Source organism: Myotis nattereri (assembly GCF_964212035.1).
Source record: "Myotis nattereri genome assembly, chromosome: 2".
In the NCBI taxonomy this organism is placed as follows: domain Eukaryota; kingdom Metazoa; phylum Chordata; class Mammalia; order Chiroptera; family Vespertilionidae; genus Myotis; species Myotis nattereri.
This window is the reverse complement of record NC_138076.1, coordinates 82,130,142-82,252,037: the sequence shown is the minus strand read 5'-3', so window position 1 is coordinate 82,252,037 and position 121,896 is coordinate 82,130,142. Positions and strand designations below refer to the sequence as shown.

Sequence of the window (121,896 nt, the reverse complement as noted above, 5' to 3'; positions counted from 1 at the left end):
CAAACCCATGACCTCCTAGTTCATAGGTTGATGCTCAATCACTGAGCTAAGCTGGCTGGGCAAGGAAAGGATTACTTTCACCAGGTACTCAGGAACAATCTCTGAGGAGGTGGTAATGTGAACAGACCCCTAAAGGAAGAGAAGGGAATTAATAAGGTAAAAAGCCTGGATAGTATATTCCTTCTAAAGGGAATCACATGCAAATGCTTAATTCAGGAACAAGATTGACATGGTCAAGGCATAAAAGGTACAGTACGAACTTCAGGTTCAAGAGGAAAAGTGGTATGCAGGTTAGTTGAAGCTGTGGGCCAAGTTGTTCAGGGTTCTCCATCTGAGGCAATGTGTTTTGGTTTGGTTTTATCCTATTTTCAGTGGGAAGCCATTGAAGTATTTTAAACACGGAAAGTGAAATGATCTCAATATTTTTTAATCCACCTGAGGATATGTTTTATTTATTATTGATTTTGAGAGAGAGGAAAACATGGATGTGAGAAACATCGATCTGCTGCCTCCCACACGCTCCCCGACCGGGATCAAACGTGAAAGCCAGGTATATGCTGTGTTTGGGAATTGAACCTGCAACTTTTTAGAGTACAGGATAATGCTTCAACCAACTGAGCAAGCGCCCAGTCGGGGCAATGACAAGCAGCCTTTTAATAAACAAAAATATCTTTCCTCATGAAGCTTACATGGTAAGGATTGCCTAGTGGCCAAATCCAAAGAGTTTTTTCAGTTTACAGTTTCCTTAACCTCCCTGTAGCATTTCCCACAGTGGGCCACCTTGTCCTTCTTGACTTTTTCTAACTTAGGTAACCAACACCTGCATAATCCTGGTTTCCTCCTGTCTTTCTTCCTAGTCATTCTCTTGACCTTCAATCAAACTCCTCTTCTCCTAAAATTTAGGAGACCTAAATGTTGCTTGTCTAGACAATTCTGCTTTCTTTTTCAACAACAGCAATAAAAAATGTTCAGTGCTCGCTTCAGCAGCACATATACTAAAATTGGAACAATACAGAGAAGATTAGCATGGCCCCTGCGCAAAGGATGACATGCAAATTCATGAAGCGTTCCATATTTTAAAAATAAATAAATAAATAAATAAATAAAATAATAATAAAACATGTTCATCGAACACCACTACTCATCAGCAAAGCAGAATTAATAAACTCTCCAGCCCAGCCAGTGTGGCTCAGTGGTTGGGGAGGGGGGGGGAATGGGGGGAGAAAGCAGCCAATCAATGATTCTCTCTCATCATTGATGGTTCTATCTCTCCCTCCCCCTTCCTCTCTGAAATCAATAAAAATATTTCTTTAAAAAAATAAAAATAAATTCTCTGGCTTCCATAGCTTCCATTATTAACAGCAAGCAGATTTCAAATCTGTATCAAGCCCTCTTTGGATCTCCTAGCCTTTATTCCTACTTGTTTGTTAAATATCTCCGTCAGGATGTCTTAAAAGTATTTTCTACTTGGGCAGTAAAAAGCAAGCCTATCTTCCCATTAAACCAGTCCAAGTCCTGACTTCTCTATTTTTGTTAGTGACCCTACTCTTGTAGTTAAATTTTTCTGATCAACTTTGAGCCCTCTTTATTATCCCCCACATCCAAGTTGCCTAGTCCTTTAGATTCTAGATCTGTCACATTTCTCCCTTTCTTCCAATGCTTTCCATTCCCACTCTATGTTAAGACTAAATATTGCAAAAACCTCAAACCTCATAACTCAACCCTCTATTTTCAGGCTCTCTCTTCATTACACTTTGTTTTTTGTGTGTTTTTTAAAATACATTTTTATTGATTTTTAGAGAGAGAAGAAGGGAGAGGGAGAGAGAGACAGAGAAACATCAATGTGAGAAACATTAATCAATCGATCACTGCCTCCTGCACTCCATGGTGGATGCAGCCCAAAACATGCTCAAACCAGGAACTGAGCCATCAATCCTTCTCGGCCCAGAACAACACCCAATCGAGCCACACTGGTCAGGGTTCTCCATTAAACTTTGTACATTGCTTCCAGATATCTTTTCTATTCAAAACTCTACTTGGGTTTCTCAATGTATCAAAACTTTCAATGGCCCCTTTGTCTAAAACTCAGTGTATTCTCAGATTTTTCTTTCACTTTATCCTACAATCAATTACCTTATGCAGCAGTGACTATACCAGGTCCAGTTCTTTCTAAACTCCATACTTTTGCTCAACCTGAGAGTTTGTTGTTGTTTTTTTAATTCCTCGCTTAAGGACTTGCTTTTTTTTCTTTTTAAAATTGATTTTAGAGAGAGAAGAAGGGAGAGGGAAAAAGAGAGAAACATTCATGTGAGAGTGAAACATCAATTGGTTGTCTCCCGCAACCCAAGTATGTGCCCTGATCGGAATCGAACCCGCAACCTTTTTGGTGTACAGGATGATGCCTAACTAAGGCAGGCAGTACAGAGACATTTTTATACTAGGGTTCTCTCAAAGCCATAATCAGATTCACACCTCTCCAGTCATCTCACTTCTGTTGTATTCTTGTGTTTGTCTCTGCTTTCTCTCTAAACTCACCCTCCTACTGCTGTTCTCTATGCCACATCTTTCCACTCAGCTTTATCCTCAACCCCTCCACTTAGCACTCTCTGCCTCCTTGCCTTAATTGATACCCACTCCTTATCCAGGACATTGTCTCTCATTTTGTATCTTCCTCTCCTTACATACTATAGGAGTTGGTCGGGGAAGAATCAGAATTTTTTTCTCATCCCACTGCTCTATCATTCTCTTCTTTTCCTTTTGGTCTCTATCCTTCATTTGTTCATTTGCCAAGTGACAGTAGTTATCCTTTCAACTTCACTCCTAGTATCCATCTACTATGATTCCAATATCTGTGTGGATGGCTCAAAACCCTAGCCTTATATAAATAAACTGTGCTACATCCAAACAATGGAAAATTATTCAACACTAAAAAGAAATGAGCTATCAAGCCACAAAAAGACATGGAAGAATCTTAAATGCATATTACTAAGTGAAAGTAGCCAATCTGAAAAGGCTAAATACTATATGATCCAACTAAATGACATTCAAGAAAAGAGAAACTATGGATACAGTAAAAGAGATGAGTGATTGCCAGAGGGAGGGATGAATAGGCAGAGCACAGAGGGTTTTTTGGGCAGTGAAACTATTCTGAATGATGCTATAATGCTAGATACACTTGTCACTATACATTTGTCCAAAGTTATACTTTGTGGGTATACAAAACCAAGAGTGAACCCTGATGTAAACTACGGACTTTAGGTGATAATGATGTGTCAATGTGGCTTCATCAAATGTAACTAATATAATGCTCTGGTGGGAGATAGTGATAATGGGAGAGACTGTGTTTATGTTTTAAGATAAAAACATTTAAAACTATAAAGTAAAAACCAAAAAAAGATAAGCTTGAAATAGAATTTGGAAATCTTGGAAACTGTTCAGAAAACAAGCTTTGAATTTGATCACCTCTCTACTTTCGCAAAATTGTAATTTTTCCTGTAAAACTCAAAGCAAGAGCAATAATAAATAGTTGATGAGGGAAATTTTCTCTTTATAACAATTTAGGTTCCAGCTAATAAATGAAAACAGAATGATAAAAAAATCACTATTTGCAACTTCTAATGATGTAATGGACCTAGGCACTCTTAAATATCTAGTATAACTTTTAAAAGACACAACTAAATATCTTGTATCTTCCTTTGAAGGTAGCTAACCCACCTAGAAAGTAGTTTTGAAAAAAACCACAAAATATATAAATCTGAATCTGATCAAGCTTCTAGATTCCTTCATAGGAAATACGGGAGGGGGGGCAGGAGGGGAGGGACATGATAAACACAAGTCTAGAACAAATTTAGACTGTGTGAAACCCTTCAAGGCAAAGGATCTGGTTTCTTCAACAAATATATTGCAAAGAAAAAAAAAAGAGGGGTGGCTTATAGATTAAAAATATAGCAACAAATTGCTATATTTAATATAACAAGCAAACTGCTCCCCCCAAATGTGACACAATTAGGGAAAAATTTGAGCACTGGCTAGATATTTGATAATATTAAGATGCTATTTTTAATTTTTAAGGGTGAGTATATTTTAAAAGTCTTTATCTTCTAGAGCTACATACTAAAATATTTACAGATGAAAAAATGATGTTTTATATTCCACCAAAATAATACAGTGAGGATAGAGAGTAGGAGGAGGGCATGTGATATACCGAGTTGATAACTGTTGAGAATTTGTGATAGCTATATGGGTTCATTATATTATTCTATTTGTGAACATTTAAAAAATTTTTCATAATAAAAACTGAAAAAATAAAGATATATATCTACATACACACACATACAGTGTAGATTACATTATATTCCTCAATGTAGACCACTCTGGGTCTAAGTTGGAAAACACATTAATGCTTATAATGAGTATTTGAAAATTACTTATAAAGGATATTTGAAGGAGAAAAAGATGGAACAATTAAATTTATTGAAATGAAGGTTTGAAAATGTACAATTTAAAACCAAAGTGGCCTGGCCATTGTAGGTCAGGGATTGAACGCCAACCTAGGAACCAGGAGATCACTATTTGATTCCGATCAGGGCACATGCCCGGCTTGCCAGTAGGGGGCATGCAGGAGGCAGCTGATCAATGATTCTTTCTCATCATTGGTGTTTCTCTCCCTCTTCCTTCCTCTCTGAAATCAATAAAATGTATTAAAAAAATAAAACCAAAGCAAATTATTTAAGAAAAATATTTAGGATGATAGTGGAAGAGAAATTTAAGATGACAGATGAAATTACCAAGAAGTTGTAAGAGTCAACACTAAATGATCTTGTTAAAGAGCTGCCTTCACCCAAGGCTAATACTAGTTTAGAGGGGGAAAAGGGAGTTTCCAGGATTAGTCTTTCCTTGCCTTTTTTTTTTTAAAGACATATAGTTACAAACGATTTTCTTTTCTTTTCTTTTTTATAAATCGTTATTGATTTCAGAGAGGAAGGGCGAGGGAAAGAGAGATAGAAACATCAGTGATGAGAGAATCATTGATTGGCTGCCTCCTGCACATCCCCTACCGGGGATCAAGCCCACAACGTAGGCATGTGCCTTTGACCAGAATCGAACCTGGGACCTTTCAGTCCCCAGGCTGATGCTCAAGCCACTGAGCAAAACCAGCTAGGGTTTTTTTTATGTTTGTTTGTTTTTTAAGAGTAAAAGGAAGATAGTAGGTTGACCTTTCAAGGCCTCTTAAATGCCTTTGACAGAAAATTATTTGAGTGATCTAGTTTCAATATGCCAGCAGGTGGCGCATTCCATTTTTTTTTCAAGCTAAGAAAAACTTGAGAACCAGTATAAATACAAAGAAATAAAGAAATACTGCCTTTCATTCTTTGTATTTTGCTTGTTTCAGGGAAAATAATAAGAATATAAGGAAAATAATCTTTGTTTTGGTAATTCTTTTCTACTTTACTGAGAGCTTGAATTTTGTATTAAATTGCTAAATAATTGCTGATTTCATTTTTTTCTATAGTAAAATATACCTAATTGAAATACCAAGCTTTCTAATCTTCACATTGTAGGATATCTTAAGATGCCACAGGTCATTAAGGCAGATTGATTGCCTTGATTGAATCCCTGCTATCTCACTTACTAGTTTGTTTTTGTTTCTTGTTTTTTACCTTGGACAAGTTACTTAAGCTCTCTGTGTCTTAGTTTTCTCTTATGCACAATGGATATTCTAAGGTTATTGTAACGATGAAATGAATTAATAGGTTTAAACCATGTAGATAGAAGTAGATACCTTGAAATAATGAAAGTTGGATATGTGTTTACATGTGTGGCTAATTCTTCTTATATGCACCTTCATAACCTGAGAAAATATCCTGTGAAGTTGGTAATATGGGATTCTTTTTGCTTTTCAAGAAGAAATATTGTAAATGTGATTGCTAATGACTGTATCCCACTGGAATATTTAAAGTAAGGCAACATGCTTGCCATTTCCTTGGAATTGTTTACTATTTGGATTTTTAAATTCTTTATTTAATTGCAGGTTTAGAAGCTATTAACCTAAGTTGAGCCCTTAAATTATATAAGTGCATGAAACATCTATAAAATCACTAATTTGTAGATATCTATAGTCTCTCTTTTGGATTTCGTTATGATTTTTAAAAATACACATTTATACTCTCATTTAGTCATTAGGTCTTTTCCTAGGCAACAAAAGTCGAAAGCACAGCTATTAAACAAACAGAAGCCCCTAAATTTTTGAATTATGAAAATGGGGTCCTCATATAAAAGAAATTAAGGAATCACTACTTTAGTGGCTCTAAACATAAGAAAATTCTTGTAACTTTACATTAAATATATTGTCAATCTTCATCTCTTAATCAAAATTGTAGAGAGCATTCTCTCCTGGATTTCCCTTAACCTGAAAACCAAAGCTCCATCTTTGGGCGGCGGGGGCGCGCCTGTCCGGAGATAAACTACAACTCCCAGAATCACTGGGCGGTTGCTCCTGGGAGTTGTAGTACATTCTACCTTCCCGTCGTATCACAACCCTCGTCCTGGGTTTCCGCTCGGGATAAGTACGCCGTGTGGTCGCCTCAGGGGAATTTTTCTCGCCTTGTAATTTTTTTTAATCTTTCTTGCTTTCATGTTTCTCTTCTGTTTCCTCTTTCATCTCATTGTTTTAACGAAAGCCCAAATCACTATGGAAAAGTGTCCACATGAAGGTGAAGACGGGAATCAATGATTAACCCGGAAGCAGTGACCCAGGAAATGAAAGTGATTCCGTGCCTTTCCGGCTGAAATGTACCGGATTAGAGAAGGTTCCGACCTCAGTAAGAAACACTGATGTCTTTTTTTATTTTAAGTACTCGCAATCCCTTTCTCTTTCATGATCTTAAAAAGGTATTTTTTTTTCTTTCTCCAGTTTATTTTCCATGTTCCCTTCTTATGGGATCACTCCATATACCGGGTTTCACAGTACGGCTGACACGTGCTGCCCGCGCCGGGATTTTTGTCGCGCCTGACGCGCGGACCCTGAGAGTTGTTGGAGGGGACCAGGGATTCTGTTAGCGGTGGTCGCGGCGGAGAAAGCTTGCTGTTCTCAGGTATAACCCCAGCCTAGAGAGTAACCGTCTTGGTTTGTTGCCTCCTTAACACCGAGGTTCATGACCTTGAGAATTATTCTACTCTTCCTAAGATGGAAATTTTAGCCACAAGTGTTACAACAAATATTTACCACCCTTTTATTCTGTCCGTTTTCAAATGGACACATCTCTGACGTGTTTGGGACGAGATGTAAAGACGCACATAACTTTGGGACGTAACTTTCGTGGTTACTGGGCACAGATGTATTCGTCCACAGTTCCTTTTTGAATGTGATTCCGTCTGTTAAAGTTCATTAGTAGAACCCTGCAAATTTTTAATATTTTGTTTTCTGGGTGATAATGATGTATAAATTAGTAGACTTATAATGAACAATAGAGCTAATAGATGAATGCACCTCCTAGCAGTAGGAACACCAGAGACAATAAAGGTTGATTTTGGTACATTTTGACCTTTATTTCAACTTTGAACCACAGGATTTTTAGGGGCAAAGTGTTCTTCTTGGAACCCTTTCATACTCAGTAAAACGATTGTGTACGTTTGTTAGCTCTTAATTATCTCTGCTAGAGGGGAGGAGAACAGATAATTATTGTACACAGCCAATTTCACCTAGCTTGTAATTTTTTTCCTTTTTAACTTGTAATTTTCTGAAGTAACTTTTCTTGATTGTAAAAGTAATACATACTATAAGTATAGGAGACTTGGAAAACACTAAAAAGTAGAAAAAATATAAAGCAAGCAAAAGGTATCAGTAATCCCACAACTAGAAACCATCTTAACATTTTGATATATTTATATTTTAGTTTTCTTTTTTCAAAATATTCTGTACCTTTTTTACATGTATACCATGTATTGTAGGTAAAATTAGAAAATGTAATTGAGATTATACTGTTTTGTATAGTTGATCCTTGAACAATATAGGGGTTATGGGCAACAACCCCCCAGTCAAAAATCTATATATATAAAAGGCTAATGTGCAAAGTGTCCCCTTGGAATTCGACTGGGAGAATGGGAGTTCGATTGCTCGCTATGACGTATACTGATCACCAGGGGGCGGCGTGGAACATGGCAGGAGACCAGCTGCAGCAGCCGGGCACTGAGGGAGCGAGAGAAGGAGGAGGTGGGGAGGCGGAGAACCTGATCAGCCCCGATCGCCAGCCAGGCCTAGGTACCCTACCTGTGCATGAATTTCGTGCACTGGGCCTCTAGTTCATGTATAACTTTTGACTTCCCCAAAACTTAATTACAGTCATCCCTGAGTACACATGTTGTAGGACCCCCACAGATACCAAAATCCCAGTTGCTAAATCCTTTATATAAAGTGGTATAGACCAATGCATACAATTGGCTCTCTGGCCCCACGGATTCCCAACAATGGTTGGTTGAATCTGCAAATGGAAAACCGGATACAGAGGGCCGATTATATATTTATTGAAAAAAATCAGGATGTTGTGGACCCATTGTAATTCATACCCATTTTGTTCAAGGGTCAACTGTAATTATTACCATTGTCCCTTTTTACCAGAGCTACTTTCTTAGTCTGTTAATATTTGAAGCTTTCTTCCTTTAGGATTTCAGCTGAAGGGATCATCCTTTTAAAAAATGTTTTTATTGATTTTTAGAGAAAGAGAAGGGGAGAGGGAGAGAGGGAGAGAGGGAGAGAGGGAGAGAGGGAGAGAGAGAGAGAGAGAGAGAGAGAGAGAGAGAGAAAGAAAGAAGAAAGAAACATTAATTGGTTGCCTCCCATATGCACCCCAACCTGGGACCACACCTGCAAACTGGACATGTGCCCTAATCAGGCATCAAAACGGTGGTCTTTTGGTACACAGGACAACATTTAATCAACTGAGCCACACTGATCTGGGCAGAGAAGCATCTTTGAAGAGTGATTGTAGACTTGAAAGTGAAAGCACTGAGTTCTCAATAGGAAACTTGCATTCTAGAATCAGCTCTGTCTCTGGCTGAGTAAATAATCATGATTAAATTACTTCACTTCTTGGACATCTGGATATAAGAAAATAGTTGTTATTTACATCAAACTTCAGAAATCCAAAAATATGTGAACCATCTAAAGTTTGAATGATTATTTTATACCTTTCATCAAGTGCTTGTTCACGCACTTAATTCTGTATTCTGAATACTTTCTATAAAAATAGCTGACTGATTTAACACATTCTATTGATATATTTATTGGTTACACTCTTACTTTTGCCTTAATTATATATATGTTGAGTGGATAGAAAAAAGTGCTTTGTGCTTTCTTCGTTTATTTTAATACATTCTTTTCAGAGGTTTGAGGAATTTTTTTATTTTTATGAGTTATGGAATTTGAGAACCACATATGGAGCTGGCTCAGGGAGTGAACTGAACAAGATTTCTTCAGGTTCCTTCCAGCTATATTATATCTGCAGAGTTGATTTTTTTTTTCCAGATGGTGTTTATTTGTTTTATTTCAGATGCTGAGATGAACCGTCACCTCTGTGTTTGGCTCTTTAGACATCCATCTCTTCATGGTCATCACCAGTGCCACATCCACCCCCTTTTTCATCAATTTACACAGATACATCTTGATACAAGGCTGGGGGTTTTTAGACAAAACAGGAATCACCTTCTCTATAGTCTGTTAAATAAGAATTGCTCTAAGAGATTCTGTCATCAAAACACCAAGATGCTCTGGAAGCATAAAGCATTACAGAAATATATGGAGGACCTGAATAAGGAGTACCAAACACTTAATCAGTGTTTGCAGCATATCTCTGTAAATCAAGGGGACCAAAGGTCCTTGAATCAAAGACATGCTGAGTTGGCACCACTTACAGCCATTTACCAGGAAATTCAGGAGGCCGAAAAAGCAATTGAAGAATTAGAATCAATGTGTAAAAGTAAGTAAAAGATATGTGCGTGTATAAGTACAGGATTGATTTTCTAAGTTAAAGGAACTTAAGTCTTTTAAAAAAAATATATTTTTAATTAATTTCAGAGAGGAAGGGAGAGGGAGAGAGAAGTAGAAACATCAATGATGAATCACTGATTGGCTGCATCCTACATACTCCACACTGGGGATTGAGCCCACAACCTGGGCATGTGCCCTATCCGGGAATCGAACTGTGACCTCCTGGTTCATAGGTCGACAGTCAACCACTGAGCCACACTGGCTTTATTTTTGAAAGTATTATAGCTGTCCCCCCTTTTTTTTTTCTCCATTGACCCCTTCCACCTCACTCCTGCTCCCAAAACACAGTCTTTGAAAAGCCTACAGGTAATCAGCTCTACACTTGGAAAGGATAGGCCTTTGTACTCTGGATGTTTGAAGCATTTCAGCTACTAAAGATCAACTGCTAAGAGACTAAGCTCCTTGTGGTGCTTGCCAGGAAGTTTTTAGGGTCTGGGAGACTTATTTAGAAGCTTTAATTTATTGAACAGACCTTTACTGAGCACTGCCCTACAGTGCTACATACCAAGGATACAAAAGTATAGTTCCTACCCCCACCAACGGGTTTATTTGGTCTAGGTATTATTTCATCACCCTTTAGCCATTTCATCCCAATCACCCCCTTCTCTACTAGCCATAGGCAATCTCTAATCTACTTTCTGTTTCTTTAGATTTACTTATTTCAGGCATTTTTTATAAAAAGAATCCTATAGTATGTGTCCTTTGTGACTGGCTTTTTTCACTTAGCATAGTATTCTAAAGGTTTATGTATGTTGTAGCCTGTATCCATACTTCATTTTTTAATTGCTGAATTATGTTTCATGGTATGATTATACCACATTTCATTTATCCATTCATCAGTTGATGGATATTGAGTTATTGAGTGGTTTTCACTTTTTTATTATTATGAACAATGCTGCTAGGAACATTGAGTACAAGTTTTTGTGTGGACGTAGATTGCTGAGTGTCTCATAACTATGTTTAACCTTTTAAGGAACTGACAGACTGTTTTCCAGGTGGCTGCACCATTTTCATTCCATCCCCAGTGTCTGAGGGTTCTAATTTCTCCACATCCTTGCCAATCCTTGTTATCTGCCTCTTTGATTCTAGTGATCCTAGTGAGTGTGAAGTGATATCTCCTTGTGATTTTGCTTTAACTTCTTCTTTTAAAATTAAAAAATATCTTTTTAAAATATGTTGTTTATTTTACAGAGAGAGAGGAGGAAAAGGGAGAGAGAAAAAACATATTGTGAGAGAGAAACCTCTTGCATGTACCCTCCTGGGGACCAAGCCCAAAACCCTGGCATGTGCACTGACGCAATCAAACCCGGGACCTTTTAAGGTGCATAGGATGATGCTCAACCAACAGCCACACTGGCTAGAGCTCATTTGACTTTCCCTGATTGATGATGTTGAGCGTTTTTTGTTTTTTTTTTGTGCCTATTTGTCATGTCATCTTTGGATAAATGACTGTACAGATCCATTGTCTATTGAGTTATTTGTCTTTTTGTTACTGATTTGTAAGCTTTTATGTTATAGACACAAGTTCTTTTTATTTTTTATTTTAATTATTGATTTGAGAGAGAGTGAGAAAGGGAGAGAGTGAGACATTGGTTTGTTGTTCCATATATTTATGCATTCATTGATTGATTCTTTTGTGTCCTGACCAGGGATTGAACTCCTAACCTTGGGTATCAGGGTGATACTCTAACCAACTTGAGCTGTCTGGCCAGGGCCAGACAGAAGTTCTTTATCAGATAATTGATTTGCAGAAATTTTTCTCCCATTCTGTGGGTTGTTCTTTGAAGCACCACACTTTTAAATTTTGATGATGTCCATTTATCTTTTTATTCTCTTGTTGCTTGTAATTTTGGTGTCATATTATCTAAGAAACTATGGTATAATCTAAGGTCACAAAGTAGTATATCTTTGTTTTCTTCCAAGAGTTTTATATTTTTAGCTCTTATATTTAGGTCTTTGATCTACCTGAGTTAATTTTGTATATGATGTGAGAACTATTTATTTTTAATTTTAGTATTTTTTAAGTATTTATTAATATTGCTATTGTCTTAGTATTTTTTCTCTTAGGAAAATTTTTCACAATATGGAGAAATTGAAAGAAAAGTAATGTTTCTAAACTCTCTTCTAGGCTTATAGTTCTGCTATTCTATAATAATAGTAATACTGGCTACATTTACTCTACAAAAATGGAAGCTTTAGCCATGCTAGATTACTCAGAGTGTGCTGGGTAATAGTTGCCACCTTTCGACAAGAAATGGCTACCCCAGTTTAGTCCAAAACATCGTATTTGGGTTTATATTTAATTAGCCAGTCCCTGTTTGATTAATCACTGTTTTCTATAATTACTTATAGGCATTCAAATCATAAGCTGTTGGGGCAAGATCATGCTTCTTTTCGAAACACGGGAATTTTTGGACATACTTTACAAATACTTGTCTATTGATAGTCTCTTAACTATTCTAACTGTTCTTTTGTATAATTTCTTGCCTTCACAACTGAAATAAAACTTAGTAGGCAGAGATTAGGTAGCTATTTAAGAGTTTTCCTGTAAGTATTTAAAACTTTTACCATCATTACTGTTGTTGGTTTGTAGGTCTAAATAAACAAGATGAAAAGCAGTTACAAGAACTTGCATTGGAAGAGAGGCAAACCATTGCTCAAAAAATTAACATGTTATACAGTGAGGTATGTTTTAGAAGGTAAACTAATGTCAATAGTGTTAATATACGCTAGATTATGCACTGGTGCTCAAAGTACTTTCCAAACACCAGTTATTAAATCTTCTCGTACAATAAGGGTTTGGATTGGGTTTAGTTATGTAATTTGCTAAAGAATGAGATTGAAGGAATTGTGATAGATATCAAAGAATAAAAACTCCCCTACCCCCCAGCAGCAATATTCTAAAGTTGAATCTGTTAACTTGCCAGGCAAGGGAACACATGTTGATAAAGAAATTTAGTTCACCAAGAGGAAGCATCAGGGGTTTTTAAGTCTTAGAAAGGAGGAATGGTTCATGGTGATTGTGTTAATTAAGGATTGAAAATTTGCATTCTGGATAAAATGGAATGAATCCAAAGATCTAGAGACAGTTGATTAACACAAGTCTTTAGCTCCTTACAGCTCAATGGATGATTTGTCTAAAATCACAGAACTGTATACCATGTTCCCTTCTGTCATATTTGCCATCTCCTGCCTTCAGTCTTCCCTATTCTGGGAATCCAGTAGAGGAGCTTTGTGAGGTGCTGAAGGGAATTAGTTGGAGGTATTTAACCAGCTAATCAAAGTAAGATGTCTGACTCTAATATTCTCTCCCATAGACTAGATCATTTTTAGCAGAGATGGAGTATTTTAAAAATTGACAGTAGGGAGTATCATGACCCATAGGTACTTTTAGTTTGGTTTGAAAGACCTTTTAGTAATAATAAAAAATAAAATTACTTCCTTTTTCTTCCTAAGAGGAAAGTTGGTTACTTTCTTTATTAGGATGCTCCTTTTTTTAAAAAAATCACAGCTAAGAAACTATTTGAACCTTGTCCTGGGAGTCTTCAACATCCTCTTTAAACAAAGCAACTCTACTGAGAAGGCAGGGCACAGTCTAGTGCAGTGATGGCGAACCTTTTGAGCTCGGCATGTCAGCATTTTGAAAAACCCTAACTTAACTCTGGTGCCGTGTCACATATAGAAATTTTTTGATATTTGCAACCATAGTAAAATAAAGACTTATACTTTTGATATTTATTTTATATATTTAAATGCCATTTAACAAAGAAAAATCAACCAAAAAAATGAGTTCGCGTGTCACCTCTGACAAGCGTGTCATAGGTTCGCCATCACTGGCCTGGTGCTTGCTGTCATTTATGGCAGGAGAGAATGTGCAGTCATGTGAGAAATGAAGACTTCCAAAGCTTTACTTTATTCATTAGATGAAAGAAGTTATTGTTTAGAACTAGTAGGCAGAATCTGAAGAAAATTGAATGGAACACTAGACTTTGATCTAAACTTCTGCATTTTAGAAAATTAAGATAGTCTGGTAGCATCGTAGAGAACGTCCTGACAAGTAACTTCATTGTTAAAATAGTTGATCACTTGCTTTACGTTTAATTAGGTCTACTTATTAAAGCATTTTAGGAGTAGACTTCATTGGGATGCTATATGACTTTAATTACTGATTTTTTTAATATATATTTTGGGTCTTTTATCTAAGTTCAAGTAGAGACAGTGTATATATTATATGTGTATATAGAACATATATATACTAGTGCTTATAATTTTTCCCTTTTTTTAGCTTTTCCAGAGTTTAGTGCCAAAGGAAAAATATGACGAAAATGATGTTATTTTAGAGGTGACATCTGGAAGAACTACTGGAGGTCTGTAAAATAATTTTATTGTAAAGAACATAAGAAATATCTAAATTTTACTTTGATTTGACACACTATAACTTTAAAAGTTTCACTTTTGAAGTAGTTACTCATTTCTTAAGGGACCTATAATTAAGAAGGGTTCTCTTAAATTTGTGCCAACTTAACATTTTTTGTGTTTTCTTTTAGGTGATATCTGCCAACAATTTACCCGGGAAATATTTGACATGTACCAGAATTATTCAGGCTATAAACACTGGAAATTTGAACTTCTGAATTATACACCTGCTGATTATGGTAGGTGTAGTTGAGGATTCTGTCCACTGATGATACTGAAAAATATTTTTCCCCTGAGCTTCATTAGACCCATGTTGTCCTGTTTTTTTAAACATTTGATCTGTATGTGCTAAATACTGTGACATAGACTCATCAATCCCAGTGGCTTACCATAGTAGAGTTTTTAACTGGGAGAAGGGAGTGGGAGGGAGGGAGATATCCTCTCAGAAAGGAATATCTAAGTAAGAGAACATTTCCTAATGGAGGATAGGCATGAACCTTGCCTGGAAAAGCATTGCTTTGTTGTTCAAAGCAAAGGTATGTTAAGGCTTTTACTCTAAAGAACTTTATGACTTATGTGATGTATAATTGGAAGGTTTTCCAGTTAGACTAAGTGGCTAATGATATGTTAGATTTTTATGGGAATGCAGGAGAAGTTAGTCACTAGTCTTTAATTTCAAAAAGTTTCCATCTACTTGGACTGATAAAAACTTAAGCAACACAAACAATAACAAACAATGCAAGCCTTTGATCGTGCAAGTATGTTAAGTATGTTAAATCAGAACATCTGATAGTAAGTTTTTCCCATTCTTTTAATCCACCTGGAAGTAGTTATCTGCTTGGTTACACAGTGGTACACTGTAATAGATAGAGGGGGTCATGAATAATAAACCACAAACTATCAAAGTAGAGAAAGAGGATTAATGTAAGTTAAACAATCTAGGGAAATGAAAATTGTGCTTGGTACAGATTTTAAATACAGCCAGTGAGAGCAGAGGGAAGGAACAACCTGAGCAGCAGCATGGTGGTGGGAAAGATACTGGTGTGTGTGTAGGACAGTGAGGAAGCCAACTTCCCCAGGGCACATTTGTGACGAGAAGTAATAGGAAATAGGCTTGAGTGGATAGAGTTTGAACATCCTTGAAAGCTGAACAGACCTTGACAGGGAATTTTATTAATAAAAATGTGACTTGATAAATAAACTTTTAAAATACATTTTTATTGATTTTAGAGAGGGAGAGGGAGAGACAAAAACATCAATGATGAGAGAGAATCATAGGTCAGCTGCCTCCTGCATGCGCCCCACACTGGGGATTGAGCCCGCAACCAAGACATGTGCCCTTAATGGGAATCGAACTGTGACCACCTAGTTCAGTGATGGCGAACCTATGACACGCGTGTCAGAGGTGACACGCGAACTCATTTTTTTGGTTGATTGTTCTTTGTTAAATGGCATTTAAATATATAAAATAAATATCAAAAATATAAATCTTTGTTTTACTATGGTTGCAAATATCAAAAAATTTCTATATGTGACACGGCACCAGAGTTAAGTTAGGGTTTTTCAAAATGCTGACACGCCGAACTCAAAAGGTTCGCCATCACTGACCTAGTTCATAGATAGATGCTCAACCACTGAGCCATGCCAGCCAGGCAATAAATATACATTTTAAGAAGATTATTTTGACACAATCTAAAGAATGGATTGAACAGGTTAGATTTAAGGCAAAGAGGTTATTAGAGTAATCCAGATATGACTGTGGAGTAGGGAGATGTGAGATACCTTCAAAGAAAGAATGGGCAAAATTTGGTGACTGGCTGACCACAAGAGGTGCTATTCCTTGCCTAATATGTCCTATGTGCAGTGTAGGTTGTTTGATCCTTACAATCCTGTGAGATTGGTATTATCAGTCCCATTTTACAGATGAGGATGTAGACTCAGAGTAAGTAACTAATCCAAGATCACACAATAAGTAATGGTATTCCGAAGATTAACTTTAAGCTTGTCTGATCCAAAGCCACGCTACATACCATTAGTCTATTCTGGCACAAAGGCGATGAGCCACGGGATTCTAACATTTGTAGCTAGCAGGATTGCAATATTCATTCATGCCATTGAATGGAGTTACAAAGCAGATCCAGCCCATTTGGTAAGAATAATGATAAGTGGTTTTTCAATTATTAAGTTTGTAGTTATACTGAGCGTTCATTTAAAAATATCCAGTAAATTGTAAAGTTTTATAACCAGAGCTTTGGTGAGAGAACAGAATTGAAGAAAGATGTTTGATAGCTGTCAGCACAGAGGTAATGTCTGATACTGAGAAATAGGTGAGGGAGAGTCTATAGAGAGGGACCATCCAGGGCACTAAACCTTGGAGAATGTCCACAGTTAGAAATATACACTAGTTCACAAAAGAAAAAGAGGAGTCAGATAAGCAGAAAAAAGATGAGGATGTATAATATGGAAGCAAGAGAGGAGAGAGTTTCTAGGAGAATCTAATCAGAAACAGCAGCATTATAAAAAAGAATAATGGAAAATGTCATCAGTGACCTCTGAGATATATATTTTGAATCCAATTTTCAGGAATTAGAGGGAGATAACTGAACAATAGGAAGAGATCGGTATCTCTTTCAGGTAGGTAGAGCAGCCTAAACAATGGTTGGGAAGCCTCTCTTTTAGATACACTGACTCACTGGCAAAATAAAGATATTTTTTAAAGTAAGACAATGTTTTTCAAAAAGCAGACATTTTAAATATTTTACTCATATACCTTTAAAATTAAAGTCTAGGAATAAACCTACATTGAAATTATAATTTTTAAAAATTGATTTATTTATTGTAATTAGGAGAAGAAAACGATGTGGTTAGAAAAAGACTAAAATAGCCCTAGCCGATTTGGCTCAGAGAATAGAGCATCGGCCCTCGGACTGAAGGGTCCTGGGTTCGATTCCCAGTCAAGGGCATGTACTTGGTACCTCAGTTGCAGGCTCAATCCCTGGCCCCAGTCAGGGGCACGTGCAAATGGCAACCAATCGATGTTTCTTTCTCTGTCTCTCCCCCACACATACACACCACTTCTACTCTCTAAAAATCAATGGAAAAAAGGAGAAAAAAACCAATGGAAAAATATCCTCGGGTGAGGATTAAGAAAAAAGAAGAAAAAGACTAAAATAGAGAAAGGGGAAAGCACCTATCTTTAAAATATGCATATTAAATTCAATGTGTCCCCCCCAAAAATGTATATACACTTTAACAGCTAATCGCTCAATTTTTTTTTTAAATATGTTTTATTGATTTTTTACAGAAAAGAAGGGAGAGGGATAGAGAGCCAGAAACATTGATGAGAGAGATCAATCAGCTGCCTCCTGCATGCCCCCCCAGTGGGGATGTGCCCGCAACCAAGGGACATGCCCTTGACCGGAATCAAACCTGGGACCCCTGAGTCCGCAGGCCGACGCTCTATCCACTGAGCCAAACCGGTTCGGCTGATAGCTCAATTTTAAAAATATATATATTTTTATTGATTTCAAAGAGAGAGATGGAGATAGAAACATCAATGATGAGAATCATTGATAGGTTGCCTCCTGCACGCTCCACAGTGGTGATCAAACCCACAACCCAGGCATGTGCCCTGACCAGAAATGGAACCGTGACCTCCTTCACGCCTAACCACTGAGCCACACCAACTGGGTTGATAGCTCAATTTTGAAAATGAAATGTATTTCAATAAATGCTGCCTTTATATTCAAAGTTTGTATATATTTGGGGGAGGGACCACATATGTATATATATATAAATTTAATGTTTAATTAACATAGAGGGGAATTCCACAGATATACACAGCACTAGAAGCTGTGTGAAAAGAAACACTTCCATGCAAAATTTTATATATCAAATGACTTAAAGTCTTGCAGGTTTTGTTTTGAGAGCGAGTGAGAGAGAAACATTCATTGATTTGTTATTTCTCTTATTTATGCATTCATTGGTTGATTCTTATATGTGCCCTGACCGGGAATTGAACCAGCGACCTTTAGGTGCATGGGACAATGCTCAACCAACTGAGCTACACTGGCCAGGGCTCGAGTCTTTTTTAATGGTCAGTAAGTATGCCTGCCCATTGCTCTAAAAGGAGACACTGTATCTTCCAAGAATGTGAACAGTTTGTCCTTTGCTCTAGACCAGTGATGGCGAACCTTTTGAGCTCGGCGTGTCAGCATTTTGAAAAACCCTAACTTAACTCTGGTGCCGTGTCACATATAGAAATTTTTTGATATTTGCAACCATAGTAAAACAAAGATTTATATTTTTGATATTAATTTTATATATTTAAATGCCATTTAACAAAGAAAAATCAACCAAAAAAATGAGTTCGCGTGTCACCTCTGACATGTATGTCATAGGTTCGCCATCACTGCTCTAGAGGTAGACATTATCTCCAAAGCTGTTCACTATACAAACACCCTCAAAAAGATTTTCTGGAACAAAAGGGCAGGCAGGTCGAACAGAAGAAACTGATAGAGAATTGTCTCCCAACATTAGTATGAACTCATGAGTTATTTCCTATCTCTGACCACTGAAAAGGCCTAGAAACAATGACCAGCCCAGTAAACATCCCTAGCACTCAATTGTGGTCTTAAAATATTCTTTCTCTTTGAAAGGAGAAATAGCTGGTTCCAGTGTGGGGCAGATGTTCAAAATAATCCTGGAATATCTTGTTATATCGTTACTAGAGGCCTGGTGCATGAAATTCATGCACCGGGATGGGGGGAGGGTGGGGAGGATCCCATACCCCAGCCCTCTCGCAATTTGGGACCCTTCGGAGGATGTCCATCCCTGCGGATCGGACCTAAACTGGCAGTCGGACATCCCTCTTGCAGTCCGGGACTGCTGGCTCCTAACTGCTCGCCTGCCTGCCTGCCTCTAACCACTCTGCCTGCCTGTCTGATCACCCCTAACTGCTCACCTATCTGCCTGGTCACCCCTAACTGCCTCTGCCTGCCTGCCTGATCACCCCTAACTTTTCGGCCTGCCTGCTTGATGCCCCTAACCACTCTGCCTGCCTACCTGATGCCCCTAACCACCTCTGCCTCAGCCTCCGCTGTTGCGGCTTCGTCCAAAAGGACGTCTGGAAGGTCGTTCGGCTGTCTGGTCTAATTAGCATATTATGCTTTTATTATTATAGATGCAGCCAATCAATGATTGTCTCTCATCATTGATGTTTCAATCTCTCCCTCTTCCTCTCTGAAATCAATAAAAAAATATAAAAAAGAGCCATGTCAAAAGAACTCAGAAGTTAACTTGAAGAGGCTCCCACTGGCCAAAGATGGGGCAAGTGGAATTTTAATCAATAATTGTCATTGATTTAAACATGCTGACTGCGTTCAAATCCTTGAGTTCACAGTGATATATAAAAAAATAATTACCTAATTCATTATATTGTTAAAAGAAAGATATTGGGCCTTGCCCATATTGCTTAGTGGTTAGAATGGCAGCCTCCACACCAAAGGGTCTCAGGTTCAAGGGCACATACCTGGGTTTCAGGTTGGATCCCCGGCAACTAATTGATGTGTCTCTCACATCGATGTTTCTTTCCCTCCCTTCTACTCTTTATAAAGCAATGGAACAGAAAGGTATATTAGTAAAACATAAAGGAATAGAATCAAGCATTAACCCTGCCTTTCCTATATAACTGTATCAGTGGGTAATCAAGTACTAGGCAAGGGGAATATCTCTTTATAAATTCACTTTAATTAAAAGTGAAAAAGAGCCCAGCTGCCGTGGCTCAGTAGTTGAGCATCAGCCTATGAACCAGGAAGTTCGATTCCTGGTCAGGGCATATGCCCGGCTTGCTGGCTCAATCCCCAATGGGTGCATGCAGGAGATGGCCGATCAGTGGTTCTCTCTCATCATTGATGTTTCTCTCTCCATCTTCTTTCCTCTGAAATCAATACAAATATATATATATATATATATATATATATATATATATATATATATAATCTTTTTTAAAGTGAAAAAGAAATGATAGACTATAACCATTTTACAATTAAGCATCAAAGGCTGGCAGGACCAGAAAAAGAGAGAACCAGACAATACGTGCTTCCTGTTGTCTCTGTTGTCTTACTAAGGAGCTCAAGCTCCTGTCTGATCTAGTCTCTGGATCTAGCTGCACAGTTGCAGACAATACAGAGGGCAACAGCACAGGTTGAATTTCCCCAAGAGTAAGCAATCAGCCCTAACTGGTTTGGCTCAGTGGATAGAGTGTTGGTCGGCCTGGGGACTGAAAGGTCCCAGGTTCGATTCCAGTCAAGGGCATGTGCCTCGGTTGCAGGCACATCCCCAGTAAGAAGTGTGCAAGAGGCAGCTGATAGATGTTTCTAACTCTCTATCCCTCTTCCTTCCTCTCTGTTAAAAAATCAATAAAATAAAATAAATATTTTTTGAAGAGTATGCAATCAGCAAAAGCAGACTGTAAGAAATTCTACAGGTCATAGCCCAGATTCCTCAACAGATAATTTGTAGAAAACAAAAGAGATGGATGATGAAATTAAGAGATTTAAAAGACATAATCAAACTTTTTAAAATGGATAAGACTAACTGTGGTGCCTAAGGCAGCACATTCAGGTAATACAATTATTATTAAAAAAGGAATAAAACTCAGAATAATGGTTACTCATGAGAAAGGAAGGAGATTGTAACTGGGAAGGGGCATGTGAAAGGGCATTTAGGTTGACTGACAAAGTTCTTTTTCTTGACCTTGTAGTCACTAAGTCATACATTTGATTCATGTGGTTTTCTATATCTGTATATTATTGCATAAAAATATTTTTAAAAAGCACATTTGGTAAGAAACTAGCATTAAGATTCTTTTGTGATAATCTTCCCACTCAACAGATAAGTAAGAGCTACATTTCAATAGATCCTTGAAACCTTGGGAGGACCTATAGCAGTGATGGCGAACCTATGAGATGCGTGTCAGAGGTGACACGCGAACTCATTTCTTTGGTTGATTTTTTTTTTTTGTTAAATGGCATTTAAATATATAAAATAAATATCAAAAATATAAATCTTTGTTTTACTATGGTTGCAAATATAAAAAAATTTCTATATGTGCCACGGCACCAGAGAGTTAAGTTAGGGTTTTTCAAAATGCTGACACGCCGAGCTCAAAAGGTTCGCCATCACTGACCTATAGTATTCATCATTATCAAATTATTATGTAATTGAGCATTCTTTTTTATATGGCACCATATTATCCTCAGGTGGCATAGGGTAGTTCAAGAAGAAAATGTCCTAGTATTTTTTTTCTAATAGTATTTTTATAAAAGTAAAACGTGCTTATTATAGAAAATTTAGAAAAGAAAAGTATAAAAAGGAAAATAAAAATCTTCCTCAGAGATAACTGTACATAATATTTTGGTGTGTTTCTTTTTATATATTAATACATTTACATTTGGAAAATAATTTTGTACCTACTTTATGTTCTCATCTAAGGAGCTATATTCACATTCAGGCCTTAGATTAAGGACATTTAAGATCTTGATCCTTTTCAAATTAGAAATCATTAATCATTTCTGGATATTTTTTCCCAGGTGGACTACATCATGCAGCTGCCCGAATTTCTGGTGACAATGTCTATAAGCATTTGAAGTATGAAGGTGGGATTCACCGAGTTCAGCGAATCCCTGAGGTGGGCCTGTCGTCAAGGATGCAGCGTATTCACACAGGAACAATGTCAGTTATTGTCCTTCCTCAACCACATGAGGTAACCTCACCAGGAGGCATTGAAAACTTACTCTTTGTAAATGGTTGTTACACTGAAAAGTCTTAGCTTCTAGGAAATTCAGTGATTTTTCAGGGTGACCTACTGAACTTTATAGTCACTTTTGAGAAATCCTTAACTCCTCCCTAGGTAAAGTTGCCCCTTTTATTTCTGACCAGGATGTTTTGTTCTAAATAGAAGTCACTTCTCTACATAAAACAGAATCCACAAAGCTTTTAAAATGTGGCTCAGAGGTGGATTGTTGACCTATAAACCCGGAGGTCATGGTTCAATTCCTGGTCAGGGCACATGCCTGCGTTTTAGGCTTGATCCCAGTAGGAGCTGTGCAGGAGGCAGCCAATCAATTCTCTGTCATCGTGGATGTTTCTCTCTCTCTTCCTTTTTCTTCCTCTCTGAAATAAAAAAAAATATATTAAAAAAAAAGAAAGAAAGCAGAGTGTCACCTTGTTCGTTCTCAGGTGGGAATGTGCACATGAAGAGCAATGTGAAGTTTTGCTGCTCTGTGCATATCTTCTAATGACTGTGAAAGTGCTGTAATAATTGATTTGAGGAAACAAATAAATTTTAGGAAGTAGGTGAATTTGCAAATACAGAATTAGAATAGTAAGTATTAACTTTATATGTAGATACATTATACATACATACATATATTTTACAAAATTTTCTATCTAATGTAGCTTTGTGGGATGACGACTGATGAAACTTGAAAGATTGCATAACTTAATTATCTCATAGCATCTTAAGTCATTATTAAAAAACAGTATCCATTGAAATAGGGAGTTTATTTCACCTCTTAGTCTAATAGCTATGATTTATGACCCAAAGCAATACAGTTTATTTGAAAAATTTTGGAAAAAATTTAGTATTAAAGTATTTGTTGAGTGTAGAATTTACTTATGTTACACTTTTTGTTCTAGGTAGATGTGAAAGTGGACCCTAAGGATTTGAGAATAGATACATTTCGAGCCAAAGGAGCTGGAGGCCAGCATGTTAATACAACTGATAGTGCTGTCAGACTTGTCCATGTCCCCACAGGTAAGCAAGTCTTTCTGCTCTTGTACTTTTAATTTTTCTCATGTCTTATAAAACTATTTAGCTTTTAGAAAGAAAGAGTCATGTGTGAGTGTTTGGTTCCTTACAAAAACTCTTTAAAGGTGACATTGGGGTTATAGGTCTGAGGTTCCAAATCTACTTATATAAAAACCATGGGTGGTGTTCATCACGACCATCAGAATCTCGACCAAGCAGAAGTAAGTCAGTCCTTCAGGGCTTGTCTTGGCAACGGCTGTGCCCTCCCTCGAGCTGTTTCCAGGAGCTGTTTCCAGAGAGGGCGGGGTTTGAGGCAGGAACCTGCCCTCGGAGCGTGAACCCACTGAATCCTGGGTCGCTTTGCAAAGTGCTGCGCCCTCCCGAGCTGTTTCCCGGAGCTGTTTGGGTGTAACAGCAAGCCAGAAGTTCGACCAAGTGGAAGGAAGTCAGTCCTGCAGGGGTTTCTTGGCAATTGCTGTGCCCTCCCCTGAGCTGTTTCCTGGAGCTGTTTCTGGTGAGGGCGGGGTTTGAGGCAGGAACCTGCCCTCAGAATGTGGACCCACTTAATCCTGGGTCGTTTTGCCAAGGGCTGCGCCCTCCCCAGTGTTTCCCGTGTGGCCTGAGGGAAGATCCCACCCTCAAAGCACCAGGAGCGCCCAGCAGCAGTCAGTCCTGAGTTGCTGAGGTGGAGGCCACGGCGTGGTAGAACTCTGGGTCTCGCCCAACAGGGGGCATGGCCGATCTTCAAACCAGACCCTGACAGTAGAAAGGAGGGAGCCCCATTCCTCACAGAATCCGCTGTTGGATAGCTAGCTGTCAGTGGCCTGCCAGCCAGGAACCCCATTCACCTGCACCCCGGACCCTGACAGGAGGGAAGAGGGAGCCCCTTTCCTCACGGAATCGACAGGTGGCCAGTTTGCTGTCAGGGGCCTGCCAACTAGCAATCTTATTCACCTGCACCCTGGCTCCTGACAGCAGGGAGGAGAGAATATGTTTAAAGACCAACTATTGGAACAAAGTACCTCTGAAGCCAAAAGAAGCCATTGTTGGCGACAGAATAGAGAGTTAGGAACATCGATGAGAGAGAAACATCAATCAGCTGCCTCTTGCACACTCCCTACTGGGGATATGCCCACAACCAAGGTACATGCCCTTGACGGGAATTGAACCCGGGACCCTTGAGTCCGCAGGCCGATGCTCTATCCACTGAGCCAAACCAGTTAGGGCAATTAATTCCCTTTTAATGTTCACGAATTTCATGCACTGGGCTACTAGTGTGTTCATATTTCTCTTCTGTTTGGAAAAGATACCTCTCTCAAGGGAGGCAGAGAGTGAGTGGACCTATTCAGGGAAACTGTCCAAGTATGCTACACAGGGGTAAACAGCCAGATGCACCCCAGCCTAAAAACAAACTTGCAAGTAATATTGGACATGCCATGCGATTTTGTCACTATGTAGACTGACTGCTAGCTCCATTAGGCTCTGCTGCATGAACGTGGTTACTTTGAATACTGGTAATTTTGTTATGCTATGAGGTAATTTTGAAGTCCTTAATGTGATTTTAAAGATTTCTATCATTTTTCGGGTCTTTAAACTTTTTAAATACTTAAATTTCTTTTCTTTTTAAACTCAATTTTACGTTGCATGTATATGGTTTTAAAAGTCCAATAATAGCCTGGCAGGTGTGGCTAAGTGGTTGAGTGTCAACTATGAATCAGGAGGTCATGGTTCCATTCCTGGCCAGGGCACATGCCCATTTCAGGCTGGATCCCCAGTAGGGGCCCTGCAGGAGGCAGCCAATCAATGATTCTCTCTCATCATTGATATTTCTATCTCTCTCTCCCTCTCCCTTCTTCTCTGAAATCAGTATTTTTTTAAATGTTGGTTTTAAAAACAAAAAATAGTCCAATGATAAAGTCCTATAACAAAAAAATAGCAGCTCCCTGGATCTTTTCTTCCTCCCTCCTTCCTTCCTTGACCCTAATTTACTCAAGAGGCAATCACTTTAAACTCTTTTAGCTATTTTTTTCTGGTAATTATCTCAGTGCTTCTAATTAATAGGCAGATCTGATTAAGTATAAGAATATATATTCACTACTTAATGTAGTAGATGAGTATTTTGGCAAAATTAATCTTCCACTTTTTTTATGTAAGAAGCAGGTAAATAGTGTTCACTACTGAGACAAGTAATATACTATGATTTTATTTTCTAAAGTTAATAATTACTTCTTTGTTTTTATTTGCATAGTTTTCTTTGACTCTAAGTCTTCCTACATCTTTCAAAAGCTGTAAGATGAAATTAACCCAGTTTTCTACAAGGCTAATGCTTTTATTAAAAAAATATGTTTTTATTGACTTTAGAGAAAGGAAGGGAAAGGGAGAAAAAGGTATAAATATCTGTCAGCTGCCTCGTGCATACCCCTAGTGGGGTTCGAGCTAACAACCTGCACTTATGCCCTGACTGGGAATCAAACTGTGACCTCCTGGTTCATAGATTGACTCCAACCACTGAGCAATATCAGCTGGGCTGCAATTCAATTTCAAAGATGTTAAAGAAAATTTAATGGGCTTTTTAGAATAAAAATATGGAATTTTGTTCTCATTTATAATTGAAAATCTTTTAAATAATACATGTAGTTATTAAGCAGATAGATAGATATTTTTTAACCCTAACATAAGGATATGTTTTCATTGATTTTAGAGAGAGTAAGATAGGGAGAGAGATAGAAACATCAGTGTGAGAAAGAAACATCAATAGGTTGCCTCTCATATGCACTCCGACTAGGGATCAAGCCTGCAACCTCCATATGTGCCCTGACCAGGAATCAAACCCACAACCATTTGGTATATCGGACGACACTCCAACCAAGCCACCTGGCCATGGCTCAGCAAATATATATTAAGTACTATTTGGTACTCCTACTACCTACAACTTTGGAATTTCTTATAGAGCACTGAAACAACACTGAGAAAACTTTTTTCCAAAAACCCTTGTATAGTTGTTTTGTTTTTTTTAAATAAACCCAGCACTCTGTTTTAATAGCTCTTCTATTATCCAACATATCTTTTCACCCCCTAAATCCTCTATTCTTGAGGGCATATTTATGAATAAATACTCCTGTATAGAAGTTATTAAAATATATAATCACAAGATTTCCTTAGGAATTAATGAGTTGTAAGCTATATAAGTTCTAGACTGACCCACTAGATAGGAATAATGCAAGTGTCTAAGCAAAAATCAGTACAGGTCAGCTGATGAGATTCATTTGAAAGAAAGCTTATGACTGACTAGCCATCATGACATGGAAATTTTCATATTCTTTTGGGTGGTAGAAAAAAAAAAAGGTTAGCTAGTTTAAGACAGTTCCAGGGAAATGCCTGGGAGATGGAAGCCAGTTGGCACCACAGCTCAAACATGTGGCTGCAATGAAGCAGTCAAGAAATAAGTTTAAACTAAAAGAGGTGAAACCTAGGTGTCCTTCTTAAAGTATTAGCAAGTGTAGATTGTAGCTTGTTTAGACAGGGTAGAAATATAGCGTCACGGATCCTTATGAGTCAGGGATCCAGAATCAAGGTCCTTCTGCCCAGAATCAACGTCGCTCATGCCAATAGAAGGACACAGAGTTTGGTAAAGCAGAGCAGAAATGTTATTCTCTGATCAAAGAATGGAGGAAGGTAAGCTCATCTTCAAAAAGCACCTTCCTGGGGACTCTTCCCTCTCCCCATGTGGAAGTCTGTGCTGTGAGATTCTTTCCTCTTCCCCACTTGTTCTTCGATAAATTTCCACCTTTGCTATAAAAAACAAACAAACAAAAAACACCTTCTTGCCCTGGTGAAATGATTGGTTAATTTTAAAGGATCAAGGTAAGACGTAAGAAACATGTAAAAAAACCTAGAGGGTCAGATTTCTTCAAGGAGTTACACATTCCATAGGACGGGAGGACATGCGCTGTTATCATCTTCCTTCTGCTCACAGTCTAAAATGTATCTGGCAGAATATCTCCCACTCCTCAACCCTGTGGTGATTTTAGTACGTTACTTAGTCATAGTTCATCTGAAGTTCACTTTTCTTTCATCATGGTGGCATTTTCCAGCTTAAACCTGTGGTACTTGAGTCTCTTATCTGGTTTCTACCTTCGGGCTTTGCACACTATGGAATTTGCACCCTTTCTTAATGAATTCAGCCTGTTTTTGTCAGGGACAATGTTAGAAAATAAGAGAAGACAAGAAGATAAAGTCAGTAGCAGTTTTGGGATTAACTAATAATGTGGTGGCACAACCCTGTGACAGTAGTTTTGAGAGTAGAATTTTATACACATTTTAAAAATCTCCTGCAAATAGTTACCACCCTATCAGTACAGCTGGCCTTCTGTTATATATGTACCTGGGATCAGGATTGGACACATTTTCAGAGTGATAGTTACAAAATTAAGAACAGCAGCCCAGCCCTAGCTGGTTTGGCTCAGTGGATAGAGCGTCGCCCTGCGGACTGAAAGGTCCCAGATTCGATTCCGGTCAAGGGCATGTACCTTGGTTGCGGGCACATCCCCAGTAGGGAGTGTGCAAGAGGCAGCTGATTGATGTTTCTCTCCCCTTGATGTTTCTAACTCTCTATCCCTCTCCCTTCCTCTCTGTAAAAAATCAATAAAATATATTTAAAAAACAAAAACAAAAAACAGCAGCCCAAAGCTTCAAGGATCACCATTCCAGGGCTAGATTTGGCTAGTTACTGGACTCCACAGTGGGTCAAACCCACCCAAATTCGGAAGTTGGCTAACCAAAATGTGTATTTAGATGTGCTGATCAGTTGTCTTTAGAACCAAGACAGCTGAGAAACATTCACTATAAACTCTTCCTTTGAAAGAGTTTGAGCCCTGGTCAGTTTGGCTCAGTAGATAAAGTGTCAGCCTGTGGACCAAAGGGTCCCGGGTTTGATTCCTGTCAAGGGCACGTACCTTGGTTGCAGGCTTCTCCCCGGTCCGGGCCCTGGTCGGGGCGTGTGCAGGAGGCAACCAATCAATGTTTCTCACATCGATGTTTCTGTCTTTCCCTCTCTCTTCCACTCCTTAGAAAACCAATGGAAAAATATCCTTGGGTGAAAATTAACCCCCCCCCCCCCAAAAAAAAAAGAAAGAAAGAAAGAGTTTGAGTAGTTTCTTTTCATTGGTTTCTATATGTAAAGTCCTTTTTTAAAAACATGAGCTCTTGTGTATATTTGTGATCTAAAGGGGAAAAGCTGACTTCTCAAGTAGGACAGAGAATGGAGCAGCACTGTATTGGGGGTGACAGTATTTTGCACTTTATTGAACTACAAAAGTCTCTGGATGAACTGGGATGGAGAGGCAGAGCTCTGGGAATGAAAGTATGTGTAATCATCTGCAGATGCAACTGCTTTCAGTCTTCTCATCGGAAATATTTCATTTAAGTATCAGGATCTAGCCATCTATCACTACTACCATCATAACAAGTATAATTTCTGAAGTATGCTAAATCTAAAAAATAAGAAATAATAAAAAGTACTTAATCCTTTGTGACCTTTCCCTAATTAACCCAGGGGGAACTGTAAAAATATTCCTCAAGTCTGTCTCTTCTTCACCACTGCCCCCAGTTGTATTGAACTATAGCTGACCCCTCACTTCTATCTCAATTTGGCTTATGGAGGCAAGAGTTTTTACCTTTAATCTCTGTTATTTTTCAGGGCTTGTAGTAGAATGCCAACAAGAACGATCACAGATAAAAAATAAAGAAATAGCTTTGCGTGTGTTGAGAGCTAGACTTTACAAACAGATGATTGAGAAAGAGAAGTGTCAACAACAAAGTGCTAGAAAACTACAGGTAAGATTTATTTGGTATAATCTATCCTATCTAATAAAAGAGAAACATGGTAATTAGCCGTACATCCGCTACCCTTCCCATTGGCTAATCAGGGCGATATGCAAATTAACTGCCAGCCAAGATGGCGGCCGGCAGCCAGGCAGCTTGAAGCGAACATGAGGCTTGCTTGCTCCAGTGACGGAGGAAGCCGACGTTCCCTGCCTGGCGCTGCCGGCCTCTGAGCTTGCAGTTTGAAACATTGTTACAAATATAGAATCTAAACAAACTCCAGAAACCTGCTTTCAGCCAGCTGGGATCTCAGAGCTGGAGTTGAAACAGTGCTTCGATTATAGAACCCAAACAAACCAGATACCTGCTTTCAGCAGCTGAGGCCTCAGACCTGGAGCCAAGCCTCAGAGCTAAAGCTGACCCAGAATTAAAAAAAAAAAGAAAAAAAGGAGCGGTTGGGAGCTTCAGTCATCCGCCAGCCTGAAAACAGCCCTCAGCCTCTCACCCAGACTGACCAGGCACCCCAGTGGGGACCCCCACCCTGAAGGGGGTGTGACCAGCTGCAAACAGCCATCAGCCCCTCACCCAGGCTGGCCAGGCACCCAAGCGGGACCCCCCACCCTGATCCAGGACACCCTTCAGGGAAAACCAGCCGGCCCCCACTCGTGCACCAGGCATCTATCCTATATAGTAAAAGGGTAATATGCCTCCCAGCACCGGGATCAGCGGAGCCGTGAGGCCTCCCGGCACCGGGATCAGCGTGACAGGGGGCAGCGCCCAAACCCCCTGATCGCCCTGGGGCTCTGTGTGTGACAGGGGGCGGGTCACAACCTCCCTATCCGCCCTGCTCTTTCGTGACAGGGGAAGGCGCCCAACCCCCTGATCAGCCCTGTTCTGTGCCTGATGGGGGGAGCTCCCCAACCTCCTGATCGCCCTGCGGCTCTGTGTGTGACAGGGTGTGTCGCCCCAACCCCCTGATCGGCCCTGCTCTGTGTGTGACAGGGTGCGGCGCCCCAACCCCCTGATCCACCCTGCTCTGTGTGTGACAGGGGTCGGTGCCCCAACTCCCCTATCGGCCCTACTCTGTGAGTGACAGGGGGGAGCTCCCCAACCCCCTGATCGACCCTGCTCTGTGCGTGACAGGGTACGGAGCCCCAACCCCCCTGATGGGCCCTGCTCTGTGAGTGACAGGGGGCAGCGCCCCAACGTCCTGACTGGCCTGCTCTGTGCGTGACAGGGATGGCACCGCAACCTCCCCATCAACCCTGCCTTGAGTGTGCCAGGGTGTGGTGCCCCAACCCCCCAATCAGCCCTGCTCTGAGCCCGAGCAGGGGCTGCACCTAGGGATTGGGCCTGCCCTCTGCCACCCGGGAGCAGGCCTAAGCCAGCAGGTCGTTATCTCCCAAGGGGTCCCAGACTGCGAGAGGGCACAGGCCGGGCTGAGGGACCCCCCGTACCCCTGAGTGCACAAATTTTTGTGCACCAGGCCTCTAGTCTATAATAATAAAAGTGTAATATGCTAATTAGACTGGATGTCCTTCCTGACATTCTTCCAGAAGACCTTCCAGACAAAGCTGGGGCTGCGAGGGAAGCCCAGGTCCCGGCTGCCAGAGGGAAACTGGTGCTGGCAGCCAGGGGGTAAGGCTACTTTTGCACGAATTTCTTGCACTGGGCCTCTAGTGTGTGTGTGTGTGTGTGTGTGTGTGTGTGTGTGTGTGTGTATAGGACCGGTTGACTGAACGACCAGTAGCTATGACACATACCACCAGGGGACAGACACTCAGTGCAGGAGCTGCCGCCTGGTGGTCAGTGCACTCCCACAGCCAACCTCCCGTGGCTGGCCAACCTCCCATGTTCCCTCTCTCCAGCTGGCTGGCCCTAATTGGCCCTGATCACCGGCCAGGCCTAGGGACTCCACCCGTGCACGAATTCATACACCGGGCTTCTAGTAATTTAATACCTCTTCACAAAAAGTATGTAGAAAATGTGGTATTTATTTTTGATCAAATGGAAATACCTTAGAGCATAGAGAAACATGCTTATTTGTAAATAAACAATAATTTAAATGCATTTGAACTGACAGATTATGACCAAAATTGGACATGCCAGCTTGGAAATGAGTAGATGATATATGAATAAACTTAAAATTATTTCCCAGTTGTTTCTCTCTAATGTCTATATCATAACTGTTTTGAAAGAAAATCAGTATAAAAGACAAAGTAATTCTCTGGAAATTTAAGAGATTTTTAGATTTTTTAAAATCTAAAAACCTAGGCTTTCATTATAACTCTGTGAGATAAAAAATACATTTATTTTTTTATACATTTGCAAAAAACTGGTAACAGTGATTGCTAGATGGAGTTTGGGGATGGAGTAAAATATTTATTTTTCATTATATACCCTTTTGGAATTTTGTACTGTGTACATGCACAGTATTATTTATTCAAATATATAAATAGATAAGTTCTTAGCAAAATTAATAAATGTCATTGTTTTAGGTAAACAAAGTGTTGTATGGTTTTAAATTCCAAGAAAAGTAGTTTGTTTTTGAGAGAGGGTGGAAGAGAAAGTGGAATCTAGAAATAACTGTACTTAGATCGGTATGCAACAGTAAATTTGGAAGATTTTGTAGCTTTATAGGATAATTAATTGTATAAAACTAAACATTATTCTTTTTCCTAGTCTTTTCACACTTTTGCCCTTCTAGTATTCTTTACCTACATTCTAATTTCAAGTAGTTAAAGCAACAGGATAAGTAATATAGTAATCTTCTATTAGTGATAACCTCAGATAGGAATGCTCATTTACAAAGCATTACTTCTTAGCAAAGAAGTGATACCATAAATATTGTGAAATCTGCCACATTTGATTTAATAAGACACATTGGGATTTACTTGCTATTTGACATTTTGGCACTAGAGGTTTCACATAATAATTTTTAAAATAAGTATTTAAGATTGGCCCACAGTGCCTATTTCCTCATGCGTGTAATCCCTACTTACCCATTTTATCTTTGTCCTACCCTATATAAGCAGCTGGCTTGTGGGGGGCTGCAGAGCAGATTTTTGTGGATGACCTGCTGCTCTCCCATACCGCCGGCAGTATTGGAATAAATGCTCATATATGATTAAAAAAAAAAAAAAAAAAAAAAAAAAGGTTGGCCTTATGCAAACTGTGTGTCTTCTTCAGTCATCTGATTTGAGAAGCCAGAAAAGACCTCCATGCTTCCCAATTAACTTGTCCACCTGTTTGAAATTTCTTAGTATTTCTAATGCTTAGAGTTTTTCTTTGGCTAGTATATACAGTAGCTTTTATATGGAAGGCATTGTGCCAGGTTCTCAACCCTGGCTCCACTTACCACCTAAAAAGCTTGCAGCCCTCTAAAATAAGTAAGAAAACATTTTTTTAAAAAACTTTGCAGATTCCTAGGCCTCACTCTCTGAGTTCCTGTTGTAATTGATCTGGGGGGTCCTCGGCATTAAGTTATTAGTTTCCAAACTTGGCTGGTTACAGAATGATGGCCTCGGGAATGTTTTTTAAAGTGCACAATCCCTGGTCCGGCCGGCATGGCTCAGTGGTTGAGCATCAACCTATGAACCAGGAGGTCACAGTTCAGTTCCCAGACAGGGCACATGTCCAGGTTGCGTGCTGGATAACCGGTGTGGGGTGTGCGGGAGACAGCTGATCAGTAATCCTCTCTCATCACTGATGTTTTTATCACTCTCTTCCTTTCTCCTCTTCTCTGAAATCAATATAAAATATTAAAAAATAATAATAAAATAAAATGCACAATCCCTGATTGGGCTTTGGAAGCTATCATTTAAAAAAACTCTCCTGATGATCAGCCATATTTATATTATGCTAGAGTCCCGGCGCATGAAATTCATGCTCGGGTACGGTCCCTAGGCCTAGCTTGTGATCAGGGCCATCTTCCCCGGCTGCCTGCAGCCAGCCCTGCCCCCACTGCCACCCACCCCTGGTTCCCCGTTTGCCATTGGGTGATCAGTACCTGATGGCCAGGGCAAGGGACCGAGAGGTTGTCTATTCCCGCCCACTCACCGGCCGTGCCCCGGTTTTGGGTCACCTTCTGTGTGTGGGGCAACTGGTGGGACAGGGGCCTTGGCCTGGCACTGCCTGCATCCCCTGCCACCCACCCCCAGTTCCCCATTCACCATCAGGCAATCAGAGCCTGCCGGCTGGGGAAAGAGACCGAGAAGTGGTCATTGCACCTCATAGTGACTGCTCCAGCAGTCATTCTGATCGTTCCACCATTAGGGTCAATTTGCATATTACCCTTTTATTATATAGGACTAGAGGCCTGGTGTCCAAAATTCATGCACTTGGTGGTGGTGGTGGTGGGGGGGGGTCCTTCAGCGTGGCCTGCACCCTCTCACAGTTCGGGAGCCCTTGTGGGATATCTGACTGATGACTCCCCATGGGGAGTGGGCCTAAGTCAGCAGTCGGACATCCTTAGCGCTACCATGGAGGCAGGAGAGGCTCCCACCACCACTGCTGCACTCACCAGCCATGAGCCAGGCTTCTGGCTGAGCGGTGCTCCCCCTGCATTGAGCATCTGCTTCCTATGGTCAGTGCTCGTAATAGTGACTGGTTGTTCTACCGTTCAGTCAATTTGCATACTAGCCTTTTATTATATAGGACTAGATGCCCGGTGCACAAAAATTCATGCATTCGGTCGGGGGGGGGGGTCCCCTCAGCCCAACCTGCTTCCTCTTGCAGTCTGGGAGCCTCAGGGGATGTCTGACTGACAGAATAGGCCCGCTCTGTGGGAGGCGACCAGGTGGGCTGATCAAGGGACGGCACTGTCCGGCGAGTGGCTGGCCCCACTCCTCACCATCCTGCCGCAGCAGCTGGTCGCCACTGCCCCCCGATCACCATCCCCTCCCTCTGCCTGCTGGCACATGCCTTGGCTGGCCTGGCGCTGCCTACTCGCTGGCCCTGCCCCTTGCCAACTGGTCATTCCTCCATTTGGTTGATTTGCATATTATGCTTTTATTATATAGGATGTTTCTTGTTTAATATACTTTTATTGGTTTCAGAGAGAAAGGGGTAGGGAAAGAGAGAGAAAAACATCAATGATGAGAGAGAATCATTGTTTGGCTGCCTCCTGCAACACTCCACACTGAACCACACCGGCTGGGCTATATTATATGCTTTAGAAAATAAGTTACAGAAGTGTCTTTTTTTTATCTTAAAAAGTGGAGAGAGAGGGTATTGTGTGTATCGTATGTGGGGAGGTAGGAGAGGTGCACAGACTAAGAAGAATACAAATAAAATAAGGTAAACTTTGGTATGTGACGATTTCAAGTGTTTGGAGTTTTGAAGGAGGCAGATAACATTTCAGTTGTTGGGACCAGGACTGGCAGAGATGGTAGGAGTGTCAGGGAGGGGCATCCTTTGAGATGACACTTTAACAGAGTTCCCAGGCACACATAATGGTGATATGGTATAATAAATAGAATTATAGAGGTACACATCATTTTCAGAAATAACACTGGGAAAGTTGGCCACATTATGAAGTACCTTAAATTCTGAGTTGAGTTGTCTGCTTAGTAGATAAGGAACCAAATAAAATTGATCAGAGAACTGTGCTTTGGGAAGACTAAACTGGGTAACACAATGTAAGGAGAGAATTGGAAGATTAACCAGGAGATTTTACAGGAAATAATGAGCTCTTGGATGATAGATAGTAGATGGAATGGCAGGATATATATAATAAGAGACCCTTGAAACCATTGGAAGTGGGCAGTTAGAGAATGGATGGTTTCAGTGTCTATATCAAAGCCTGGCAGAATAAGCTCCCATGAAATGTTTGTTACATTGTAGGATGTCAGAGTTTTCTACTTGGATAAAAGGGAATATTGTGGTGTCATTTGTAGAAACTAGGAGAAAGAACTGATTGGAGTGGAAAGATAATTTGATTTTATGTGTATGGAATTTGAAGTATCAAAGAGACATAAATTCTTATTCCACAACTAAGTTTTAAAACTTGTAGTCTTAGCCCTAACCGGGTTGTCTCAGTGGATAGAGCGTCGGCCTGCGGACTCAAGGGTCCCAGGTTTGATTCCAGTCAAGGGCATGTACCTTGGTTGCGGGCACATCCCCAGTAGGGGGTATGCAGGAGGCAGCTGATCGATGTTTCTCTCTCATTGATGTTTCTAACTCTCTATCCCTCTCCCTACCTCTCTGTAAAAAAATCAATAAAATATATTTAAAAAATAAAAAAATAAAACTTGTAGTCGTAAACATTAAGTTTTGCCCATTCTTGCTCTTTGCCACTGTGTATATAGAATTTTAGAAAATATTTAAGCTGTTAAAATAGGAAAGTAATTTACAAGTAATTTTTTTCATTATAATAGAGGTAATTTTAAAGTTTAAATATGAATTGCTTTTTATTATGACACAGGTGGGAACAAGAGCCCAGGCAGAGAGAATTCGGACATATAATTTCACCCAGGACAGAGTCACTGACCACAGGATAGCATATGAAGTTCGTGACATTAAGGTAATATCACTGAGTATGCTTTATGTACCTTCAACTTTTGAAAAAAGTATAGTCAAATTCTAGAGAGTAATGTCTAAAATATTTTTTTAAATATATTTTATTAATTTTTACAGAGAGGAAGGGAGAGGGATAGAGAGTTAGAAACATCAATGAGTGAGAAACATTGAACAGCTGCCTCCTGCACACACCCTACTGGGGATGTGCCCGCAACCAAGGTACATGCCCTTGACCGGAATCAAACCTGGGACCCTCCAGTCCACAGGCCGACGCTCTATCCACTGAGCCAAACCGGTTAGGGCGTCTAAAATATTTTTAAATAATTTTAAATCATTAAACCAATTTATGTAAGTACCTTAAAGTTTGCAAACATTTTTATTAGTTTACTGGTAAGAAACATGATCTTTATGCCAGTTTGGAACAACTATCTTATAAATTCTAATTTATTTTTAAACACCCACAATGTATTAATATATTTTATTTTTTATTTTTAAACAGTGTAAGCTTCAAGGGTGCTACTCTGTTTTTATTTCTTTTTATTGATTTCAGAGAGGAGGGGAGAGGGAGAGAGAGATAGAAACATCAGTGATGAGAATCATTGATTGGCTGCATCCTACATGCCCTCTATTGATGACCGAACCTGTAACCTCGGCATGTGCCCTTGGCTGGAATCGAACCCGGGACCCTTTATTCTGCAGGCCGATGCTCTATCCACTGAGCCAAACCAGCTATTGCATTAATATATTTTAAATATATCCATGTGCCACTTTACCACTGGGATATGTTGTGAGAAATGCATCGTTATGCGATTTAATCATTGTGCAAACATCACAGAGTGCACTTACACAAACCTAGATGGTATAGCCTGCTACACACTTAGTTAAACACAAAAGAAAATGCTGCAGTCAAAAGACATGGTAAACATGAGATGTATGATGCTGCTGTCAGTGTAACCAGGCATACTGTTTTACAGAAAATGTTGTTGTTAATCAGTCTAAAGAGTATACTCTAAAAATAACAATTAAAAGTTTAGTGTAGTAAATACATTAACCAGTAACAAGTTTATTATCATTATCAAGCATTATGTACTGTACAAAACTGTGTGTGCTGCTTTTATACCACTGGCAGTGGAGCTTAGAGCCTTCGTCCGAGCTCATGTGGTTGTTGGCAGAATTGCATTTTCTTCAATTGTAGGAGAGAGGCCCCCATTTTCTTGCTGGCCATCAGCTGGATGCTGATGCTCTCAGCTCCTAAAGATCCACAGAGTTGCTTACTATGTGTCCCCCTCCCTATGTCCTATCCCACTTTGAAACTCTTGCAGAAATGGCTCAGGCCTTTTTAAGGGCTCACATGTTTAGGTCAGGCCCACCTGTATAATACCCCTTTTTTAACTTAAAGTCAAACTAATCACTGGAGTGATATTTCATCATATTCACGGTTTCTGCCTGCAGTTAAGGGAGGGAATTATGAAAGGTGTGTACACTAGAGGGCATCTTATATATCTGCATTACCACAATGTATATTCATTAGATCGAGGTACTACAGTTAACTGTTGGGGAAAGACCATGCATGCCAGTTTGGTTGGAATGTTAACCAAGACCATGACATGAATGATGAAACACAGGAAAATTTCCCTTTCGCTTCCACTGATGGGGGAAGTGAACTAGTTCCCATATAGGACTAGGTGGAAAAGCAGGAAACAGAAGTTTTTATCCTTTTCCTTGGTGCCATGTGATACCTAGGGGCTCTTTCACTTGATTCTATTCCATTTTGTACTCAAAATTAAAGTCCTAATTTTACAAAAGAAATGTCTACTTATTTATTGATTGATTGATTTTTAGAGAGAGAGAGAAGGGGAGAGAGCAAAAAAAAAATACATTGATTTGTTGTTCCACTTAGTTATGCATTCGTTGATTGATTCTTGTATGTGCTGACTGGGGATCATACCTTCAACCTTGGTGTATTGGGACAATGCTCTAACCAACTGAAATACCCAGCCAGGGCTACATTTTTTAGTATTAAGAAATTTCTGTGTATCTTATGCCATTTCCTCTGTTTTCTCAAATTATGGCTGCCTTAGATAGGAAACATAAGTGCCTTGTCGAAAAGGAGAAAATATTTGCTAACTTCCCTTTCCTCAGGAAACACAGTAATAGCCAAACACATTTGACCATATTGCTCTAATTATGTCATAATTTTTTAGTTCTTTTTCTAGCAGTGGTGATGATTTTCTATGAGACAGTGACATTCTTATGACCAGTAATATATTTTAGAAGGGCACATAGGTACTCAGTATAGTATTCAGTCATGAAGCAGCAGCAGATAACTGGCTTTTATACTTATAAAGTATCTGACTTTGGCCTAAATAATAAGGTATTATTACTAACCAAACAAGCATGGCAGACACAGAAATGATAAGGAAAATCATATTGGTATGCTCTAATAATCACTAACCAGCTTATTAGGGAGAAGAAAAAAAGTTCCATATTAGTGAAAAGAAAAAAATGGCATAAAAAACATTGTAGTAAAACATTAAAATCTGCACGCAGGAAAGACACTAGTGTAGAAACTGAATAGTTGTGGATGTCGCAAGAAAAGTGACAAGTGCTTTAACCCCAGAGCAACTGCTATAAAACAGAATGGAAGGGGTGGAGAGGAGAGAAAGTGGATGTCTGTGGGACTCCTCTCTCATTATTCTAGACCAGGGGTGGGCAAACTTTTTGACTCGAGGGCCACAATGGGTTCTTAAACTGGACCGGAACAAAAGCATGGATGGAGTGTTTGTGTGAACTAATATAAATTCAAAGTAAACATCATTACATAAAAGGGTACGGTCTTTTATTTCAATAGTTTTATTCATTTCAAACGGGCCGGATCCGGCCCGCGGGCTGTAGTTTGCCCACGGCTGTTCTAGACCCTGACCTTTTCCCTACTCCATCCACATAGTCCCTGATGGCACTTCTATGTTCTGACATAATCATGGTCCTGACCCAAGACAATACTTGATTTATTTGAGGAGGAAGTCTGAACAAGTCCCATCCAATGAGTTCCTTCCCAGGATTTTTAAACTGGAAACACACAGGGTCATCCTCCCCTTGGTGGCTAAAGCTGAAGTACTTAAAGTTTACAGGAGGTTAGAGGCCACATTTTTAGTCATGGGAGAAAGCAATCTTCAATGAGAGAAGAATGAAGCTGATACATTGAAAGGAGCAAACATGAGAGCTGGATGGAAAATATCCTGATGATATGAATTCCCATATTCATTTATTCCTGAGGCCCAGCTTCATTGCCAGGATGGTGGCAGTAGCCCTGTACATTTCTATCCTTGGGGTATGTGAGGTCACTCAGTATTCTTGTAAATTCCCTTTTGGCTATTTTTATTTTTATTTATCTAGATAACTAGAGGAACAGTGCACGGATTTGTGAACAGATGGGGTCCCTCGGCCTGGCCTGCAGGGATGGGGCCGAAACCAGCTCTACGACATCCCCTGAGGTGTCCCGGATTGTGAGAGGGCAGTTCTCAGGTGATGCACCCCGGAATCCAGCTCCCTCCTCTCTGGTTCCGGTGCATCCCCTGAGAACCACAGCTAACAAATCACCACAGCTTGGCAGCTCCTGTGTTGAGGTCTGCACCCTGTTGGTCAGTGCCCATCATAGCTACCGGTCAAACAGTCAGCCAGTTGCTTAGGCTTTTATATAGAGAGAGTAGTGGCCCAGTGCATGAAATTTGTGCACGAGGGGGTGGTGTCCGTCAGCCCGGCCTGCACCCTCTCCAATCTGGGATCCCCGTGGGATCAGGCCTAAACCGGCAATCAGACATCCCTCTCACAATCCAGGACCGCTGGCTCCTAACTACTCACCTGCCTGCCTGATCGCCCTTAACCACTCTGCCTGCCGGCCTGCTCACCCCCAACTGCCCCCGCCTCCCACCGGCCTTCTTGCCCCCACCTGCCCCCCCCTGCCGGCCTGATCGCCCCCAACTGCCCCCTCCCCCCTCCCGCCAGCCTGCTCACCCCCAACTGCCCACACGGCCGGCCTGATCACCCCCAATTGCCCTCCCCTTCTGGCCTGATCGCCCCTAACTGCCTCTGCCTCAGCCCCGCCACCATGGCTTTGTCCGGAAGGTCTCCCAATCTAATTAGCGTATTACCCTTTTATTAGTATAGATAAGCACAGACTTCCATGTGATACATTGTTTTGTATTTTTATTGTTTCTCAAAGTCCTTGTGCAGATTTCTTAGCATCAGACTATCTCTTGCCCTATATTCCATTTATACTGGAAATTTCCCATTGTCCTGGGCTTTAAATATACAATTGATCTTTGAACAATGTAGGGGTTATGAATACTGACCCCTTCTGCAGTTGAAATCTATGTATAACTTCTGATCGACTCTTCTAAAACTTTACTAATAGTCTGCTGTTGACTGGGAGCTTTACCAGTAACATAAACATTCAATTAACACATAATACATTATATATATTGTATACCATCCTATATAATAAAGCGGCAATATCCAAATTGACCATCATGATGGCCACACCCATGTCGTCACAAGATGGCTGTACCCATGTCATCACAAGATGGCCAGCAAGGGAGGGCAGTTGGGGGTGACCAGACTGCAGGGGAGGGCAATTAGAGGCAACCGGGCTGGCAGGGGAGTGCAGTTGGGGGGGACCAGGCCAGCAGGGGAGGGCAGTTAGGGGCAACCAGGCCGGCAGGGGAGGGCAGTTAGGGGTGACCAGGCCGGTAGGGAACAGCAGTTAGGGGCGACCAGTCCAGCAGGGGAGGGCAGTTGGGGGTGATCAGGCTGGCAGGGGAGGGCAGTTGGGGGCGATCGGGGCAGCAGGGGAGGGCAGTTAGGTGTCAATCAGGCTGGCAGGGGAGCGGTTAGGGGCAATCAGGAAGGTAGGCAGGCAAGTGGTTAGGAGCCAGCAGTCACGGATTGTGAGAGGGATGTCTCAGATTGTAGAGTGTGCAGGCTGGGCTGAGGGACACACCCCCCCCACACACCCCTCTGCACGAATTTTGTGTACCAGGCCTCTAGTTTCTTATAATAATGTAAGCTAGAGAAAAGAAAATGCTATTAAGAAAATCATAAGGATCATCTGTGAATTTTTTCAGATTATAGGAAATCTCGAAAAAATTTGCCAAAATATTTATTGAAAAAAATCTGCATATAAATGGACTCACTCATTTTAAACCCATGTTGTTCTAAAGTTAAGTTTACTTTGTTTCCAGACTTTTCTTCATACTTATCCTTTTGACTGAAATGCTCTGCTTGTCTCTGTTGGAGAAATACTGTTGGCTTTTAAGTTCTAATTCAAATTTTTTCTTTCCTTGATGCCACCTTCTTTTCACAGTTAATGGCTCCCTTAAAACCCTTCTGTGTTTTTAAATTTCTTGCATTGTATTATGATGCTTATATATTGCTTACCTCTCCTACTAAATTATGAGCTTCTGAAAAGTAGGAACTCTAATTCCTTCCTCTTTGATCTTTTTATCTTTAGCACTCCTATTAATCCAATTGAGCTGTGAATATGTTGTGATTATTAGGAAGACATAATCCTTGTTACATAATTTTCAAATGATGAAGTCACCTTGGCAATACTATAATAATTTGAGCTTCAGGCACACTAATTTTATATGAAGTTTTCATATTCTTAAAATGGTATAAATCTTAATTAAAAATTTTTATTATAGTACTTTTACGTTCCCTTTCTTTCTTCCTTTTTAATCTAGATAAATAAAAATACCTACATAGGAATTCACAAGAATACTGGGTGACCTTACAGACCCCAAGGATAGAAGTGTACTAGAGCTACTGCCACCACCCTGGCAATGAAGCTGGGCTTCAGGAATAAATGAATATGGGATTTCATATCATCAGGATATTTTTCATCCAGTTCTCATGTTTGCTCCTTTCCATATATCAGCTTCTTTCTTATCTCACTGAACATTGCTTTCTCCCATGACTGAAAATGTGACTTCTAACCTCCTGTAAACTTTAAGTACTTCAGCTTTAGCCAAGAGGAGGATGATCCTGTGTGTTTCCAGTTTAAAAATCCTGGGAAGGAACTCACTGGATGGGACTTCTTTCTTTCTTTCTCTCCTTCTCTTTCTTTCTTTCTTTCTTTCTTTCTTTCTTTCTTTCTTTCTTTCTTTCTTTCTTTCTTTTGATGAGACCTCTCTCTCTCTCTCTCTCTCTCTCTCTCTCTCTCTCTCTCTCTCTCTCTCTCTCTCTCTCATCCTCGCCTGAGGATATTTTTCCTATAGTTCTTCAGAGAGAGTAGGAGGGAGGGAGGAAGAGGGAGAGACAGAGAAAAACATCAATGTGAGAGAGACATCAACTGGTTGCCTCCCACACGGACCCCAACTGGGGCTGGGGAGTGAAACCACAACTGCGGTATGTGTCCTTGACTAGGAATAGAATCTGTGACCATTTGGTCTGTGGGCTGACATTCTAACCACTGAGCACACCAGCCATGGTTCTGTTTAATTTTAAAGTTTAATTAAGTTTTATTATATGCTGGTGTTTTGTGAAATATAAAGATAGTAAGGCATTCTTTACCCTACAGTTCAACTTGAGAGATAACAGGTTTGTACACTCAACCTAAAATTCAACTTTAAGACCATTTAAGAAAGACTAAATAGCCCTAGCAGGTTTGGCTCCGTAGATAGAGGGTTGGCCCTCAGACTGAAGGGTCCTGGGTTCCATTCCAGTCACGGACACATACCTCAGTTGCAGGCTCAATCCCCGTCACTGATTGGGCGCATGCAGGAGGCAATCAGTTGATGTGTCTCTCTCACATCGATGTTTCTCTCTGTCTCTACCCCTCCCTTCCACTAAAAATATCCTCGGTTGAGAATTAAAAAAAAAAAAAAAGACTAACTATAAGATTAGTTGATGCCAACAGCAAAACTTTAAATGTTCTGTGTTCCTGATGCCAACAGTAAAGTATTTCCATGAAGCCAGTGTCTATATTTGGAGCATTTATGAAATACGAGAATGTGCTAATTGACTAATCTCAACAACTATTACACAGAACTTCTATAACACAGGAAAGGTACTTGGAGTCATCATTTTAGTAATTTCACAGAAAGAAACTTTTTGGAGGGATGTAGGGAGGTCTAACAAACAGTTTTCATTCCGTGAAATTATTTGGAAGTTAACATAAAATTTTCTGAACTTTTTATTTTGAATTTTTCAAGCACACATGTTTAAAGACAAGTTCAACATGCACCTTATACCTAGCTGCAATAGTTGTTAACATTTTGCTATGTTTGCCCTCTCTTCCTCCTCCACCTTCTCTTTCTCTTTCTATATATATATACACACCTGTGTTGCTGTTGAACCATTTGAAAGCAAGTTGCACACCTCAAGATACTTGTCCCCTAAATATTCCAGCATAAATATTTTTTATTACACAAGACTTCTAGATTTCAAAACTACTATGCAGTATTTCTGGTTTAAGAAAACACAGAATTATCCTAAAACATTTATGGATTAAGTTATTTAAATTTGGAGAGTTGGTATGAGAAGTGTGAGCTATAGTGTTCCAGAGAGGCTTTAGCTAAGCCAAATCCAGAGTGTTTGGCAAGATAGAATGTCAAGGAGCAGTCTGCATGTTAGCCTGGCAACAAGATCCTGAGGCATTAGGGCATTTCAGTCTTCATTGCCTTTGTGAAATAATGTGATATAAATGAAAAGGGTGTAATTTTCAGGACAAGAATAAAAAGCCTGATATTTTCTAAGGTACCAGAAGGGATTCAGCAAATATATTCTACAAAAAATGGCTTGAGAACTTAGAACTGTGTTGTCAGAAAAGCCAGGCAGAGAGGAATTTTAAAGGGAGAGGCATGGTAAATTTTAAAAGTTGATTCAGATCTGTTTTGTTGTCTCCAGAGTTATTGGAAAAATTCAAATTCTACAAGATTGGTTTTTAAGCAAAATTCTAATTTAAAATAGAATATAATTCTATTTACTCTTTTACATCCACTTTTCACATAAAAAGCCATACTAACCAGAATTATGTGGTATAGGACAGGTAGATCAATTGTTCTCTTTATATGCCATTTTTTAATCATCTAAAAATTAAACACATTTTTTCATTTATTAATTCAGGACTTTATAACATGGTAAAATTTGGTGATATAGCCCTAGCTGGTTTGGCTCAGTGGATAGAGCGTTGACCTGGGGACTCAAGGGTCCTGGGTTCGATTCCAGTCAAGGGCACATGCCCGGGTTGTGGGCTTGATCCCCAGTGTGGGGCATGCAGGAGTCAGCCGATCAATGATTCTCTTCCATCACTGATGTTTCTATCTCTCTCTCCCTTTCCCTTCATCTCTGAAATCAATAAAAATATTTTTAAAAAAATTGGTGATATAAGATTTATAAGCTTTTTTATAAACCCCCCTTTAAAGACAAAGTATTGTTAACTATGTTGCACTTGGGGCTTAAACTGCTACTTTTCAATAAAAAAAATAAATAAAAGTTGTGAAGAATATGAGTCAGTAACAATGAGCATCCTCCCAAGTTAGTAATAGTATTATTCATTGTATTGTAGATTAGTAATTCTTTGTTTCTATTAAACAATGACTGTAAAGAAAAGAATTAAGTGTATACTTAATTATACTTAATTCTTTTCTTCATTTCTCCTTTATTTCTAGTGATCAGATTTTCATAAAAATTTCTCTCTTTTACCAGAAATTTTTATGTGGGGAGAAGTGCCTGGATCAGCTAATTCAGAGACTGCTTCAATCAGCAGATGAAGAAGCTGTTATTGAGTTTTTGGATGAAAATCTTAAGTCAACAAAATGCTGATTTATTATTTACTAGAGGCCCGATGCACGAAATTTGTGCAAGAGTAGGCCTTCCTTCCCCTGGCTGCTGGCACTGGCTTCCCTCTGGCACCCAGGCAGGCAGGCACCTGGGACCCAGGCTTCCCTCACAGCCCCGGCTTCATCTGGAAGGTCATCCGGAAGGACGTCTGGTCTAATTAGCATATTACGCTTTTATTATTATAGATTATTACATAAGTGAAATGGACCTATGTCAGAGGCATGGGAATCTTTGAGACTATTCATAAAGTACAGCTAAAAATGCGCAATAATTATACATGTTTTTGTTTTTTAATCCTCACCTGAGGATATGTTTATTGATATGAGAGAAAGAGAGAGAAACAAACATTGATGTGAGAAACACTGATCAGTCGCCTCACACATAGGCTCCAACTGGGGATCAAAACCGCAACCTAGGTATGTGCCCTGACCAGGGATCGAACCCACAACCTTTGGGTGTACAAGATGATGATCCAACCAACTGAGCCACCCAATCAGCTTACGAATGTGTTTTTTAATGAATCAATCACATTTCTTTTTCTTTCTGGAAGAACTTGAAAATCAAATTTTAATTTTGATGATCTTGTAAACAAAGTATTTTTCATGGTTTAATAACATGAAGGTTAGAATTCTACTCAGCAGGAAGATGGTTTACCTGGTGCTTCCCAGCCATCACCCTGTGCTGGTAGACTTGTCAAGGGAAGAAAGCTTACCTAGCATTGTGACCAGCTTCTCGCTATGGAGGAGGCTAAGAAAATTAGGTAACTAGAGGGATAGATAGCCAGGCCACCTGAGTTACTCAGGAGGTACAGGCCCAGTTTCCTTACGCAGAGTCCTTCACATGCTTGCCAATAAAGCAGTTCTTAATGCGTTATTCTAGTAACGGAGCATGTGGGTCTGATTCTGCCTGCCGGCTATGTCCCCATACTGGCACACTGTTTCCTGGGGAGATGCCGGGGGTGGCTCGTTCACATGACCTTTCTGCTGGGCAGCACTGAGGCCTGCTCTGTGGGGTGGCCGGGCTCACTTTATTTCCCAGCACATCTCATAAAACATCTGGAATCTAAGAATCTTCTCAAAACTCCATAAGCCTGGTAATCTCTTTTTCTAATTCACCATTTTTCTTCATTTCTTGATGCCAGCTATATTGCAGAGATAGGTTTAACTCTGTTTATTTCTTTCACTGTTCTTTTTCATGCTGGGATTGATTTCTGCTTTGACCTAATTCCTTCTTTAACTCTTGTTTCTCATCTTCTAAAATTCATACAAAAACCTGATTCACCCTCTAGTGAAGCCTCTGTCATAGATAGTTTTTTGGGGGTGTCAGCCAGTTTTCTTTGAAGTTGTCTAACAACTGTATCTTCTGTCTTTTGACACTGTGTTTGGCTTAAGTCTCTTTTTACACCTTCTAAATCCAAAGTTATTTCTCTGAGAGCATCTTTTGTGTGATGAAGCTCAATTTCTAAGCTATTGAATTTACTTTCTCCTGCTTTAGAAAGTTATTAAGAATCTCATTATGCCTTGACCGATTTGGCTCAGTGGATAGAGCATCGGCCTGTGGAGTGAAGGGTCCTAGGTTTGATTCCAGTCAAGGGCATGTACCTTGGTTGCGGGCACATCCCCAGTAGGGGGTGTGCAGGAGGCAGCTGATTGATGTTTCTCTCTCGTCAATGTGTCTAACTCTCTATCCCTCTCCCTTCCTCTCTGTAAAATATTCAATAAAATATATTTAAAAAAAAAAGAATCTCATTATTATATTTGAGGTCTCTCTTTATCCTTTTCATACTGATATATCCTTTTAAATTATACCATTCATTAATTAACTCCTTATTTCTTTCATTCAGCATGTTAGAAATAAGGTGAGCCCCAGAGTTAAGGGGTCCTGGTAGAACACAAAGGATGCTTAGGGGTCAGACAGCAAAGCAATATCTTTACTTCTGCAGAAGGTGTGCAACCAACAAAGAGTCTGGTAAGCAAATACTTCCCACTCAGATTTAATCCCTGGCACAGTCTGCCCCTCACCCTGATTGCTTAAGGCTCGGGTTCACATTCTTGCACGATTGGCTAATTCAAAGGAGGGTGGGAGAGGTTAGATATTTAGGAAACCAAAACTTAAAATGGTGGCCTCCTGGGAAATTGCAAGTCATGCAACTTAGAATGGCAGCCGAGAGAATCATTGATTGGCTGCCTCCTGCACGCCCCCAGTGGGGAGATCGAGCCTACAATCCAGGCATGTGCCCCTGACTGGAATAGAACCTGGAACCCTTCAGTCTGTGGGCTGGGCTCTATGCACTGAGCCAAACTGGCTAGGGCTCAGAATGACTGCTCTTAAGCTAAGGAATATCCTCCTTTGACAAAAAAGATTACAGGTTGATTCTCATAATTCTCACAAGCATAAGACCTTGCTTTTCACTTTTGACTTCAATATTTTTATGATGTTCCTAAACTGATTTTGAATATTAATTACTGTCTTTCCTTTCCATCAGCTTTGTTGTGAGCATGATCCAGGTGTTGCAAAAGCAACATATTTTCAATTAGTAGGTGAGATCGCCTCTCCTGTAAGGATTCCTGCTTTCCAATGTCTTTATTCACTTTACCTTGTTCCTTTTGATACACGTGTTCATTTGCCTTCTTTTGACATGGTGTTTGCCTTAGGTCTCTTTCTACACCTTCTAAAACCAAAGTCCTTTCTCTGAGAGCATCTCTTGTGTGATGAAGTTCAATTTCTAAGCTATTGAATTTATTTTTTTCTGCTTTAGAAAGTTGTTGAGAAAGAATCTCATTGTTATACTAGAGGCCCGGTGCACAGATTCGTATACTGGTGGGGTCCCTTGGCCTGGCCTGCGGGGACCAGGCCGAAACCAATCTGTGGTTCCCGGGTGCAGGTGAAGCAGATTTGGGGCCAACAGTGCCCCAGCAGCAACCTACCCCATGGCCAGTTCCATGAGGAATCGGGCTCCCTCCTCACTCTTCTCTCCTCTCTGGGTCCGGGGTGGGGGTGAAGCAGATCATTACTATATTTTAGGTTAGGCCTTCATTTTGTCCCATAAACAAAACCATTCATCTTTTTCTGTTTAGCAAGTTGTAGGTGTCTTTTTGATGTCTGACATTGCTCATTATCCTATAGCAATAGCCAATCTAGACCAGTATGATTCAACTTCTACTTCCAGTCTTTCTCTGTTTTGTTTTTCATTCTTCATTTGGAGTTTAGCATTATATTCTCAGTTGTCAGAACTTCAAGCTGTCCGTTACAGTATATTATAATGTTTTTGTTAATGTGTCCTCATTCAGTTGTATTTTTTTTGAAGATGGTCATCTTTTTCTTTGACAGTTGTGGTCTTGGTGCAGGCTGCACAGGGAATTTGTGTCTTCCTTCTACCTCTGTCATTGCACATTCTTCCAGGGCTACGTGGATTTTCTCTGGGTACTCCGGTTTTCTCCCACATCCCAAAGAGATGCACTTGAGGTGAACTGGCATCTAAATTGTTCCAGTCTAAATGGATGTGGGTATGAGTGCACCCTGCAATGGGAAGGTGGCCTGTCCTGTACAGGGCGAATGCCTGCCTTTTGCCCTGAGCCACTGTAATAGGCTCTGGCCTCCTGTGTCCCTGAACTGGAATAAGCAGGCTAGAAAATAATGATCTCACTTTTTTATTAATCTTTCTTAAATGTATGTATAGTTCATATTTATTTCAGTGTTTAATATTAGAAGTGTTTTGGGTCTTTATTTAGAAGTTTGTGATGTGTTTGTGACCAGAAATATGCTATAGGAACTTAACTCTTGTTTATATCAATTAGCCTGTGGTAAAATGGTTTTATCAGATGCTGTCGTTTCAAGTTTTCAAGAACATATCAATGATGTTTAGTGAGGACTTACTGTATGTACTATGTGTTTTCCTATACCTACATACCTATGATAAAGTTTAATTTATAAATTTAGGTATAGTAAGACATTAACAACAATCCTATATAATAAAAGCCCAGCAACCAAACGGCAGAACGACCAGTTGACCAGTTGCTATGACTGACCACAGGGGGGCAGACGCTCAACGCAGGAGCTTCCACCTGGTGGTCAGTGTACTCCCATGGTGGGAGCGCCGCTCGGCTGACCAGGATGAGCAGCTGCTCAGAGGGTGGGTCCGCAGCCCAGAGGGCGAGTCCAGAGCCACTTGGCTGACCGGGATGAGCAGCCCTCCCACAGCGGGCCGATCCCTGCAGGCCATGCCCCCTACAAGTGCATAAATCTCATGCACCGGGCCTCTAGTAATATAGTAAAATAGGACAACTATAACAGTACTGGTGTCCTGGTGCATGAATTTGTGCACATTGAAAGGAAATTTCAGTGGTGTCTTGACTTACAAGTTTAATTCGTTCCGTGACAGAGCTCTTAACTCAAATTACTCGTATTTCAAATCAATTTTCACCATTACAATGAATTGAAATGCCATTAATTCATTCCGGACACCCAAAAAACACTGCAATTGTTTTGTTAAATGTTTTTAAATAAGAAAAATGTATTTAAAAATAACGAATATTGTATAAAAACACAATACTGAACAATAGGATGTAGTGCAATAAACTTGTTTTATTAAGTTTAATGTGCAGCATTTACCTTGGAGATCAAACGACTTAAAGATGCTGATGGAGTTGGAGGAGAAAGGCTGAACTGAATAACTGAATCTTATTTGCTGATTTTTGCCCTTTTCACCACGCTTTCATCACTTTCATCTACAGGAGTTTTCGATAAAAACCTGTCCAATGAGATCTGTTTCATCCTCCCTTTCAGAATATTTCTGAAATGAGTTAGGCAAGTGTCAATAAATAGCTCCATCGTACTCCCAGTTGCAATTTTTTCTGGGTGTTTCTTTTGAATAAAGTCTGAAAGTTTCTCCCACATTCCCAACATTTCCTTTATCTCACTTACAGAGATAACCTCCTCCTCCTCCATGTCATTTATTTCCTGCAAAACCTCCGTGTGCTGCTGCGTCTATAGCTCCTTTAGCTCCTGCGTTGTCAGTTCCTCGGAGTGCTCCTCGATGAGCTCGTTGATGTCACCTTCATCCATGTCCAGGCCCATGGACTTGCCGAGGGATACAATCTCCTCCACCACTGCCGCTGCGGGTTCGAGTCTTTCAAAATCCGTTTTAGACACTACCTCAGGCCACAGCTTCTTCCACGCAGAAGTCAAGGTCCTCTTTGTAACACCCTGCCAGGCCATATCGATAATTCTGAGGCATATCACGATGTTATAGTGGTCCTTCCAGAACTCTCGAAGGGTGAGGTTTGTGCACTCCGTCACCTCAAAGCAGTGGCAGAACAGGTGCTTGGTGAAGAGCTTCTTGAAATTAGAAATCACCTGCTGGTCCATTGGCTGCAGGATAGGGGTGGTGTTAGGTGGAAGGTAGAGAACCTTTATAAACTTGAACTCTTCGAGGATGTCATCTTCAAGGTTAGGTGCGTGAGCAGGTGCATTGTCCAGGACAAGAAGAGCTTGCAGGGGTAGGTTATTTTCCTGGAGATATTTCTTAACATCAGGAACAAAGACCAAATTCACCCACTTCACAAAGATCTGCCTGATGACCCACGCCCTCAGGTTTGCCCTCCACATAACCTGCAGTTTTTCTTTCAGAATCTTATGTGACTTAAAGGCTCTGGGGTTTTCTGAATGATAAACGAGCAGCAGCTTAATCTTGCAGTCGCCGCTTGCATTGGCACACAGTGCAAGGGTTAGCCTATCCTTCATGGGTTTGTGGCCTGGCATCCTCTTCTCTTCTGCCGTTATATAAGTTCTCCTTGGCATCTTCTTCCAGAAGAGTCCTGTCTCGTCACAGTTGAAGACTTGCTGGGGGATGTATCCTTCTGCTGCTATAATTTCAGCAAACGTTTTGAGGTAATCCTCACTTGCCTTTATATCCACGCTCGCTGCCTCACCATGTCTGACAACGGAGTGAATGCCGGTCCTCTTTTTAAAATTTTTGAACCAGCCCCAACTGGCTTTAAACGGCTCGCCCAGTGCCTCGTCCATTGAAGTGCCTGGGGTCTGCTACAGCAAATCAGCGTAAATAGCTTGTGCCTTCTCGCAGATTATAGCCTTCGTCACGGTATCTCCTGCGAGCTGCTTCTCCGTTAACCACACCATTAGCAGCTTTTCCATATTTTTATGGATAGATGTCCGCTGTTTAGAAATTATTTTAATGCCCTTGGCTGGAGTTGTAACCTGTATCGACTCCTTCTGCTTCGGTATGGTGCAGATCGTAGAAGTGCTACGCTCGTACTGCTTCGCCAAGTCGGTTACATGCACACCTTGGTCATGTTTTTCAATAATTTCTTTCTTTTATTCAATGCACATCTTCTTCTCAGCACTGTCCTTCGCACTTATTTCTTCAGATCCATGGTTGAAAAAACGAAGTTTTGCAAAATAACTGCAAGCACAAATGCAAGCACAACACTGATGCTTCAACTAAGAGCTAACCGCTTAAAGTGAATGAGTGAGACACGTGATGCTGGGCTGATGTCGTGGCATTCACTGTGACATTCGCTGTGCCAACTAGCGGTGGAGTATCTGAAGCTGGCTCATAACCCGAATTTTAGCTCACAACTCAAAGCAAAAAATCGGCCGAGGGACAGCTCGTATCTCGAAAACTCGTTAGTCGGGACACTCGTAAGTCAAGGCACCACTGTAATTAGACAGTGGCCAGCGGCGCAGGACTGGGCAAGACAGGGCGGACACACCCTGGAGCCAACCTCCCATGGTCCCTCCCCAGTTGGCCACACCTGGGGCGGTACCACAGCTCCAAAGGCATCTGCGGCATGAGTGGGGTCTCTCCAGCATGTGGGGTCCCTCAGTCTGGCCTGCGGGGATCTGGCTGAAAGTGGCTCTCTGACATCCCCTGAGGGATCCCAGATTGTGAGAGGGCAGTTCTTGGGTGAGGCACCCCGGTATTGGGCTCCCTCCTCTCTGGTTCCGGAGTGCGTCACCTGAGAAATGCCGCTGCCAGGTCACTGCAGCTTGGCAGTTCCTGCATTGAGCATCTGCCTGTGCACGTTAGTGCACGTGGTCAGTGCACGTCATAGCTACCAGTCAGAGCGTCTACCCCCTGGTGGTCATTGCATGTCATAGCTATCAGTCAGTCAGTTGGACGGTCGCTTAGCCTTTTATATATAGAAATACTAGAGGCCCGGTGCACAACAATTTGTGCACTCAGGGAGGGGGAGGTCCCTCAGCCCGGCCTGTGCTCTCTCTCAGTCTGGGACCCCTAGGGGGATGTCCGGCTTGTTTCGTTCCTGCCTCCCTCAGCTGCCTGGCCTGGGTTATTTGTTCCCGCCTCCGCCGCCCAGCTTGTTTTCGGCAGCCTGCCTTGCTACGCTTCCAGCTAGTATATGCAAATTAACCGCCATCTTGGATGGCGGTTAATTTGCATATGGTGCTGATTAGCCAATGGGAAGCGTAGCAGAGGTACAGTTAATTACCCCTTTTGTCTTTTATTAGATAGGATAATAAAAGTTATGTGAAAGTGATTTCTGAAAATATCATACTCACCCTTCTTGTGATGATGTGAGATGATACAATGAGACAAAGTGAGGTGAATAATGTAGGCATTGTGATGTAGAATTAGGCTACTATAAGGGTTACTTGAACATAAATCATTTCAATATCTTAACAGTCTATTTGATAACCTGGATGGCTAAGTGACTAAGTGGTTGGCTATCATGTACAGCATGGAGTCACTAGACAAGGGGATGATTCACATCCTGGGCATGACTGAGTAGGATAACTCAAGATTTCATCATGCTACTCAGAACAATATAAAACATATTAATTTCTTATTTCTGGAATTTTTATGTAATATTTTCAAGTCAAGGTTGACTTGAGTAACTGAAACCACAGGAAGTGAAACTGTGGGTAAAACTTCTCTATTTAGTAATTGTTCTCAGGAAGTTTCTTTTTTCTTGAGTAAAAAAGAGAGGGGTTATTATTTTAGACATTCCTCAGAGAGAAACTATATGCAGGAAAGATTACCTAAAATAGAGTCTTAAGACCAGTGGGGCCCAGCCATCATCACTCAGTAGTTCAGCATCAACCTATGAACTAGGAGGTCACAGTCAGGGCACATGCCTGGGTTTTGGGCTCGATCCCCAGTAGGGAGTAATCAGGAGGCAGCTGATCAATGATTCTCTCTCAACACTGATGTTTCTGTCTCTCTCCTTCTCCCTTCTACCCTAAAATCAATTAAAAAAATATACTTTAAAAAAAATGACCAGTGGAATTATTTGGAGATAAAGATGAAAGAGAAATTTTGCCCCAATTTTTTATTTTAAAAAACTTCAAGCACACAGAAAAGTTTTAAAAATAACAGTTTAATAAATACTATGTACTCTAGATTCAACTATTAACATTTTTCCACATTTGTTTTTTCTTTCTCTGTGCATCTAATCTAATAAAAGAAAACATGGTAATTGACGTACGACTGCTACCCTTCCCATTGGCTAATCAAGGAGGTATGCAAATTAACTGTCAGCCAAGATGGCAGCCGGCAGCCAGGCAGCTTGAAACTAACATGAGGCTTGCTTGCTTCAGTGACGGAGGAAATCAATGTTCCCCGCCTGCCTTGCAGGCCTCTGAGCCTGCAGTTTGAAACATTTTAACAAATATAGAAGCTAAAAAAAAACCCAGAAACCAGCTTTCAGCGAGCTGGGATCTCAGAGCTGGAGTCAGAGCTGGAGTTATACATTGTTTTGATTACCTACTTTTAGCAGCAGAGGCCTAAGAGCTGGAGCCTCAGAGCTAAAGCTGGCCCAGAATTTAAAACAAAAAAGAAAAAAGGAGTGGTTGGGAGCTTCCGTCACCCGCCAGCCTGAAAACAGCCCTCAGCCCCTCACCCAGACTGGCCAGGCACCCCAGCGGGGACCCCCACACTGAAGGGTGTGTGACAAGCTGCAAACAGCCCTCAGCCCCTCACCCAAGCTGGCCAGGCACCCCAGTGGGGACCCCCACCCTGAAGGGTGTGTGACCAGCTGCAAACAGCCATCATCCCTTCACCCAGGCTGGCCAAGCACCCCAGTGGGGACCCCGACCCTGAAGGGTGTGTGACCAGCTGCAAACAGCCATCATCCCCTCACCCAGGCTGGCCAGGCACCCCAGTGGGGACCCCCACCCTGATCCAGGACACCCTTCAGGGCAAACCAGCCGCCCCACCCATGCACCAGGCCTCTATCCTATATAGTAAAAGGGTAATATGCCTCCCAGCACCGGGATCAGCGGAGCCGAGAGGCCTCCCGGCACCGGGATCAGCGTGACAGGGGGCAGCGCCCAAACCCCCTGATCGCCCTGTGGCTGTGTGTGTGACAGGGGGTGGGGCCACAACCTCCCTATCCGCCCTGCTCTGTTCGTGACAGGGTGCGGCGTCCCAACCCCCTGATCAGCCCTGCTCTGTGTGTGACAGGGTGCGGTGTCCGAACCACCCCCCACCCCCCCACGGGCCCTGCTCTGTGTGTGACAGGGTAGAGCCATAACCTCCCCATCGGTCCTGCCCTGAGTGTGAGAGTGGCAGCGCCCCAACCCCCTGATTGGCCCTGCTCTGTGGGTGATAGAGGGTGGTGCCACAACCCCCACCCCTCCCACGGGCCCTGCTCTGTGTGTGATGGGGTAGAGCCATAACCTCCCCATCAACCCTGCCCTGAGTGTGAGAGTGGTGGTGTCCCAACCCCCTGATCGGCCCTGCTCTGTGGGTGATAGAGGGCGGTGCCCCAACCCCCTGATCCGCCCTGCTCTGTGTGTGACAGGGGAAGGTGCCCCAACTCCCCTATCAGCCCTGCTCTGTGAGTGACAGGGGGGAGCTCCTCAACCCCCTGATGGGCCCTGCTCTGTGCGTGACAGGGGCCAGCGCCCCAACCCCTGGATTGGCCCTGCTCTGTGCGTGACAGGGGGTGGCACCGCAACCTCCCCATCGACCCTGCCTTGAGTGTGACGGGGCGGTGCTCCAACCCCCCCAATCGGCCCTACCCTGAGCGTGACTGGGGGTGGCATCACAACCTCCCGATCCGCCCTGCTCTGTGCATGACAGGGGGCTGCGCCCCAACTTCCCAATCAGCCCTGCTCTGAGCCTGACCAGGGGCTGCACCTAGGGATTGGGCCTGCCCTCTGCCACCCGGAGCAGGCCTAGGCCAGCAGGTCGTTATCTCCTGAAGGGTCCCAGACTGCGAGAGGGCACAGGCCAGGCTGAGGGACTCCCTCTTCCCCCCGAGTGCACAAATTTTTGTGCACCGGGCCTCTAGTATATATATAAGCACACACACATGCACACATATAAACACACAGTGATTGTTAAACACTGTTTAAAAGTTAGTTGCAGACCTTGTAGCTCTACTCCAAAATATTTCAGCATATCCTAAGAATAAGGACATTATCCTACAAATTGACTCCATTATACCTAATCTACCTATATAAAAGCCCAGTGACCATTACAGTGGAATGACCTGAACGACCAGTGGCTTTGATGTGCTCTGCAGCAGCCAACCAGCCTGATCTGGGCCCTAATCACCACCCAAACCCCCCGGCCAGCCCGACCCCTGATCAGCCCCCAACAGGAGGAGGAGCTGAAGCAGGGAGCATGGCGGGCAGGGCCGGAGTTGTGGTGGCAGTGGCGGCAGCGGCACATACACCACAGCCTTCCAAGCCCTGAGTCCCAGCAGGGGCAGCAGCAGGGAACGCTGGCCGGTCCAGCTACTGCACCTCCATCCTTTCAGCCACCGTTGCTGCGCCTGGGTTCTGCCAGCCATGGTTGTGCCACCCAATCCCCAAAAAGACCTGCTGCCGCTGGCCAGCCCCAGGTCCCAGTGGTTTGGTGACCAGGACGAGGAAGCGGTGACACCAAAAGGGGCAAGGCTGGTGCTGCAGGTGGGGGAGTCCAGCCAGAGGCTGGGCGCGGGGGCCAGGGAAACGGCACCCAGGAACTGGGCTTGAACCCCACCCAGCCACTGCCCATTGCCATGGAAACTGCATCCACAGGTAAGGCAGATGGGTGGGCAGGTGCTGCAGCCCTGCAAATAGCATCAGGGACCTGGGTCTCCAGACCGTCCCCTCCTTGCAGCGCTCCTCTGCACCTTCCTCTGTACCTCCTCACCTTGAGCATCGATCTCCGCTCCCCACCCCCACTCCCCCCAGCTCCCACACACACCACGCTTCAACACAGGTGGCTATAAATGTTAGCAGGTCGGTCAAAAACCTGATTTTCAGAGAAACCAAAATGGCGGCATAGGTAAACACCAGAAAGTGCTGCCTCTGACAACAACTTCAAAAATACAATGAAAAGCCAAACCAACATAATCCAGAACTACAGGAAGGCTGGCTGAGTGGAAATTCTACAACTAGAAGGAAAGAGAAAAGCACACTGAGACTCAGAGGAGCTGTGGAAGTAAAGTGCAGAGGTATGGAGGCTCGAGCGCGTGCGGAAAGGGGCTGGCACCTGAGGACGTGGCTGTCTTTTTTAATCGGGAGGGAGTCACAAGCTCCCAACTGCTCTGAACTCCAGTTCCGGGAAGTCTCTGGGGACCCAGGACTCATATGGGGAGAAACTGGACTGTCTGGTAGCAGGCAGAACTCGGAACTTGAGGGCGGCTTTCCCTCACAGGTGCTTGCAGCAATTACCGGGACACTGAGACGCAGGGCCCCTTAGGGCAGGGCTGAGGATCTGCCATAGCTGCTTGCTCCGCCCTATTGATTCCCTGAGACCCTGCCCCACCCAAGCTGCAGCAGAGGCTTTTGTATATGAATGCCCTGGCCCTTTGCAATCTAAAAATTACCTAACAAATTACAACTGGGCCAGACAGACCCAGAACTTCGAAGAGAAGGCCCAAGGCCCCACAGCAGCTTGCCTTGCTTCACAGCTGGGCCTCATTTGGGCACCTCCAAACTCCAAACAAGTAAGGGGAATCTGCATATCTCTTCGTAGCTCCTGCTGGGTAGCCTCAGGAAGAGGCTAAATTAGCACCTCCTTAGATCCAAGAGCCAGTGTACCCAGTGGTCAGATTGGGACCATCCAGATTACAACTCCTCAGATCCATAAGAGCCACACTCAGGGGGCAGACTCAGTGAGCACCAAAGCCCCACTGAAGCAAGTCTTGCCCCAGAAGGGTGTCTTCAGCACAGAAGTTCTCCCACTGCAGACACAGCTGATTCTCACAGACAATTGACCTGGAGGTCAATTCCTCCCAGTGATAACTATAACAATCAAAGCTTAACTACAACAAGACTACAAGACTGTGCACAAAGCCCACAAAGGAGTACACCAAGAGTGTCCACCTCAGGTGATTGGGGAGGCTGAGCCACTGGGCCCTATAGGACACCTAGGACAGAAAACCACTCTACCAACACAGGGAAGCATAAAAAATGCGGAGACAAAGAAACAGGTCACAAATGACAGAAATGGAGGAAAGCAAACGACTGGATATAGAGTTCAAAACCATGGTTATAAGGTTTTTCAAGAATTTTATGGAAACCGCCAATAAATTTAGTGAGACCCTGGAGGATATGAAAAAAGACCAACTAGAAATTAAGCATACACTGACTGAAATAAAGAATAATATACAGAGATCCAACAGCAGACAAGAGGATCCCAAGAATCAAGTCAAAGATTTGAAACACGAAGAAACAAAAAATACCCAACCGGAAAAGAAAAAAGAAAAAAGAATCCAAAAATATGAAGATAGTGTAAGGAACCTCTGGGACAACTTCAAGCATACCAAAATCCGAATTATAGGGGTGCCAGAAGAAGAGAGAGAGCAAGATATTGAAAACCTATTTGAAGAAATAATGACAGAAAACTTCCCCTACCTGGTGAAAGAAATAGACTTACAAGTCCAGGAAGCGCAGAGAACCCCAAACAAAAGGAATCCAAAGAGGACCACACCAAGACACATCATAATTAAAATGCCAAGAGCAAAAGACAAAGAGAGAATCTTAAAAGCAGCAAGAGAAAGAAACGCAGTTAACTACAAGGGAGTACCCATATGACTGTCAACTGATTTCTCAACAGAAACTATGCAGGCCAGAAGGGAGTGGCAAGAAATATTCAAAATGATGAATAGCAAGAACCTACAATCAAGATTACTTTATCCAGCAAAGCTATCATTCAGAATTGAAGGTCAGATAAAGAGCTTCACAGATAAGAAAAAGCTAAAGGAGTTCATCACCACCAAACCAGCATTATATGAAATGCTGAAAGGTATTCTTTATGAAGAGGAAGAAGAAAAAGGTAAAGATAGAAATTATGAACAGCAAATACATATCTATCAACAAGTGAATCTAAAAATCAAGTGAATAAAAAATCTGATGAACAGAGTAAACCGGTGAATATAATAGAGCCAGGGGCATGGAAAGGGAGTGGACTGACAATTCTTGGGGGAAAAGGGGTCTGGGGGTGCAGGAAGAGACTGGACAAAAATCATACACCTATGGATGAGGACAGTGGGAGTGGTAAGGGCAGAGGGTGGGGAGGGAACCGGGTGGAGGAGAGCTATGGGGGGAAAAAAAGAGGAACAACTGTAATAATCTGAACAATAAAGATTTAATTTTAAAAAAAAAACAACAACAAAAAACCTGATTTTCGTCCTAACCGGTTTGGCTTAGTGGATAGAGCGTGGGCCTGAGGACTCAGGAGTCCGAGGTTCAATTCCGGCCAAGAACATGTAAGTTGGTTGCAGGCACATACCCAATAGGGAGTGTGCAGGAGGCGGCTGATCGATGTTTCTCTCTCATCAATGTTACTAACTCTCTATCCATCTCCCTTTCTCCCTGTAAAAAATCAATAAAATATAAAAAACAAACAAACAAAAAAACCCTGAATTTCATTTTCCCAAAGACTTGTAAGAAAAGAAAATACTATTAATTCTTTTATTTAATGATCATCATTATTCTGGGTTTTAAAATGGTCCTCAGAGGCAAATTGTAGCAACATGCACTGGAGTGCCAGTGTACAAGTTTCTTTCTTCTGCCAAGGGGTTGGGGCTGTTAGGGGCCTCTTGGCTGGTTGTGATGATTTCGGGGGGCATATTTGTGCACAGCATGCACACCAGTTACCGGGACACTGATGACAAAGTGATGGGCAGACCCGCTGCCCCTAAAGCCAGCTCTCCCAGGCAGAGAGAAGTGACTTTAACGGCCCTTACCCTTTCTCTGCATGAATTGCCACACTCTACTCCTTCACGGTCCCCCTTCTCATCCATTTCTCCCTCTCTCTTCACAGGAAACAGAAATCCCAGGGTGTGTATACCTAACTCAGGAGGAACAGCGTTGCCAGAAGCCTGGGGGTTGCCTTTCATTCCCAGCTGCCCAGATGCAGGGAACACTGACTCTTGCAAGGAGCATTGAAACTTGCAACCCTTCAAATGGCTGGCCTGGCTGTGGTGTTACTGGGCTTGGGTGGTGAGTGGGTGAGGTTCAGCTTAACAGCAGTCTGGACTCCCCTGGCCTTTTGAAAATTTCCCTGCATTCAGCCTCCCTTCGCTTGACTCCTGGAAAACCAGGGGTAGGTGGCAGCAGAGGGGCGGGGCCGGCTGCAGGCAGCCGGGGAAGATGGCCCTGATTGCAGGCCAGGTCTGGGACCATACACATGCATGAATTTCGTGCACCGGGCCTCTAGTAGGTAAATAAAGGTACCTTTTTTTGTTGGGTTACCATTACCATTCTTTGATGAGGGTAGCTCATTGTTCAGAACCTTTATCCACCATCATCAAAGTAAATTATTTCTTTATAGACATGGCCTACCTCCCATTAGTGTCGTCAGGGTTGGGTGGATTAGGGAAAGGAAGCCAAGTGCCCAGTGTTCAGTAATACTATCCACTAAAATGAGTTGCTATTTATACAATGTTTACAACTCCAGCTGTCACAAACCAGGCACTTGCAATTTTAAACATCATCGTCATCATTATTGTAGAAATATTGTACTTTGTTAGCTGTCAGGGGTTTCCTATCCTAGGCAACAAATCTATATAAAAGTATAATATACAAAGTGTCTCCTCGGGAGTTCGCTCACTCATTATGATGTGCACTAACCACCAGGGGGCAGCACAGACTGAAGGAAGGCCCCGGCTGGCAGCCAGAATGCCCCATCAGCCCTGATCACCGGCCAATTCTAGGGATCCTTCCTGTGCACGAATTTCAGGCCTGTAGTTGTATAATAATATTGTAATTGTATAATATGTTCCAATAGCTATTACATATTTCTTTCATTATCCCCAAAATGTCTTTTTTTAGCTGTTTTTGTTTGTTAGTTTTGACCAGTCCAGGATCCAACCAAGATCACACATTTTGGTTGTATTGCTTTAGTTTTTGGATTAATCCCTCAACTTTTTTCCCATATGACATTGAACTTTTGAAGAGTCCCACAAGGTGGTTTTAGGGAATGGCCTACATTCTGGATTTGTCTGGCTGCTTCATGCTCTTGATAACTTTCATCCATCTCCTCAGTGTAATATAAAATTAAGTCTAAAGATTAATTAAAGCTAGATTAAACATATTTGACAAAACTACTTCAAAGGTGATGTAAAATTTATATTGTATTATATTTGGTAGTTCCACTGTTTGTGATGCTAAGTTTGTTAGCTCAAATCTCTCCATTGTAATGGTACATGTTTTCTTTAATAAATTATTATGCAATCTTTACGGTAACACTTTGGGATCATATAAACATTCAGTTCCTCATTCTGCTAGGCAGCTTCTGAGATGACCCTGGGGATCCCTGTTCCTGGCACTCATTCATTGTATAATCTCCTCCCCTTGAACATGGACTGTATTTATTGATTCTCTAATAAATAGAATAGATAGAAATGGTATGATTATCACTTCTAAATATCTATACTAATAAAAGGGTAATATGCTAATTAGAACAGTCGTCTTCCGGACGACTATCCGGACATCCTCCCGGACAAAGCCATGGTGATGGGGGTGAGGCAGAAGCAGTTAGGGGCAATCAGGCAAGCAGGCAGAGTGTTAGGGGTGATCAGGCAGACCAGTGGTTAGGGGTGATCAGGTAGGCAGGCAAGTGGTTAGGGGCGATCAAGTAGGCAGATGGCCCCTTGCTGAGAGGGCCCCACCCCCAAGTAAGCAGTTAGGGGCAATCAGGCAGGCAGGCAGAGTGGATGAGGATTAACAGGAAGAAAGGGAGGGAGGGAGGGAGGGAGGGAGGGAGGAAGGGAAGGAAGGAAAGAAAGAGAAGTTATACCTTGTTTTATACTATATGACCCAGAAATTCTAGTGGGTATTTATCCAAAGAAAATGAAAGCATTGCCCTGACTGGTTTGGCTCAGTGGATAGAGCGTCAGCCTGCTGACTGAAGGGTCCCAGGTTGGATTCCAGTCAAGGGCATGTTCCTTGGTTGCGGGTGCATCCCCAGTAGGGGGTGTGCAGGAAGCAGCTGATCTATGTTTCTCTCTCATTGATGTTTCTAACTCTCTATCCTTCTCCCTCTCTGTAAAAAATCAACAAATTATATATTTAAAAAAGAAAGAAAGTGAAAGCACTAATTCAAAAATATATATGTACCCTATGTTCATTGCAGCATTATTTACAATAGCCAAGATATGGAAACAACCTAGGTGTCTACAGTATTGATAGGTGAATGGATAAAGATTTGCTGTGTGTGTGTGTGTGTGTGTGTGTGTATACACACACATATGTATATGTGTATATATATGTATGTATGTATATATGTGTGTGTATATAAATATTATGCAACAATAGAAATCTTGCCATTAGTGACAATATGGATGGCTGGATCTACTAGTACAGAGTATTATGTTAAGTAAAATAAATCAGGCAGAGAAAATCATACTGTATGGGTTCAGTTATATGTGAAATCTAAAAGTAAAAACAAAGAACAAAAACAGACTGTTAGAAATAGAGCCGAAACCGGTTTGGCTCAGTGGATAGAGCGTCGGCCTGTGGACTGAAAGGTCCCGGGTTCGATTCCGGTCAAGGGCATGTGCCTGGGTTGCGGGCATATCCCCAGTAGGGGATTTGCAGGAAGCAGCTGATTGATGTTTCTCTCTCATCGATGTTTCTGACTATCTCTCTCCCTTCCTCTCTGTAAAAAATCAATAAAATATATTAAAAAAAAAGAGAGAGAAAGAAATAGAGACCAAAAATGTGGTTACCATAAGGGAGGGGGTGGGGAATGGGTGAAAAGGGGAAGGGAAATATAGTCAACTAGAGGCCCAGTGCACAAATTCGTGCATGGGTGGGGTCCCTCGCCTGGCTGGCAATCAGGGCCGATCCGTGCATCTTGCCTAGTCCTGATTGGGGGCCTTCAGGGCTGGCCAGCCCGGGGGAGAGACCCCGATCAGGGAGGGACCACGGAAGGTTGGCTGTGGGAGTACACTGACATCCAAGGGGCAGCTCCTGCATTGAGCATGTGCCCTCTGGTGGTCAGTGCGCATCATAGCAACCCATCACCTGGTTTGGTTGTTTGGTTGCTTAGGCTTTTATATAGAGAGATAATATTGTGATAAGTTTGCAAGATGACAGATGATTACTGGAATTGATGGCGTAATCACATAGTAAGGCATAAAAGTCATATTATACATCTGAAACTAACCAATATAAAATTGTATACCAAGTATACTTAAATTAAAAATTATTTTTTGCCCTAGCTGGTTTGGCTCAGTGGATAGAGCATCAGCCTGCAGATCAGAGGGTTCCAGGTTCAATTCCGGTCAAGGGCACATGCCCAGGTTGCACACTTGATCCCCAGTAGAGGTGTGCAGGAGGCATCTCTCATTGATGTTTCTATCCTTCCTTCCTCTCTGAAATAAATAAAAGTATATATTTTTAAAATTACTTTTAAAATTCTACCTTTTTCAGAAAAAGCTAAATACATAAACCTCAAAAATGATTTCTGCAAAAAAAAAAAAATTAAGAAAGTGAACTATTGTAAAAGGGAAAGCAAGAGAAGGGGGAATTGGTTTGTTACCATTCAATCATTTGATGACCAGTGTGAACATTCTGTGCATGCCAAAGAAGGGAAGACTATAAGAGGGAAAAGGGGGCTTCCAAAATGGCTGCAAAGTAGGTGAAAGCTACACTCTCCTGCTCCCAACCCCAAACCCAATTTAAAGCTAGATTATAGAGCAACTAACCTGTACAGCCAAGCAAAAGATAGCTGAACTGAAATATAAACAAGGATTTACAGAAGCTACATAGAGACTGGTAAGATGGGAGGAGACACAGAAAGGGCTGGTCCCGCACACCCATGTGTGATGGCTGAGGAGGCAAAGGGATATCTCAGCTGCAAAACTCAACCCAGGAGCGTGGGGTTTCAACTCCATGTAGGGATTCCCAACCCAGAGCAACACAGATGGGAAGAGCAGCCCACGTTGCATCTGGTGGTGAAAATCAATGGAGTTGCAATCTGCCTGAGAGAGAAGGGAGTCTGCTAGAGACCCAGACACCACCTTCTGAGAGTTGAGCATTCCTATTGTCACAGCACCAACCTGTGGAGTGCACTGCCCAGTTTTCCAACTACCCGTGAAACCTCTCTGCCATGTATGGGTCCTGCAGAGAGCTGCACCCTGAAGGGACTTTGGGGGTGATCTTTTTCTGCAGAAGCTTTTAGCACAAGCTCAGGCAGTGATCAAACTCTGTAACTTTGGAAAAGGGATCATTCTTTCCCACCTCTAGTGCACAGCCGACATCCACCACCACCACCACCACCTATTGATCACTTGGCCTGCCCAACCAGTCTGTGGTCCTGCCCTACTGAGTTCAGTCCCACCAGGAGATCAGAGTGCTATGCAGAGTTGGGATTTTCAGAGCATCATCTCCCAGGGAGTCTTATTGTCTGGGAATCAGAAAGGCAAGTGCTAGGTTGTATGACTACATTGCAGGGGAGCTGGGGGGCACTCCTATCTCTCCTACGAGCTCAGCATGTGCTATCCCGGGAAGAGAAATAAGTGTCCACCCCCTTCCTAAAGGCTTGTCAGCGCCACCTCCAATCAGAGAATGTTTGGATCCGCCCCACCCCCACCCCCCATACACACTTGGTGCCCCTGCCCGGCTGAGCTCAGAGCTGGGACATTCAGAGTGTATCTCCTTCAAAGGCTATTGTCTGGGACGGGTACAATGTGCTTGACCCGTCCTGGGGGCTCAGCCAGCACCAACCCCAATGGGAGACTCCTTTGATCTGTTCTCCTCAAGTCCCAGTGGCTCTGCCCCACTGAACTTGTTCCTATAGAGGGGATGGCTGGCTGCACCCAACCTGACCTGTGGCACACTCCTCTTGGGGGAGCTGGAGCTGAAGAATCTGGCAGAAGCTGATTAGTTTGGCTCTGGAGTAGGGGCCACTTTCCCCTCATTGAGTGCCTGACTATGCAGCCCCTAAGTAGAAGACTCACTAGCCCTGTCCTCCCAACCCTGGTCACTTTGAGCCACCCTACCAAGCTCTCAACCTGTGTAAGAGTCGGTGGGTCACAGCCAGCCTGGGCCCACTCTGCAGTCTTTCTTTGAAATGCTCTGGAAGAAGACCAGGTAACCTCAGAGAGAGGCAGACTAGCGGGCAGGTAAAGGTGGACCTCAGGACGCCTCAGATCTTTCACAGATCTGCCACCCTCTCTAAGCTGAAGGATTAAATCAGGGGTCCTCAAACTTTTTAAACAGGGGGCCAGTTCACTGTCCCTCAGACCGTTGGAGGGCCGGACTATAGTTTAAAAAACAACTATGAACAAATTCCTATGCACACTGCATATATCTTATTTTGAAGTAAAAAAACAAAACGGGAACAAATACAATATTTGTATTTGCATGTGGCCTGTGGGCCGTAGTTTGAGGACCCCTGGATTAAATGTATGTGACTCATATGAAAGGCACTGCTGCTTGCTCTTAATAGAGGAAGCATTAGTTCATTACCTAACACCATAAAGTGGTTTAAATGGCATATACTGACTTGAAGAACAGAAGGAAAAATAACAAAAAAGCAAACAAACACCAAAAAGCAACGTTCAATGCTGTGGATGGCAGAATCCTCCCCCTTTTCCTTTGTTTTTTTCTGCTTTTCCCGTGAACCTATTTGCGCTCTGCCTCAAAATCAACACAGAAGACAAAATCAGATGCTGTAATCTGCATTTTATAGTGCCATTTGAGTACAAAGAGGTGTTTTTCAATCTTTACTTTTTTTTTTTAATCAATGCAGCTCAAACTTGCTCCCAACATTCCAGAAGCCAGGCCAACATGGCTGTGTGGACACATCTTTACTAGGTGCTGTCAGGCTTCAGGGCTGGGGCAGGGAACACGCCAGGTGTTGTTGGAAACGAATCAGCTCTCCTCTCTACACAGTAGGAGTCTTTTCATTATAAAATGCAAAGTAGCAGCCATTTTCCATTACCCCCATCCCCAGCCCTCCTTGCCCCGGGGTGTAGGAAGGGGCTGGGAGGATATTTACTCTCCGCTCTTTGATTTCTCTTATATTACTGAGCCCAGTGACAGCTGCTTCTCTGAACACAACGCCAGCTGGCTCAGGGCTAGCCGCACCTGGAAGGCAAGCGGCAGAGCTGACCAGGGTCTTTGACCAAGCCCGAGTGTGCAGGTCACAGCAACCTTGGCAGGCGGGCTGCTCCTGAAGACTCTAGGCTCCGCACCACAGCTCCGCACCCCAGCTCCCTGCTCTCCCCCTTTCACCCACAGGCCCCACCAGCATGGTGTGCCCCAAGGCTTGGTGTGCAGATGCCAGGATTGCAGGTTCAAGACACTCCACCTCCTCCTGGCACTTTGAGCCATAAGCACCGGCAGGGACCTTTCCACTTGGTCTTGGTCTTTGGTCACTGCTGAGGTTTTCTGGACTCTCTAGGCCAGGGACAGCCAACACCGTGCCTGCAGCCTGCCTGGGGTACCCCCAGCCCTGGGAAAACATGGCGGCATGGCTGGCCTTGGTCAGGGGCCGTGGGGGGTTGGGGGGGTTGGCTAGCCACCCCCACCCTCAATTGGGGTGGGCAAGGCTAATCAGGGGTGGGGCTGGGGGAGGGGCTGGGCAGGGCAGCCATCTTGTGACAGCATTACAGCATGAGGGTAGATTTGAATATTACCTCTTTATTATATAGGATTGTGTTTTGAAACTAAAAATGTAAACTTTGTATTATTCTTTTATGTCATTTCATAATAATTATTATTTACCAAAAAATTGTTATCTTGGAATATTACATCTTACAAAAAAAACAGGTTTTTTTTTTTATCAATTACATTATAATCAAGTCTATAACCACATTGTTTTAAGATTTGTCATTTATAGACAGTCATTATTTTACTCTGATACATTTACAAATATATTACAACTTTGGAAAAATTTATGAAAAGGACTCTTGATTCTAAATTATAGATTTCTGCCCTAACCGGTTTGGCTCAGTGGATAGAGCGTCAGCCTGTGGACTGAAGGGTCCCAGGTTTGATTCCAGTCAAGGGCATGTACCTTGGTTGCAGGCACATCCCCAGTAGGGGGCGTGCAGGAGGCAGCTGATCGATGTTTCTCTCTCATCGATGTTTCTCTCTATCCCTCTCCCTTCTCTGTAAAAAAATCAATAAAATATATTTTAAAAAATAAATAAATAAATAAATAAATTACAGATTTCTAAGCAAGTCATCTCTTTCAAATAGATAAAGATTTATGGAACTCTAAGGAATAACTGGATTCATGGAAATACTAGTGAATAATCAGGACAAACAAAAATTTGTCATATGGGATGAAACCAAGATGGCGGCATAGGTAAACACCGGAGATTGCTGCCTCACACAACCACTTCAAAAATACAACTAAAAGACGGAACAGACATCACCTAGAACCACAGGAAGGCTGGCTGAGGGGAAATTCTACAACTAGAAGGAAAGAGAAAAGCATACCCAGACTCAGAGGAGATGCGGTGCTGAAGTAAAATACAGAGGTGCAGAGGTGCGTGCGGAGCGGGCTGGCGGCTGAGGGCGCAGTTGTCTGTTTCAATCTGGAGGGAGTCTCAGGCTCTGAGCTCCAGTTCCGGGCGAGTCTCTAGGGACCCAGACTTATACAGGAGAAGCAGGACTGTATGGCATTGGTCAGAACTCCAGGGCAGCTTTCTCTCCGAGGTACTGGCAGTGGTTGCTGGGACACTGAGAGGCAGAACCTCTGGGGACGGGACTGAGATCAGCCATAACTGCTCGCTCGGCCCACCCTGTTGATCCCCTGGGACCCGCCCTGCCCAGCCCCGCCCAAGCCTTGCACAGAGGCATTTGCTGGATAGCCTCAGGCAGAGGCTAGATTAGCGCCACCCTGGAGATCCAGGACAGAAATTCTCCCATTACAGACACAGCTGATTCTCACAGCCAATTGGCCTGGAGGTCAAATCCCTCCAAGTGTTACCTACAACAATCAAGGCTTAGCTACAACAAGACTGTGTACAAAGACCACAAGGGGGTGCACCAAGAGGGTCTACCTCAGGTAATTGGGACACTTAGCACAGAAAGCCACTCTATCGATACAGCGAAGGATAAAAAATGCCGAGACAAAGAAACAGGACACAAATGACAGAAATGGAGGAAAGTAGACTGCTGGATATAAAATTCAAAACCACACTTTTGAGGTCTTTCAAGAGTCTTCTAGAGACTGCCGATAAACTTAATGAGATGTACAATAAATCTAATGAGACCCTCGATGTTGTGATAAAGGACCAACTAGAAATTAAGCATACACTGACTGAAATAAAGAATATTATACAGACTCCCAACAGCAGACTAGAAAATCACAAGAATCAAGTGAAGATTTGAAATACGAAGAAGCAAAAAACACCCAACCGGAAAAGCAAAATGAAAAAGAATCCGAAAATACGAAGATAGTGCAAGGAGCCTCTGGGATAGCTTCAAGCGTACCAACATCCGAATTATAAGGGTGCCAGAAGATGAGAGAGAGCAAGATATTGAAAACCTATTTGAAGAAATAATGACAGAAAACTTCCCCTACCTGGTGAAAGAAATAGACTTACAAGTCCAGGAAGCGCAGAGAACCCCAAACAAAAGGAATCCAAAGAGGACCACACCAAGACACATCATAATCAAAATGCCAAGAGCAAAAGACAAAGAGAGAATCTTAAAAGCAGCAAAAGAAAGAAACTCAGTTACCTACAAGGGAATACCCATACGACTGTCAGCTGATTTCTCAACAGAAACCTTGCAGGCCAGAAGGGAGTGGCAAGAAATATTCAAAGTGATGAATAGCAAGAACCTACAATCAAGATTACTTTATCCAGCAAAGCTATCATTCAGAATTGAAGGTCAGATAAAGAGCTTCACAGATAAGGAAAAGCTAAAGGAGTTCATCACCACCAAACCAGTATTATATGAAATGCTGAAAGGTATCCTTTAAGAAGAGGAAGAAGAAGAAAAAGGTAAAGATACAAATTATGAACAACAAATATGCATCTATCAACAAGTGAATCTGAAAATCAAGTGAATAATCTGATGAACAGAATGAACTGGTGAATATAATAGAATCAGGGCCATAGAAAGGGAGTGGACTGACTATTCTTGGTGGGGAAAGGGGGGTGGGGGATGCGGGAAGAGACTGGACAAACATCGTGCACCTATGGATGAGGACAGTGGGTGGGGCGTGAGGGAGGAGGGTGTGGTGGGAACTGGGTGGAGGGGAATTATGGGGGGAAAAAAGAGGAACAAATGTAATAATCTGAACAATAAAGATTTAATAAAATAAAATAAAAATTTGTCATATGGGACTGAATGAATTGAGAATACTTATTATTCTTATGACTTTGCTCAAAATATTGCTGATTTTTAAAAATCACTGGTTTGATTCCCAGTTAGAGCACAAGCCCAAGTTTTGGGCTCAAACCCTAAGGGCCATGCAGGAGGCAGCTGATCAATGTTTTTCTCTCATTGATGTTTCTATCTTTCTCTCCCTCTCTTTCCTCTCTCTCTAAAATCAATAAAAACATATTTTTAAAAATCTTTTTGTTTTCCAGATATAAGAAAACTTGTTCCCCCCTAGAATAATTTGGTACATTATATCCTCATAAACAATATTGAAGCATTTATATTTTTCTCTCTACCTAATCCCTCCATAATTTGGTAACTCTTTAATGAGTAACTATTATTTTCATGACAATATATTCATTTACATAAATACAATAAGAATCTGTTTTCTTTATAATAGGACACATAAAACCAGGTCCCAATTGTGGTTTTATTAACCAAGTCTCTGACTAGAATGTCATAATCAAAGGAGACATGCCTGGACTCTGGATGTCACTCAAAAAAACATTAAAAAATAAAAATGGACTTTAAAGCCAATAAAAGCCCTTTAGGCAATAGCCTGATAACTTTTATTCACATGGTTCATGGCAGTCTTTCCAAGTAAGGTACGAAGATTGCTTTCCTTAAAAATGGTGCACACACACAAAAGAACCTTAAGACATTTGGGGACCTCAAGAACTTGAAAAATCCACCCAAACTTAAAGGTATTGCAGGCAAAGCCAGATGGCAACTGTGTGGCTTGGCTTCCATGCCCTGAGGGGCTGATTGAAGCTCGATTTAAAGATTCTATTAAGTGAAATCACAGCAAAGCGGATTTAAAAGAGCCTATATAGTCAATTACTATTCATCTTATATTTATGCAAATAATTAGGTAAAATTAAAACTGGAGTTAATACAGTCCTTTTAATGAAAATGACAATAATTTCAGAAGAAAATGTGTTTCAATAAAAATCACAATGCCTGATTATGTTTATTGGACTCTAGTGCAGTTAATTGTGTTCAAAGTTCAAAATGTTGTTTTTATCTGTAAGCTCAATTAATTTCTGAATTCTCCTAGTTATCTTCAACCCTCCAACCTAATGTTTTATTTTTCTCCCGTTCTTTGACTTGGAATTATTAAGAACTACTAATGCAATGCCAACCATATGGAATTTATCTGAACATCTGATGTCATCACCAGAAATATTTAAATCACAAATTTAAAAAATCTGTTAAATTGTCACTGCTTACTTTTGTTCCAGCAAAAGAAACTCTAAGCCTCCTTGACTGACAATTTTACAGACTCAGATACCAGTTTAGACTTTGCTGTAATTCTTAATCTTTGTTTTTTTCTTCTATTTTCATAGACGTACTCTTTATTAAATACCTTCTTGCTTGTTAACACAATAGGTCTCACTTTGAAAGCCCATCTGCATTACTGCCTCCTGAAATAAGACTCAACAATTTAACTAAACTGACTTATGTTCAGGACTAAATAATTGAGTCAATAATATATGGAACCATCTCTAGAATGATACAATTCCCTATTGAGATGATAATGCTTTGGGGATTCCAGACTATCTCTACTTTGGAAAATCTAACAGCCTCTCTATTCCAGTCTCTGATTTCATCCCCTTAGCTCCCTTAGATCAGGCAGAGAGAGACTTCCATGCCTTATATAGGCAGGGGACCACAGACCTTGTCAGCAGGATACAGTTACTGAAGACAGATCTTCCTCCCTCATCATCTCCTAAAAGTTTTAATGGATGGAAGTCTCTGAAGGGGGGATGAGACAGGTCAGTAAGCCAGAAAAAGCAGAATCGGGAAACTGAGACAAGTAGTTAAACAGTTGTTTATAGCCCTCTAGAAAAATCTAGATGCTAAGCAGTTCGCAGTTATCTAGTAAATCCTATCTTCCCTAAACCAAGGACACTTATGAACGCACTTCTCCTCCCCAACCCAGAGGGTAAATAGCTTGTCACCCTACTCAAGGAGACAGATAGCAGAAATCCATTTAGTGCCATTTGCCAACCACACCCAAGGACAAATGAAGTTAAGAGAATGAATCTCATAAAGCTGATGAATATTCTATTAATCCTAAGACGCCGGCTGGTATTTAGTGTAGGTGAGAAAGCAATCAGTGTTACTAATAACTTAATTCTGGTGTATCTAATGGAACCCAAAGATCCACTTAGTTTAATGTCTCTTTCCTGGGGGATTTCTAGTAGACCTACTTCAGCTAATAGGAAAAGAGAAAAAAACAATTTGAGAATTATTCTCCTGCTCCACCTATTCGTGTAATGCTAAAGATTTAATTCATTAGGTAATGTTAACACATCGAAAACTAGCAGCAGGAGCAGAATGGTTTTTAAATGAAAATTCCCTAATTTAGAAAAAGCCTCTAAGTATTTGATTTTGGAAATTCAACTAACAGATAATTTGCACGTGCATGCGCGTGTGTGTGCGCGCGCGCACGTACTTTTGTATAGCATCAGCTCTACTATCTAAATTTAATTAAAAGCAAAAAAAGAAATGTCAGGTCATGTATGAATACTCTGAGCTATGAGGATCTTGTGCTTTTGTACAATACAAGGTCTGTTTGTTAAAATATTTTAATTTAAAACTCGTTAAAAACTTGTTTAGCCCTGACCCGTTTGGCTGAGTGGCTAGACTCAGGGGTGGGCAAACTTTTTGACTGGAGGGCCACAATGGGTTCTTAAACTGGATCGGAGGGCCGGAACAAAAGCATGGATGGAGTGTTTGTGTGAACTAATATAAATTCAAAGTAAACATCATTACATAAAAGGGTACGGTCTTTTTTTTTTTTTTTTTTTAGTTTTATTCATTTCAAACGGGCGGATCCGGCCCGAGGGCCGTAGTTTACCCACAGCTGGTAGAGCATCGGCCTGCAGACTGAAGGGTCCCAGGTTGGATTCCAGTCAAGGGCATGTACCTTGGTTGCGGGCACATACCCAGTAGGGGGTGTGCAGGAGCTGCTGATCGATGTTTCTCTCTCATCGATGTTTCGATGTTTCTAACACTCTATCCCTCTCCCTTCCTCTCTGTAAAAGATCAATAAAATATATTTTTAAGAAAACTTGTTTAAACTCGTTAAAACTTTTGTTTTTAACAAAAATAAAAATAAATAGTTCCAGAATGTTCAACTGAATGTTAGAAAGGAAAAGGAATAGTATTAGAGAACTTGAAAACACTCAAATTAAGAGGCTATGTAAATAACCGTGCATAACCCATGGACACTGACAATAGGGTGGTAAAGGCCTGGGGGGTGGGAGAGGCGGGCTAGAAGAGGTCAATGGGAAGAAAAAAGGGGACATATGTAATACTTTCAATAAATATTTTTTAAAAAAGAATGATATTTTTAAAATCTACGAAAATGTTATACTTAATAAAGGAAGCATTTTAGTTCAGAAAAATAGAAATTATATTGATAAATGAAAAAAAGAGGCTATGAAAATAATCTTGCTCCATAAGAGATTAAGTGTTGATTTGGTGAGATATTAGCTCATCTATTTATATTCCTGATTTGCATATTTGAGGCCATCTATAAGTGCTGTTTTCCAGGACTGCATTTTTGTCTAAGACATCTTAATGAGCCTATGCATAGCGTTTCTTATAGAAACTATTGTAATACCCATCACAACCTTTCAAAAGAAGCAACATGAAAAGCCGGACTTCCTTTAAAAAATTGTTCATGGTTTCAAATTAGGGGGGTGTCTCATTTTTCAAAAGTTGTAAAAGGAAAGCTAACAATTTCTGTTCTAATCAAACATTTATTGACGCTTCCTATATCCTATGCAATTTGACTCATTCCATCCAAATACAATCCTATGAATATTATCCCTATTTTACAAAGAGGGAAAAATTCTCTGAAAGAAATGCATATTAAAATGGGGGCTTGTATTCTTGGTTTCAAAGCCAAAGCTAAACCATCAAATTCGGAAGAATTACCGCTTTTCTAATTCCGTTAGCCAGTCTGATCCGAGAAACCTCGCGTTATTCCTCAAACTACTACTCCCAACATGCAACGCGACTACCGCTCACCCGTACGCCCGTGGGCCCGGAGGGTCCGGCGTGCCTCGAGGTGCGAAAGGCCACCTGGGAGTCGCAGTTCAGAGCCTCTGCCGGTCCTGCCAGCGCGGCGGTGGCAGCTCTTGGTGTCAACGGCTGGTGCCGTGACGGCGAGCGGAGGTGGAGGGAGGCGTGGAATCCGCTGGAATCCGGTGAGTCAGGCGCTCCCTACGCGATAAAGGGAAGCAGCACCGCGGCGCAGGGCGGAGGCAAGGAGGCGCGGCCCCCGCAGCTCCGAGTACTCGGGGACGCCGTTGTTGCGCCCGCGATAGCCGGGTGGGGAGAAGCCGGAGCCCGGCCGCTCTCGCCCTCAGCGCCCGCCGCCATCTCCACCATGCAGTCCCGGGAGGACGCCCCGCGCTCCCGCCGCCTCGCCAGTCCCCGCGGTGGGAGGCGGCCCAAGAGGATTTCCAAACCCTCCGTGTCGGCCTTCTTCACGGGCCCGGAGGAGCTGAAGGACGCGGCCCACTCTGCAGCCCTGCTGGCTCAGCTCAAGTCCTTCTATGACTCTCGGCTGCTGTGTGATGTGACCATCGAGGTGGTGACGCCTGGCAGTGGGCCTGGCACGGGCCGCCTTTTCTCCTGCAACCGGAACGTGCTGGCTGCCGCCTGCCCCTACTTCAAGAGCATGTTCACCGGCGGCATGTACGAGAGCCAGCAGGCGAACGTGACCATGCATGACGTGGATGCCGAGTCCTTTGAGGTGCTGGTCGAATACTGCTACACCGGCCGCGTGTCGCTGAGTGAGGCCAACGTGCAGCGCCTGTACGCGGCCTCCGACATGTTGCAGCTCGAGTACGTGCGGGAAGCCTGTGCCTCCTTCCTAGCCCGCCGCCTGGACCTGGCTAACTGCACCGCCATCCTCAAGTTCGCCGATGCCTTCGACCATCACAAGCTGCGCTCGCAGGCCCAGTCCTTCATAGCCCACAACTTCAAGCAGCTCAGTCGCATGGGCTCAGTTCAGGAGGAGACTTTGGCAGATCTGACCCTGGCCCAGCTGCTGGCCGTCCTGCGCCTGGATAGTCTAGACATCGAGAGTGAGCGGACAGTGTGTCACGTTGCCTTGCAGTGGTTGGAGGCGGCTCCCAAGGAGCGGGGTCCCAGCGCTGCGGAAGTCTTCAAGTGTGTCCGCTGGACACACTTCGCTGATGAAGATCAGGATTACCTGAAAGGGCTGCTAACCAACACCACTGTGAGGAAGTACTGTCTGGACCTTATTGAAGGGGCTCTGCAGATGCGATATGGTGACATGATGTACAAGTCTGTGGTGCCAAAGCCAGACGGCGGCAGCAGCTCTGTTGCATCTACAGCAGAAAATCCACCCCAGAGGCTGGGTATGTGTGCCAAGGAGATGGTGATCTTTTTTGGACATCCCCGAGATCCTTTTCTCTGCTATGACCCATACTCGGGGGACATTTACACAATGCCTTCACCTTTGGCCAGCTTGGCTCACACTAAAACTATCACCTCCTCAGCTGTCTGTGTCTCTCCAGACCATGACATCTATCTAGCTGCCCAGCCCAGGAAACACCTCTGGGTGTATAAACCAGCCCAGAATAGTTGGCAGCAACTTGCAGATCGCTTGCTCTGTCGTGAGGGCATGGATGTGGCCTACCTCAATGGCTACATTTACATCTTGGGTGGGCGAGACCCTGTTACTGGGATTAAATTGAAGGAAGTGGAATGCTACAGTGTTCAGAGGAACCAGTGGGCACTGGTGGCTCCGGTACCCCACTCCTTCTATTCCTTCGAACTAATAGTGGTTCAGAACTACCTTTATGCTGTGAACAGTAAGCGCATGCTCTGCTATGATCCTAGCCACAATATGTGGTTGAACTGTGCTTCTCTTAAACGTAGTGACTTTCAGGAAGCCTGTGTCTTCAATGATGAGATCTATTGTATCTGTGACATCCCAGTCATGAAGGTCTATAATCCAGCTAGGGGAGAATGGCGGAGGATTAGTAATATTCCTTTGTTCTCAGAGATCCACAACTATCAGATTGTCAGTCATGGCCAGAAGCTGCTCCTCATCACTTCGACCACCCCACAATGGAAAAAAAACCGTGTGACTGTGTATGAGTATGATGCCAGGGAAGACCAGTGGGTTAATATAGGTACCATGTTGGGCCTTCTGCAGTTTGACTCTGGATTTATTTGCCTCTGTGCTCGCGTTTATCCTTCTTGCCTTGAACCTGGTCAGAGTTTCATTACTGAGGAAGATGATGCACGGAGTGAATCTAGTAATGATTGGGACTTGGATGGATTCAGTGAGCTGGACTCTGAGTCAGGAAGTTCAAGTTCTTTTTCTGATGATGAAGTCTGGGTACAGGTTGAATCTCAGCGAAGTGCACAGGATCATCAGGGTTCTTTGTAAATATTTTGAGACACTAAGATGTTTCTACTGCTATGTAATCTATCTTTAAAAAATACACTTTCCTTTTCCTGAAAAACAAAATTGACTAGGACCGCAGATTTGGTTTAGAAAGGCTAATGTTTGAATTACTTACGTTACAAAATTTAAACAGTCCATGAAATCAACCTATATAATAATTTGCTATGTTAAAAGTCGAGATTAAAATATGCAGAATATGAGCTATATAATTCATTAGAATGCTTGGTGTTTTTTTTCATTGTTCAACTATTCATTGCACCAGTGGATTGTTTTAATTAGTTGCACTGTTTATATTTTGGTTATCTAATAAAGTCTTCTGTTAACTTTTTAATTCTATTTAGTGCCTGCCACAAGAAGTTTAACTTTTTAATTTTTAGAATAGAAAATTGGACTAGCAACTTCATAGGCTTTTGAAAGTTTATATTTTTCCTTCAGAATAATGAAAGTAATAGATTTAACAAATTTTAAAGTAGTCTTTAGTATTCTAAGTTAATATAGTTTGTTAAATTTGTGTTGGTTTTCTTCCCTTTTGCAAAGGAAAAAAAATGAACATAGAAAGCTTACTGAATAGTGCTTTCATTTTGATCATAGTGCAGAATGGAAGAACTCACTGAAAGTAAAAAAAATAAATAAATCATGATTTCATTGTTTTAAAAGAAATTTAGCTTCTAATTTTGAAATGTAAAATGTATTTTTGCTAAATATGACCATTTTTTATTTTAAAAAACATCATTCTTGTAGTGTCACCAATTATTTAAACACCCTTTTAAACAAAAAATTAAAAAACTAGGTGATTTATAAATTCATATTTTTCATATATAACCTGATACATGTTCATTGAATCAGAGAAACAATCCTTTTCACTGGACAAATCATTGGGTAATGTACTTTTTATCTATTGGTCATGCCTTGTCTTAAAAAGTTTATATGCTCTCCTAAAATATTTTGGCTGTATAATTTTGGTGTTTGTCTTAGAGGATTCTTCAGCAGGAAATGATTTATTATTTACTGTTTTGTGAAGTAATACTGGTTTTAAAAATATGTATAAGCTAAAAACAGTATTTTATTGACATCAGTAATTACTGTGTCCAATTATAAAATCAAGGGCCAGCAGAGAACTTTAAAACTTTAAGCTGTATATAGAACTGTTTTGTGTAGTGTTGAAATATTCTGTCAGTTTTGTAAGTTACTATAAATGATTATCAGCTTGAAGGTATTTTTATATTAAAAGTTGACAGTTAAAGAATATAAGTGGATGATGGCATTTGGGGCCAATAGTGAAAGTATATTTCCTCGAAAATATTTCCCTAAGCAATGATATATATGGTTATTTTATTAGGGTATTTATGTCTGTTCTGTATTTTTCAGTGAACCGACACTCCAGTCTTGGATTTTTGTTTTTCATATTTATTTATTTATTTTTTTGTATCACCATGATGTGTAAGGGAAAATCCAGAAATAGAAACTAAATTGCACAAAATTGACATTGCTAATACAAGAAAATATAAGTGCTTACCTTTTAAGAGCATCTGTACATACATATGATTTTCATAATACATGGTAAATGGTGTACATATACAGAAGCCTATGGTCTATCAATTTTTTTATACCCACTAAGAATTATCTTGAATTTTTGTTCAATAACATACTAATTCCCTTTCTTTGTTAATTCTCTAGTGACCAAATGCTAATATTTCTTATACCCTGACAGAGTACTGAGGAGTGTGCTCTGGGATGGGGAATTGAATTTTGAATGAAAAAAAGAGAGGGAGAGAAAAACGATAAAAACAAAATAACATACTTAGTCTTCTTTTTTCTTCTTCTTAGTCGTTTTGGTTGGCCATTTGATGAGTCCACAAAACATTCCTGCTTAACATTATTTCAAGTGAAATAAAGCAACATGCTTTAGTGGCCTAAGGCTAACTTGTTCCGATGATAATGGATGTGTGTAAGCACTGCTTTGAAGCAGAAAGTGATTTCACTGTAGTGTTATTTTTTTGGCCAACTTTTTTGGCTTAACTTTGTCTTGTAAACTTGAAATAGGACAGTGCTTATCTCAACCATATTATCCATCTGCAGAATTAAGGTCTGCAATCGATAAGACACATTCTCTTAAATTGTCATTCTCAACCTTTAAGTTAGGTATAAGCTAATTAGTAGTAATGTATTGGTTTACAAAGAGGTTTCCTTGGGAAGGATTTTGGTTTTGTGATATGTTTGTTAATTAGAGAATAGATGTTAATCATTATTTTAAAGATAAGTGATTTGTACATGATTAGTTACAAATAAAACTGGCACTAGAACCCAGGCTATCTGATCTCTTAATTTAGTGTTCCTGCTAAATGTGTGAAACTCTTACTTATGCATTGTGTGACACAACTAGCAGTGTTGAAATCCCTTCCTGACAGAAAAGCGCCTTTATCTCAGTTTTATAATTAATTGGCACATTTTTAAACAAATGCTCAATGTCATTTTCAGGACTACTATTTCTAACATTTAGAATGATCTTAATTTTTTTTATATCTGTGTGCCTCTAGTCTGAAAACCTTAGAGAATCCTAATTATTTCAATACTTTAAAAATTCATACAATAAGTGGCTTTGGTGTTTTCAAAAGGGTAAAAAGACTTATTTTAGCAAATAACTTGGGTGTTGTTGTTTTTTTTTTTTGCAAATAATGTGTTTAATTTGAGTTTAGGATTAAATTTAAGTTGTAGTTTACTACTGACTGCTCATTAAACTAGGGACCAGTGTTTGCCTGAAATTATTTAATTATAATTTTAATTTATAACTTATTCATTGTGTTTTATGTTTTTTTCCTCATTTCAGTACAAATTTGTTTTAATGTTCATAAATTGGAAGTGTAAAAAGTTTGCAGCAATATGTCGGTCCCCTGAACTTTAAAAGAAAGTTTACTTGTCTTTGTTCTTTTTAAAAATATATATTTTTATTTATTTAGAGAGAGAGAAACATTGATGTTAGAGAGAAGCATCAATTGGTTGCCTCCTGCATGTATCCCAACCAGGGATTGAACCAACCCGCAACCCGGGCATGTGTCCTGACCAGGAATTGAACTGATGATGCTTTGGTGTATGGAATGATGCTCAACCAACTGAGTCACACTGGCCAGGGCTAAAGCTTACTTGCCTTTGTAGTCCTGAAGTGTGATATGGAGATCTCTATAATCTGCTTTAGATATGAACTCTTGGAATCATTTTATGTTGCATGCTTCTTAGCTGTTTTACTTTGCCTCTGTCCTCATCAGATATCTCCCGTAGCTTTTTTATTTTTTTACTTTAATCTATTTTATTTAACCCAATCTATCAAAAATATTATCATTTTAACAAGTCATCAATCACAACTTATATTCTCACTTCCAAAGCAATTTTAGCTGCTTGTAACCATATCTTCTTTTAAAATTTTACACAACGTACAAAAGTATTAAATAAGTGCCACATCAGTACAGAAAACACATAGCCTATAGTTCATCCTTAAAAATCAGAACAGCCAAGTGAAAAATCAATACAGATTCTTATTTTTACTTAAACAAAAACCAAGGTACACTTTGGAAATTAAATTACTATGTTTTTTCTTTCTAAAGATGTAACATCCATGTTTTCTGATCAGTAATATTCTATCAAACATTGTGCTAAGCCAGCAATTTTCAACCTTTTTTACCTCATGGCATACATAAAGTAATTACTAAGATTCTGCAGCACACCAAAAATATATATTTTTTGCCGATCTAACAAAAAATAGGTACAATTTTTTTATCCACACTGGGTGGCTATTGTTGTGTGGCTGTTGTCATTTTTTTTATTTGATAGTCTAAGGCAGCGGTTCGCAACCTGTGGGTCGTGACCCCTTTGGGGGTCGAATGACCCTTTCACAGGGGTTGCCTAAGACCATCGGAAAACACATATATAATTACATGTTGTTTTTGTGATTAATCACTATGCTTTAATTATGTTCAGTTTGTAACAATGAAAATACATCCTGCATATCAGATATTTACATTACGATTCATAACAGTAGCAAAATTAGTTATGAAGTAGCAATGAAAATAATTTTATGGTTGGGGGTCACCACAACATGAGGAACTGTATTAAAGGGTTGTGGCATTAGGAAGGTTGAGAACCACTGATCTAAGGGAAAAGAGGTCAGTGCCCCTGACTAGTCAGGTATTGCATGTTTTAAAAATTCTTTTGGCATACAAGTGTGCCACGGCACATTGGTTGAAAATCGGTGTGCTAAGCCAGTGTACTAAATCAAAGCAGACAGATGAGCAGTGTTAACGTAAAAACCATTGAAACCTATAAAGAATTTTGTGAGTTTATTTGAAGCAAACTGTCGACATATGCCAGGAAGCAGAACCTTTAAGAATTGAGGTAATGCTCCGGAGATTGGTGGGTTACATTTGTATTTATACATTGCAATCAAAGGAAAGGAAAGAAGGTGGGTTACATGAAATCCATTGGTGATAGACTAGAGAGGTGGGAGAAAGCAAAGCGGAGGGGAGTGGGAGGGAACCCTAGGATTGGATAAAAAGTAAAATGATGGACACATACTTAGGTGGGTGCAGGAACAATTAACATGATAATGAAGTAATCTGTGGTATCTGTCCTGGCACCCAGCACATTTTGTGCCCCAAGGGGTCTGGAAAAAGGGAAGTTACCTAGACATTTCAAAGGGTATATTATTATAGATGCAAAAAGACAGCTCAGTTAAGGTAATGTTGACCTTGTCATTGAAGATATCAGCCTAAGAGGTGACTACCCACCATAACTGCTTTTAGTTAAAGTTTAATTTCAGACCATCCTTTGTGGTTACTTTAGGTCTCTGAGTCTGCAAGACAGCCATGTAGACCTTTCCTGAGCTTGTCAGGTTAGCATGTGGCCCCTTTCATCCACAGCAGCAAAGTTGTTTGCTATCTCTTATTCATGCTGAGCTAGACCAGTAGAACACCCTCTTGGTAGGAGAATTTTGACAGGAAGAAGGGTTGCAGGGCTCTACCCCAACCAAAAACCTAATGAACTGATTTATACAGAAAGAGTTTTAAGCAAACCCACACAAAACACTTAACAAGCTATAAGTGGGGGTGGGGAACACCTGGTCCTCGGGCCATGTAAGCCCTCAAATCATTCGGTCTGGCTCTGGCAAGCATTAGGGGTGAGTTAATTAAAGGTTTGACCAAATATAGTAGGCTAATTTTTAAGTTGAGAATTTGGTAAGGCCCGAGAATCCTATCTAATAATAGACAAACATGGTAATTAACCGTACCTCCAACACGCTTCCCATTGGCTAATCAGGGCAATATGCAAATTAACTGCCAACCAAGATGGTGGCCTGCAGCCAGGCAGCTAAAGTGAACAGGAGGCCTACTTGCTCCAGTGAAGGAGGAAGCCAAGGTTCCTTGCCTGCCGCTGCCGGCCTCTGAGCTGCAACTCTAAGAAACAATGTTGCTAATATAGAAGCTAAACAAACCCTAGAAACCTGCTTTCAGCAGCCGAAGTCTCAGAGCTGGAGCCGAGCCTCAGAGCTAAAGCTGGCTCTCAGCTCCAGTGACAGCCATAGAAGGTAAATAAATCCCAGAATAAAAAAAAAGAAAAAAAGGAGAGGTTGGGAGCTTTAGTCACCCGCCAGCCTGAAAACGGCCCTCAGCCCCGCATCCAGACTGGCCAGGCACCCCAGTGGGGACCCCCACCCTGAAGGGGGTGTGACCAGCTGCAAACAGCCATCATTCCCTCTTCCAGGCTGGCCAGGGACCCAGTGGGGACCCCCACCATGAAGCAACAAGATGGAAGCTAATTTGCATACTGAAGGTGGGCGGCAGCGGGCAAGGCTGTCTGCGGTCCAGGAGCAGATCTGTGACCCTGCCGGGCGGGGGGCGGTGCTTGAGGCTGTCCATGGTCTGGGACCCGGATCTGTGACCTGGTGGGCGGGGGGCAGTGCTTGATGCTGTCCGCGGTCCGGACCCGGATCCGTGACCTGGTGGGCGGGGGGCACCACGGGAGGCTATCCACGGTCTGGGACACGGATCCGTGACCTGGCGGGTGGGGGGCAGTGCTTGAGGCTGTCCACGGGACCAAGACACGGATCTGTGACCCTGCCGGGCGGGGAGCAGTGCTCGAGGCTGTCCGAGTCCTGGGACCTGGATCTGTGACCCTTCCCGGTGGGGCGGCAGCTCGCACAGGGGCAGATCAGCCGGGGTTGGGCAGGGCAGGATGCCTGGCTTCCGCCCAGCCCCACTCACTCTGGGCAGGTGAGCAGCGCAGGGAGCCTCTGGACAGGGGAGGCAGGCCAGCGGAGGGTGGCCTGTACTCCCCACATGGCAGTGGTGACAGCTGTGAGTGCGCCAAGTGGAGCCTGCAGGCTGAGCTGAAGTACAGCCTGCAGGCCATCAGCGCCCAGGAGTGGCTGCACAAGATCCGCCTCCTGGCCCAGAAGGTGCAGGATCTCAGGGACAGGCACCATGGCAGGCCAGACTGACGTCCTTCTGGCCGCACCACGGGGGTTTGCAGATCTGCAAAGCCAGAGGCCTCTGGTGTGCACATCCCCCCCCCCCCCCTGGCGTGCGAACATCCCCCAGCATACTGTCACCCTCCCACGCCTGAAACAGTTGCAAACCAAGGCGTGCACAAGTTCCTCCCGCCTCTCCACCGCACTTCCATCAACCCAGCATGCCTAACACCCCCACAGGATGTGCACACAACCCCTCTGATGCACTCCAGTCCTTTGGAGAGTGTCTGGGTGTTCTGGGTGCTGAAGGTGGGCACCTGTGAGATGACAGTGAGAGGGCGGAGTGGTGATGCCCTGTTCCCACGGTGGCCAGTGCAGCTACGAGATTACGTCTGGGGGGTTAATGCAGGTGCTGAGGCGGGAGCAGGTGCAGACAGACACACCTGGTGGGCGCGGGCGGCCCTCACTGAGGTGCCTTCGGTCAGCATTCAAGATCAAGAACCCAGAGGTGGAGAGGAATTCCATCCTCTCAGTGAAACAGTGGGATAGTCGGGGTGACTGTAGAGGAGGAATGTGAACTTTAGGTGCCAGCACCCATGAGCGAAGGCTGCCCTGACTGAGCCTCGCTTGCTTGGGGCCTAGCACACTCCTGTCAGGCAGCGGGTGACAGGACGTGTTTTTCCAAATTAATGAGAGAAAACGTTGATTCTCCTGCTGCCCACGAAGGTGGAAAGTGAAGTGGGGAGACGTGGGGAGTGAGTGAGGTTCCCTGTCTGGGGGTTCCAAATCTGCTGTTGGTTTCTTTCACCGCTGACTAGAGATATACAGGGTGTCCCACCAAAATGTATACACACTTTGAATACCTACTAATTCCAATGGTTTTAAGCATAAGAAAGAAACAACAATGGAGCTGTTACCTGTTAAAAGTGTGGGCACAAACAGGCAGTTGGACATTCCCTGAGGGGTCTCAGATTGGAGAGGGTGAAGGCCAGACTGAGGGGCCCCTTCCCCGCTCCCACACCAGTGCACGAATTTTGTGCACTGGGCTACTAGTGATGTTATAAATATCCAATAGCCCTTGGCAGAAAAAAGGTTCCCCATCCCTGCTTTAAGTAAAGGAGAAAAGGATGCCTTTTGTCTACTCCAGCATAAGCACACATTCACTAGTGCCCAGTAAAGTAGGAGTGCCAACATAACATTTTCGCTTTCATAGCACTAACAAAAAACACAGCAAATAATACTTTGATCTTTAAGTGGGTAATCATGAAAGTTCCACTATTATATCCACTTAAGTTAGCCTGAGTATTCATCTATACAAATATTTTTTTTTCAAAAATGCTTAAAAGAAAGTTCTAAAAACAGTGGGGCTACATCAGGACCAGCAGAAGACATGGAGATACAGGGACTGCAAAAGTAAGAGTAGGAATTAATTTTCACATGGAGCTTTTGTTGTAATGTACCCCGCCTCAAGAAGTCGAATTAAGGAGTCACATTTATTTCAGATCTGGAACGACGAGGGGGCATTTTGCTCTCCAAATCTCGTAGTGGTTAAATGACCGCAACACCAGATTTATATAGGGAAAAATCACAAAGGTATTGATTACATCTCGGGGTTAGGAATGAGGAACCTGGTTTGCATAAAAAGCAGTTTATTACAAAAGTTAGATTGAGCCAATTAGTTATCTACAAAGATTAATTATAGTTTCGGGTCTTGGGACCACTGAGTTGACAGAAACACTTTATCTGGAGCCACTGGGTCTTGGGACCACTGAGTCAACAGAAATACATTATCTGGAGCCACTGGGGCAATTTAGAGTAATTGTGAAGTCCTGGTCTCCAGGTACAGAGGAATGTGTTTTCTAAAACCAGTATGACCGCAACCAATGGGGTATTCAAATTACAATCAATAGGGTATTCAGTCGAATGGGATGATTTATATAATTCAGAAAATAAAAATAACTTTTCTATTATTTTAGCAAGCAAATAATGACAGAAGCCAAGTCAGCAGGGTTAAAATATTAAACAGCAATTTCCACCAAGCATGGTTGCCACCATGCTTCACTTTTAGGTAAAGGACATCTTTCACTTGGTGCCTAGAGCCAAGACTGTGACAATAGATGCTCCAGAAATCTAAAGACAGGGTACTCGTTTGAGTAATACCTTAGATAAATACTTCCAAACAGTAAAAACCCCATTGAGGCTGGAGGACTGAAACTTGGATGCATGGAAGAAGCTGTAAATGCTCAAAACGATTCATGCAAAGCCTGCTAGGATAAAGAGGGCTGGTGATGGTGGGTGTTGACACACCAACATGTATGGTGGGGAAGGCCCCCCAGGTGGAATGCTGGATGTGGACCTGCTCCAAAGGAGCCTGACTCAGAAGCCCCTGAAAGAGGTTTCTACTTAGGGAGGAGTACCAGGTTACTGAACACAAGGTTTTTCTGGAGAAATAGATTCCAGGAGGGTCAGGTAATTTTCTTTTGTGGACCCATCAATACTTAATGTTAATGAAGAGTTGCAGAACAGAGCCAGTCTTTCCAAGATGTATTCTTTTGTCACTGGCTGAAGCCTCTCCAATGCACTGGGTTGCTGATACCATAACGATCTCATTGCTGGAGCTAGGACCTAGCGCCACAGATAGTTCTGCAAAGCTGGCATAGAGGATAATTTACACAATGAAGTCACCACCCAACCACTGCTTAAGTCCAGTCCCCAGCCTTTTTCTGCTCTGTAGTCGAGAAACATTTAAATGCCAGAAAATCTGTAAACATGAGCTACCGCATGTTGAACATGTCACCAGCCACTTTATGGTACTGTGACACGTTGTGAAAGCCACCATGTTAAACCCAGGAATCCGTTCCCACAATTCTTCTTCAATATACTTTTCTACCAAAGAAATACATTCATTAAAAATAGGTGTGTAGGTAAATTTATTCTCTTCTCGATCTTCAAACTCCTGGTAGTACTTGTCTATGAATTTCTCTAATAACTGAAACTCATCATCCATGATAATGTCCTCTAAATATCCAACCACAGCATAAAATTCTGCATCAGAGGAAGAGAAAGACAGTGTGAAGAAGCTCTTTTCCTATAGGGCAGTGATTTTCAACTGATGTGCCACAATACCTACTTAGTCAGGGACACTGACTTCTTTTCCCTTTGATTGTCAAATAAAAAAATGGCAACAGCCCTAGCCGGTTTTGCTCAATGGTTGGATTGTCAGCCTGTGGAAGGGTGGCGGTTCTACTCTGGTCAAGGGCACATACCTCGGTTGCAGGCTCGGTCTCCACCCTAGTCAGGGTGCATGCAGAAGGCAACCAATCGATGTGTCTATCTCACATCGATGTTTCTCTCACTGTCCCTCCCCCTCCCTTCCACTCTCTCTAAAAATCAATGGGAAAAAAGATATCGGATAAGGATTAACAACAACCACAACAAAATTACAACAGAAAACACAACAATAGCTGTTCAGTGTGACTGCCCTGTCTTGAACCATAAATATACAGATCATATAATGAAGTTGCATTTTACTGGTCACATGGTATGGTAAGGTTGCATAAGACTGATAGATTTTTGTTCAGTCTCTTCCCGCACACCCCACACCCCTTTGCCCCCGAGAATTGTCAGTCCACTCCCTTTCTATGTCCCTGATGCTATTATATTCACCAGTTTATTCTGTTCGCATGTCACCTCTGTTCATCAGATTTTTTATTCACTTGATTTTTAGATACAGTTCATAAATATGTATTTGTTGTTCATAATTTTTATCTTTACCTTTTTCTTCTTCTTCCTTTTCTTAAAGAGTACCTTTCAGCATTTCATACAATACTGGTTTGGTGGTGATGAACTCCTTTAGCTTTTTCTTATCTGTGAAGCTCTTTATCTGACCTTCAACTCTGAATGATAGCTTTGCTGGATAAAGTAATCTTGATTGTAGGTTCTTGCTATTCATCACTTTGAATATTTCTTGCCACTCCCTTCTGGCCTGCATAGTTTCTGTTGAGAAATCAGCTGACAGTCGTATGGGTATTCCCTTGTAGGTAACTGACTGTTTTTCTCTTGCTGCTTTTAAGATTCTCTCTTTGTCTTTTGCTCTTGGCATTTTAATGATGATGTGTCTTGGTGTGGTCCTCTTTGGATTCCTTTTGTTTGGGGTTCTCTGTGCTTCCTGGACTTGTAAGTCTATTTCTTTCACCAGGTAGGGGAAGTTTTCTGTCATTATTTCTTCAAATAGGTTTTCAATATCTTGCTCTCTCTCTTCTTCTGGCACCCCAATAATTCGGATGTTGGTATGATTGAAGTTGTCCCAGAGGCTCCTTACACTATCTTCATATATTTGGATTCTTTTTTCTTTTCCGGTTGGGTGTTTTTTACTTCTTCGTATTTCAAATCTTTGACTTGATTCTTGCAATCCTCTAGTGTGCTGTTGGATCTCTGCATATTATTCTTTATTTCAGTCAGTGTATGCTTAATTTCAAGTTGGTTCTTTTTCATAACCTCGAGGGTCTCACTAGATTTATCAAGGATCTCACTAAATTTATCAGTGGTTTCTAGGAAATTCTTGAAAAACCTTATAACCGTGTTTTGAACTCTATATCCAGTAGTTTGCTTTCCTCCATTTCTGTCATTTGTGACCTGTTTCTTTGTCTCCGCATTTTTTATGCTTCCCTGTGTTGATAGAGTAGTTTTCTGTGCCAGGTGTCCTATAGGGCCCAGTGGCTCAGCCTCCCCAATTACCTGAGGTGGACACTCTTGGTGCACCCCCTTGTGGGCTGTGTGCACAGTCTTGTTGTAGTTAAGCCTTGATTGTTGTTGGTGCCACTGGGAGGAATTGACCTCCAAGCCAATTGGCTGTGAGAACCAGCTGTGTCTACGGTGGGAGAATTTCTGTGCTGGAGACACCCTTCTGGGGCAAGACTTGCTTCAGTGGGGCTTTGGTGCTCACTGAGTCTGCCCCCTGAGTGTGTTCCTTATGGATCTGAGGAGTTGTAATCTGGATGGTCCCACTCTGACCACTGGGTACACTGGCTCTTGGCTCTCTAAGGAGGTGCTAAGTTAGCCTCTGCCTGAGGCTCCCCAGCAGGAGCTATGGAGAGATCTGAAGATTCCTCTTGTTTGTTTGGGGTTTGGAGGTGCCCACATGAGGCCCAGCTGTGAAGCAATGCAAGCTTCTGTGGGGCCTTGGGCCTTCTTTTGGATGTTCTGGGTCTCTCTGACCCAGCTGCAGTTTGTTAGGTAATTTTAGATTGCATAGGGCCAGGCTATTCATATGCAAAAGCCTCTGCGCACAGCTTGGGTGGGGCGAGGTCTCAGGGAATCAACAGGATGGAGCAAACAGCTATGGCTGATCCTCAGCCCTGTCCTAAGAGGCCCCGGGTCTTAGTGTCCCGTGGTAATCACTGCAAGCACCTCTGAGAGAAAGCCGCCGTCAAGTTCTGCCCGATGCCAGACAGTCCAGTTTCTCCCCATATGAGTCTGGGTCCCCAGAGACTTGCCCAGAACTGGAGTTCAGAGCAGTCGGGAGCTTGTGTCTCCCTCCCGATTGAAAAGGACAACCGTGTCCTCAGTTGCCAGCCCTTTTCACATACTCCTCCGTACCTCTGCACTTTACTTCCGCACCTCCTCTGAGTCTCAGAGTGCTTTTCTCTTTCCTTCTAGTTGTAGAATTTCCACTCAGCCAGCCTTCCTGTGGTTCTGGATGAAGTCTGTTTTGTCTTTTAGTTGTAGTTTTGAAGTGGTTGTGCGAGGCAACAATTTCAGGTAGTTACCTATGCCGCCATCTTGGTTTTTTCTAGGCACCTGATTTTTTAAAAAATATTTTTATTGATTTCAGAGAGGAAGGGAGGGGGGAGAGATCATGTTGACCAATGTCCCCCCAATAAATTTATATAAATAAATAAAATAAGTGGAAAAAGTGAGACACAAAAGACCACACGTATGATTACATTGGTCTGAAATGTTCATAGAGACAGGGAGTAGATTAGTAGTTGCCCAATTTTGGGAGAAGGGAGTGAAGGTGAGGGGTTATTTCTTTTAATGTGTTTGCTTTATTTATTTAGTTATTTATTTTTTATTGATTTCAGAAAGGAAGGTAGAGGGAGAGAGTGATGGAAACATTGATGATAAAAGAAAATCATTCATTGGCTGCCTCCTGCACACCCCCCACTGAGGATTGAGCCCAAAACCCAGGCATGTGCCCTTGACCGGAATTGAACTCGGGACCTTTCAGTCCACAGGCTGACACTCCATCCACTGAGCCAAAGTGGCCAGAGCCAGGATTCCTTTAAAAAAAAAATACGTTTTTCTTGATTTCAGAGAGCACACCTTCCAGGCTCAATTGTTTCTTTGTTTTTAAGTCACTTTGGAGCAAACGGGGTAGGTAATTACTATTATTATTATTCGAATATTTTTGTGAAATTGACAAAAAATGTTTTTTTGGTGTGCCACAGAAGTTTAATAATTAGTTTATGTGTGCCATAAGTTGAAAAAGGTTGAAAATCACCGCTCTAGGGCGTCCATCACCTACAGTACCACATACACCTATGTGCACATGCAGGCCTGTTGGCCTTCTACCCAGCCTGAGGGCAGGCCCCAACCTTAATTCTGCTTCACAGGGCACCAAATTGCAAAGAAAAGGCCTGGCCACCAGGCCTCACAGCCCAGTCCAGTAAGGGCCTGTGTGCTAGACCCACGTATCGGGCCATGGTCTCATGTTCCCAGGCTACAGCCATTCCCCTGCATCCAGGTCTCTATGCTGGGCCAGGCCTCTGTGAAAGCTGGGGCCCCATCACAGCAGCAGTTACCCACATCAAACATATCTTACTCAGGAATATATTGGGGAGGGGGGGGGGAGAGCAAATGCCTCCTCATTTCCAGGGAAACTAGCACATAGAAATGGTCCAGAATCTCAATGACCTTATGGCTTTCTTTGTACAAAGAAGATATCATGGGGCAATGTTTTCCTCTGACTTTATACATAGTTAGGATGTAGATGTGGTTGTGCACAAGGAAGTAGTGCACATTGCTTCCAGTCACATGATATTGTCCAGATCTGAACTACATGGCCACACCTGGCTGCAAGGGTGCTTGGGAGAGGAATCCTTATTTTGGGTCAATATGTAACTAGTAAAAATTCAAGAGTTCCTTCTTGTAGAATTCTGAAGCAGGAGAATGTGGTATAAAAAACAATCTGTGCTACACCATCTGTCTGGCTAGATTGTATTACATGGCCGTCAAAATGATTTGCCAGGACTCTAAAGACTCTCATCCTACCAGCCTAGAAAACCCAGAAAAAGGCAGTATTTTCTGATATCTCTGGCAGATAATTCTAGAGAGGCCCAGGACTCCGAATAGCCACTTGAAATAGATGCAGTTGGGGGATGAAAATGTTGAGGAAGAGAGAGAGGTGAAATAACCTCAGTTAAGGATTATAGTTCCTATTGTAGCAGACTACAGAGGCAGTAGAGTTCCAAAGATGGGAATGTTGAGGCACTAGCATGTAATTTGACCTAATCCTAGGATGTGTGGGGAAGCTTGGGATGGGAACAAGCTGGAAAAGTTGGTGAACATCAGATTTTGAAGACCTTGTTTGCCATGCCAAGGAGTTGACTCCTTGTGAATTCACTGAGAATTTTTAAGTAGGTACTTGACTGCTGCAACCTGCATGGCCAGGGTTCAGGATCTGAAGGAGGGGGCAACACACAAATGAAAATACTATACAAGAAATATGAATTTAAAAGGCAATGGGGGGGGGGGAGGGGCAGGTGGAGACCTCTCTCTTGGGGAATCACACTGAAACCTGGCCTTATTTGCTTTTTATTCAATTTTAGATACACATCTTGTTTTCAGTAAAGCATGGCAAACAGGTAGCAGACAGTCTCTAAGGTCAATAAAGATTAGTAAAGATCAGTAAGGTTCAGTAAACATTTACTTTGAGGCTATTAGGTCAGGAAACTGCTTTGGGCCACCGCTATCTCAACAGAACAATGGTGCTTGGCATTAGCCCTGCTAACGCCCAAGGTCCATTGGCCTTCCACGTTCCTTGCTGCACTCTCATGAGAGTATTGGTAGTGGATGGCTTCCCACATCTCCCCCTTTTATTTTCTTAATAAGTCTTGGAAAGTGTATGCCATCCGAAGAGTCTTTTTAAGACTCTTCATTCTGCATCTGCAGACTAGAAATAAACATATAAGAATAAGAATGAGGCAGACAATAGTGGTTATGCTGAGAGGCAAATGTAAGGAGATCCAGTGAAAGGGATTAAACTCTTTCATGTCCTTTTTAAATTGCTGCCAGGCATCTAAGGAACTAGTTTGTAAGTTTGCCTGGGACAATTATACAATATGCTGTTGTAATTCTAAAATATCAAGGGTTGTGTTACCTTTACCCCAAGCAACAAGAAGGTGATTTTTTATTGATTCCCAAGGGTGTAAGGTACTGTTATAGGGAACGGGGGTAACACAAATCTGGGAAAAATTATAATGACACTGTAAGGACATTCTTTGCTCTAAGCTGTGGATTTTATCGCCCATCCATAAAACTGTAGATTTTAGTGCCGATAATTCTATTTCAGCTGGCTGTTAATTCTTTTTTGTATAGACAAGATCTTAGTTACATTTTCCTTAACTTGTTGTACAAACTGAAAAGTTTGAACAGTTTGTACCATGGGTGAAGCAGCAATTCCCACAGAAGTAAGTAACAATACTAGATCAAAGAGTCCTACAATTAACATTCCAAGAAATCTTTTTTGTCTTATTAAATTTTTACCAGGTCATGTAACAGTTGGTAGGTTTGATGAGATTCCCGCGGCTCGGTTAGGTTAGTAGGAACCCAAGTGAAAGCAGGTTTTAAAATCATGAGGGAATCTTTTTGGAATGTAGAATTAATACAATGGGGTAGTGTGCAGCCTATGCATGACACCTCATCCAAATGGCTTGTTGCATTAAGGTGCATCTGAAGGGGGCCTGAGAGGAGTACAAAAGGATCAAATACACAAGCAGTGGCAAATACTGCCTTATTGGGAGTTCCCTATAAGGTACGAAAGGAATTATGTAAGCTTTAGTTAAAACTATACCATTTTATAGGTGCAAGTGCAGCAGCTAATTTCCACTGTGTATTTTGTAGGGACCAATTATCATGTTGTAATTGAGATCCAACAAATCCTCCTTCATGCCATGAGGTGGAGTGATTAGCTTCAACATATTGACAGGATGCGGTCCCCTTCCATTTTAGGGTGCAATTGTTACTATACGCAGACCTGTAGGGGCTCCAATCCACAAAGGAAAAACTGTTATTAAGTTTGCTGCTGGTGGGGTGGTCACTATAACAGTCTTGTCAATTAATTTCTTCCTCAGTGGGGTGCCATTCATAAAACTTTTTACATAATGGCTTAGTGGGGGGGATGTCTTAGTAATGTTACATTTTCTGTACCTCTCCCAGGAGCAAGTAGTGATAGTAGATGTATTTGGGCTTTTGCTTCCCTCTCCTTTGGTGTCCATGCTAAGCAGAAACCTCTACACACAAAGGAGCAGTAGTTGGATTCTGTGTCATACAAAAGGGAAGCTGGGTGGTGATGCCCCTGTAATTATGTTTTGCCCAGATACTTCCTTGTCCCACCCGTGGTTCCCCTGGATGACCAAGGTGCTTGGTATTATTGGTGACTACACTAGGCGGGGGATCAACCCAAGTAAGGGGTCTTACCCATGGAGGGTCAGGAACGTAAGTCCAATATACTTCCCCAGTTGCCCCTGGTAGTATCACCGCACAACTAATGGCTGCTAGCATGGCAAGGAAAACGTTTTCAGGTGTGTTTGGGGTTTTGGTCTACTCACAAATTCGCTCAGTTTTTCTGGATCGTCTTCTTCACCATCCCCCAGGTCATCTCCGGACTGTTTGACCTCAGCCTGGTTCTCCTCCCACTCCTTATCTTCAGCGTGTTGCTTGGGGCTACTGCTATTTGTGGCTGGAGTAGTTGATTGTCTGCAGCTGCAGGTACAGGATGACGTTCCAGGTGCAAGGCCCTCATTAGTCTGGTCAGTTCCTCTTTCTGATCCATGTTGAAGTTTCATATTCCTTTCAGGAATCCACACGGGCTTGGAGGAGTTTTCTGGAAATACACAAGCATATCCTTGACCAAATATTAACAAGGGGTATTAATTCTCCCATTGTATTAATTCTCCCTTCCATAAACCAGACCTGGGATCTTTCCATTTAACCAGACCATTTTCCTTTGGCTAATTCTGACACCAGTGTAATTCCACAGATGTGTTGCCATCAGCATTACAAATGAAAAAATTTAAAGTAATTAAGGCTTTGGTGTAGTCTACTTACAGGAGATTTCACCACTATTCCCCTTTTTGTTTTTCAAGTTGGGATTTTAGCACTGATGTTGATGTTCTATAATTGCCTGTCCTTGGGAATTGTATGGTATTCCCATATGTGCTGAATTTTCCACTTTTTACAAAATTGCTGGAAATGACAGCTTGTGTATGCAGGTCCATTATCAGTTTTAATAATTTTGGGGATTTCCATGGTGGCAAAAGCAGCTAGGCAATGATTAATGATCTGTTTCGCCATTTCCCCTCTAGATGCAGTGGTCCATAGGACCTTTGAAAAAGTGTCTAGAGACATGCAGTGCCTCAAGGCGTCCAAAAAAAAAGGAGTATAGTGTGTTACATCCATTTGCCAGATATGGTCCCTTATCAATCCTCAAGGGTTAATTCCTGTATTAGGCCCTTGAGGCAGATGTAACATGCAAGTGGGACATTCCTTGATAACCTGTTTTGCCTGCTGTCCAGTGATTGAGAATTGTTTAGACAACATTTTGGCAGGTGATGTAAACGCTAATGAGATTCCGTGGCCTGTTTTAATAAGGTAACCAATTGATCAGCATATGCATTTCCTTTTGTTAAATAACCAGGCAGGGTGGTATGAGTCCTGATATCTACACTAATAAAAGACAAATATGCTAATTGACTGTACCTTTGCTACACCCACCAGCCAATCAGAAGAGTATGCAAATTAACCCAACAAAGATGGTCGTTAAATTTGCATACTATAGGTGGGGTGGGCAGCGCCAGAAGCCACCCATTGGATCTGGGCCGCAGATCGAGGACTGGGGAGGTGGGGCGGGCAGTGCCAGATGTCACCCAGGGAGGCGGAGCCGGCGATCACCCCGGCCAGAAGCCTGAGGCCTGGGCAGGGGTGGAGCGGGCCATTAGAGCGGGCTTGGGGTCCCCTGCCCAGGCCTAATGCCCCAGCCAGAGGCCTGAGGCCTGGGTAGGGGCAGAGCCGGTGATCACCCAGGGCTAGGGGTCCCCTGCCCAGGCCTAATGCCCCAGCCAGAGGCCTGAGGCCTGGGCAGAGGTGGAGCCTGCGATCAGAGTGGACTGGGGGTCCCTTACCCAGGCCTAAGGTCCCGACCAAAGGTCTTAGGCCTGGGCAGGCGGACTGGGGGTCCCCTGCCCAGGCCTAATGTCCCTCTGGCCTGGGCAGGGGCAGAGCCTGTGATCAGAGTGGGCTGGGGGTCCCCTGCCCAGGCCTAATGCCTCAGCCAGAGGCCTGAGGCCTGGGTAGATGATCAGAATGGGCTGGGGGTGCCCTGTCCAGGTCTAATGCCCTGGCCTGAGGCCTGGGCAGGGGCGGAGCCTGCGATCAGAGTGGTCTGGGTGTCCCCTGTCCAGGCCTAATGCCCTGACCAGGGGCCTGAGGCCTGGGAAGGGGCGGAGCCTGAGTTGGAGCGGGCTGCAGGTCCCCTTCCAGGCCTAAGGCCCCGGCCAGAGGTTTTAGGCCTGGGCAGGTGATCAGAGTGGACTGGGTGTCCCCTGCCCCGGCCTAACACCCCTCTGGCCTGGGCAGGGGTGGAGCCTGCGATCTGAGCAAGCTCGGGGTCCCCTGCCCAGGCCTAATGCCCTGGCCAGTGGCCTGAGGCAGGGAAGGGGCGGAGCCGGCAATCGCCTGGGGCTGGGGGTCCCCTGCCCAGGCCTAATGCCCTGCCCAGAGGCCTAAGGCCTGCTCAGGGGCAGAGCCTGCGATCAGAGCGGGCTGGGGGTCCCCTGTCCAGGCCTGATGCCCTGGCCAGAGGCCTGAGGCCTGCACAGGGGCGGAGCCTGTGATAGGAGCGGCTGGGGGTCCCCTGCCCAGGCCTAATGCCCTGCCCAGAAGCCTGAGGCCAGGGCAGGAGCAGAGCCTGCAATCGGAGTGGGCAGGGGCCGAGCCGGGGATTGGTGTGAACTAAAGAGGAAACACCTTTTCTGACCTCATTGGCTAAGCTTCCTGTATGCCACTGGTAATATTCTTAGTAACTTGGGTAATAAGAATCCAAGAAGGTGATGTAGGATTTTACACCTCACTCCTGGAAAAAAAATACGAAGGTCTGCTGCTGGAGGGGCTAAGAAATATCATATCTTGCCCTAGCCGGTTTGGCTCAGTAGATAATGCCTCGGCCTGCTGATGGCAGAGTCTGAGTTCAATTCTGACCAAGGGCATGTACCTAGGTTGCAGGCTCCTCCTTGGCCGGGGCCCAGGTCAGGGCTCTTGCAGGAGGCAACCAATCAAAGTGTTCCTCTCACTTTGATGTTTCTCTCTCTCTTTCCCTTTCTCTTCCACAGTCTCTAAAAATCAATGGAAACATATCCTCAGGTGAGGATAAAAAAAAAAAATAAAGAAATGTCATATCCTATGAAAGACACATTTTGAAAATGCCTAAAGAAAGTTGTCATTTTTTCATGGTGAAGGGACTGGAGTCCATGTTGATGAAAACACGTTGGTGGCTGTGGTGACTGGCAGTGGCTGCAGCAGCGGGGTGATGGGGCTGGTGCCTTCCCCTGATCAGCCCCATTGCCTCCCACAAAGGGAGGCCAGACTGCGGCTTAGGCCCGCTCCCCAAGGGGAACAGGGAGCGGGCCTAAGCCATCAGGAGGACATCCCCTGAGGGCTCCCAGTATGTGAGAGGGGGCAGGCTGGGCTGAGGACGCCCCCCCCCCCCCCCCCCCCCGTGCACGAACAGGCCCCTAGTGAGTAATATAAAAGGGGTATTGTCTTTGCTGTACAATTTGCTATACCTGTTTAAATAGTATAAATAGACTTTGGTCATTGAGCCATTTTATTTTATTTATTTATTTTTTAAAAAAATATATTTTATTTTTTTTACAGAGAGGAAGGGAGAGAGATAGAGAGTTAGAAACATCGATGAGAGAGAAACATCGATCAGTTGCCTCCTGCACACCCCCTACTGGGGATGTGCCCACAACCAAGGTAGATGCCCTTGACCAGAATCGAACCTGGGACCCTTCAGTCTGTAGGCGGATGCTCTATCCACTGAGCCAAACTGGTTAGGGCTCACTGAGCCATTTTCTTTTTATTTATTTATTTATTTTTTGCTCGTTCAAAGGATTTATTTGCCACAGAACTGCTTGAGCCCACCAACAAGAGGACCTCAGGATTTCTGTGTTTAAAAGATATTGCTCACTGCTTTATTCTTACAAGTGCTTCAACATTCAAAAAACAATTCTTTTGCCAGCATTTGGCATGTCTAAAAGAGGTTAGAAAAAGTTAGAATCTATAGAATTGGATGTCTAAAAATAGAAAAAACCCTAAACATTTAAATATGCCTCATTCAGACAGGTCCTGAGTAGAAATCACATTTATCAGCAAAACAGAACGTTTTACGTCAGAAGTGCTGAATTTTATAACTCCAGATCCTGACCTGGACTTGACTGGTGAGGATTCCACCCACTGCACAAGTGTCAGGAGAGAAGCCATTCCGTTGGCTAATTCTGGCTTGTGACCTACCCGGCTTGCCAAGTTTTATAACTCTTAAACCCAAACCTCCTCGTTCTCTGATGCCGACTGTCTTAACCTAATTCTCAAAGCTTTTAAAAACAAATAAACACAAATTTTCCCTGCAAGATCACACATTTAAATACTGTTGCTTGTGGATAGATACAGAGAAACTAAGTACTGATGAGAATGAACAATTCAGCAGTGGCGCTGTGAACCTCTGGCTGGCTATGTAAGGTGGAGGAGAAGTCCCCACTGGCTCTGCACTTGCTGTGCTCACCAGGGGTACCCATCCAGGCAAGGTCAACACGAAGAGGGTGTGAACCCCAGCAGCTGCTCGATGGGTTTGAACCGCCACTCATCTGCCTCCAGCTCTTCTACCAAACCAGCTAGTTTTTCCATCCGAGCAACTTGCTGATCATGTTTTACCTGCTTCAGTGTAGAAGCCACCTGATAGCTAAAAACAGATTCACAGAGAAATCTCTCAGAGCCATCTTCTAACATCTCCCCAGCGCCTTTGGGGTAGGTGAAAAGGGCCTTCCGTGGTGGGGCAAGGTCTGAGACACTGAAACCAGTTCCACTGACAGAACTTCCACTGACCCCACCGGCTGAGGAGGACGAAGAAGAGGCAGCCATTTCCTTCAAGTAGAAGTCTCACTTCACTCAGCGGTCTTGGCACTTTCCCCTTCGGCCCCGCCCCCAGGCCTCAGCTGGAGCAGCCGCGCAGAGAACGACCACGCAGGCGAGCTCGCGCCCGGGTAATGTCAGGGCTCACTGAGACATTTTAATTGATCAGTCTCAATTCTATTTACCAGGCAAGCAGCATAGGCAGAACCAGAAATAATATTAAGAGGCTTTTGGAAATCCTGCAATGCTGCCTTGATAGTTTCTAATTCAATTCTTTGCACAGAAGTATGACTGGTCTGGATGATTCGGTCTGAATGCATTGCATGATAAACAGCTTTACCATTAGATGAACCATCAGTAAAAAGTTAATGATCCAGGAATAAGTTCCTGCCTACTATTTTTTTGGTATAATAATAGGCGTGTAATATAAAACTTATAGTAATTTGTTTTTTAGTAGGTGACAACCAAGTTCCCCTGAATATACACTTAGTCCAACTTGCCAATTCAAATCAGTCTGAAATAACATTTCTAATTGCTTCCCAGTGAGGGGAAGATAGATATATTGGGGTTCTTCTCCTCTAAGCTACCTGCAGTGCTTTCTGAGTTGAGATATTAACTGAGCCATGAATTCTATATATGTAACCACAGTTTTAGAGGATTGATGCCCTAGGTCAGTGGTCGGCAAACTGCAGCTCCTTGAGTGTGGCTCTTCCACAAAATACCATGTGCCAGCGCACACATACAGTGCGATTGAAACTTCATGGCCACACTCAAGGGGCCAAAGAGCCGCATGTGGCTCGCAAGCCGCGGTTTGCCGACCACAGCCCTAGGTGGATCCACTCAATAATAGTAGGAGAGTTTTTATTTTGGAAGATGACTTCAGTGGGACTATTTGCAGTAGAATTAATCTGTCCTAATCAAGGCAATTCAGGCTGTACCTGTGTTACTTGGGCTGAGGAGATTGCCTGCTCAATTCTTAGTAACTCCTCCCTAGCTTCATCTGTTAATGTTCGAGGCAAGGAAGGATTAAAGTCACCTCTAAGTATATTGAATAAATTTGTCATTTCTCCCTTAGAGATTTTTAGATAAGGTCTCAACTAATTAATGTCCTCTAATAATTTCTAAAAGTCATTTAAGGTCTTAAGGCAATCCTTTCATATTTCTACTTTTTAAGGCCTAATACACTGATTTTTAATTGTAGTTTCTAGACATTTGAAGGGCATTTCCCGCTGTATTTTTTTTCCCAGAGCAATCTCTAAGCCACATTTAGGGAATTACTTTTAAAAACTTTTACTTTCTTTTTTAAAAAATATTTTTTATTGATTTTTTACAGAGAGGAAGTGAGAGGGAGAGTTAGAAACATCGATCAACTCCCTCCTGCACACCCCCTACTGGAGATGTGCCCACAACCAAGGTACATGCCCTTGACTGGAATCAAACCTGGGATCGTTCAGTCAGTCTGCAAGCCGACGCTCTATCCACTAAGCCAGTGATGGCGAACCTATGACATGCGTGTTAGAGGTGACACGCGAACTCATTTTTTTGGTTGATTTTTCTTTGTTAAATGGCATTTGAAAATATAAAATAAATATCAAAAATGTAAGTCTTTGTTTTACTATGGGTGCAAATAGCAAAAAATTTCTATATGTGACATGGCACCAGAGTTAAGTTAGGGTTTTTCAAAATGCTGACACGCCGAGCTCACAAGGTTCGCTATCACTGCACTAAGCCAAACCAGTTAGGGCTAAAAACTTTTACTTTCTTTTAAACAGAAACCAACTTGGTTGCCTTTCAGAAAAACAGGGAGGAGAGAGAATGCTGGTCAATATTGCAATGCATACATCTCAAGTAAAAGTAACTTTCTTTTTACTTATGGTGTCTCATTAATGGTGAGATTTAATGCTTGAATAATAACTTTTAGTTTACTTTGTAAATAGTAGCAGAAGATATTTAAAAACTTCTCCTTTTTTAGTGTGCCCAGAGGTGAGAGTGGGACCATCCAGATTGCAGCTCCTCAGATTCATAAAGGACACACTCAGGGGGCAGACTCAGTGAGCACCAAAGCCCCATTGAAGCAAGTCTTGCCCCGGAGGGGTGTCTCCAGCACAGAAGTTCTCCCACTGCAGACACAGCTGATTCTCACAGACAATTGGCCTGGAGGTCAATCCCTCCCAGTGTTACCTACAACAATCAAAGCTTAACTACAACAGGACTGTGCACAAAGCCCACAAAGGGGTGCACCAATAGTGTCTACCTCAGGTAATTGGGGAGGCTGAGCCACTGGGCCCTATAGGACACCTAGTACAGAAAGCCACTCTATCGACACAGTGAAGCATAAAAAAATGTGGAGACAAAGAAACAGGACACAAATGACAGAAATGGAGGAAAGCAAACTACTGGATATAGCAGCCGTGGGCAAACTACGGCCCGCGGGCCGGACCCAGCCCATTTGAAATGAATGAAACTAAAAAAAAAAAAAGACCATACCCTTTTATGTAATGATGTTTACTTTGAATTTATATTAGTTCACACAAACACTCCATCCATGCTTTTGTTCGGGCCCTCGGTCCAGTTTAAGAACCCATTGTGGCCCTCGAGTCAAAAAGTTTGCCCACCCCTGGGATATAGAGTTCAAAACCACACTTTTAAGGTTTTTCAAGAATTCTCTAGAAACCGCCGATAAACTTAATGAGACCCTCAAGAAATATAATGAGACCCTCGAGGTTGTGATAAAGGACCAACTAGAAATTAAGCATACACTGACTGAAATAAAGAATATTATACAGACTCCCAACAGCAGACTAGAGGATCGCAAGAATCAAGTCAAAGATTTGAAATACGAAAAAGCAGAAAACACCCAACCAGAAATGCAAAATGAAAAAAGAATTCAAAAATATGAAGATAGTGTAAGGAGCCTCTGGGATAGCTTCAAGCGTACCAACATCCGAATTATAGGGGTACCAGAAGAAGAGAGAGAGCAAGATATTGAAAACCTATTTGAAGAAATAATGACAGAAAACTTCCCCTACCTGGTGAAAGAAATAGACTTACAAGTCCAGGAAGCAGAGAGAACCCCAAACAAAAGGAATCCAAAGAGGACCACACCAAGACACATCATCATTAAAATGCCAAGAGCAAAAGACAAAGAGAGAATCTTAAAAGCAGCAAGAGAAAGAAACTCAGTTACCTACAAGGGAGTAACCATATGACTGTCAGCTGATTTCTCAACAGAAACTTTTTGCAGGCCAGAAGGGAGTGGCAAGAAATATTCAAAGTGCTGAATGCCAAGAACCTACAACCAAAATTACTTTATCCAGCAAAGCTATCATTCAGAATTGAAGGTCAGATAAAGAGCTTCACAGATAAGGAAAAGCTAAAGGAGTTCATCACCACCAAACCAGTATTATATGAAATGCTGAAAGGTATCCTTTAAGAAGAGGAAGAAGAAGAAAAAGGTAAAGATACAAACTATGAACAACAAATACACATCTATCAACAAGTAAATCTAAAAATCAAGTGAATAGACACAGAAACTGGAGAACAGAACCTAGACACAGAACCGACACAGAACCTAGACACAGAACCTACACAGAACCTAGAGACAGAAGAACTTCACTGGAGAGAACATGGCAAAAGATCCTGGACAGAAACTGGAAACAGAACCTAGAGACAGAACCTAGCGAGAGAACGTGGCTGAAGATCCTAGAGACAGAACCTGGCTACAGAACCTGGATAGAACATGGCCAGAGAACCTGACTAGAACCTGGTGACTGAACCTGGCTGGAGAACCTAGCGAGGGAACATGGCTACAGAACCTGGCTGGAGAACCTGAAGAACCTGGCTGGAGAACCTAGCAAGAGAACATGGACACAGAACCTGGCTGGAGATCCTAACCAGAACTTTGCTGGAGATCCAGACCAGAACTTGGCTGGAGATCCTGGCTAGAGATCCTGGCTAGGCTGCTGATCAACTGAACGCTGTCTCCGTGTCATTCTTTCTTCGCCGACTCCGTCCACACCTTTGGGGACCCCTGGACCTGCTGGGGTTGGACCCCAGCAGTTGCCTAATTATTTCCTCAGGGGAAGTTTCTAAAAATACAATCGCTGGCTCAAAGACCATGCTCATTTTCACTTCGTTTTTTGACTAGTTTTTTTTTTTTTTTTTTTTTTTAATAACGTAAAGGTCATATTTGATCTTAGCAAAAAAATAATAAATCGAAAATTCAGATGAGCATGGAGTTATAAATAAAAGCCCTCTTTCTTGCTATGCCCTCCAGCACCGTTCCTTAGGGCAGGGTGGGGAACCTTTCCCTGCTGAGGGCCCGAGGGCCATGTGGGTATTTATAACATCATTCTCGGGCCACACACATCATCCACTTAAAACTGGCCTGCTCTACGTGGTCAACTCATTTACTCAACTCCCCCCTCATGCCTTGGCAGGGCCAGACCACATGACTACCTACCCCGACGACGTTCCCTACCCGTGCCTTAGAGAGAATCATGTGGATCCCTCCATAAGTTTTGTCCAAATAAAAAATCGATAAAAAAATAAATAAATAAAAAAATAAAAATCAAAATCAAGTGAATAAATAATCTGATGAACAGAATAAACTGGTGATTATAATAGAATCAGGGGCATAGAAAGGGAGTGGACTGACTATTCTTGGGGGGGAAAGGGGTGTGGGTGATGCAGGAAGAGACTGAACAAAAATCGTGCACCTATGGATGAGGACAGTGCTTGGGGGGGGGGGGGGATGAAGGTGGAGGGTGGGTTGGGAAACGGGTGGAGGGGAGCTATGGGGGGGAAAAGAGGAACAACTGTAATCTGAACAATAAAGATTTAATTAAAAAAATTCTCCTTTTTAAGCTTAAGTATACTTTTAAACAGTATTCTTTTTGGCTAGTGTTTATTTAAGTATGTAAGCAAATTTTACTTTGGACTTTACTAGGACCAATTGCTCATAAAATATTGACTTCTCATATAAATGAGTTTATATGAGACCTTGATTATATTGTGAAAAGCTAATTTATTAAGTAATTTATTAAAAAAGTAAAGTAAGCAAACGTATACATTTGACCCGTGAAGTACAGATGCCGCCCCACCCCCCAGCCAATCTGAAGAGCAGGCTGGGTGGCGGTCTGAGGCATTATATATGCTCCTGTTTTGAAATTCCGCTGCTGAATACTCTGGTTTTGCTTAAGAAGTATTCAGCAACCTTGTCCTGCCCTCCCTTTCTGTATTAACCATTTACTCTGTCCTTGGCAGGGAAGATAACGGTAGTGGTCTAGCCTTTGTTTAAACTTCCCTGAGATTTTATGACCCTTTTACAACTTTTTCAAATAGTTAATTTTAGAACTCATTTCTCTTTTTCAACATTTCCTTTTTCCTTCTCATTGCACACGCAACCCTCACAAATTTCACACTTTTAAATTAGCCTTCAAACCTTCTTTCCATGTCCTTCAAAAATGCATAACTATGCCTAGTCCTTCCATTAAGTATTTCCACTCTAATATTCTTTCTTTCTGTCATCAACTTGTATATACCTTCAGCAACTTGCACAGACCTTTTTCTTCTTTTTTTAAAAAAATGTACGTACTGCCTTCCATTATTAAAACCGTACAATATCTAAACCTTAATTTTCCAATAATAATTAAAAGTAAACAGCCAGCATTTCTTAGATTGACATTTATGAACGTTCTTACCTTTAAGAAATATATTTTTAGATTTTCTGTAATAAAAGGTAAAACCAGGTGAACTTAAAACTTGTTGGAATATTGAGATGTTTCTCATTTAATCCAGCAATGTTCTAAATTCTTTAAGTTACCAAGGACTTTGGAAAATTATGTATAGGCATATGAGGCTGGAGAAAAGGCCAGGGGAGGAGGCAGCAGGCCTCTAACCACTTGGATTTAAACTGCTACATTCTTCCTTTGAGATAACATCTAAGGTTATTGCTGCAGCTTCTCTGCGTTTACAGGGAGAAGGGCAACTGGCCTTTCCTCTAACAGAGAGTACAGTCAGTCTCCGCTTGAGTGACTGGACTTTCATTATTAATATATTCATAATTATTACTGAAAAGCTTTATTACAAATCCTTCATTTTAGTTACATCTATTTATTTATGTTTTAACAACTTTGAAATTTTAAAGCCAATTATTATTATCCAAGGCATTTTCTTTACCAAATTCTGTAACAGAGATAACTTGCTGACTTTCAGTGGCTTTAATGTTAAAGTATTATTTTATTTTATTTTTCTTTATAAAAACAGGAGTGCCCCTGGGACCTGTGAGGCAACCTTGAATGCGGTCCATTATTATTCAAGAATTACCCATTATTATGGAAACACTAATCTTGTTGCCCAAACACAGCCTGTATATTTTCCTTGTGTCATTTTTGCCCTCTTTTAAAGAAAAACAGTCTGGGGCCTTTTCTATAGCATCCATGAAAGATGGGGCTTAGGCCAAGAGGCCACTCAGAATTGGGCAGGGCACGCCTTCTCTTAAGCTAGCCTTTTTCTCTTCATGGGTATAGAAATCCCAGACACATCCCTAAATTGTGAGAAATGTCTCATCTATCCAAATTTCAAGTGACAGACTGGAAAAAAACAACATGGTGAAAATGAGACTTTTAATAACACTCCTGAGAGTGGGTGTCCATTTTACAGGATCACCAAAAGACCTAGTAATTAATGGGCTGGGGCCTTGTTTAGTTACCTCCTTTTGTCTAGGGAATTTTCCTAGGACCTGTGTTATCAGCCCCGTGTACTGCTCATATTCTCTCTCCCACCCCCACATTCTGTTTGCTCTGGGGAAATGTAGTAATGGCCTGGCCATCTACTGTTTCTTTTCTATGAAGATAAATTAAAGGCATGCTTAATAGACTAACAATGAACAAATCGAACCAAACAAAAAAGACAGATAAAACAACAATCACAGAGAAGCACACATAGCACATAGATAAGACTTATGTTAACGTAAAAAAAAACCATTGAAACCTGTAAAGAATTTTTGTGAGTTTATTTGAGCCAAACTGTCAACATATGCTGGGAAGCAGAACCTCAATGAATTGAGAGAGTGCTCCGGAGAATGGCAGGGTTACATCCGTATTTATACATGAAATTCATTGGTGACAGATTTAAGGAGGTGGGATTAAGCTAAGCGGGGGTGGGGGGAACCTCTGTGATAGGATAAAAAGTAAAATGATGGACACATACTTAGGTGGGCGCAGGAACAATTAACAAGGAATCTGTGGTATCTGTCCTGGGCCCAGCACACCTGGCTGTGCCCCAGGGGCTCCATAAAAAGGGAAGTCACAAGTTACCCAGACATCCCAAGGACATGTTATCATAGATGCAAAAAGACAGATAGGCTCAGTTACGGTAAAGGTTGACCTTATCAGCGAAGGTATCAGCTTAGGACGTAACTGCCCACCATAACTGCTTTTAGTTAAGGTTTAATTTCAGACCATCCTTTGTGGTTACTTTAGGTCTCCGAGTCTGCAAAACTGCCATGCAGGCCTCCCCTAAGTTTGTCAGGTCAGCATGTGGCCCCTTTCGTCCACACTTAAAAAATCAGAGTTCTTTTAAAAAAAATATATATTTTATTGATTTTTTACAGAGAGGAAGGGAGAGGGATAGAGAGTCAGAAACATCGATGAGAGAGAAACATTGATCAGCTGCCTCCTGCACATCCCCTACTGGGGATGTGCCCGCAACCACGGAACATGCCCTTGACCGGAATTGAACCTGGTACCCTTCAGTCCACAGGCTGACACGAGTCTAGCCACTGAGCCAGACTGGTCAGGGCCAGAGTTCTTTTCATGGATTTTTCAGATGTTTTACATTACCTGGGACTTACAGACAGAATGTGGCCTAGATCTCAGCCTGTTGTTTATAGTTCTTATCCTATTCTGCTCTCCATAGCATTGACTGGCATCTAAAGTCATTTTAGGTAAAAGCTGCCAGTCCCAAGGTGTCATGTGGTAATTTTCAGACAAAGCATTAAAGAGTCCTTTTGTAAAAGGACTGTTAGCCCCATTTTCTCTAGTTGTTGAGCCTTCCCACACTAGAGGCGGAGGATCTGGGGCCTTAGGTGTTATAGACTTTTGATCCTCAATACGAAGTGGGCATAATGCAGTTTGAACAAGAGCCCACATAGTTAAAGATGACAAGGGCCTTACTTTTCCTTGAGCCTGATTTAAGAGAGTACTTTTTGACACCTTAATTCCTGTATCCTTGAGCATGCAAGCTAAAAATCTACCATGATGTTTTTGCCTTTTACTCGAATTCTTCCCCATTATAACCTGGCTGAATCAAAACGTTCTTCGTCCACTTACAGTCGTGACTCCGAAGCTGGCACAGGCTTTGTGCACGGTGAACTTCCCACCTTTCCGGTGAATTTCCACTTTTTCTTTTTCACTTCGTTTTTCCGCTCAGGCGAATCTTCTCCTCCAGAATCCTGTTCGTGGCGCCAGAATGCCGCAACCTGCATGGCTAGGTTTCAGGATCTGAAGGAGGGGCCGACGCACAAATGAAAATACTACGCAAGAAATATGAGTTTAGAAGGCATGGGCGGCCAGGTGGAGACCTCTCTCTTGGAGAATCACACTGAAATCTGGCCTTATCCGCTTTTTATTCAATTTAGATATACACCTTGCCCTCAGTAAAGCAGACAGACCGTCTCTAAAGTCAATAAAGATCAGTAAAGGTCAGTAAGGTTCAGTAAACATTTACTTTGAGGCTATTAGGTCAGGAAACTGCTTTGAGCCACTGCTATCTCAACAGAACAGTGGTGCTTGGCATTAGCCCTGCTAACGCCCAAGGTCCATCGGCCTTCCACGTACGTTGGTGCACTCTCATGACATATCGGTAGTGGATGACTTCCCGCACTTGGCATAACTGAATATGTTTAATTGAGACTCTTCATCTGGCTATATTAACAGTGCAACACTCTAGGGGCAAGAACAGGTAAAGGAATGCTGTTGTAGTCCAGACAGTAAGATGATGTGGTATTCAATAGGGGTAGCATGTGTGCTTGGTGAGGAAGGAACAGACATAAGAGAGGTTAGAGAAATTAGGCTGGACCTATAGTTGCATGTCTGGGGATGAGGGAGAGGTATAAGAAGGACTATGAACTATTTCCCGTTTCTTGCTTGGATATAGTGTTAAAGGATAGGCGAAATTTTTATACCAAAAAAAGCTCAAAAATATAAAAAAGACACTTGTTTCTCTCCAATCACTTCAGAAGATCTGGCAGGGTGGTTCTGCCTGATGAGATTGTTCATAAAAACCCAGGTGCCTTCATTATTTCCCCCCCAATTCCTAGTAAGCTGCCCTCGTCCTCACAGGCAAAGCACATCCACCAGAATTATAGTTATGTTGCAGCCTGTAAGAAAGGGGAAAGAGAAAATGGAGGACAAAAAAATTTTTTAGTGGACTTTTACATCACTTTTGCCATTTTTGCACTGGGAAGAACTTAATCATATCACCACATCCAGCTGCAAGGTCACCTGGGAACTATTGTTATTAGATGGATAGCTATGTACTCAGCTAAAACTCAGGGGGTTCTATTATTAAATCAACTAATAAACTAATATATTTTAATACAGGAGTGTCCAGGCTTCCTATGTTCAAGTGTAGACAGTTTGTAACAACATGCAAGCTTTATTGCTATGTGGTCATTTCAAATCTCTCTAATTCTCCTTCCACAATAAATTCACAGCTAAAAGTTAGGTTCCATATAATGCTGGAAAGTGATTTTTCACAAACAAATGTGCCCACTGAATGCCTTTAAAACACACATGCACATACACACACATGAACACTCATCACTTTCTTGCCATTAAGTCCTGTCTCAGTGCAAGTATTTCTAGAAATGTTGGAAATTAAGCTTCCAGAGTGTCAGGTTTCTTTCCCTAAATGCCTAAGCTCTTTTCCAACCCCTTCTCCTCTTTTGGGAACCTACCAGCCTAGCCCTCTCACTCACCCTGAACCCAAAAGCTCTCACTATTACTAAAAGGAAGAAGAGGAGAATGAACTGGGGCAATTAGCAGTCTCTCTCACAGTTGACCTAGTGGATAGTGCTGCTACTATGAGTTTGAGAATATAGGTGTTAGATCAGAATTAGAGACATTAGTTGGTGCATGTGGTACATCACACCCTGATAGCGAACCTCTGAGTTCAGCTGTATCTATGATAGACATTCCCAGACCATGGTAACAGACAACTTTGCTTTTCTGACTCAGGGCTTTTTGGAAGGATCATTATCTTGGGCAGTGCTTCTGCAACTACAGTGCAGAGGTTCAAGGGGAAGTAAATGCCCCCCTACCCCAGGACAGTCCTTAAGCAATGGAGAGTGGGAATTGGTAGATACTTGCCTCAGCATCAAACATTTTTAAAAAGGACATTTCTAAAATGCATTCTGAATGGCTTAGCAGAGGGTCCCTGCTAGATTGAACCCTAGTCTCCCACAACAGAAATCAACTCATTAATATACCTTCCTGTATCATTTTCAGGGTATGGCTAACCATGTCACACCACAGACATTTGATTCTAACTGAAGGTCATTGGTGGTATTTTTGTAAAGAATTTTTAATCTGAACATTTGCTTGGGGTCAGGAGCCTAGTGAGAATGAATTAGAATGAGATGAAGCTTTAGTTAGCCATGTGCCAAATATGGGTTTACCCAGCCTCTAAAGGGTCAGGTAAAGTCTGACCTCATAGCCTTTATTCTTTTTTCAATTTATTTTTATTTTATTGATTTTTTTACAGAGAGAACAGGAGAGGGATAGAGAGTTAGAAACATCAATCAGCTGCTTCCTGCACACTCCCTACTGGGTATGTGCCCGCAACCAAGGTACATGCCCTTGACCGGAATCAAACCTGCGACCCTTGAGTCCGCAGGCCGACGCTCGGTCCACTGAGCCAAACCGGTTAGGGTGCATAGCCTTTATTCTAATACTAGAGGCCTGGTGCACGAAATTTGTGCACAGGGCGGGGATGGGAGGGTCCCCTTAGCCCAGCCTGCACCCTCTCCAATCTGGGACCCCTTGGGGGATGTCTGACTGCTGGGATCAGGCCTAAACTGGCAGTCAGACATCCCTCTCACAATCTGGGACTGCTGGCTCCTAACTGCTCACCTGCCTGCCAGCCTGGTTGCCCCTAACTGCTGCCCCCCGACAGCCTGGTCGTCCCTTACTGCCCTGCCCTCCTGCTGGTTGCCCCCAACTGCCCCCCTGCCAGCCTGGTCACCCCACACAGCCTGCTGTTCAGTCATTTGGTCGTCCCTCACTAACCCCCCTGCTGGCCTTGTTGCCCCATACAGCCTGCTGTTTGGTCCTTATTGTTACTGTGATGGCGTTCCAGACAATTTGTATATTCCTCTGTTATTTGTATGGATGACTATGACGACAACAACAACAACAAATTTATGTTTTATTAAAAAATATGTTGCCAGAAATGATAAACCTGAATTTAATTAAGCCATTAAAATAAACTTCCAGTGTACAGGAAAGACAGTGGCCAGAAGGAACAGTTAAAAACACTATGAAGAAGCCATCGGCCAAATCCAGATTGTGGGACATTGAATAGTACAACCTGGCACAATGTCAACAGTAATATCTTTTTTAAAAATATATTTTTATTTATTTCAGAGAGGGAGAGAGGGATAGAAACACCAATGATGAAAGAGAATCATTGATTGGCTGCCTCCTGCACGCCCCCCACTGGGGATCAAGCCTCAACCTGGACAGGTGACCTTGACCAGAATCGAACCTGGGACCCTTCAGTCCACAGGCCAACACTCTATCCACTGAGCCAAACCGGCTAGGGCCAACAGGAAATTCTTCCCTCACAAGGTAAGATATGAGAAAGTGGAGACAAGCATGGGCTGTTCTTTGGAAGGGAATAAGCAGTACCTAGTGAGGGAGAGAGTATCAAGGTTGTGTTTTTGGTCACCAGGAGTCTTAAACACTTTACTAGGCTCAGGCAGAAAGACATTCATTAGAGAGAATAATGAGGGGCCTAAGCTTAGAAGTTCAGGGGGAGCGAGGAGATGGACCAAAGCACAAGTGGCCGAATTTTACTTGGACAGGAGTCAGGACCCTTCTTTTTCCAAACCTGGAGGAAGAAGGGGAAGGTCATATAAATGGAGAGGAGTTCATAGGTATGGTTTTGGACTTCAGGTATCTTTTATCTCTAAACTTAATTCTTTATTTGAATTAGGTTGCATGGTTTTCTGCTGAAAGAAAAGGAGCAGCATGGGGAAGGATGCTTGAGAGGGTGAACCTACTAACTAGTAAGCTTTGTGAGAGCAGGAGGGATAGGGTTTACTCCATTTTTATATCTCATAACACCAATCAAAGGGTCTTGAAAAGAGTTGAAAAATATTTAAGACTGGTAGTGTTATTGTAAAATAGAACTGCATATATTCTAGATTACAACAATGAAAGATACATATGTGTGTGTGTGTGTGTGTGTGTGTGTGTGTATAATTTCTATTTTTTAAATAATCCTTAAATAGCTTGAATTTCTGTATATTGTGCTTGATCACTAGATAATTCTTGATTTTTTGTCACTAAGAATAATAGAATATTGCCCTGTTTTCTTATTTAAGCCCAACAAAATTTAAATAATATACCAATGGTCACACTGCTAGTTATCAGCAAAATCAGAATTAGAACTGTGTTTCCTGTCTCTGAATCAGGGCACTTTCTAGTATGCCCTCAGCCTCCTGCATAGCATTTATGATGAAATCTACACCATTTTTTTCAATGTGAACATGACCTCAAACATATGACTCGGAGAGTAAAATTGCTATTGTTCTGCTTGAGCTTTATTTGGTCCTTTAACTTAGTGCTGCACCTTAGGTCACCAAGTCTGGAATTATTGCACTGCTTGCTAAGAACTCTGAATAAAGAGAGGGCCTGACTTGAGGCAAAGTCATCTTAATACTTAGTTGAAAAAGGAAATGAAAAATTGTTCTTAGTTCAAAATAAAACCCAAGAAAATATGCATGATCAGATGATAAGTTTTCATATACTAAAATATGTAGCATTATTTTAGCATTATATTATGCTTGTATTTTTAGTATTATATTAGGTATTTTTACTATTTGTATTTTTAGTATTATATTTTGACCCTTTTAGTTCAGATAAAGTAATCTCTAAATCAGAGCATTGAGCTAACTTAATAAATATCAAATTGTTCTTATTTAAATTCAGTTATGATATTAAATATGTCAAGATAATAATAAGATATACTAGTACTATCTCAAATACTATCTCTGTTCTATAATTCATCCATTGAGTGTATATTTAAGGAGTAATAACATTGCTCTAAATTTGAATCCATTTGCATAGTATTGTACCTCTAATTTAAAGAAACAATCAAGTCATATTTTATTTCAAAATGCAATCTAAACTTAGAAAATGTGCGAATTTATTGCTGTGAAGTTTTGAATCATAGCTGGAATCAACCTTACAGTTGACATCCTATCTAATAAAAGAGAAACATGGTAATTAGCCATACCTCCGCTACCCTTCCCATTGGCTAATCAGGGCGATATGCAAATTAACTGCCAGCCAAGATGGCGGCCGGCGGCCAGACAGCTTTAAGCAAACATGAGACTTGCTTGCTTCAGTGACGGAGGACTCCAACGTTCCCCGCCTGCCGCTGCCGGCCACTGAGCTTGCAGTTTGAAACATTGTTACAAATATAGAAGCTAAACAAAACCCCAGAAACCTGCTTTCAGCCAGCCGGGATCTCAGAGCTGGAGTTGAAACAGTATTTCGATTATAGAACCCAAACAAACCAGATACCTGCCTTTCAGCAGCGGAGGCCTAAGAGCTGGAGCCATGCCTCAGAGCTAAAGCTGGCCCAGAATAAAAAAAAAGAAAAGAAAAAAAGGAGGGGTTGGGAGCTTCAGTCACCCGCCAGCCTGAAAACAGCCCTCAGCCCCTCACCCAGACTGGCCAGGCACCCAAGTGGGGACCCTCACCCTGATCCAAGACACCCTTCAGGGCAAACCAGCCGGCCCCCACCCGTGCACCAGGCCTCTATCCTATATAGTAAAAGGGTAATATGCCTCCCAGAACCGGGATCAGCAGATCCGCGAGGCCTCCCAGCACCGGGATGAGCGTGACAGGGGGCAGCACCCAAACCCCCTGATCGCCATGCGGCTCTGTGTGTGACAGGGGGCAGGGCCACAACCTCCCTATCTGCCCTGCTCTGTTCGTGATGGGGAAGGCCCCCTGAACCCCCTGATCAGCCCTGCTATGTGCCTGATAGGGGGGAGCTCCCCCACCCCTGATCGCTCTGCGGCTCTGTGTGTGACAGGGTGCGGCGCCCCAACCCCCCACCCCCACGGGCCTTGCTCTGTGTGTGACAGGGTAGAGCCATAACCTCCCCATTGGCCCTGCCCTGAGTGTGAGAATGGTGGCGCCCCAACCCCCTGATCGGCCCTGCTCTGTGGGTTATAGAGGGCGGCGCCCCAACCGCCCCCCACGGGCCCTGCTCTGTGTGTGACGGGGTAGAGCCATAACCTCCCCATCGGCCCTGCCCTGAGTGTGACAGGGTGCGGCACCCCAACCCCCTGATCTGCCCTGCTCTGTGTGTGACAGGGTACGGTGCCCCAACTCCCCTATTGGCCCTACTCTGTGAGTGACAGCAGGGAGCTCCTCAACCCCCTGATGGGCCCTGCTCTGTGCATGACAGGGGGGAGCTCCCCAACCCCCTGATGGGCCCTGCTCTGTGCGTGACAGGCGGGAGCTCCCCAACCCCCTGATCGCCCCTGCTCTGTGCGTGACAGGGTGCGGAGCCCCAACCCCCCTGATGGGCCCTGCTCTGTGAGTGAAAGGGGGCAGCGCCCCAACCCCCTGATTGGTCCTGCTCTGTGCGTGACAGGGGGTGGCGCCGCAACCTCCCCATCGACCCTGCCTTGAGTGTGACAGGGGGTGGTGCCACAACCCCCAAATCGGTCCTACCCTGAGCGTGACTGAGGGTGGCATTGCAACCTCTCGATCAGCCCAGCTCTGTGCATAACAGGAGGCGGTGCCCCAACTCCCCAATCAGCCCTGCTCTGAGCCCGAGCAGGGGCTGCACTTAGGGATTGGGCCTGCCCTCTGCCACCTGTGAGCAGGCCGTTATCTCCCGAGGGGTCCCAGACTGCGAGAGGGCACAGGCTGGGCTGAGGGACCCCCCCCTCCCCCCGAGTGCACAAATTTTTGTGCACCGGGCCTCTAGTCTATAATAATAAAAGCATAATATTCTAATTAGACCCAATGTCCTTCTGGACGAAGCTGGGGCTGCAAGGGAAGCCCGGGTCCCGGGTGCCAGAGGGAAGCTGGTGCTGGCAGCTGGGGGAAGGAAGACCTACCCTTGCACAGATTTTGTGCATTGGGTCTCTAGTTTGATATAATAATGCTTGAGGTTTCTGAAAGATTCAAAGATTCTTCATATAGTCAATTCTGATTTTCTAGGATCTCAGGTCCTTTTTCCCCCATGTTGGCTGTCTACTGGCTCTGTGGATGTTTAAGAGAAGAGAACTGGTATCAGTTAACTGAATTGCTTGTCAGGAGACTCAGAAGACTTAGAGAAAGATGAGGCACAACCCAGTGTTTAAAATAAGATCCCTATAAGGTAGGGTTCCTACTCATTTTTCTTTTTCTTTTTAACATATTTTTATTTATTTATTATATTTTTATTTTTAAAATAAATATATTTTTATTGATTTCAGAGAGGAAGGGAGAGGGGGAGAGAGATAGAAACATCAATGATGAGAGAGAATCATTGATTGGCTGCCTACTGCACACCCCACACTGGGGACCAACCCACAAACCAGGCATATGCCTTGACCAAGAATCAAACCATGACCTCTTGGTTCATTGGTCGATGATCAATCACTGAGCCATGTAACCAGGCTCTACTCATTTTTCTGCATGTGTTTATCCAGTTTTTCCAACCCCACTTGTTGAAGAGACTATCCTTTCGCCATTTGATGTTTTTGACTCTCTTGTAAAATATTAGTTGACCTTATATGTGGGGGGTTATTTCTGGGCTCTCTGTTATGTTCCATTGATCTATGTCTATTTTATGCCAATACATACTGTTTTAATTACTATATAGCCTTGTAATGTGGTTTGAAATCAGGAAGCATGCTTACATAACTCACAAACATTAACTTGAAATGGATTAAACACTTAAACATAGGACCTGATACCATAAAACTCTTAGAAGAAATATAGGAAAGAAGCTCCTTGACATTGGTTTTGGCTATGATCTTTTTGGATATGACACCAAAAGTACACGCAGCAAAAGTAAAAATTAAAAAGCTCCTGCATAACAAAATGAAAAGGCTACCTATGGAATGAGAAAATATTTGTGAACTGTATATTTGTGAACTATATATTTGATAAGAGGTTAATATCCAAAATATATCACAAACTCATACAACTCAGAAACAGAAAACAAGCAATCCAATTAAAAATGGGCAAAGGAACTGAATAGATTTTTTTTTCCCAAAGAAGACATCTAAATGGCCAACAGGTACATTAAAATATGTTCAATATCACTCAGCATCAGGGAAATGCAAATCAAAACCACAATGAGATATTACCTCATACCTTTTAGAATGGCTATCATCAAGAAAATGGGATAAGTGTTGGTGAGGATATGGAGAAAAGGGAGCCCTTGAATACTGTTGATGAGAATGTAAATTGGTACAGCCACTGTGGAAATGAGAACAGGTTATTAAAAAGATTTCTGCAATCCCATGTTCATTGCAGCATTATTCACAACTAGAGGCCCAGTGCATGAAATTTGTGCATGGAAGGGGGCAGTTCCCTCAGCCCAGCCTGCACCCACTCCAATTGGGGACCCCTCAGAGGATGTTCGGCCACTGGTTTAGGCCCGATCCCAGTAAGATATCACCTCACTCATATAGGGTGTCCCAAAATTCACACAAGATTTGCAATTCAATTCAATTGCAAATCTTGTGTGAATTTTGGGATACTCTATATCAGAATGGCTATTAGTAAATAAGCAAATAACAAATGCTGGTAAGGATGTGGAGAAGAGGGAACCCTATTGGTGCGATTGTAAATTAGTGCAGCCATATAGAGAACAGTATAAAGATTCCTCAAGAAATTAAAAATAGAGCTGCTAATGATCCAGCAATTCCACTTCTGGGTATTTATCTGAAGAAATCAAAAACATTAATTAAAAAATATTAGGTACCCCTATTTCATTGCATCATTACTAGTATAGCTAAGATATGGAAGCAACCTAGATGTCCATCAGTAGATGAATGGACAAAGATGTTTTATACACACACATACACACACACACACACACACACGCACGCACGCACACACAGTGTAATGTTATTCAGCAATAAAAAAAGAATAAAATCTTGACATTTGCCACAACATAGATGGACCTAGAGGGTATTATGCTAAATGAAATAAGTCAACCAGAGAAAGACAGATACAATATCGACTCACTTATATGTGTAATCTAAAAAATAAATAAATGAATAACAAAACAAAAAATAAAACAAGAATTTCTCTAAATAGGCAATTCCTCTAAATTTTGTTTAGTATGTCCATTCCTCAGATCTTATCCTATCTAATAAAAGAGAAACATACAAATTGACCATAACCCCGACACTTTCCCATTGGCTAATCAGCAGGATATGAAAATTAACTGCCAACCAAGATGGCGACCGGCAGCCAGGCAGCTGAAGCAAACAGGAGGCTTGCTTGCTCCAGTGTCGGAGGAAGCCAACGTTCCCGGCCTGCCACTGCCGGCCTCTGAGCTGCAGTCTAAGCAACTATGTTGCAATTATAGAAGCTGAACAATCCCCAGAGACCTGTTTTCAGTCAGCTTCGGCCTCAGAGCTTAGAGCTGTTGTGATGGCAACAGAGTTTCAATTATAGAAGCCAAACAGACTCAGAAACCTGCTTTCAGCCCTCAGAGCTGGAGCCGGCTCTCAGCTCCAGTGACAGCCATAGAAGGTAAATAAATCCCAGAATAAAAAAAAAGAAAAAAAGGAGAGGCTGGGAGCTTAAGTTGCCCTCCAGCCTGAAAACGGCTCTCAGGCTCTCACCCAGACTGGCCAGGCACCCCAGTGGGGACCCCCACCCTGAAGGAGGTGTGACCAGCTGCAAACAGCCTTCAGCCCGTCATCCAGGCTGGCCAGGCACACAAGTGGGACCCCCACCCTGACCCGGGACACTTTCAGTGCAAACCAGCCGGCCCCCACCCGTGCACCAGGCCTCTATCCTATACTACAGGCAGGGCGGGACAGCGCGAGCTGCCATCCGGGCCCCATGTGCAGCCCTGGGCAGTGGGGCATAAGCCCCGCCCCCAGCCGGGACCCCTGTGTTCCACCTGAGCCCCCAGCTGGGATCCCGGTGCTGCCTAAGCCCCACCCCCAGCCAGGACGTATGACTATTGGAGAGCAGGAAAGTGCCGCTGGGCCATGGGTTGCTGTGGTGATCCGGCCATCGGTAAGTAGAAAAGTGCGGCCTATAGGCAGCCCCCAGCTACGCCTGATCCAGGAGCAGGAAAGCAAGCCCAGCCTGAGGGCAGCCCCCAGCTGGGCCTGATCCGGGAGCAGGAAAGCAAGCCCCCAGCTGCACTTTCTCTCTGTTCGCCATGAGGATCGGGAGCAGGAAAGCAAGCCTGGCCTGTGGGCAGCCCCAAGCTGGGCCTGATACAGGAGCAGGAAAGCCTGGCCTGCGGGCAGCCCCCAGCTGGGCCTGCTCCCCAGTCGCCATGGAGACCTGGGAGTGGGAAAGCCTGGCCTGTGGGCATCCCCCAGCTGGGCCTGCTCCCCGGTCGCCATGGTGATCCTGGAGCAGGAAAGCCCAGCTTGCAAGCAGCACCCCCATCCTGGCCATAGCTCAAGGGAGAGTAGAACATGCAGTGGAGGCCAGGAGTCTGAGAGATCAACACAGAGGGGCTCCTGCTCCAAGCCTCCATGGTGTGGCTGGGGGCAGGCCCCCAGCAGAGACACACACACACACACACACACACACACACACACACACACAGTGCCTGCTCTGAGCCTCCAATGTGGCTGGGGGCAGACCCCCAGTGGGGACACACACACACACACACACACACACACACACACACACACAGCAACTGCTTTGAGCCTAGGTGGTGCAGCTGGGGGCAGGCCCTAGCAGTCAGACACACACACACACACACACACACACACACACACACACACACACACGGGATGCCTGCTCCAAGCCTCGGCTTCCAGACTGTGGCCATCAGTAGGACATCCACTGAGGGCTCCCAGACTGTGAGAGGGGCAGGCTGGGCTGAGGGAACCCCACCCCCCAGTGCACGAATTTCGTGCACCAGGCCTCTAGTAGTAGATAAGTAGATAAAACATTAAAACTTTTTTTCAATCCCCACCGAAGGATATATATTTTTTTAAGAGAGAATGGAGGGGAGAGAGGAGGGAGGGATAGAGAAACACTGATATGAGAGAGACATATTGATTGGTTGCCTCCAGTTCTTACTTCAACTGGGACCAAGAATCGAGCCTGGAACTGAGATACATGCCCTTGACTGGCAATCAAACCTGCGACCTTTTAGTCCATGGGCCAATAACAAATGCTGCTTCTAACCACTGAGCTAAACCGGCCAGGATGGATAAAACATTTTTACAAAGCATTATATAGTATCTACTTTGCCTTGAAAGTAAGTATGACAAAATTAAGTTAAATTGTTTGTTATAGTATGCTGGGGACACATTTTGTAAGCAATAGCTTGAGATTTTTCTCAGAATAGATAAGATATCAGACCACAGAATATCCAATTTTTATTTTCAGTTATATGAAGGATAAGAAATATACTGTAGTTTTAACAAAGTTCCAGCATATTCCAGAGCTCCTTAATAAAGCTTTGTATTGTTTAGCTTATCCCAGCATAATTCACACCTGTATTTTTAGAAACACCCATGTTTATGCAATTCAATTGTAAAAGAATACCAAAAATTGCCTCACCTATATGAATTTTATGTTTCAGAAAGGGGTGCCTCACAAAAGTAAGGCTACACCAACATTCCAGCATTTTCTGTGCCTGAATGATTCTTGCAGTGCTATGTGGATGTAATCTACTTATTAACTCCTCAAAGCCCAGCTTATTGACCATAATAATCTATGGTCCACACAACTTAGTTACTTGCCCAGTTCTTGTGCTGATTTCACATTAATCAGGGAACCCTCATATATTTGAAATACACTTACAGTATCTTTTGTGTATTTGTGAAAACCTCAAAATAGCTGCAGAATATTTTGAATAATTGCTTCTTTCAAGTATGTGATATAATTTTCATATTTATAGTTTCCATTATGAACAACCATATTTTTTTGCTTTAAATTTTTTAACTTTGAGATTACTGTACATTCACATGCAGTTATAAGTAACTAGAGGTCCAGTCCAAGAAATCTGTGCACTTGCGGGGGGGGGAGGGAGGGGTGTCCCTCAGCTCAGCCTGCAACCTCTTGCATTCTGGGAGCCCTCAGGGAACATCCTTAGCACTGCTGCAGAGGCGGGAGAGGATCCTGCCACTGCCGCTGCGCTCACCAGCCGTGAGCCCGACTTCTGGCTGAGCAGCGCTCCCCCTATGGGAGCACACTGACCACGAGGGGGCAGCTCCTGCATTGAGTGTCTGCCCCCTGGTGGTTAGTGCGCATCATAGCTACCGGTTGTTCTGCTGTTCAGTCGATTTGTATATTAGCCTTTTATGCCTGCAAGATAGGGCCGAAATCGGCTCTCCGACATCTCCCGAGGGGTTGAGGATTGCAAGAGGGCACAGGCCAGGCTGAGGGACCCCACTGGTGCATGATTGGGGCGAGGGAGGGACATGGGAGGTTGGCCAGCCAGGGAGGGACCATGGAAGGGCTCCACGGCATGTCCAGCTCCAGCCCATCTCTCTCAGTCCCAATCAGCTGGACCCCAGCAGCAAGCTAACCTACTGGTTGGAGCGTCTGCCCCCTGGTGGTCAGTGCAAGTTATAGCGACTGGTTGACGGGTTGACTGTCTGCCCCCTGGTGGTCAGTGCACGTAACAACGAGTGGTTGAATGGCCTTAGCATATCATTGATTTGTTGAACGGACACCTGGACAACCGAACACTTAGTATATTAGGTTTTTATTATATAGGATAATTGAGAAAGATCTTATAAACTCTTCACCCAGGATCCTCCAATGATAACATCTTGCATAATTATAGTACAATATCACAAATAAGACACTGACATTGCTACAAATCATTGACATTCATATATTACCACTTCTACATGCACTCATTTGTGTGTGTATTTAATCCCATGAAATTAGAACATCAGTACAATTAAGATGCAAAATAGTTCTATCACATATATCCCTTATGACTATGCTTTTATAACCACAGTTGCTGCCTTTACTTCTTTAGCCCTTGTTAGCCCATAGTTTGTAATCCTCATTATTTTATTTAAAGAGTATTATATAAATTGAATCATGCAGTATATAACCTTTTGAGATTTATCCAAGTTATCTTGTATGTCAATAATTCTGGATATAGACATTCTGAATGGTGCCATAACAACCCTCCCTCCCCCAAATTTGCTCCTCTTTAAAGCAATGACACCACTAGCAAAAATTCTCAAAATAAATATGGTAGAACTTTGGAAATTAACTAAAGGCTGGCAACATTCCAGATCATGTTTATTTAAAAAAAAAAAAAAAAAAGCTGCCTGGCAGGCATGGTTCAGTGGTTAAACGTTGGCCCATGAACCAGGAGGTTGTGGTTTAATTCCAGTCAGGGCACATGCCTGGGTTTCAGGCGCAATCCCAGTGGGGCGTATACAGGAGGCAGCTGATCAATGTTTCTATCTCTCTATCCTTTTCCCTTCCTCTCTCTAAAATCAATAAAAAATATCTTTTAATGAAACAACAAATGTTTCCCTCTCCCTTCCTCTCTTTAAAATCAATTAAAAATATATGAATATTAAAAACAACAAAACTTAATCTGCAGCTCCATGTGAGTCTTGAAATTCACAGCTAGCTATGAAAAACAGCAGCTTGGCAGCCACTGGAGGGACAGGATGGACTTGGAGCTCCCCAAAAGCCCTATCCCCAGAGAATTGTTAGTAGTTGACCTGTCTGACAAGCTCAATTATTGGAACTTTTCTTTATTTGGCCTATTTCAGAATATACTCTGTGAAGACAGCTTGACATACAGACATACAGGACATTTGTCAAAAAAAAAAAAAAAAAGCAAATGAAAGAAAAAGTCAGTGGCACAACAAAAGAAAAAAATAGATATATTGGATTTAATCAAAATTAAACTTTTTTGTTTCATATGATATCAGTAAAAGGAAGAGACAACCTATGCAAAGGAAAAAATATTGACAGATGACATATATGATAAGGGGGTTGTGTCTAGAATATGTAAAAACTCATATAATTCAATAATAAAAATACAAAAACCCCAATTGACAATGAAGAAAGGATTTGTACAGACATTTTCCCAAAAAACATATACAAATAGTCATCAAGTGCATGAAAAGATACTAAACATTAGTAGTCTGTAGGGAAATACAAATCAAAACCACAATAAGATACCACGTCACACCCACTAATTATTATATTCAAAACCAAAACAAACAATATCAACAACAACAAAACAAAAAATAACAAGTGTTGGCAAGGCTATGAAAAACCTGAAACCTTCATACCCTGCTGGTGGGACTGTACAATGGTGTAGTTGTTTAGGAAAACAGTTTATAGCTCCTCAAAACAGTAAACAGAACTGTCATATGACCCCAAATTATGTATCCAGGAGAATTGAAAAAACATACGTCCAGAAAAAAACTGGTACACAAATGTGTACCAGTAGCAGTATTATTCACAACTAACAAAAACTGAAAAACAAAACAAAAACGACCCAGATGGCCATTAACTGATAAGTGGATGAAAAACCGGCAATACCGGTACAATGGAATATTTGGCCTTAAAAGGAATAGAGTTCTTATCCATGCTACAGCATGCATGAACCTTGAAAACATGACTTCAGTGAAAGAAGCCAGTAACAGAAGAAAATATATGATTCCACTTATGTGAAATGTCCAGAGTAGGCACACCCATAAAGACAAAAAGTAGATTAGTGGTTACCAAAGATTGGGGGACGGGCATATGGAGGGTTAGGAGGAAATGGATAGGTATGGAATTTCTTTGGGAACACTGAAAATGTTTTGGAATTAATGGTGATTGTTGTACAACATTTAAATATTTTATATGAAACAATAAAAAAACACAAACAACCCCTATTTTCATGTTGAATCCACTCAATTCAAGAGGAATTCAAGACATAATTACCTATCTATAAAAATTAAAGGGTAATATGTTCATTAGACTGGACGTCATTTTGGACATCAGGACAAAGCCGGAGCAGGAGGGAAGCTCAGGTCCCAGGTGCCAGAGGGAAGCCAGTGCTGGCAACGGGTGAAGGAAGGCCTACTCTTGCACGAATTTTGTGCATCGGGCCTCTAGTCCTATCTAATAAAAGAGAAACATGGTAATTAGCGTACGACTGCTACCCTTCCCATTGGCTAATCAGGGCAATATGCAAATTAACTGCCAGGAAAGATGGCGGCCGGCAGCCAGGCAGCTTAAAGCGAACATGAGGCTTGCTTGCTTCAGTGATGGAGGACTCCAATGTTCCCCTCCTGCCGCTGCAGGCCTCTGAGCTGCAACTCTAAGCAACTATGTTACAAATATAGAAGCTAAACAAAACCCCAGAAACCTGCTTTAGTCCGCCGGGCTTCAGCCAGCAGGATCGCAACATTCTTTCAAATACAGAAGGTAAACAAAGGCCAGAAACCTGCTTTCAGCAGTGGAGGCCTAAGAGCTGGAGCCAAGCCTCAAAGCTAAAGCTGGCTCAGAATAAAAAAAGAAAAAGAAAAAGAAAAAAAGGAGCGGTTGGGAGCTTCAGTCACCCGCCAGCCTGAAAACAGCCCTCAGCCCCTCACCCACACTGGCCAGGCACCCCAGTGGGGACCCCCACCCTGATCCAGGACACCCTTCAGGGCAAACCAGCCAGCCCCGACCCGTGCACCAGGCCTCTATCCTATATAGTAAAAGGGTAATATGCCTCCCAGCACCGGGATCAGTGTGACAGGGGGCAGCGCCCAAACCCCCTGATCGCCCTGCAGCTCTGTGTGTGACAGGGGGCAGCGCCACAACCTCCCTATCTGCCCTGCTCTGTTCGTGACAGGGGAAGGCACCCCAACCCCCTGATCAGCCCTGCTCTGTGCCTGATAGGGGGGAGCTCCCCAACGCCCTGATCGGCCCTGCTCCTTGTGTGACAGGGGGCAGCACCCCAACCTCCTGATCGGCCCTGCTCTATGTGTGACGGGGTAGAGCCATAACCTCCCCATCGACCCTGCCCTGAGTGTGAGAGTGGTGGCGCCCCAACCCCCAGATCTGCCCTGCTCATTGTGTGACAGGGGGCGGTGCCCCAACTCCCCTATCGGCCCTACTCTGTGAGTGACAGGGGGGAGCTCCTCAACCCCCTGATTGGCCCTGCTCTGTGAGTGAAAGGGGGCAGCGCCCCAACCCCCTGATTGGCCCGTGACAGGGGGTGGCGCCGCAACCTCCCCATTGACCCTGCCTTGAGTGTGACAGGGGGCAGTGGCCCAACCCCCCAATCGGCCCTACCCTGAGTGTGACTGAGGGTGGCATCGCAACCTCCTGATCCGCCCTGCTCTGTGCATGACAGGGGGCGGTGCCCCAACTCCCCAATCGGCCCTGCTCTGAGCCCGACCAGGGGCTGCACCTAGGGATTGGGCCTGCCCTCTGCCACCTGTGAGCAGGCCTAAGCCAGCAGGCCGTTATCTCCCGAGGGGTCCCAGACTGCGAGAGGGCACAGGCCGGGCTGAGGGACCCCCCTCCTCCCCGAGTGCACAAATTTTTGTGCACTGGGCCTCTAGTAATAATAATAATGCTCCAGATAGCAGTTGTTTTTAAAAAACTATCTTTATTAATAAAAATTGTAAGACTTTATTCTTTACTCCTTTGCTTTACTAAAGCTCACATACCCTTAAAGTCAAGTTTATGATATATCCATATTCTATACTAAAACAACCATTCTCTGCTTTGTTCAGTATCAGGGCCCATTGTTTGATTTCCTGGGGGCCCTTTCTCACATGCTGGAATTATTTAGTGCATTGATTTATTTACTCTTTATTATCTGTCTCCTTCACTAGAATGTGCGTTCCATCATAAATGGGAACAAGTCTATCTTTTTCACCAGTTCCTAGCATAGTGGCAGACATGGAGTTCGTACTCATGAAAGAAGAAATAAATGAATGCATTTGGTATTTGCATTTGTATGACAAACACCTGCATTTATAAATGACATCATTTAGTGAGTTATCAACCTTTGAGGATTATTGTGCTTTGTTTTTCCCTGGTCGTTATAGCAACCCACTGGTCTCCAGAGCTACGAGTTAATTCTGATGTACTTGTTTTCCCAGAAGACCACAGTATTTTCCATTATGAAATAATGACGCTATTACAAGTCACATTTCTCACACAATGAAGAGGCATTGAGAGGTTTTCTCTTTATCTATTACGAAGATGGCAGAGAATTAGAAAGGAAACAAATCTTTTTCAAACCAGTTAATGCTAGGAAAAACAAAACAATATGACACACATCTCCATTCCTAACCCTTTCATATTTCTTCCAAGCACACCACTGTTCCACAAACATCTGTGAATTTGGTTGGGTTTTCTTTTTTTATTTTTAAATATATTTTATTGATTTTTTACAGAGAGGAAGGGAGAGAGACAGAGAGTTAGAAACATCGACCAGCTGCCTCCTGCACACTCCCCACTGGGGATGAGCCCGCAACCAAGGTACATGCCCTTGGCCGGAATCAAACCTGGGGCCCTTGAGTCCGCAGGTTGACGCTCTATCCACTGAGCCAAACCGGTCAGAGCTGCTTGGGTTTTCTATACAAGTTTTTATGGAAGTTTTGAAAGGTAATTGTTAAAGAATAAACTATAAAGAGCTCTGTTACATCCTAAATATTTTCTACTTGTTGCCTGTTGTTTAAATTTTCATATTAAATTAATAAATAATAATAGTCTTACAAAAATTGAGATTTTCATAGAGAAGGCCCAATATAAGACACCTCTCTATTCCTCCTCCACACCCACATTGTAGGAAAGGAACTGAGAAAGGTTTTATTAAACTGGATTAATCATCATAGAATACTCATTATTATTACTTCAATAAAACAGGTTTATGTGGGCCATTCCACCAACCATGAATGTAGTTTTTAA

General features: G+C 42.7%; 3 protein-coding genes and 1 pseudogene across 4 annotated transcripts; 2 read left to right on the top strand and 2 right to left on the bottom strand.

Moving 5' to 3' along the window:
• The first annotated feature begins 6,775 nt into the window (after positions 1-6,775).
• On the top strand, positions 6,776-60,278 carry MTRF1 (mitochondrial translation release factor 1). Its single transcript, XM_081083844.1, has 10 exons — positions 6,776-7,094; positions 9,549-9,974; positions 12,639-12,730; positions 14,331-14,412; positions 14,593-14,700; positions 22,054-22,226; positions 23,162-23,279; positions 28,972-29,108; positions 35,521-35,619; positions 58,699-60,278. The coding sequence occupies exons 2-10, from the start codon at positions 9,557-9,559 to the stop codon at positions 58,879-58,881; spliced, it is 1,410 nt and encodes a 469-aa protein (XP_080939970.1). The 5' UTR covers positions 6,776-7,094; positions 9,549-9,556; the 3' UTR covers positions 58,882-60,278.
• A 12,023-nt stretch (positions 60,279-72,301) lies between these two features.
• On the top strand, positions 72,302-76,996 carry KBTBD7 (kelch repeat and BTB domain containing 7). Its single transcript, XM_081082456.1, has one exon. It carries the CDS (start codon positions 72,631-72,633, stop codon positions 74,668-74,670), a length of 2,040 nt encoding a protein of 679 aa, XP_080938582.1. The 5' UTR covers positions 72,302-72,630; the 3' UTR covers positions 74,671-76,996.
• Positions 76,997-83,770: 6,774 nt separating this feature from the next.
• LOC308514127 (ADP-ribosylation factor-like protein 2-binding protein) lies at positions 83,771-84,209 on the bottom strand (annotated as a pseudogene). Its single transcript has one exon. The product of its transcript is annotated as an ADP-ribosylation factor-like protein 2-binding protein (transcript).
• An 11,014-nt stretch (positions 84,210-95,223) lies between these two features.
• LOC308514450 (anaphase-promoting complex subunit 16-like) lies at positions 95,224-95,651 on the bottom strand. The gene has a single exon (XM_081084615.1). It carries the CDS (start codon positions 95,558-95,560, stop codon positions 95,228-95,230), a length of 333 nt encoding a protein of 110 aa, XP_080940741.1. The 5' UTR covers positions 95,561-95,651; the 3' UTR covers positions 95,224-95,227.
• Positions 95,652-121,896: the final 26,245 nt, after the last annotated feature.

What these genes read in the sequence shown, in the direction of transcription:
- MTRF1 (XM_081083844.1), top strand. Translation starts at nt 9,557, where the DNA reads ATGAACCGTCACCTCTGTGTTTGGCTCTTTAGACATCCATCTCTTCAT. An exon ending in TCCTTCCTCAACCACATGAG is followed by an intron (nt 22,227 to 23,161) that starts GTAACCTCACCA and finishes TTTTTGTTCTAG; the next exon opens with GTAGATGTGAAAGTGGACCC. An exon ending in AAAGTGCTAGAAAACTACAG is followed by an intron (nt 29,109 to 35,520) that starts GTAAGATTTATT and finishes ATTATGACACAG; the next exon opens with GTGGGAACAAGAGCCCAGGC.
- KBTBD7 (XM_081082456.1), top strand. Translation starts at nt 72,631, where the DNA reads ATGCAGTCCCGGGAGGACGCCCCGCGCTCCCGCCGCCTCGCCAGTCCC.
- LOC308514450 (XM_081084615.1), bottom strand. Translation starts at nt 95,560, where the DNA reads ATGGCTGCCTCTTCTTCGTCCTCCTCAGCCGGTGGGGTCAGTGGAAGT.